The sequence below is a fragment of the Acomys russatus genome, chromosome 14 (genome assembly GCF_903995435.1).
Source record: "Acomys russatus chromosome 14, mAcoRus1.1, whole genome shotgun sequence".
Lineage (NCBI taxonomy): Eukaryota > Metazoa > Chordata > Mammalia > Rodentia > Muridae > Acomys > Acomys russatus.
The window spans coordinates 4302649-4424544 of record NC_067150.1 but is presented as its reverse complement, the minus strand read 5'-3'; the positions used below and the strand labels follow the sequence as shown (position 1 = coordinate 4424544).

Here is a 121896-nt window from a genome sequence, read left to right as displayed (position 1 = left end):
TCCTGGACGGGGAAGGAGGCCAGTGGCCGGGGCACAGTGCTGAAAGTTGCCTGGGGATCTCCCACTGGCTAGCACTTAAAAAAAAAAAAAAAAGTGCCTGTGTTCAAGAAAGATCCAGAATGGTTGCTGGGTATCTGGTAGTTAGTCACCCTTCCACGGGATCACAGAAGCACGCTGGTGAGGTTGCTGACGTGTTGCAAGACTTGGGCAGTGACAGCAAACAGGGACAAAATGTTCTGGCAGGCATAGGCAAATGTAGGGGAAGTAAGGCAGACACGAGAGCTGAGAAACTGTCCACCCACAAGGCTGTTGGTATTTTAAAGGTCTGCCCTGTAGTTCCTTTAAATAGACTGCAAGGATTAAAATGGTGGTGGCTACATTATTTTCGATAAATGAGCCAGTTTATTCAGGTTTTCATAACCCCGTGGAGGGGGAAGTGAGGTCAGAAACAAGGATTTCTCCTGAGGGGGACTCTTGGTGACAACTGTGACGTTTCTCCTGCTACCTGGAGAGGACGAGTTGGTGTCATTGGTAGCAAACCTGCTACATCTGTGCCCAGTACTCCTGTGCCTTGACATAGAACTGATTTGCTAACGGCTAATAAATCTTGTGAGAGAAAGTTCCAATTTTGAAGGTCTCTGCTGTTCAGATTGTAATGGACTTTTTTTTTTTTTTTTTTTTTTTGTCTTGATAAATATGGGTTCAAGGAACACTCTGAGATAATTTCTGACTAAAACTAAAAGTTTAAGTCTCAAGCCAGTAATGGTGGCGCACGCGCCTTTAAGCCCAGCACCCATGAGGCAGAGGCAGGCGAATCTCTGAGTTGGAGGCCAGCCTGGTCTACAGAATGAGTTCTGGGACAGCTAGGGCTACACAGAGAAACCCTGTCTGGAACCCCTTCCTACTGCCCTCTGGCCCCCCGCCCCCCCTAAGTTTGAGTCCTGCAGGCTAGCTCGGTGGTGAGGCACAGGCTCCTCCGTGTGCCCGTGGCCCTGGCCTCACTCCACTGTGCTACACTGATGAGCAGAAGAGGGGTTTTTGAGCAGAAGATGGGCTAATAACTGATCTGGGTCCTTTGAAAGGAAGCGAAGACTAAACAAGTTTTGAAGAGGGTTGTTATGTTAAAACTGTATCTGAATCGTGTTTTCATTCTCTGTGGAACACGTAGTTTTTAATGCAGTTGGGTGAGTGCCACTAGTGCACCCCAGTGGCAGAGAGAAGCAGGCTTGCCTTCAAGATGCCTGGCACAGAGGGGCCCCAAACACTGTCAGAGTGGGATTAACTTTAGCAGTACATTGGCTATTAGGCAGACTCTAGTTTTTGTGTGCATGAAGATTATACAAAGGTATGGTTGTGTATAATTGTGCCTTAAAATGTATCAGGGTAGGCCTTAGAAGTTCATCCTACTGAACCCCAAAATTCATAAAAGAAAAAAAATATATGAGTTTGTTCTTATTTTAGGTGTTCAGCCTAGTAGTAAAACTGACCAGAAGCCATGCACAAAACGACCTCCCCAGAGAAAGGCTGGCCCCTCCCCCTCCCAGCGCATCGCCATGACCATGGTTCAAGACAGTGTGCTCCTGGCCAAGCTGATGAAGGGCACCGACACCTTTGAGTTGAAGTATGACTTCTCGTGTGAGCTGTACCGCTTGTCCACCTACTCCGCCTTCCCCGCTGGAGTTCCTGTCTCGGAAAGGAGCCTGGCTCGCGCTGGCTTTTATTACACGGGCGTCAACGACAAGGTCAAGTGCTTCTGCTGTGGCCTGATGCTGGACAACTGGAAACAAGGGGACAGTCCCGTTGACAAGCACAGAAAGCTGTACCCCAGCTGCAGCTTTGTGCAGACCCTCAATCCACCGAAGAGGCCGGAAGCCAGCCCACAGCCTTCTCTCCCTCCTGCAGCAACGAGCACCATTCCTTCCTTCCTTGCAAGTTTGGAGAACACCGGCTATTTCAGCGGCTCTTTCTCAAGCTTCCCCTCAGACCCTGTGAACTTCAGGGCCAACCAAGATGGCCCCGCTTTGACGACCAGTCCCTCCCACTTTGCAATGAACTCAGAGAAGGCCCGGTTACTCACCTATCAAACATGGCCTTTGTCCTTTCTGTCACCGGCCGAGCTGGCCAAAGCAGGCTTCTACTACATAGGGCCTGGAGACAGAGTGGCCTGCTTTGCCTGTGGCGGGAAACTGAGCAACTGGGAACCGAAGGACGACGCTACGTCAGAGCACAGGAGGCATTTCCCCAGCTGTCCGTTCATAAAAGCGCGGGGTGGATCCGTTTCGAGATACACCGTCACTAACCTGAGCATGCAGACGCAGGCCGCGCGCCTTAGAACCTTCCTCAGCTGGCCTTCCAGCGCTCTGGTTCTTCCCCAGCAACTCGCAAGCGCCGGCTTTTATTACACAGGTAAGAACTTTAATCGGAGAATCTTAAAGATCCATCAGGCTTATATCACATGTGGGAATGGGCAAACTTGATGTATTTATAAGTTTTGGTTCAAAATGAATTTTAGGACACAGTGATGACGTCAAGTGCTTTTGCTGTGACGGTGGGCTGAGGTGCTGGGAGTCTGGAGATGACCCCTGGGTGGAGCACGCCAAGTGGTTTCCAAGGTAACTGCTTTGAAATTCTCCTTGCCTCTTCTACGATTTTCATGAGATATATTTTCTTCCTTTATAGCAAGTTTGCCTCTTAAGGTCTGTAGATTTTATTTTATTTTATTTTTTGAGACAGAGTCTCTCTGTGTAGCCTTGGCTGTCCTGGACTCACTTTATAGACCAGGCTGGCCTCGAACTCACAGCGATCCGCCTGCCTCTGCCTCCCAAGTGCTGGGATTAAAGGCATGCGCCACCATGCCCGGCTGATTTTATTTTATTTTTATGTGTATGAGTGTTTTCCCTGAATATATGTCTGTGTACCTTGTGTGTGCAGTGCCTGCAGAGGACAGAAGAGGGCGTTGGATCCTCGGTGACTAGAGTTCTAGATGGTTCTGAGTCAACATGTGGGAGCTGGGAATCAAACCTGGGTTCTCTGGAAGAACACCCAGCGCTCTTAATTGCTCGGGCATCTCTGCAGCCCCACTACTTCAGATTTTAAACATTGTGAAGATTATAAAGAATAGTCACAGTTGGGCATGGTGGCGCACGCCTTTAATCCCAACTCTTGAGAGGCAGAGGCAGGTGGATCACTGTGAGTTCAAGACCAGCCTGGTCTACAAAAGTGAGTCCAGGACAGCCATAGCTAACACAGAGAAAGTTTGTCTTGAAAAAGTCACATAGTTTTTGTTTGTTTTTCTTTCTTTCTTTTTTTTTTTTTTTTTGTTTGTTTTTGTTGTTGTTGCTGTTTGTTTGTTTTGTTTTTGGTTTTTCGAGACAGGGTCTCTCTGTGTTGTCTTGGCTGTCCTGGACTCACTTTGTAGACCAGGCTGGCCTTGAACTCACATCGATCCACCTGCCTCTCCCTCCCAAGTGCTGGGATTAAAGGCGTGCAGCACCACGCCCAGCTTGTTTGTTTTTCTTTCTCTTTCTTTCTTTCTTTCTTTCTTTCTTTTTTTTTTTTTTTCCGAGACAGGGTTTCTTTGTAGACCAGGCTGGCCTCGAACTTAAAGAGATCAGCCTGCCTCTGCCTACCAAGTGCTGGGATTAAAAGTGTGTGCCACCACACCACTGCCCAGCGTTTGTTTGTTATTCTAAAGAGAGTTTCTCCATGTAGCCCTGACTCTCTTGGAGCTGGCTCTGTAGTCCAGGCTGGCCTGGAACTCAGAGATCCGCCTGCCTCTGCCTCCCGAGTACTGGAATCAAAGCCATGCACTGTTGAGTAGACACATTCTTTCCTGCAAGTCCATCTTTGCATGTTTTCTGCCCATAAAATTGCCATGACTCCCTGTTTCCATGTTCCTAAAGGGCATTTTTAGGCGCCTTAGAAGGTTACAGAGCAGTGAGGAGCTCTGAGTAGATGGCGCTAAGGAGCTCCTTATGGCCAGCACTCAGTGGTCAGCCTTTCCAGCACAGTGGCCGCTCCCCTCCATCCTGGACCAACCTTTCCCTGTGCCAAGGGAATAGTGTGGTGACTGTGTGTGTGTGTGTTCAACCTCAGGAGAAATATTTGCCAGCCTCCTGATGGTCAGATGAGCTCTTCCCTGTGTACCATAAACTTCTTTGGAGTTTCAAAATTAGCAGAGGCATTGAATAGCCTGGTATTAAAACTGCAAATTATAAAGTAGTAAAACTAAGTTTGTAAGACAGCCAAATGATATGACAAGTGGGTCAGTCAAAGTCATGCTAGCCGTAAACAACAGATTTAAAACTTCCCACGCAAGGGCTAGAGAGGTTGCTCAGTGGTTAGTTTCCTGGTTCCTAGGCCACTTCAGACAGCTCTCACCTGCTGCGGTCTCCATTGCTGGGGGACCGGGTGCTTTATGCAAACAGGTGCATTCATACAAACACACACACAGACACAGAATTAGGCACGCAGGAAAAAAAAAAATAAGTCTGTCAAAAACTTCAAAAGGAAAACAAACACACCTAGGATCAGTCTGCACTGGCTGCCATGGCCTCTTTCTTCTAACATGAAGAATCGGTATCCTAGGCCAGGTGTGGTGGGGCCTGTCTTTAATCCCAGCACTTGGGAGGCAGGGGCAGGCGGATGGCGGTGAGTTCGAGGCCAGCCTGGTCTATAAAGCGAGTCCAGGTCAGCCCAGGGCTACACAGAGAAACCCTGTCTCAAAAAACAAGACAAAAATCAGCATCCTGTCACCTGGGCGCTTGAGTAGATTTCCCATGAGATGAACTTCTGGACATGGGTTTCTTGTTTTCATTTCACCTTTGGAAATTAAGATTAATTTTTAATCATATCAGATGAACTGTACATTAGGAAGCTGATAATAAACAATGCTGCCTTCTTAAGTAACTCTCAATGCTTCGTCTTGTTTGCGTTTTAGATGTGAGTACCTGACAGAAATCAAGGGACAAGAGTTTGTCAGTCAAGTTCAAGCCACTTATCCTCATCTACTTGAACAGGTGGGAAAGACCTTTTTAAAAAAAAAAAAAAAAATGATTGCTTTCCAACGGAAATGTTTAAAATTATTATTTATTTTTTCAAGACAGGGTCTCTCTGTGTAGCCTTGGCTGTCCTGGACTCACTTTGTAGACCAGGCTGGCCTCGAACTCACAGTGATCCGCCTGCCTCTGCCTCCCGAGTGCTGGGATTAAAGGCTTGCACCACCATGCCTGGCAAATTTTTAATTATTTAATAAATTATTTTTAAAAGTATTGGTAAAGGACTGGAGAGATGGCTCAGAGTGTTAAGAACAGTGTCCTTCCAAAGGTCCTGAGTTCAATTCCCAGCAACCACATGGTGGCTCACAGCCATCTAGAATAGATCTGGTGCCCTCTTCTGGCATGCAGGCACACATGCAGGCAGAATACTGTATATATAATAAATAAATAGATCTTTTAAAAAATTATTTGTAGGGGCTGGAGAGATGGCTCAGAGGTTAAGAGCACTGGCTCCTTTTCTAGAGGTCCTGAGTTCAATTCCTAGTGACTGGGTAGAACCTGTCCCAGCAGATGGCTGGGGAACTGGCTGCCTCCCAGAACACCTAGCTTGTGTCTCCGCTGAGGACAGACAGGCTTTGCTCCCAGGAGCACACTGCCCATGGGAAGCTCTTAACTTAGAACCTTGTTACTCAAATCTCTGGTGAATGCAAATGAAATATTGCTTCCAACTGAAAAAAAAAAATGACGTGTTGATGGCAAAGTCAGTTTGTAGTAGGTTTTTTTGTTTTGTTTTTTTTTTTTTTGTTTTTCAAAACAGGGTTTCTCTGTATAGCCTTGGATGTCCTGGACTCACTTTGTAGACCAGGCTGGCCTCGAACTCACAGCGATCCGCCTGCCTCTGCCTCCTGAGTGCTGGGATTACAGGCGGGTGCCACCACGCCCAGCTCTGTAGTAGGCGTGTCTTGTGGTGATTTATCAGTGCAGTAGTATGATGCAGTTTATATTTTACCGTGTGTGTTTTTCTTCCTGTAGCTATTATCTACGTCAGATACCCCGGAAGATGAGACTGCAGAGGCAGCAGGTATGTATGATGGTCATAGTTCCTGCATTAGAGGGAACCACTTTGTATTAAGATGGAAGGTGAGGGTAGGTGTGACAGTCCAGCACTTGGGAAGTAGAGGTGAAGGGATCGAGTGTTCAAGGCTCTATTGAACTACTCAAGATCCCATCCTAAAAATAAACAAAAAAATTTAAAAGGTTACAATAGGAAATGGACATTCATGTTGATTTGTAATTTATAATTGACAATGTAGTGTACAATGCAATACATTTTGATAATTGTTTAGTTTTATGTGTATTGGTGTTTTGCCTGCAAATGTGTCTGTGTGAGGTGTTGGGTGTACCTGGAATTGGAGTTACAGATGGTTGTGAGCTGCCATGTGGTTGCTGGGAATTGAACCTGGGTCCTCTGGAAGAGCAGACAGTGCTCTTAACCACTGAGCTATCTCTCCAGCCCCAATACAATACATTTTTTTTTTTTTGGTCTTTTTGAGACAGGGTCTCTCTGTGTTAGCCTTGGCTGTCCTGTCCTGGACTCACTTTGTAGACCAGGCTGGCCTCAAGTGCACAGAGATCTGCCTGCCTCTGCCTCGCGAGGGCTGGCATTAAAGGTGCATGCCACCACTCCTGGCTTATTTTTCAGATTTTATGGTTTTAACATTGCAATAACTTTCTATTTAAAAAGTATGTGAAGCCAGGAATGTTAGTTTACGCCCAGCACTTAGCTAGCTAAGGCAGGAGAATTGCCATGAATTTAGATCAGCCTGGGACACATAATAAGCTCCAGGCTAGACTGACCGAGAAGGATTCTCCAACCAACAGCCTCAACCAGAAGTTGTGTGGGTGCTGCTAATGTCTACTAAACCCTCTTCCGTACAGTCGTGCATTTCGGACCAGGCGAAAGTCCAGAAGATGCCATCATGATGAACACGCCTGTGGTGAAAGCGGCATTGGACATGGGCTTCAGCAGGAGCCTGGTGAGACAGACAGTTCAGCGTCAGATCCTGGCCAGCGGGGAGAATTACAGGACCGTCAGTGATCTCGTGATTGGCCTGCTCGATGCTGAAGATGAAATGAGGGAAGAGCAGAAACAGCAAGCTGCAGAGGAAACGGAGTCAGGTACGGAGTCACAAGCTCCTCCAAAAAGATGCCCATCCACCCAGCCTGGTCTCTTTTATGTTTCATATTCTAAATTTAAATTCTGGAAAAAAAAAAAGACCTTCACAATAAAGTACATTGTAGAGGGCTGGGGCTGGGGGGCACAATTCAGAGTAAAATCTTTTCCTGCTGAACCCAACCACCATAGCTTTGTCCCTAGAACCAATTTGGTGATAGCGGAGAACTGATTTGACTCACACAGGTTTTCCTGTCCTCACGAACGCGCGATCACGCGCGCGCACACACACACACTCACTCACTTAAAAATATGCCAGAATTACTCACTAAGTTTAAAAAATAAAGCATATGTTGAGCAAACTTCAACAATTTTTTTAGACTTATTTATCTTTATTTTATGTATATGGGCATCTTGCCTGCGTGTGTCTGTGCAGTGCCTGTGGCTGGGGATTGAACTCAGGACCTCTGGAAGAGCAGTCGAGCCACCTCTCCAGCCCTGCAAACCGTATTTGAATTTATATTTTTAGGCTGAGTTGTTGGCTTTGCATAAAATTACTCATGGGACATTAAAAAAAAAACTGGTTCTTTAACCTTTAAAAGTCCAAAGCAATCACATTATAGGTGTGATTTTTTTTTATGTATGTGCACACATCTTTTAAATTAATAAAACATTATATTTTACTCTTTTTTTTTTGTTTGTTTTTTGAGACAGGGTTTCTCTGTGTAGCCTTGGCCATCCTGGACTCACTTTGTAGACCAGGCTGGCCTCGAACTCACAGTGATCCGCCTGCCTCTGCCTCCCGAGTGCTGGGATTAAAGGTGTGCGCCACCACGCCCGGCTCTATATTTTACTCTTAAAGCACAAATTTTGCACCAAGGAACTTGATTTCAACATACTAATACACTCGCAAATCAGTTCTCAATTTTTGAAGACGTATGTGTGCGCGCATGTGTGTCTGTATGTTGTGTGTCTCAGTGTGTGTGCTTGTGAGCCCTTCTTAGCGCTGAGCCATCCCTCTGGCCTCCCCTCCCTCCTAGAGACAGTGTCTCAGGCCCCTCATGCTGGCCTTAAACTTGCTGCGTAGTTGAATCCTGGTCTTCCTTCCTCTGCCTCCCAAGTGCTGTGATGACAGGTGTGGTCCACCCTGCCTGGCTTAAGTGCACACGTTCATATTTAAGTCCCCTTCCTGCCCACAGAAAACCATCTTCCCTTAGTCTTGGTTTAAGGAATCCTCAGCTTGTTTTCCACCCCCAAGAGTGTTAGCTTTGTTTGCTACCCTGCTCTCTGTTCTGCACTCAGAGCCAGCTTCCTCTCGCATATGCAGTCCTCTTCTGGTTCTGACTGCTCTACTCACTCTGGGCTAGACAAAAACACAGTTACCTCTTTCCGAGCATGCACCAGAGCCACAGCACACTGAAAAAAGCAGACTGTCCCCTTTATCCTCTTAACTTTTTTTTACAGTTAAAAAAAAATTATTTATTTTTATGTATATGATGCTCTACCTGCATGTGCGCCTGCAGGCCAGAAGAGGGCATTAGATTACATTATAGATAGTTGTGAGCCACCATGTGAACTCAGGACCTCTGGAAGAACAGCCAGTGCTCTTAACCTCTGAGCCATCTCTCTATCCCTTCTTTTGTACTTTTTTTTTTTTTTTTTTTTTCAAGACAGAGTTTCTCTGTGTAACAGATCTAGCTGTCTTAGAACTTGCTCTGTAGACCAGGCTGGCCTCGAACTCACAGAGATCCGCCTGCCTCTGCCTCCCAAGGGCTGGGATTAAAGGCATGCGCCACCACCTCCCAGCTCTTTTACACTTCTTAATGTGGTTCTATATATGTGTCCTATAATGTGGTTCTCTGTCTCTCTCTCTCTCTCCACACACACACACACACACACACACACACACACACACACACGGGCGCGCGCGCGCGCTCAATTATCTAAAATCTTACTGCTTCTCCTAAAGTAATGTTTCAGGCTGATCATATTAGTATCCATCACTTTATAGGTATAGCTTTATAATAGAAAATAGAATACTAAAAATGAAGAGATAAGTATTGGGCTACAGACATCGCTCCATTGGCAGAGTCCCTCCCCAGCATGCACAAAGCCCCGGGGTTTGATCCTTCCACATAAACTGGGCCCGGTGCCACCTGTCTGGAAAATTGGCACTCGCGGTAGGAGAAGAAAAATTAGAAGTTTAATGTCATGGAGAATTGGAGGCCAAGCTGAGGTACATAGATCTCTAAACAAATACATACGATTTCATTCATGCAGCTTGTAGGTATGGAGAGAAGATGTGCACAGAATTTGAACACGTTTCTCTCTCTCTCTCTCTTCATAAAGATGATCTAACATTAATTCGGAAGAACAAGATGGTGCTCTTCCAACATTTGACGTGTGTGACACCATTCCTGGATTGTCTCCTAAGTGCCGGGGCGATCACTGAGCAGGAGTCCGATGCTATAAAACAGCAGCCACAGACCTTGCAAGCAAAAGCTCTGATTGATACTGTTTTAGCCAAAGGAAGCACTGCAGCAACCTCATTCAGAAACTCCCTCCAGGAGAGTGACCCTGCCTTATACAAAGATTTATTTGGTAAGTGCTAGGAGACGATTGGGGGAACTGTCTAGGCCAATTGAAAATAGGTTTAGGCAGGGCAGTGATGGCACACACCTTTAGTCCCAGCACTCAGGTAGATCATAGTGAATTTGAGGCCAGCCTGGTCTACAGAGTGAGTTCCAGCATAGCCAAGGCTACACAGAGAAACCCTGTTTCAAAACAAACAAGCAAAAGAAAATAGGTTTTTGGGGCTGGAGAGATGGCTCAGTGGTTAAGAATGCCACGTGCTCTTCCAGAGGTCCTGAGTTCAATTCCCAGCAACCACATGGTGGCTCACAACCATCTACAATGTGATCTGATGCCCTCTTCTGGTGAGCAGGTGTACATGCAAGCAGAACACTGTATATGTAATAAATAAATAAATCTTAAAAAAAAAAAAAAGAAAATAGGTTTTTATTAGTAAATGGATATTTGTAAAATTTAATAATTAGTAAATTGAAAATAACTCAGTCCAACTTGTAATTCTTTTTGTTTTTAATGTGCATTGGTGATTTACTTGCATGTGTGTCTATGAGGTTATCAGATCTTACAGTTATAAACAGTTGTGAGCGGCCATGTGGCGTTGAACCTGGGTCCTCTGGAAGAGCAGCCATTGCTCTTATCTGCTGAGTCATCTCTGCAGCTTTCCCACCCCCAACTTACACACACACACACACACACACACACACACACACACACACACAGACACACACATATATATATATATTTTTTTTTAATTTTGAGACAGGGTTTCTCTATGTAGCCCTGGCTGTCCTGGATTTGCTTTGTAGGCCAGGCTGGCCTCAAACTCACAGAAATCCACCTGCCTCTGCCTCCCGAGTGCTGAGATTAAAGGCATGCACCACTGCGACCAGCTCCAACTTATAAATTTTAATTGCACAAGAATTAAGGGCTTTTGTTGTTAATGAATTTTTGTCCAAAGCGTTGGTAATCTGCTGCGTGGGGTTGGGGTGGGTGCTGATGAGATGGCTCAGCAGGTGAAAGTGCTTGCCCCTTAAGCCTGGCACACATCTGATGACCTGAGATTGGCCCTCAGAACTCACAGTGGAAAGGAAAAACTCCCAAAAGTTCTGTCTCTCTCTCTGTCTCTCTCTCTCTCTCTGTTCTCTCTCTCATAAATAAATTTGCTGCTGGACGTGTTAATATACACCTGTAATCACAGCATTCAGGAGGTTGAGGCAGGAGGATTTTTGAGTTCATTGCCAGCTTGGGTTACAGAATAATTCTATGTATCAAACAAATATTAAAACTAGATTAATAAAAATTTGAATGAACATTGAGATGTAACAAGAATAAATTAATTTAAAAAAATAAAATAAAATAAATAAATAAATAAATAAATAAAAATTTGAATGTAAATACCAGCCTTGGTTGCCACAGTAATGCTTTGCCCTTCCCTCCCCCAGTGCAACAGGACATTCGGAGTCTTCCCACAGATGACATCACAGGTAATAGCAGGTGGCTTTTCACTGACAGTTCTTTCCTCTTGCCCACATGGCATCATGTGCCATGTCACCAGCACTTGGGGAGTGGAGGAGGGAGGATCAGAGTCTGAGGTCAGCCTGGGCTTCACAGAGAGAGCCCTGTATTTAAAATAACACATTTCCTCTCGTTCTAGCTCTGCCGATGGAAGAACAGCTACGGAAACTACAGGAGGAAAGAACCTGCAAAGTGTGTATGGACAGAGAGGTGTCCATTGTGTTCATCCCCTGTGGCCATCTGGTCGTCTGCAAAGACTGCGCCCCGTCCCTGAGAAAGTGCCCCATCTGCAGAGGAACCATCAAGGGCACCGTGCGCACTTTTCTCTCCTGAGCAGGACCCGGCGTTGGAGGGACAGCAGGAGGGACAGAAGTTCCGTGAGGCCAGCCGGGACTGCATGAGACACTGCCTCAAGAAGCGATGAAGAAAGAAAAGCCTTTGGGGGCTGGAGAGATGGCTCAGTGGTTAAGAGCGCCACCTGCTCTTCCAGAGGTCCTGAGTTCAATTCCCAGCAACCACATGGTGGCTCACAACCATCTACAATGTGATCTGATGCCCTCTTCTGCAGATAAAGCCCTCATATAACAATAAAAAAAGAAAAGAAAAGCCTCTGTCTGAACTCAAGAGTGAATGGATTAGCTATATAATAATTTAATTGGTTTCCTTAAAAGTGTTATTTATCTACAACCCAGAAGGCTGTTTTTGGTAAACATCTTGTGTACTGCTGGCACCTGACTGTGTGTGCTCATATATACAGGTGCTGAGGGACAGGTTTTTGGTCTTGTTCTTCAGTACCAGGGGTTGCCCGCACTCCTGAAAGCCTCAGAGAAGATTTACGATGTTGGCGTTTATAATTCAGAACTTGAAATCTTTTCGAGTTGCTTCAAGAACTGCGAACACAGATTTTCCAAGTGTTTTATGTGTAGAAATTCCTGTAATTTATTGGCATTTTAGGGATATGGAATTTTTGTAAAGAATGAGTGAGGAAAATATTAATAAAGCAGCACAATTACTCTTGTTCTTATTTATTTATTTATTCATTTATTTATTTATTTTTATGATGCTGGTTAGGTTAGTTGTACCCAGATTCCTATCATATCTTTTTTAAAAATAATTTATTCAGATTTCATCCCTACTGTTATCCCCTCAATTGTATCTTCCTGTGCTCCCTTCCCTCTTCTGCCCTATTCCCCTCCCCCTAGACCTGTGACAGAATGGGACTTCCTCCTTTACCATGTGATCACAGCCTATCAGGTCTCATCCGGATAGCCTGCTTCCCTTTCCTCTGAGTGCTGCCAGGCCTCCCCATATTTTTTAAGAATTATTTTTTTTAAAGATTTATTTATTTATTATATATATAATGATCTGCGTGCATGTACTCCTGCACACCAGAAGATTGAATCATAGATGGTTGTGAGCTACCATGTGGTTGCTGGGAATTGAACTCAGGACCTCTGGAAGAGCAGTCAGCCCCTTTTTAAGAATTCTTAAATGATGGGGCTAAGGAGATGAATGCAATCAGTAAAGTGATGGGCACAAAAGCATGAGGACCAGTGGGCTGGGGCTGGAGAGATGGCTCAGGGGTAAGAGCACTGGTTGCTCTCCCAGAGGTCCTGAGTTCAATTTCCGGCAACCACATGGTGGCTCACAACCATCTACAATGAGATATGGCTCCCTCTTCTGGCCTGCTGGCTCACATGCAGGCCGAACACTATACATGATAAATAAATAAATCTTAAAAAAAAAAAAAATTAAAAAAAAGAAAAGCATGAGGACTTGAGTTTGAATCCCAACGGCCATGTATAAAGTCAGGTGTTGCACCGTGACATTTAACCTACACAGGTCAGGCCAACGCTTCCTTGACTGGAAGTGCATACAGAACGAACAGGAGTGTTTTTAGTCTTGTGTTTGCCAGGGTTATTCCTTGTTATGGCGTTTCCCCAGTCCTGCATGAGTTTGTCATAGATGGGGGAGGGGATGATCTCGAAATGTGGAAGGGAATTTGATGACAGTTTACTCTGGGAGAGAAATGACAGAGCAGGAAAGCTCTTACCTGAAGGTCACCCTTAAACTCAAGGATTGGGGAGCTAATCCAAGGCAGCACACGCTCACAAGCTAGCTGTTACAGCTTCAGTGGTTGAGTTGACAAACTGAGACTATGGCTTCTCAGTGGAAGAGTGGCCTCCATCAGATTTGCCTGTGGACACATCTGTAGAGCATCTTTCTTAGTTGCTAGTTAATGTAGGCGTGGCCAAGCCCACGGTGCTGCTGCGGTCTCTAGGCTGATGGTCCTGAAAGCAGGATGAGCAAACCTGGGAAGCAAGTCAGTTAAGCTGTTCCGTCAGGGTCTTTGCTTCAGTTCCTGTCTCCAGGTTCTTGCTTTGGTTTTCCCTAAACAATGAATTGTAACCTGTAAGCAGCTAACTTCCTCCCCAAGTTTTAGTCACTGTTTTATCACAGCAACAGTGAGCAAATAGGACAGTGCCAGAGTGTGCAAGGAGCCTCATTTGGATATACTGGGCAGACAGCATGCTGAACAGGAAGTCCCTCCTAGGGGAAGCCCTTCTAGAAAGAGAGCAAGAAGCCACAACTCAGACAGGAAGATGTTAGTTATCTTAATAAAACTATATTTTGTTTTCAGTTTCTCTCTTAACCTGGCTATCATACAAAAAATTGAGACTCTTTTTTATTTGTTTAATAATAAGCTTCACAGCACAAAAACTGAGCAGTTATTAATTTATTCTTTTTTTCTTTGGGGTTTTGGTTGTTTTTTTTTGTTTTGTTTTGTTTTTTGTTTTTTGTTTTTTTTTTGAGACAGGGTTTCTTTGTGTAGCCTTGGCTATATGTTTTTGTAGACCAGGCTGGCCTCAAACTCACAGAGATATGCTTGCTTCTACCTCCAAGCGCTGAGATTAAAGGCATGTGCTTCCACTGCCTAGCTATTAATCTGTTCTTAACCATGTAAGCTAGTTTAGCTTCCTCCCAGTGTACTTCCCAGAGATGCTTGTACTTTGCAGCATTCCTTGCTGAGTTCGCTCTCCTGGTCCCTCCTGTACATCCGCCTATGGCAGAATCCCTACTTTCTCCTCTAACTCCTGTTAGTCCAGCCCTATTCTCGCCCCTGCTCACTGATTGGCTGTAAGCTGCTTTATTGACATATCAGGGGACAATAACCTTATGCATAGAGGCTGATGGGAAAAGTTTCAGAAGGAAACTAGACCAGGCTAGTGCACAACAGCAAGATGGAGAGTCTGGACTGGCTTGACAGTGTTACTGGTAATCTTGGTCTGGGATGAGAGTTTGAAGATTTTTGAGTGTCTTATTGAGAATGAAAGAGATTGCAAAGGAGCAGGAAGCCTTTATTCAAAGAGGGCAGGTCAGAAAGAAACAAGTGTCAAGAGTGACAGTGGGCAATATGAGTGATAATATTCAAGGCCCTGTTGTTTGGGGGCTTTTGTGGGTTTCAACAGAAAAGGAACTTGGTTGCAAAGGGCCATAGTGAGGGTTCCCTGTTTTGACTGACAGGGTTGGGTATGTAAGCCTTTGCTCATTGCACGTCCCTTCCCATGATGGGTCTGATTTTAATCAAATGGACATCCAATATAAGATAGTAAAGAGGGGATTTTCCCCTAAAGTCAACTCAAAGGGAGCAACGTGCCTTATTGGGCATGAACCCAAATCTAGTCTTATGCCAATTGGCCCATCTCTCCTGCTTTGAGATATATTTGAATAGAAATGGAACGTGATCAAGAGGTTGCTAAGGGAAGTAACAGTCTTTTTAAGTGCACATGTGTGTGCCCTGATGCAAGAGGGAGTGCTTGGGTTGCTAACAGGTTGCTAGGAACACTTTTTAGGGAGCAGGATGTACATCACCCAAGCCAGGTGGAGTCCCAGGATGATTAGATATTCCTTATGCTTGTCAACCTCAGAAGGGCAGCAGCAGAGCCCCCAGCAGTCGCTGGGTGCGGTTTCACTGGGTACTGCACAGCAGCAAGGCTCCAAGTGGCTAAACATAGGTTGGTAATCTGTTGGAATAGGTTCAAAAGAGTGACCCATGGTGGACAACGCCTTGGGGAATTGAGAGAGAGAGGCTCCAGGAAAAAAGGCGGAGAGCCTTTTACCTCAGGTGTGCTTTGCTCTCTGGATTGTTCTTGGATGTGATTTCATGCCTCCTGTGACAAACACTTACATTTAGTTTATAAGACATGATTCATTCAACCCCATCAGAGATCCAAGAAGGAAATATTATCTAATATAAAGGAAGCACAGGCAAGCAACTTCCAAAAGGAAGACAGGACAGAGAGAGTTGACTGACTGTCTGGACAGTCACAGGTTTTTCTCTATTGGTGGGGTATCCAGTCTTCAGCCTTCTGGCCCAGTGTATCTGACAGACATAATTGTGAAGCAGGAGTTCTGAAGAACTGGACCAGCCAGTCCCTGTAAGGCTGCACAGCCAGTTACCCTGTGCTGCTATACTCACAGTTTGGGCTGCCAGTCTGCCGTCACCAGTAGAGACAAGAACAGTACTTCTGTCCAGTGGTCATTCTGCCACACTTATTTCTTCTATGCCCATCATCTCCCTTGAAGTAGATTGGTGGTGTTGTCAGGAGCAGGTGTGTCTCTCTGTCAGAAAAGCTCTTTATTATTAAATGCCATATTCTATAAATCTCTGAAGTGTTTGAAGACCATCCTTCTGTTTACTATTATACATATTTGTATCTATCAATTTATTTATATATCTGTTTATCATTTGTTTAACTCATCTATCTATCTTAATGTATCTAGATAAACAAACATTGGTGGTTTTTAGCTATTTACTATTTGCCTAACATATATGTGAGAGACTAGATAAAGCTTATTCTGTAATTAACTAATTTAGTACCTAGTAAGATTTGTAGGTGACTAATTACCAACTTTTATCTCCAACTATCCTGAACAGGTTATAACAGTTAGCTTTCGTAAGACTAGAACTGTACATCACCTTTTTAAATGAGTTGCATATGTACAATACATTAAGTAAATGTTCAATGAAATAATCTTAAATTTCCACCAACATGCAAGGTACAGTTTAAATTTTTATCAACATACAATATACAATCCGTGAAGCAAATGTTGAATAAAATAGTCTTAAATTTCCATCAATCTACAATACCAATGTAAAATATTTGAGGCTAGTAGATTCAATAATCTACCTTTTATTCTATATCCTCCCCTTTTATCCTTCCCTTCTTCCTCCCTTTCCCTGAACGCTAGATAGGATAGAAAGATAAGAGAGATGAAGGATAGAAGAAAGAAATCCCTAAGTGTAGCTTTTACTAACTTATAACTAACCCCCCTAGACAATAATAAACATTGGTGTCCCACCAAAAACACCCACCCCACCTATTGGGAATGGGGGCGTCGTGTTTTCAAAATTACTTTTTGCTCTCTGGGGGTAAAAATATCTTTTTGGTATCCTTAGGAAAAACCAAGGTATTGGCCAAGCATTGGAAAAGCTAGCTGTATCTGTTTCTATCTAGTCTTTTTAGGATTAATCCTTTGGGTTAGCCCCAACCCCCCTTTTTTTGGAGACAGGGCTTCTCTGTATAGTCTTGGCTGTCCTGGACTCACTTTGGCCTCAAACTCACAGGGATCCAACTGCCTCTGCCTTCTGAGTGCTGGAATGAAAGGCATCTGCTACCACACCCGGCTTGGGCTAGCTCTTTTTTTTTTTTTTTTTTTTTTTTTTGGTTTTCTGAGACACAGGCTAGCTCTTTTAATGTTCATATGCATGCAATTTCTTGAGGAAACAGTAGCTGAGGCAATCTTCGAGGTTGAATCACCTGGGCCACCTGTTTTGTTTTCATTATTATCTGTTTTTTTCCTCTGAAAATAAGCAAACTTTAAAAATTATTAGTATAAGCATATATCTATGAAATATGCAAGGTGCACAAATTATCTAAAGATAAACATCTGTCCTATTTTTGAGCAGGCTTAAACCATCAATTTTATATATCTGTTTAAGCTGTAATATCCAAGCTGTATGAAAGAATGTCATGTCATCAGGACCAGGTAACCCTTGGTTAGATTTGATTTTTTTGTTTTTGTTTTTGTTTTTTGTTTTTTGTTTTTCGAGAGAAGGTTTCTCTGTATAGTCTTGGCTGTCCTGGACTCACTTTGTAGACCAGGCTGGCCTCGAACTCACAGCGATCCACCTGCCTCTGCCTCCCAAGTGCTGGGATTAAAGGCATGCGCCACCACGCTCGGCTCTAGATCTGATCTTTATAAGTTCTGTCGGTAACCATATTTTTCCACTCCCTGTAGATATATAAACATAACCACATCCCCATCTCAAAACTATTGCAGGTTTCCAGTCCATTTTCAACAGATGTTTATAGTATATTGGTTGTCCTAGTTCCTCAGTTTTTTCTATAATCCAATGTCTCTCAGCTGCTGTGTTGTCCCTTCATCACCAACATTAAAAAAATTTAAAGTCAACAAATCATTATTTAATCTGCCCCTGGGGTTTTTTGTCCTTCTTTTTTGTTTAATAAGCATCTCTTTTAAGGTATGATTAGCTCTTTCAATAACTCTTTGTCCTGTAGGATTGTGTGGTATACTAGTAATGTGTTTTATATTATAATATGTAAAGAATTTCTTCTCTTAAGGGATACATATACAGGAGCATTGTCAGTCTTCATTCATTAAGGTATTCCCATTATTTCCAGTAAATGAGTAATTACACAATTAGCCTTTTCAGAACTTAAGTCAGTTGCCCATTGAATCCCTGAATATGTATCAATGGTATGATGTACACACCTTAGTCTTCCAAATTCTGCAAAATGAAACACATCCATCTTCCAGATTTCATTCCTTTTGGTATCCTTAGGGTTAATTCCAGCAGGTAATGGGATCTGATTATACAAAGAACATGTAGGACACCTATTAATTATTTCTCTGGCTTGTTGCCAACTCATAGGGAATTTTTCTTCAAACCCTTACCATTAACATGATGTTTTTCATGAAATTTTGAGGCTTTGAACACATTTCCTATTAATAATTGGCCACCTTTCTCATTTCTGTGTGCCAATGGATCTGGGAAAGCCTTATGGGATTGAATATGAGTAATATACAAGGGATATTTTCTACTTCTGATGACCTGTTGCAGTTCTATATATAATGTAGTTAATTCTGAGTTATCAGGAGTAAATTCAGCAGTTTCTATATGCAAAACAACTCTTTCTATATATTGAGAGTCAGTAATTATATTAAGAGATTCAGGAAAATCTAACAATTCCATAAGGATTGCATACAACTCTCATTTTTTGAACTGAGGTATGGTAGGCTCTGTTTCTTAACTATTAAACTTTATTATACAACCCAACTAGTTTACACAAGAGGGAAAAAAGGTTAAAGGGAAAAAAGAGTGAACCTTCCAGTATCCGTTCCATGGGACAGGTCCTTAGGTGTCTCTGGCCTGCGTGCTGGTTCGCCACCATGATAACCACCGTAACTGTTGTGCTGCTTTCAATACCGCTGAAACTAAATTTTTCCAATCTCGGGGAACAAGTCTATTCTGAGTGGCCAGCTGCTTAACATTTGTTTAACAAAGGTAGAGTGTATATCATATTTGACGACAGATTCCTTAAAATGTTTTAAATCCATCATGTCTACAGGATGCCAGACCATTTTGTGTGGGCACATGCCTTACAGTGACTGGAAAAGCTGAAGGTGTCTGGGTGACTGTGGAGGTGTCCTCCACCGGGACATTTTCCTCCAAAGACCTTTTGGTCTGTCTGACTTCCTTTTCCTTTGGTTTCTGACCTTTTTCACCCTTTTTAACCAAAGGTGCCTTCTGCTTTTCCAGCCCTTCCAGTTTTTTTGCATTTTGCCCATTTGTTCAGTCAAGTTAGTAATTCTTTCCAAAAGGATAGAGCTTATTGACTCTTCCGGTTTTTTTTTTTTTTTTTTTTTTTTTTTTTTTTTTTTTTTTTTTTTTTTTTTTTTTTTTTTTGGCTTTCTGGTCTCTCTATTTTCTGTCCTTCATCACTCCAATTACCAAAAATTTTATCTGCTTTCCCATCATTTTTTTTCCTCAGCCTTTTCATCTGTCCAGTTAAATCTGCAATCTTTTCCAAAAGAATAGAACTTACTGACCCTTCCGGCTTTTCTATGTCATTAGCCTTTCTCCTAATTCTTCTAAGCATGAAATATTGTAATAAAAGGACAATGAAAAAACAGAGAATTCCCTCTAAGTATAAGACAGGAAAGAGTTTGGCAACAGGTCTGTTTGAAATCCATCTTAGGGGCAAGGCTGCTGATCATCAGCAGTGGCCCCTCTTATAAATTTGGATACTCAATACCTGAAGAGTTCTGAGTTTGGACAATGGGCATAGCTTGTGGTTGTTCCTGATTACTCATATTAATATCTTCCCCAGAAGCATCAGTGTTTGTTTCTGTAATGGCAGGAATTTAATCTGAGTACCCCATTATTGTAAGAGATCCCTTCCGCAAAGATTTATGGGTATGTCAGCCATATAGCGTCTCAGCTTCCCTGTCTGCCCTTCTAATCCCACACACTTAATCCACTGTGTGCTTTGTTTTATTTGAGATAATTTACCAATTCCTAGAATTTCTGTATAAACCTTCTGGAGTTGCCAATCTTGATTCCAATGCCTGTTGGAGAGAATCCTGACGTCGGTGCCAGTGTCTGCCAGACCTTCTATTTCATCGCCATTCATTAGGTCTCTGATCATTAACCATTATTTGCCAGAACACATGTTTTCCAGTACTCCCAAATGCACCTGTTGTTTCTACTGGAGCGGCTTTGCCCTTGCTGTAAGGAAACAGCAACAGCTGAGCAATCTAGCCCCTGCATTAATTTGCATCTCCTGCTTTGCACATGCCATGATTTTTATTTCATCCTTACAGTCCCCATCTATAATACTGGGATGCACAGTAAGACCTTGAGAAGTCAATCCATCTCTTCCTAGAATTATCCCACTGTCCCTGAAGGCAAAGAACCGTAAATACCAGTGCTTATTTTGTAACATTCAACCTGTGGAGATAGTGTAAGAGACATAGTTGAGGCCAGATCCAAGGCAACGCTGCCTTCAATAGCATGCATTAGGTCACTGATACCTCATCCTCATTTTACTGCAAGTCCGTTGCTCCTGGACTGGCCAGGGAAATCTGCTTTATATTATTGTCGTGGCCACAAGCTGATGGGCCCCTCCTGCCATTTCCTATTGGCAAGGTATTACCTTGAACATCTCTAGATTGATAATCCCTAGACCAATGTCTTCCTTTCCCACGGTGGCTGCAGTACCCTGAAAGTCTTGGCACCTCATTACCATCATGGCCAGAAGCTCCTTGCTCTCTCCTACAAGTGATATTTTCTTCTGGATTATTGTGCTGGTTACTTTGAGGTCTAGAACTTTTACCTCCACAGTTCTGGAGCTATACCCAATCTCTCTAAAAAAATTCTGTGAAGGCTTCCCCAAACCCTTGAAATTTTTAGTAAATGGAATGATTGTCTCACCAGGTTCCTCTACCATGTCCCAAGCTCTTAAGGCTGCAACATGACATTGTTCCATTACTCTATCTTCAGACTTGATTTGTTCTCTTAAGTCAGCATATCTCCCTTCACCAAGCAATTGATTTTTATCAACATTTATCTCCCTTGTCGTTTTCTTGTTCTGTCCTCACAGCCTCACTTTGTCACCATGACAACCATTGTAATTGTTGTGCCGCTTCTAATACCGCTGAAACCAAACTTTTCCAATCTTGGGGAAAAATAGCCCTCTCTTTCTTTCTTTTTTTTTTTTCTTTCTTTCTCTCTTCCTCCTGCTCCTTCTTCTCCTTTATTTCTTTTAATGTGATAGGCATGGTGGCACCCACCTTTAATCCCAGCACTGGGAGTCGGAGGCAGGCAGATCTTTTTGAGTTTGGGGCCAGCCCAGTCTACAGAGCGAGTCCAAGACAGTCAACACTACACTGAGAAACCCTGTCTCAAAAATGGGGGCGGGGGGAGGAGGAGGAGGAGAAAAGAAAAGGTCTTGGCAGGCAGGAAAGAGGTGCAGGGCTCAAATTCCCCTGCTATCCCTATTCACCTCTTCAGTGACAGGCCTGTGCCTTGCCCGGATGCCTTCCATACTGCAGTCTGCATGATTATCTGAAGCTGGGTAGAGTGGACCATGGTTGGTCCAAAGGTTGGCAGCTGCCTCCGTCTTCCCTTCACCATCACTGCCAACAGCTTTGTTGTGGCCCCCGGCTCAGATGCTAGTTTGTGGTCCAGGGACCGCCTGTTTCTCTGGATTTTGCACATGCGCCACCTGGTGGTATCTACTCTTACCACCATAGCTACAGGGACGAAAAGAAACAAAGTGCTTTAGTTTGGAACTTAGTGTGTAGCCCAGGCTGGCCTTGATCTGGCAGCAATCCTCCTACCTGAGCCACTATCCCTGCCTCTGTACTGCTTTTCAAATCAAATATTTGACATGTTATGGTGTATCTATGCTGTGTATTCCCAGTACCTCTGCTGACCATGACTGGACTCTGCAGTTTAGGAAGTGGAGAAAGGCATACCACTAAGAACTTGCAAATATGCATTTTCACTCAACTATATATTTTGTGTATTTTGCCTGAATGTGTCTGTGCACTTAATTACTTGCATACACTCCTACAGACGCCAGAAGAGGGTGTCACATCTTTGGATTATAGCTACTTGGGAGCCACGATGTGGATTTTAGCAACTGAACCAGGGTCTTCTGTAACAGCAGCCAGTGCTCTTAACTACTATCTCCCCAGACCCTGGCTTTATTATACACTTTATTTTGTAGACAGAGTTTTTTGGTTTTTCGAGACAGAGTTTCTCTGTATAGCCTTAACTGCTCTGGACTCATGCTGTAGACCAAGCTGGCCTCGAACTCACAACAGTCCACCTGCCTCTTTCTCCTTGAGTGCTGAGATTAAAGGCCTGCATCACCACCACCTGGCTGTAGAAGTCTTTTCAATCTTATTTTTTTCTTCAAAATTATCTTGAAGTGTATATATATTTTTTTGTATATAAAATGATGAAAGATGTCATGGTAACCACCTCAACAAATGTTTTATTAAATATTTGCTATATATAAATATATTGTTATATATTATGTAATACATACGATCTTTTAGAAATTACAAGGGACTCTACATGGACAATAGGAAAAGTATTAGTTGAATATAAATGGTCAACAACATTGACCATTTGATTGGACTCCAAGATTATACAATATTAAAAAAAAAAAAGTAGTTCTATTACTTCTGGGTTTGGGGATTGGAATTTCCTACATACTTAAGTAGACTTGATATCTCATGTTTTGGTTGGGACAAGAACTGAAAAAGAGACATACTCTCCAACTTAATGTATGCAAGTCTTGCTGAGTCCCACAAACATTAGGAATGTTTTCTGTACCTTTCCGAGAAGTAGTGACTTGAACAGAACTCTGGCACCATGTTTATTTTTGGAAGTTCTTAGTCACTGAGAACCACATGTCTTTTCTCTGTATCACAAATACTTTATTTTTACTATCAACATTAGAACAGATGACTGCTTGTTCTGTGACTGACTGACTTACAGCCCAGAAATGATGGGGAAAGGAAATGGGAAATAATTCGGGGTCTCGGAATTCCCCTGGCTGCCTAATCTAGGGGTCTGTTATTTCTAAGTTTTTGAAATGTTTGGCCCGTGGAGTTCCCCTGGAGAGATCTGATTTCAATGGGCAAGACCGTCCAGCCGAAGGTAAATTAAATCGTAGGCACCCCCACCCCCGCCTCGTAGTAAGCTACATTTCTAATCTCAGCTTGCAGGAAACTGAGGCAGGACGCTAATTCCTAGGTCAGCATTGGCCCTTTAGTAAAATCCTTTCTCAAACTAACAACTGTTTTAAAAAGTGCAAAAACAAACCCCAAACAACCAAATAACAAAACCTAAACATCCAAATGTGGGCGGGTGGCGGGAAAACACTGGAAAATCCCTTCCCTTCCCTTCCTGCTAATGCTTTTGTAGTCCTTGTGTGTGGGAGAGGCGGCAAAGGGTGGGGGTGGGGTGGCAGACAAGCCAGTGAGCAATAAAGTTCTTTTAATATTTAAATTTATACTTTCACAGTTTCATCAGATTTATAATGCAGTTTAATCATACTCTCCCCTATTCCCGTTAGCCCTCCCACTATGCCTTTCTCCAAACTATATACCTGCTTTTTACTTATCTTTTTGTTTATGGCTTGTTGTGTTTAATTTGGGTCGCCTGAAAGAGCATTTTTTTTTTAATTAAAAAAAAAAACCATAACTGCCTCTCCGCCTCAAAGGGTCTCAGGAAGCCACGTTTGCCGCAGTGCGTGTCTCTAGGACCCTGGCGGGGTGAGGAGGGAAAACACCCGCCCGGACTTTTCCATAGCGTTTCCCGAGCCACGAGCAGCAGCTCTTCGTTGCCACCCTTAAAGATGCACGGCGAGTTAAGATACGGTCTCGAAGCCCGAAACCGCAGGCCGCCAAGGAACGCACTTCGGCGAAAACCCAGCTTTGCTCCATCCCGGAAAATGAGGCCCTGACGCTAGGCTTCAAAACCCCGAGCACGCAAGCGCGAGCGCAAGCGCAGTCGCGCGCGGCTAACCTACCACGCCCCCACATTGTGACGCTCGACGTGCTGACCTCACCGTGCGTCCGCAACGTCCGGCCGGCCCCGAGGGCTTTCGGGAAGGCCGCGGACGAGCGCTCGGGCGCTGCGGCTTTCCCGGTGCGCGGGGGCCGAGTCGTCTGGCTCCGCGGTGAGTGCGGCTCCCTCGGCCTGGCGGGGTGAGCGAGCCGGCGCCCCGAAGCCAGTTCAGCCCGTGTTGTAAGAACGCCTGTGTTCTTAGGGCCACCCGACCACCTCTCGCTTCCCCAGCCCTTGGGCTTGGACTCGTGTTAACAGTTTTGCTTTCTTTTCCTTTCGGTTTATTTTTTGACTCAGCCCAGGCTGGTCTCGAACTTGCGGCAATGCTCCTGCCTCCTAGGTGCTGGGATTACTAGCGTGCACCGCCTCACCTGTCTTTCAGAGTTTCTGCAGAGTTTGGAGCTTAGCGTCCCTTTAATGTCTTTAAATCAAGGCAGTTGTGCGACAGGGAGATCACGGTTCTCATATAATTTACTGTTTGCACTCCGCAGTGTTGTGAGAAATAATTCCGTGGTTTAAGTGGGAAACATGTCTTTTCTGTTGCTTGTCTTCCCAACCAACCTGCCCCTCCCCTGCAGTGTGTGTAGAGCTGAGTGGGTTCTTTGCTGAAGAGAAAACACCTGGTGTGGTTAAGTCGCACGCGTAGTGGTAGCCTTGTTCCAGGCCAGCGTTTTACAGGCAATTGTACTTTTTTGTTTTTGAGATGCTCTCTGTGGTGGTTGCTTTGGAATTATTAGTGAATGGTCGTCCTTAATGAATTGCTTTAATGATGATACCTTTATCTAGGTTAATTTGGTCCAGCATCTCACTCCCTGTCTCGATCTTCCAAGTGTTGAGATTGAGATTGCAGGCATGCTTCGGGGATGTATGTATGTATGTACGTACGTACGTACGTGTATATATATGTGTATACATATTCTCGTGGTTAAACCCAGGGCAAATGTTTTTAACACAGAGCTAATCAGCAGCCCGGCAGACCATCCATCTTTCCATTATCTTTGGGTGTCTTGTCTCCAGGAAATGCTGAATCAAAATATCTGTAAATCAGAAAAAGGAGCCTGGTGGTAGTGTGGTCCTAGCACTTGGGAGGCCGAGGTAGGAGAATTCCAAAAAGTTTGAAAACCAGCTTGGGTTACATTGCCTTTCTAGCCAGTCTAGGCTACGCGATGAGACCCTGCAAAAAATAAAGGTGCTCAAGAAGCACGGCATATTTTCTCTAACAGTAAACAAACAGGAAGTAAAATGAACATGAAATTGGGAGCTATTTGTTTTCCTGGATGGAAATGTCCAGTTCTTGTCAAAGTTTTACTTATTTTTTGTTTTGTTTTTGAGACAGGGTCTCTCTATGTAGCCTTGGTTGTCCTAGTCTCGCTTTGTAGACCAGGCTGGCCTGGAACTCACAGTGATCCACCTGCCTCTGCCTCCGGAGTGCCGGGATTAAAGGCATGTGCCACCATGCCTTGCCCAAAGTTTTACTTTTTTAAACTATGCAATGCTGTGCATTTAAAGACAAGCATCATTAGTGCTCTGGGAAGTGATTGCAAGTGTGTATTTTGATTTAGACGTTTTCTAAGTTGGATGAGCTGCTGCAGTTAAAATTATTATCTAGAATATGCCATTTTTGGATATGAGTGAATAAATTGAAGAGGCCATCACTGATTTGCAATTAGTTTTCTAAACTATCATTTTTTTCTTTCAGATTCACAGCCCTCAAGAGTCTTCATTTCCTCCTATGTTTTCCTAGAAATAAACCCAGTTATGGAAATCTGAGCATTTGTATAAAACGGTGCTGTTTGAATTCCATGGAGTATGCTTTTGTATATGAATAATTATATAAAACATTGAGTTTTCAGAAAGAAGGCTAGTACGGTACATTTGTGTAACAGAAATGGTGTAATAAAACAGGCTTGTTAGGTATTTGTGATAACAGAAAGGTATGTCTTGATAAATTGATTCATCTTTGATTATAGCATACTTCTAATGCAGTGAGCCTGAGAGTAAACAGAGGTGGACTTTATAGAATGCAGTCTAGTTAAGTTTCTGTGCAGTGTACTGTCTAGTGACTACATGCATTATAATGATAGACACAGATAGAGGTAGTGTTATACAAAGTTTGACAATGCGAGAATATCAGTTTAAAGCATTAAGCAAAGTTCACATACCACACACACTGTAGTCTTAATAACGCTGTGTGCTGACTTCCGCAGAAGTGAGCTGACGTTAGTAGAACCCACTGTAGAGCTACTGTGATGATGAGCTGTGTGACATGAGCTTTAGGAAACAGCATGAGATGGAGAGTGTAGTTATTCTTATTTGGTAGAAAAAGGAATAGTTCAGATGTCATAATCTTGTAAGGGAAAAAAGCCTATATATAATTTTTCCGACATAGTCAGCAGTTGGCCTAGTGTCTAGACTTCATAACTTGTAATGAAAAGTAAGTTATAGGTAACTAGCTCTTGGGTTATCCAGAGGAAGAGTTCGTATGGTCCCAGGGTCCTGAGTAGTGTAGGAGCTTGGATTTGGCCTATGTGAGTGAGCTCATAAATCCAGTCAGAATACAGCGAACTCTACCCAGGTAGATGCTAGCTGTCCTGTTCCTGTGTGCGGCAGAGATCTTCCTGGGAGGTGCTGAGAAGCTTCCCGTGGCATGTAAGCTGTCAGAAGCACTGTTACTTCGTGTGCACAAAACCGTCTCCAGGCTTGTCTAGGCTGCCTTCCCCCAAACCTAACTGTCATGGAGGCGGGCACAGTCTCCTCATACCAGACAAAAGAGAGCAAAGAAAAAATGACATACGACTTCTCATGTGAGCTCTACAGAATGTCCACCTACTCTGCCTTCCCCGCTGGAGTTCCTGTCTCGGAAAGGAGCCTGGCTCGTGCTGGCTTTTATTACACGGGCGTCAACGACAAGGTCAAGTGCTTCTGCTGTGGCCTGATGCTGGACAACTGGAAACAAGGGGATAGCCCCGTTGACAAGCACAGGCAGCTGTACCCCAGCTGCAGCTTTGTGCAGACCCTGCTCTCAGCTAGTCTGCAGGCCCCACCTAAGAGCACACCCCCCGTGAGAAGCACATTCGCACGCTCACTACCTTCTCAACAAGGTGCCGGTCACTCCAGCCTGTTGTCAGCACCTCTTAACTGTGCAGCCGAGGAAGACTTCTCATCGAGGACGAGCCCTTGCAGCTATGCCATGAGTACTGAGGAGGCCAGATTGCTAACATATAGCATGTGGCCCTTAAGCTTTCTGTCACCAGCAGAGCTGGCCAGAGCCGGCTTATATTACGTAGGGCCTGGAGACATGGTGGCCTGTTTTGCCTGTGGTGGGAGACTGAACGACTGGGAACCAAAGGACGACGCCATGTCAGAGCACCGGAGACATTTCCCTGACTGTCCGTTTCTGGAAAATTCCTCAGAAACACAGAGGTTGAGTATATCGAATCTGAGTATGCAGACACACTCTGCTCGAATGCGGACGTTTGTGTACTGGCCATCTGGTGTTCCTGTACAGCCTGAGCAACTTGCAAGTGCTGGATTTTACTATGCAGGTAAGAAGTGGACAGAAGTCGAGTCTCATCTCGTTGGCTCATGGGAATATACACGCAGTCAGTGTCTGCTCTTTTTTCTTGTGCAGATTGCAACGATCACGTCAAATGCTTCTGCTGTGATGGTGGCTTGAGGTGTTGGGAATCTGGAGATGACCCCTGGGTAGAGCATGCCAAATGGTTTCCAAGGTAACTGGTTCTTGTTGTTTGTTTCTTTCCGAACGAGGGTGTCTCTGTGTAGCCCTGGCTGTCCTGAACTCACTCCGTAGACCAGGCTGGCCTTGAACTTGGAGATCCACCTACCTCTGCCTCCTGAGTGCCGAGATTAAAGGCATGCGTCACCACTGCCTGCCTTGGTAAATGGTTCATAAAAACTTTGAAAACTGAGTATTTTTTGTGGTATGGAGGATTGAGCCCAGGGCCTCACATCTGGTAGGCAAGTGCTTTTGCCGACATTTCTAAATCTTAATTTTAATTATTGTGTAGCATTTTAAATTCAGGGGCGCCGTTGCTAGCGAAAAAGAATCGGAAAGTCTGTATTTGAAGCTGATAACCTATGTGATTTTGGACTTTATTTCTAAAATGAGTGGATTGTGGTAGGTGTTTTTCTTTTTTTTTTTTTTTTTTGGTTTTTTCGAGACAGGGTTTCTCTGTGTAGCCTTGGTCATCCTGGACTCACTTTGTAGACCAGGCTGGCCTCGAACTCACAGCGATCTGCCTGCCTTTGCCTCCCGAGTGCTGGCATTAAAGGCGTGCGCCACCATGCCTGGCTAGGTGTTTTTCTTCATTGTGATAAAATACACATAAAATTTACCAATTTATCTAAAGTGTATTCTTTTTTTAAAAAAAGATTTTATTTATTTATTATTTATACAATACTCTGCCCCCATGTGTGCCTGCATGCCAGAAGAGGGCACCAGATCTCATTAAAGATGGTTGTGAGCCACCATGTGGTTGCTGGAATTGAACTCAGGACCTTTGGAAGAACAGCCAGAGCTCTTAACCTCTGAGCCATCTCTCCAGCCCCCTAAAGTGTATTCTTATGTAGCATTCTTATGTATTATGTAGCTTGGATCTGTGTGTGCCTTCCCTGATAATGAATCTGCTGGACTCCTTGAGGGAACTATAGGGACCTTGGTCACTTTTGTATGACTTGAGGAACAGGAATTTTGAAGTAACAGTATTTATAATGGATCAACCCATTATTGAAATTGTTAGTAACTTAAAGTTATATGATGGGGCAAGTAGTGCAGCCATGCCCACATGCCTTTAGTTTCAGCACTTTGGAGGCAGAGCATGCAGTCCCTGAGCAAAGGCCAGCCTCTTCTATAGCAAGTTCAGCTCAGCTAGGGTCGCATAGTAACCCCAAATGTCATGAATAATAATATCAAAATACATTTTTGGGCTGGGTGTGTTGTCGCACGCCTTTAATCCCAGCACTCGTGAGGCAGAGGCTGGCAGATCACTGTGGGTTCGAGGCCAGCCTGGTCTGCAAAATGAGTCCAGGCTGTAGCCACAGGCTACACAGAGAAACCTTGTCTCAGAAAAAACAAAAACAAAAACAAACAAACAAAAAACCAAAATGAATTTTTGTATGCCAGGCCCAGTGTAATTTAACATTTCAGTAGTCTGATATAAATTCAAAACCAACCTGGGCTACTTAGACCAGTCTCAAAAACCAAAATGGAAAGAGAGACTTTGACTCTTCTTTGTTCTGAAAACTCATATATTTGGTTTTCAGAAAAGTGCTGATTACGGCCATATGTGGTGGTACATTCTAGCACTTGGGAGGCTGGAGAGGGAGTAGTCAAGGTCAGTGTTAGCTTGGGCCACAGTGTGATCCAGACCAACTCAGCTGGGTGGCAGGCCCTGTCTGAAAACAGTTATTAGGCAGAAAAAACTACTTACAATTTGCTAGTGGAGGTAAGTGTACCAGCCCTGGCTGTCTTGGACTCACTGTGTAGACCAGGCTGGCCTCGAACTCACAGAGATCCGCCTGCCTCTGCCTCCTGAGTGCTGGGATTAAAGGCATGTGCCACCACGCCCGGCTCTCATCCTGCTGTCTTATAGGACCCTGGACCACCAGCCCAGGGCTGGCCCCACTCACAGTGTACTGAGCCTTCCCCCATCAATCACTAATTATAAAAATGCTTTACAACTGGATCTTATGGAGGCATTTTCTCAACTGAGCTTTCCTCTCAGATGGTTTTAGTTTATGCCAAGTTGACATAAAACTATCCATCACGATGTGTGACTGCATGTGGGAATGTGCATATGAGTATAGGTGCCCAAGAAGCCAGAAGCCTAGGTCCCCTGGGGCTAGAGTTACTGAAGGTGGGGAACTTCCTGACTGGGGTGCTGGGCACTGAGCTCTGGGCCTCTGGGAGAGCAGCACGTCGTGCTTTTAAGCAGTGAGCGCTCCCCAGCCTTCCTTGCAGGCCGCTTATCTGAGAACATCTGGGATAAGGACGAAAGAGCTTTCCTACATTTAAAGATACGCTTCAGCTTTAGTTTATTTTTGCAAGTAGCAAGAGCATAGGTCAAGATTTTTTGGTTTTAAAAGAAAATTTTCTTATGGACATCTAGTTGTTTAGCATTTGTTCGAGAAGGAACAGAATAGGAGTGGGTGTTATATGAACTTCCTTCCAGGAGTCTAGGTAGCTTAAATATTTGAGAAACATTGTTATAAAGTGTGGAGAAATGCTTGATTATATGTTTCTTGGAGGGAATGTGAGGTGTTGTGTTCCAGGACCGGAGAGTGAACTCTGGAGCAGGACTGACAGTTACTATATTATGAACAGTAAAATTTTAATTGATAATGAGTAATAGATTTTTTGTGTGTTTTTGGTTTTTTGAGACAGGGTTTCTCTGTGTAGCCTTGGCTACCCTGGAACTCTCTTTGTAAACCAGGCTGGCTGGGAACTCACAGAGATCCGCCCGCCTCTGCCTTGCACCACCGCCACCCAGCAGAGTAATATTTTTTGAAATAGTGTTAAAGCCTGAAAAAGACAATGTCTGTAATATTGTTTTTCATATGCCAACATTTTCCCCTTTCTAGGCCCACAATTTCCCCCTCTTGTTGTTGTATCAGTGGACAGAGACAGAAAAATAATGGAATGTATCAACACAATAAGACTGTGCTGCTGTGATTTTTGATATGAAATATTTTAAAATAGTTTTTGCTTCACACTTTAGGTGTGAGTTCTTGATACGGATGAAGGGGCAGAAGTTTGTTGATGAGATTCAAGCTAGCTGTCCTCACCTTCTTGAACAGGTAAACTGATTTGTTTTGTTTTTCAAGACAGAGTCTCTCTGTAGACCAGGCTGGCCTTGAACTCACAGGGATCCGCCTGCCTCTGCCTCCCGAGTGCTGGGATTAAAGGGCCTGGCTCTGTTTTGTTTTTCGAGACAGGGTTTCTCTGTTTAGCTTTTGCTGTCCTGGACTCGCTCAGTAGACTAGGCTGGCCTTGAATTTACAGCAGTCCACCTGCCTCTGCCTCCCTCAGTGTTGGGGTTAGAGGCGTGTATATTTATGTATATTAATGCTCTATCTGCATGTACACCTACACTCCAGAAGAGGGCATCAGATCTCATTTTAGATGGGTGTGAGCCACCATGTGGTTGCTGGAAATTGAACTCAGTGCTCTTAACCGCTTAGGTAAACGGATTTTTAAATTTTATATGAGAGCTGGGGTGATGGTGCATTTAGTAAAATGCTTACTATGCAATATGAGGCTCTGAATTCAGATTTCTGCACCACAGAGAAAGCTGGGTGTGGTAGCCTGCATCGGTAACCCCAGGGTGCTAGAGACACATGGGACCCCTCACTCACTGACTAGATAAACCATTCAGTGAGTTCAGGTTGAATGAGACTGAGACCCTGTCTTAAAATGTACCTGTGTCTGCCATTGTCCTCCAGGTGGCCTCCACCCGTGTGAGCAGGTACATATACTGTCTCTATACAGAAGCAAAAATATAGCATTGAACTACGCTATGAAGTAATAATAATTACAGAAATCTAGAAGTGATATTTATATTTTATTAGTTCTGTTTACATAATTTTGGGGGCAAAATTGGAGCTATTAAGAAAATTTTATATCAATTTTAAGCATTATAATTAATAAAAAATGTGCTTAGGAAGATGCACCTGAGGTCGTGGGTGTGGGTGTGGCTTAGGACAGCTGGAGTTCCGGTCACAGTTATGTAGCCATAGTGACAGCAGCCTTGGTAGCTTCGCTGCTAGCTTGCTGTTCAGGGTTCTTTATAAATGGTGGTTTTTACTTTTACTTTTTTGAAAAATCTTATATCCTACCACTGTACAGGATTTTTTTAAAAAATGGGGTTAAAGAGATATCTTCATTGTCTCTTTAGTCTTTTCCAGAAACCAAACCAAACCAAACCAAACCAACCCCCCCCCCAAGAAAAAAAACTCAGCTTGTTTACCCAAATAAGTATACTTTGCAAATGGAATGAGGAGACATTATTGTATGTTCCTGTTGTCTAAAAGGAAGATACACTTGAATTTTAACTTGAATATAGATAAAAGCTATAGCTGTATGATTATTATGGTGAAACAAAATAAAATGTTGTTCATTTTAGAGTTTTGAGACAGGCTCTCGTGTAGCTGAGGCTTGCCTGTGACTCCTCATCTCCCTGCCTCAGCCTCCTAAGTACGGAAATTACAAGAGCATGCCATCAAACGTGGAGTTTCCAAAAGGCTGTGTCCACTCCTTAAATGTCGCTGTTTGCATGGGTGTGGTGCTCACTCCTGTAACCCCAGTCCTTGGAAAGCTGAGGCAGGAAGCTATGTGTGAGTTCTTGACCATCCTTAGCAACTGAGTGAGACCTGGTCTTGTTTAGCCCGTTTGAGATTTCTCATTTGCCTGTTATGTGTCCTCTTATTTCATAGCTGTTGTCCACTTCAGGCATCCCAGAAGAAGAAAATGCCGACCCTCCAAGTAAGTAGAAAGTATTTGAACTACAACTCCGGGTTTTGGTGACAATGTTAGCAATGACAGTGTATTAGAGAAAGGGTGGTGGCACCTCTGAAGCCATCGGGGAACTTCAGGACACTGACTAGGAGTTTATCTTCCTACTAGGAGTCATGACCGTTTAAACGATGTAGGATATTTATTAGTCTTTCCAGTGCTGCCTTTTATGCATTATGTCCCAATTGCTAATCTGTACCCATTGCTTTGGTAATGACAAGAGGTCATGGAAAACAGCTGTATCACGTGTTATTTACCAGTAGCTGGCATTGGATACAGTTAAGGGTGCTTCTGGCAGTACCTTCTGCTGTGTTCTGGCTGGCCCTGACCTTGAGCCCCGCTGAGCTTTCGTCCTCAGCACACCCACTTTGGCTGGCCTCCCTGACACCACGCTTGGGTTTTTTCCCTGTGTCTGTTTCTTTGCCAGCTCCTCCTCCACATTCCTACGTGCTAGACTGCTAGGAAAAGTGTGCTTCGTGCTCAGGTCAGGTGGATGCTTAAATCTCAGAGGTGCTTGCATTTCTGCCTAAGCAGCTGGCTCAGAGAATATGCCAACCAGGTTTCCTCTGCGTCATCCTGATGTGTCCTTCTCTGACCTTCCCCAGCCACAGAACAGCTGGCCTATGTCCTGGGTCATCTGCTCTGCCTTCACAGCATGTCCTCCACTGCCAGCCTAGTCCATGCTGCCCTGGTCGGTTCTGTAGTCGTTCCTGATGCCAGCTGACCTGCAGCCCATCTCCACAGCCTTTCCAGTCACCTGTGGGCCAGCCCTCTGCTCAAGATCCTCCTAGAGTATTCTGGCACATTTGTGGTGACTGCAGTCCTCTGGTTACCACCATCTTTATTTCTTGACCACGTCAAGCTTTTGTCCTGCTTAAGGCTCTCACTGCTCTTTTTCAGTCATTCCCATTGCTTGCTTTATCATTTCAGTTGTAGGGTCTTCCTTTTTTTAAAATGTTATTTTCTAGAAGAATGTGGAGGAGTGTTTTGAGTGGATGTAACAACTATGAGTAAAGTGCTGTTTAGTAAATCAGCTGGGCAGAAGGACAGGAAATGGAAGGCGGGACTTCCTGGAGGGGAGAGGAGCCAAGGATTGACAGTTGACAGAGGAGAGTTGACAGGACTGGAGGAAGAGGAGGAGAGAAGCCTCCGAGGATCAGATTGGCAAGTTGGCAAGTGCTTGGGATATATGTAGGTTATGAGGTTTAGAGTAGTTTAGTTTAGTTTACAAGAAGATTACTATCAGTTTAGATTCTGCCCGGCGTAGTGCTTGCAGCTTTAAAGTATGTGTCAGTCATCGGCCTCCTAGGCCAAACAGATACATTTATTGTAACAGGTCAAGACTCTGTCTTAGTATTTCTTCAATTATACTTTTGAGCATGGTTGCTCTCTACACACTTTTAGGTGTTCATTGTGCCAGTTTCCAGCAGATGGCAGTAAAGTGTCCTGGAAAAGTACAGTTATGATACGCTGTGCTGTAGGAGCTTACACTGACGTCAGCAGACACAGCTTCCCTAAGTCTCCCAAGGCCTCCAGATCCCTTCTCTCACCACCTTATGTTCCCATCTTCATACCCTCTCTGTTCACAATAACATTCCTTTTGCTTTTTTTTTTTGTTTGTTTGTTTTTTGTTTTATTTTGAAACAGGGTTTCTCTGTGTAGCCTTGACTGTCCTGGACTCACTTTGTAGACCAGGCTGGCCTCAAACTCATCCTCCTGCCTCTGCCTCCCGAGTGCTGGGATTAAAGGCGTGCACCACCACGCCCGACTACTTTTGCTTATTTAACTGTGCTTTCATTACATCTTTGTTTCCATCTTTATTTTCTGTCTCTCTCACATACCTGTTTAGATATTATTTATCATTCATCTCCATTGGTGTGAATCCAGCTCAAGTGCTTCATGCATGCTTGGCAAGAGCTCACTACCCTGTGCTAGGCCCCACCCGCACACCTAATCTCCTTATGGGGGTGGGGAGAGTATACATGCATGCTTGCTAGAGATGGAATCCTCAAGCATGCTTGGCAAGTCCTCTACCTAGGCCACACCCCTTTTAAAAAGTTCAGTGTCTTTTTACTGTGCTAGCAAGCAAATGCTAAACAAGCATTCTACTGTTGGAGCTGCACCTCCGTCTTATTCCTATTTCCTGTTGTTGTTATTTTTTCTTTTTTTTATTAATTTATTCATATTACATCTCAATGGTTATCCCATCCCTGGTAGCCTCCCATTCCTCCTTCCCTCCCAATTTTTAAAAAATTTTGTTTCTTTTTTTGCGGGGGGGAGAGGGTTAGTTTCAAGACAGGGTTTCTCTGTGTAACAGCTCTGGCTGTCCTGAAACTTGCTCTGTAGTTCAGGCTGGCTTCAAACTCAAAGAGATCTGCCTGCCTCTGCCTCCCAAGTCCTGGGATTAAAGGCATGTGCCACTATGCTCACTCTCTTTTAAAAATTCATTTTTTATTTTAGTGTGTGTGTGAGAGAGAAAGACACACACACACAGACATGGAGACAGAGAAAGTTAATTTAGGAGTCAGGCCTCCTGTGGATTTTAGGAATTGAACTTGAGTAGGCTTGTACAGCAAACACTTTTACCATGAGCCCTCTTGCCTGCCTGAGGGAAAAATTATTTATTGTGTATGTGTGCATACACATGCCACAGTGTGTGTATGGAGGTAAGGGGATAACTTTGGGCACTGGAGAGATGTCTCAGCAGTTAGGAGTACTGGCTGCTCTTCCAGAGGACTCAGGTCAGTGCCCAGCACCTACATGGCAGCTCACAACTGTCTGGCTTCAGTTTCAGGAGAGCTGACACTCTCACACAGACACACATGCCCGCAAAACACCAGTGACATAAAAATAAAAGAAAGAAACAAAACAGAGGACAGCTTTTGGCATTGGTTTTCTTCTACTACTTTATGGATCGTCTTAGTTCAACTTAGGCTGTCCAGCTTGGCAGCAAGTGCCTTTACCACTGAGCCATCCTACCCACACTGGTGGGATATTTAACAATCAGAGTCCTAAGCCTATTGTCAAGAGATTCTTTTTATTAAGTATGTCTAGGACGTATGCACTGTAGGAAGTAATTTTTTAGATGCATAGTACACTAATTGTTCAAAGTTCAAGTTTTATTGAACTTTATTTAATATGATACATATGGAATGTCTCCCCTTCTCAGGATATGAAAATAAAGGTGCCACACTCATTGTTTTTCATAGTTTAAATCTTTTCTGTTTGTTTTTGTTTTGTTGTTGTTGAGTTTTGAGAAAGGGTTTCTCTGTGTAGCCTTGGCTGTCCTGGACTCCCTTTGTAGACCAGGCTGGTCTCGAACTCACAGCGATCCATCTGCCTCTGCCTCCCAAGTGCTGGGATTAAAGGTATGTGCCACCACCGCCCGGCTTAAATTTTTTAAAACTTCGTTACAGCTTTTCATATGACTACTGTATCTGCATGTACATCTGCAGGCCGGAAGAGGGCATCAATTCACATTACAGATGGTTGTGAGTCACCATGTGGTTGCTGGGAATTCAACTCAGGACCTCTGGAGGAGCAGATGGTGCTCTTAACCACTGAGCCATTTCTCCAGGCCCCATAGTTTTGTGGAGTTTAATATTAGCCAATTTGTTTACAAACAGTTGTGCATTTCGGACCTCATGAAAGCCCAGAAGATGCTGTCATGATGAACACGCCTGTGGTGAAAGCAGCGTTGGACATGGGCTTCAGCAGGAGCCTGGTGAGACAGACAGTGCAGCGTCAGATCCTGGCCACTGGGGAGAATTACAGGACCATCAGCGACCTTGTGATCGGCCTGCTCGATGCTGAAGACAAGAGCAGAGAAGAGGAGAGGGAAAGACACACTGAAGAAATGGCATCAGGTATTGCAGTGCTGGTGGCTACAGGATTTCAGCGGCATGTTACCTGGCCACAGCCTCGCCTCGCCTCACACCCATAAATTGCTGCTAACATCCCTCTTACCCCAGGCATTTCTAAACTCTCTTTTTGCCAAGCCCAGTTTGATCTGTAGCTAGTGCTGTCCTTGAACTCTCCTGAGGTTCCTCCCCCACTTCCAAAGTGCTGAGATTACGTATGTATGCCACTGCTAGGATTTACAGGAAACTCTTTTCTTGAGCTATATTGATTGCATTTTTTTTTCTTTATACATAGCTAAACTTTAAGGAAAAAAAAAAGCGTGGTTCAAGGGTCTTGAGGGATGACTCAGTGGTTAAGAGCTTCTGCGGCTCTTGCAGAGGGTAGAGTATGGTTCCCTTCTCCCATAGAGTCTGGGAGTCTCACAACTACCTATAACTCCAGTTCGCGGGGGTTTGACACCCTCTTATGACCTTTGCATATACCTAGTGCACATTCGTACACATTAAATACCGTAAAAATAAATACATTAAAAAAAATAAAAGCAAGATTTAAAAACTGATTCAGACACCCCCCCCCCTTTTTTTTTTTTTTTTTTTTGGTTTTTCAAGACATGGTTTCTCTGTGTAGCCTTGGCTGTCCTGGACTCCCTTTGTAGACCAGGCTGGCCTTGAACTCACAGCAATCCGCCTGCCTCTGCCTCCCGAGTGCTGGGATTGAAGGTGTGCACCACCATGCCCGGCATCATATTTATGTTTTAATTCTGGCCTTTTTTTGGTTAGTAGGTAGGCAGCACAGTCAGAGGTTTCTTACCTTTGAAGTGAGATAATCTCTTACGAACAAGCTGGGTTCATTCTTTTTTCTTTTTTTTTCCCCCCGAGATAGGGTTTCTCTGTGTAGCCTTGGCTGTCTTAGATTCACTTTGTAGATCAGGCTGGCCTTGAACTCTCAGCGATCTGCCTGCCTCTGCTTCCCAAGTGCTGAGGTTAAATACATGCACCACCATGTCTGGCACTGTTTTTTGTTTTTGTTTTTGTTTTTAATATTTTTATTTAATTTTAATTTATGTGCATTGGTGTGAGGATATCAGATCTTGGAGTTACAGACAGTTGTGAGCTGCCATGTGGGTGCTGGGAATTGAACCCAGGTCCTTGGGAAGAGCAGGCAGTGCTCTTAACCACCGAGCCATCTCTTAAGCCCTGGGTTTATTCTTTATGAAAATATGTGTGCCTGTACTTACAACAAGTAAAGTGATACACTACAAATAAAAATAAATTACTTTTTAATTCCATGGTGGGGAACAGGAAAGAAAAAGAGGACACGTTTTGCTACTCTCTAAGGTTTGCTGCTTGTCAACAATTTGAAGGGAGTCTGGGTCTGTCAGCGTACAGATGTGAGACTGTGTGAGTTGTATGAAACATCTAGGTTTAATTTGCAAGATTAAGATGGCAGCATTGATGTACAAACAAGTCATTTTCTTTCTTGAAGCTCAGTTCAGTGCCTAATTTGTGCATCAGGTTGGTTGGGTGTAGTTGGGGGGAATTTGAAATGTAACAGAACTTTTTTCTTGCTTTTTTTTAAATGCAGGTGACTTGGCATTAATTCGGAAAAATAGAATGGCCCTCTTTCAGCAGTTGACATGTGTCCTGCCTCTCCTGGATGATCTTCTTGAGGCCAGTGTAATCACTAAACAAGAGCATGATATTATCAGTCAGAAAACACAGATACCCTTACAGGCCAGAGAGCTGATTGACACAGTTTTAGTCAAGGGAAATGCTGCAGCCAACATCTTCAAAAACTCTCTGAAGGAAATTGACTCCACATTATATGAAAATTTATTTGGTGAGTTTGTTGGGAAAATTATTTAGATACTCATAGGTTTTTGTCATTTCTCTATTGAACAAGCAGAATAATCCAGCTAAAAAACTGTAATGTTAGCCAGGGGTGGTGGTGCACACCTTTAATCCCAGCACTTAGGAGGCAGAGGGAGGCAGATCAAGGCCAAGTTGGTCTATGAAGTAAGTCCAAGACAGCCAGGGCTGAACAGAGAAACCCTGTCTCGAAAAATCAAAAAAAAAAAAAAAAAAAAAAAAAAAAAACAAAAAACAAAAAACAAAAAACATTTTACCTATTAAAAAAAAACCTGATGTATTTTATTGTCTAGATAGTATTCTTTGTAATATATAGCAAAAATCTATATAAAAATAGTAGGCTAAAAATGTTCTGTATTGCTGAAGTGATGCTTTTTGTATGCTTTCTTCCTCAGTGGAAAAGAATATGAAGTATATTCCAACAGAAGATGTTTCAGGTAAAATAGAGTTCGTACTTCAGCGTTGTTTCTGTGACATTGTAGCAGCTGAGTTTCACTAACTCTCCTGTTCTTAGGCTTGTCATTGGAAGAACAGCTGCGGAGATTGCAGGAAGAACGCACCTGCAAAGTGTGTATGGACAGGGAGGTGTGCATCGTGTTCATCCCCTGTGGCCATCTGGTCGTCTGCCAGGAGTGCGCCCCCTCCCTGAGAAAGTGCCCCATCTGCAGAGGAACCATCAAGGGCACCGTGCGCACATTTCTCTCATAAGTGAATGTCGTAAAGCATTGTTGGACACCAGACACAAAGAATGAATTACTGATTCAACTAGTACATTCATGTTCTGCTCTTTTTCAGAATTAATAATCTTGCTTTGTTAAAGGTGGTATTGTAAATTTAATCTTCATGTGTTGCAAGGGAAGGCCTGTGTCGAGGAGCTAAGGGAGAGCTTGTGTGCCTCATCAGGAATTACGGGATTTGGAGTTTGGGAAAGCTTCGGATTCAGCTGACACGGAGCTCACAAATCCTGGCAGCCGGTGGCCCTGGCACTCGCTCGGCGGTCAGAGTTCACTGTGCCTCTTAGTGCTTTTCCCTTCTAGAAAATGAGGATTTTTCTGTTACTGGTAAATAATATTTCTCCTGTTTGTGAGAAACATATTAATAAAGTTTTTTAAACGCTTGCATCATTATAGTGTGTTTTGTACCCTGATTTAAAAGTAATTTTCATAAATCTTCATTGCATTAATTTGCTCTTTGGTTAAAAAAAAATGAACTCTTGAAACAAATTATTAAGACATTTCTAATAATGTGGTTTATGAGAATTCCTTTAGATAACAAGCTGTGTGTGCTTTGTAAATAAAGTATTGAGTGAAGACTTCATCAGTACCAACCAATTCAGATAAATGTCCACGAGAGTTTACACAAACAGCTTACTTGCCTGGTGTGTAGGTGTTGGGGTGGGTAGGACAGGCAATGCTAAGTGCCTTTGTGGACCAAAACCATAAGGATTTGAGGTGTACTTAAAAGGAAAAAAGGCTGCACCCTGTCAGTCTCAGCAGAGGAGGGTGGATCTCTGCTGGTTGTTTTTTGACAACACAAATTTAGACATCTTGGAAGAGGAATCTCAGACAGGGTTTCTCTCTGTAGCACTGGCTGTCCTGGAACTTGCTCTATAGACAATGCTGGGCTTGAACTCACAGAAATCATCTTGCCTCTGCTTCTTGAGTGCTTGGGATTAAAGGCCTCTGCCACCATGCCCAGTTGAAAAGAGGGAATCTTAACTGAGAAGATATATAAGACGGTTTGTAAGCATGTCTGTGGGGCATTTTCTTGATTTCTGATCGATGTGGGAGGGCGCAGGCCATTGTAGGTGGTGGCACCCAGAACAGGTAGTCTTGGATAGGATGGGAAAGCAAGCTAAGTCAGCCACAGGCGGCAAGTCTGTAAACAGCACACCTCCATGGCTTCGGCATCAGCTCTCATTTGCAGGTTCCTGCCCTGTCTTCCCTCAGTGATGAGTGTAACCTGAGGGCTGTAAACTGAAACTAGCCTTTCCTCCCCAAGTTGCTTTTGGTTATGATGTTTTATTATAGTAATAGAAACCCTAAGACAGAGCAAAGATCCTACCTACTATGCACAGTGAGTTCCTGAGTAGCCAGGGATAGTGAGACAAAACAAAGCCCTCTGTACTAGGGTTCTCTAGAATAATAGAACTGATAGAATGAATTTCTCTGTTTAGAAAGGGGCATTATTTAGAATGACTTATGGCTGTGGTCCACCTAATCCAACAATGGCTGGCTATGAATGGAAAGTCCAAGAATCTATTAGTTGCTCAGTTCACGAGGCTGGGATCTCTCATCTGGTCTTCAGTAGATGCTTGAGTCCTCATCAGGTAGGTAGGCTCTAATGCCAGTGAAGGCATGGACTTGATAGCGATGTGAGAGCATGCCAGCAGCTTCTTCCATGTCGTTTAAACAGACTTCCAACAGAAGGTGCAGCCCAGATTAGAGGTGGGTTTTCCCACCTCAAAGGATCTGGATTAAAGGGGAGTCTTCTTAAAGATCTGCATTAGAGGCCAGGTGGTGGTGGCGCACGCCTTTAAGCCCAGCACTTGGGAGGCAGACACAGGTGGATCTCTGAGTTCAAGGCCAGCCTGGTCTACACATCAAGTTCCAGGACAGCCAGCGCTATAAGCAACTGAGCTGTTCTTGGGGCTGAGTTTTGATGGTGGGTTCTGATATGGTAACTGAGAATGCGATTGTATTTGGAAATAAATCTTTAAAAGAGGTAATCGAGAAATGAGTTTGTGCAGGTGAGCTCTAGTTTAAGAAGACAGCCAGTGAAAAGCCTGCCACCTGGAAGGCAAGGGAGATGCTTGGACACCAAAGCCCCCAACACCTCAACTCAGGCTGTGGTCACAAGGACGGTGAGGAGTGCGAGTGAGCTCCAGTCTGGAGCGCTGCTGTGCCTGTTCTCAGTGCTTTAGCAGAGTTCTCAGCTCTGCAGAGTGAGAGCTAACCGTGGTCTTAGAACATGACCTGGCTCCTTAGACTGCTCTCTGAACACACTGACCAAGTTGTATTGAGCGTAGTGCTCCATCCAGGTCTGTACTCATACTCAGGAGTGTGTGTGTGTCCCAGCATGCATGTGAAGGTCAGAAGACAGCTCTGTGAAGTAAGTTCTCTCACCTTTACATGCCTCCTACTCTCAGGCATTTGGATACTTGGTCCCCAGTTGATGGTACTATTTGGGTAGGTTTGGGAGGTGTGGTCTTGCAGGAGAGAGTATATTCACTGGGTCCAAGTTTTGAGATTACAGAGTCTTGCACCACACTGTTCTCTTCCTGCTTGAGGTTCAAGATGTCAACAGCTTCCCAACGGTTCAAATAAACCCTTCCTTCTATAACTTGCCTTGGTCATGGTGTTTTATCACAACAGAGAAGTAACTGATAATAGTTCCTGGAATTGAACTCACATCTCCAGGCGTGTGGATATTACCGCTGCCTTCTGGGCCACCTGGATTACCCCAGATCTGAATTTCTTCTGTAAAAGTTTTAGCTTTATTGATTATTCTATACCATATGTATATACATATATTGGTATAATATATAAAAAACTTATGAAGCTCTTAAAACTTTTGGACTCAGAACCCCCCATCTATGTTTGTTTATCTATCTATCTATCCTATCTGACAAGGCCTAATCTATCTGTAGCCCTGTCTGTCCTAGAACTTGCTCTGCAGACCAGACTGGCCTCAAATAGCAATCTGCCTCCCTTTACCTCCTGAGACTAAAGGCATCCACTTCCACACTGGGTCAGAAACCCTTTTATAATCCTAAACATTATTAAAGAACCCAAAGAGCTAAGGGTAAATAGCAACAACAAAAAAACCTCTTTAGAGTCCACAAGATAGCTCAATGGCTACATGTGCCACCAAGCTGGGTGCCGAGTTCAATCCCCAGAACCTGCATGGTGGAAAGAAAGAACCAACTCCCCCAAGTTGTCTTTTGCCCTCCACTGTGCTGTGGTGGGCACCTTTAATCCCAGCACAGGTGGATCACTGTGAGTTCGAGGGCAGCCTGGTCTACAAAGTGAGCCCAGGACAGCGAATGCTACACAGAGAAACCCTGTCTCAAAACAAAACCACATTGGTTGAATATTTTTTTTTTTTTTTGAGACAGGGTTTCTCTGTGTATCCCTGGCTGTCCTAGACTCGCTTTGTAGACCAGGCTGGCCTCGAACTCACAGTGATCCGCCTGCCTCTGCCTCCCGAGTGCTGGGATTAAAGGCATGCGCCACCACGCCCGGCCTGGTTGAATATTTTAAAACTCACTTAGAAATTAAATTTTAAGTATCAATTCATTAAAATAATACAACCATTAGGTGTTAACACCGTAAGAAAATTTAAGAGAGTGGTATTTTATATTTTAGCAAGCTTTATGTCTGGCTTAAAAGACAGCTGTATTCTTACCTGCTTGCACAACATTGCTTGTTTTGGTGGCAATATAAAGAAAATTGAGCCTCAGAAGTACACATTTGGAAAAGGAAAACTTACGTAGTTAGTGGCCATTCTTTATGTTCTCCCAGACTTTCAACCAGAGGCAGCTTCTTATGGATAGTGGAAAGTGGAATAAACAATAATATTGGGGGGGGGGGAAGGAGACCATAAATCTCCCCGAGAAGGGGAAATAGAGTAGACATCAAGGGGGGAGGGGAGAGTGTGTGGGACGGGAGCAGGAGGGTCAGTGGGGGGGTGTGGAGAGAGAGAAGTGGAATTGGGGGGCATCTTGGGGATGAGCTAGAAGCCTAGTGCAATGGAAACTCCCAGGAATCTGTGAGGGTGACCCTAGCTAAGAGTTCTAGCAATAGAGGATATGGCGCCTGAACCGGACATTTCCTGTAACCAGGCAAGACTTCCACTGGAGAGATTGGGACACCAACCCAGCCACAAAACCTTTGACCTACAATTTGTCCTGCCTGCAAGATGTGCAGGGGTAAAAGTAGCACATAAATTGTAGGAGTGGCCAACCAATGACTGGTTGAGACCAATGCCATAAAAGGGAGTCCACTCCCGACACTGCCCAGAGGGCCAGGACCCAGACGCTGGATAGAACACTTCTGTTCTCCAGCTTGTCAGGTCAGAGATACTGAACCTATTTTGACAGACAGGAACTGCTATTTGGGCCCTGCAAATCCTTTGTCTCTGGCTGTCTCCCTGTGTGACTGAGTAACCTTCTGTACCAGCAGTGGTAATATGTTTTATGATTCAACTTTTATGTACCCATTGATTGTTTCTTTGTAGTTATTTTAGTTAACAACAACTTTGTCTGATTGTATAAAATACTGTGTACTTTTACCATACTCCCTTCCCACTTTTGATACTTGTGTCATAATTTATCCTTTCATGTCATATACTTGTTGACAAATTAGTTGTAGCTGTCATCTTAAATGCTTTGTCTTTCTAACTTCTAGTTCTAAAGACAAATGACTCATACAGCTACTCTGAAAAGCTCCCTCCTGGTGCGTTCCCCTAAGTGTAATAGGGAACACCACCCAGGCTTCTGTTTTGGCAAGTCTCACTGTCTGAAGGACAGCTTTGCCAGTTAGTTGTGGCTTTGTTTTTCCCTCAGAACTTTGATTAGATCACACCACCCCACTCTTCCAGCATGTCAGCCTCCCACTGAAATCTTGATGGCAAAACAGGAGCCTTTTGTTTGGGATCACACTTCTTTTTCTTGTTGCATTCAGGGTCCTGTCGGTTTTTGGTCATGGTGTAATTCACTTTGGGTAAATTTGCGATATTGGATCTTTCTGTACCTGGCTTGAGGGTTCATAGTACACAGGTTTGCTCAGGAGTCCCCATGTCTGAAGCATAGGTAGGTACAACAAAGCCTCAGAGCCAAGGCTTGGAGTGTGGGCAGTTACGCGAAGGCCAGTTTCAAGTTGATGCAGGGTAGGGAGAGATGGTATCCCTGGTTCCTGGAATGAAGTAAGTGGCTGCTTTGTGGTGTGTGATGTATTTGTGGGGGTGGTGCCTCTGGTGCAAATGGATGGCTGCTAATCTGCTGAGGAAAAAAAAAAAAAAACTGACCACAAGAATACTGAAGAAATGAGAGAATCTAATGACAAACTCCCAAAGCCTGTGCCAAGAAAGGGACTTTTTTGTTGTTGAGGCGGAACCAAGGTCCAGCCTTACTGTATATTCAACGGGGTTAAGTACTGGATCAATAAAACAAGAGCTCTGTGCACATTAAAGAAAACACAAAAAACTTTGGAGAACAAATTTTATTCTAAAAATAGATCTTAGTAACAATGAAATTCCAAAATTGGTCATTATAATAGAAAAAAGGGTAATAAGAGTATGCTTTAGTCTTTCTCCCAAAGATACAAAATTATCACACCATAAAATATGTTGTCAGTTCTCCTTTGTCTACATTTGAATTCCTTCTGAGGATTTACCCAAGTAAAATATAAAGCGTGAGTAGCTCTGCCTGGGTGCACATGCACAGCGAGGGAGGACCGTTTCATCTTAATATTCTCCAGAAACCCAAGGAAAGGCAAGCATTTGCTCAAGGCAGTCTTGGACGACAAACTTGCGCTAGGAACCATGTTCAACTTTTACAGCTGAACTAGAAATCCCTGGCATTTGAAAGTAACAAATTAGAAAAGACATAAGTACATTACTTTTAACCCCCAAATCAGTGGAGATGTGAGAGGCAAATAATGATACAGCTTTAAGAAAGCGGTTATATCGTCAAAGTGCTAAAGAAACAAGTATTCTCGATCTGCTGGTTCTGAAGTACCAAACATAGCAGACAAAAACCAGTTAAACCACACGGTCCTAACCTATATTTCTGCCAAGAAAGGAAAGCAGTGCTTGCAGGCCAATGGGGAAGCATCAGTTCCCACCAGCCCTCATTTGCAGCTGGCTAACCCCATGTTCCATTTCCTCCACACTCTGTGTGTTAACACAGGTCTGAGCACTCCACATCTTAACATGCCGTCTGGCCCTACTAGTAGACACGATCCATAAATTCTTGGTAGTTGGCATTTTTTGAAAACCAGAAGCAGATTACGAAAGTCACACCTTTTTTTACCTGTAGCACAGGTGTGTGCTCATTAGGACATTTTTGGCTTATTTCTACACTTTCAGAAATTGCTGTAATTTACTTTGGCCCTTTACAATAGAAAGGTTATATTAGCATTTTGTAGCTACACAGCTCCTCTGTTAAACTTGACCCTGAGTTTGACCTAAATGTATAAAGTACAGAACCAGCAGTGCTGCGGGGAGCACGGCTGCTGTGCTGGGGTCAGACACCGCTTCCTGGGAAACGGCAGGGATACGGAAACCAGGAATTACCAAAATATACTTTAGTATAAAAAAGTCATTTTTCTCAATTCTGACTAAGTGGACAGTGTAAAAAAACTACAGCATTTCCACCCTGTGGGTTCAGTGGCCTGGGGGCTTCACGTTCCCTGATTTAGAAAACACAGCATTCTGCTGTCAATAGAGGTTTCTAAACACTGATTTGAAAATCATATATAATGGGGATTTTAAAAACCGGTATGTTTGCATTCCATTAAAAATGTCTAGATATGGAAAGCAGCTCTACATTGCTTAAAACTGTTCACTAAAACAAAATGACAAGTGACTGTGAAAAGCAGTTTCCACAGCAGCAGTGTGCTTTTCCTGCCACTGCGTCTTCTGAGTGGCATGCCGGGTGCTGCAGCTTGCCTACACTATGTACAAGGGAAGGAACGCAACAGCGGCAGTTGAGAGAACATGATCAGCATTTCCACGCTCTCAGCTCAGAAGCACGGGTGGTGTGCAGGCTGCATCTGGAGTGCAAGTTCTATTTCTAGATCAACTTTACACCCCAAAATGCTGATGCTTCTTTCAGGTGAGCTCTAGAGCTTGTGAGCTCCATTGTGACCCCGAGGCATGCATAGGACACACCCATCTCTGAAGGGCACACAAGTTCTTCAAGTGAGCAACACAGAACTAAAAATGATGAGTGTTGTGACAGGCTCCTTAGCTGCATGCCAGATGGCCAGTCAGTGCAGGCACACACTCTAAAAGACAGGCCTTGTCTTGCTATGACTTACTAAATATACACAGTCAGTGGATAAATTACCTGTTAGCTCCAAATATTCATTTAACTCCCCAGACCACACCCTTCACCTTTAGTAATGAGAATTTCCAGATATTAATGGAATACACTGTTCATTTTATGCATGGCTTGTTTATACTGTTTCTAAGAAAATAATATTTCACGGTGATATAACCATCTAATTGACAGGGCTGCAGTCTCTCTTCTCTCCTTGGCCATTGGAGTATTTTAAATGATAGCATCATGTTCATCACTGTAATATATGAAAAACATAAAATTATTATTTGTAACAAAGGTAGCATTAGAACAACTTTCATAATCGAAATTAATTGTCATTGCTCGGCATTAAGTCTTGTGCATAGCCTAAGTACACTGTAGTGGTTAAGACTGCCGACCAAACAGGCCCACAGTCAAGTGTCTGTTCTGACTTTACATGAGGCACATACCATTATCTGGTTGTGTACACACGAGGCAAAAATTAGCCCATAACAGTTAAAATCAAGAAGTTAGGCTACTTTAAAGAGCACCACAGCTGGCTTATACTGACAGTATAAGTGCTTACAGTAGCTACGATTACCAGGTAAATCAAGCAGAGGAATTTCTTTTGTGTCTTTGTCTTTGTCATAAAAAGCAAAAACATGTTTTTACCAAAAATACTCTTTGGCACCACTGACACGCCCAGGGCCCGTGTCCTACGTTGCTAGGTTGAGGAGACCTGGTGTGTCATTTCTTGTGATTAGTGGCAAAAGCCAACAAAAGGAACTTGCTAAGCTTTGGCAAAGCAGTGTTTAGTCCCAGGTAAAATACACACATGCTTACAGGTATGCGTTCATCTGTAAAAATCACAAGTCTGCACACAAGCACAACACAAGTCTGTCCTTGAGGTGAACTCCGGCCTAACTCTGGGAACGGCCAGACTTACATGCTTCGGTACCGAATGCCTCTTCTTGAATAGTACATCTTGCACCCAATGTAGAGAACAGACAACACTCCCAGCGTTAACACTATCCCACCAACAAAGCTGCCGGCGTCAAACTTGGATCCTCTGCCTTTGTCCGGGTGAGCGGCTGCTGTCTCTAGAAGATAAACAGACCTCTGTGCTGTACTGAAAACACTGCATGTTCTGATGTCGCTCAAGTGTGGGTGAGGGAAGATTTAGGCACAGAAAGTTTCTATATTTTTGCAGAATGGAATGCTGCTGTCAATGTGATTTAACAGCCAATTCACAGCACAGAAAAACAGTAAGTAATTTTAATACGTACTTGTTACAGATGTCAGTAAACTACTGTGGGCTGTGGACATCACGGATGCTGGCGTCTGGGTTGAATTTGGGGGAACACTTGCTTTGGGTGTAGACTTTGAGGGAGTGGGAGTCATATGTGGGGAGATTCCTGGTGTTGATATCTTAGCAATAGTTGCAGGTTTCACTGTGACAACTGTGGTAATTCTTGGCAGTACCGAAGTCACTAACGGCCTCACGGTGCTGTTGTTAATCTCAATGGTCTGGTTGGAAGCCACATGGATGGTGGCGTTCTCTGAAAAAACTCCAAGAATAAGAATCGTTAGGATCTATGGCAAAAGCTCCCACACCTGGCTACTTGTTGGCCCCACACAGAGCAGGTCTAACAAGGGTGGCAGCAGGAGACCTGTGCGGACCACGACGCATTGCTGTATTACACCCACACTACCAACAAAGCCAGACCCACATTATGCAGCTAGGACTACGCGTTCTACGGCTATCCAATGACGACCTAACCTGTCAGACGGAATCACCTCTGTATGAGATACCGCACCATGCTTCCTTTCCCATTTCAGGGTTTTAAAAGATAGGGGCTTTTCCCCCTAAGATTTATTTATTATTATGTATACATTCTCTGCCTGCATGCACACTTGTAGGCCAGAAGAGGGCATCAGATCACATTATAGATGGTTGTGAACCACCATGTGGGTGCTGGGAATTGAACTCAGGACCTCTGGGAGAGCAGTCAGTGCTCTTAACCACTGAGCCATCTCTCCAGCCCTAAAAGATAAGATTTTTAAGCCAGGGTCTTGCTCTGTGGCCCAGGCTGGTCTCAGCCTGTAGCGATCATACAGCAGCCTGTCTGAGTGCTGAGATTACAGGCCACGACAGCCTATAACAAATTACTTCATGTCGTGAAAACGTTTCTAAGCTGAAGGTTCTCTGTCACATTCCTTCAGGAACTCTGAGGACAGTGGCCACAGTGACATATGAGCAGGAGCTGTTGTTCTTTATAAGGGTGGGACAACGCTCTGCAATGACTATGCGGATGAATCGCCGTCATAGTGAGGTGGTTGTTTTGTGGTGGTGCCAGCCGCCCATAGGTAGGAAGGTGCGCTCTGAGCACCTCACATCTCAAAGCCAGTCCTGCAGGGGTGGGTGACAGTGCCAAGGCCTCAGCTCAGGCCCAGCTTGTCTTCCTCAGAGGAAGCAATTATGTGATGAAAAAGGGACAGACAGAGATGTCAGTCCTCCATCAACAAAAGCATGTCTCCTTCATCTCTTCAGTATGCACTTGCCTTTGAGGGAGTAGAGAACACTCCACATGACCAAACCCAAAACCTTGTAATCAACAGTCCAAATGGAATCCACACTGAGGTTCAACAGCTGCTTACAGCACACGGGCGTGGGTGGTGCCTTGTACGGTGGCTCTGCCCCTTTAGATGGGGAGTTTCTTCCTGTATTGGCTCTCCATCTCACAGAGACAGGAAGCTTGTTGGTTTCCCTCGCTCACTATTCCTCCTCACAAATGGCAAAGATAGAAAATTTTGGGTCCGCCTTCTCACCCCATCAGCACTCAGGTCCTTACTGCCTCTACTGGTGTTACGGAGCAAGGTGACAACTGCATGTCGCCATCCACAGTGACTCTTAAAAGACTTGAACTGGACAGCCTGGTTTTCAGGATGCTGCTTCTCCACACCCTAGCTTTTAACACTTAAATTTCGGGCCTCACTTCCTTATCTGTTCTCTCCCGCAGGATATTATCTTTTTATTTTTTAAGATCGAGAAAACACATCATTATCCTGCTAGGTGCCACACTTAAACTAACCTTTTGTTATTCGATCCTGAATACTGTAACATCTAATCACATTTTAAAACTGCTGCATGAATTCTTCTGTGATGAAACCAGGAACAGCGAACAGCAGTCCTGCTGCTTATCAGAGTGGGCTCTGCAGAATAAAGCAACAACACTGCCTCCCACTCAATTGCGCAGCAAGACGGGCTTCAGACCCAACACAGTGATGTGGGCAAACCCAGGCCGCAATACTATATTATTACTTCCCTACTTGGAAAGTCAAAGGTGCTCCAGACAACTAGAAGCTGGAAATGTCTATAAATTGGTACAATACTGCAAAAGGAAAAGGTACTAAGAGGTTCAGACATGAGAGCTGAATGCAAGAATGCTGTCACCAAGGTCAGAGTTCATGTCTCATGGCTTAACTCATTGGTCTGAACATAAATATCAATCTGGGCAAGGGGGCACACTTAGGAAAGGCAGCACTTAGCAGGCTGAGGCAGGGGATTACAAGTTTGGGACCAGGTAGGGTTGCAAGGCAAGATCTTGCTTCAGACAAGAAAAAACAATGGGTAACTGGACTGGGAGATGACTCAGTGGGTAAAGGTGCCAGTGGCCAAACCCGAGGGGGCTAAGTTCAATCCCTGGGACCCTCATATGGTAAAAGGAGAGAACTTTCACACGTGCTCCCACCTTCTACACGTGTGCTATGGCACACACACACACACACACACACACACACACACACACACACACACACACGTACACTCATATATTCCCAGTGATTAAGTAATAAAATATTTCATATAAATGATAACCACATTAAGGCTGATGTTCCTCCTTCTTTTCACTGTTTAGAAACGGATGAGTACCTAAAAGTTAACAAAGCTGTAACCTGACCAGAGATGTCAGCACAACAGGTCAGCCAGCTGGCATTGTTAGAGAGAGAGCCTGTCATCCACCCAGCTTGGCGCCTCGCTCTCCTCTAGTCTAAGGCAGTGGTTCTCACTCTTCCTAATGCCGTGACTCTTTCCTACAGTTCCTCACATTACAGTGATCCCAACCATGAAATTATTTTTTCTAATTCATAACTGTAATTTTGCTACTGTTATGAATTGTAAAAATCTGATATGCAACCCTTGTGAAAGGGTCATTCGACCCCAAAGGGGTCACAGGTTGAGAACCAGTGCTCTAAGCTGAAACTGAAAGGCAGGTGAGGGAAGGGTGTCCCACTTCTACCCTTGGCCTTTGGAGAGAAAGTAAGAGAATGTTACTTCTCATCAAGACAGGAAGTTCCAAAGGAAACCATCTGAGGAGCCAGATAACTTTCTGCCTGAGACAGGGTCAAGGATTGAAATCCCAAGGGAGGCTGACTCCACATGAGGAGGCTACTGCCCGCTGCCGCCACCACCACTGCCGCCACCACCGCCGCCTCTTCCTCCTCCCCCTCTTCCTATCAGCAAAATTTAGAATGCTTTGAAGAAATGAGAGGCCTAAAATTTTTTTTAAATTTGCTAAACCCCGATATAAGAGACAGGCAGTTAGCCAGTCCCAGGAAGTAACTAGGGAGTACATGAGCTAACAAGATACTATTCCCTAACAGGCCACCACAAATGGCTTTGGCACCTATCTAAGGGTCACCAAGTTCTTTGAAGAAACAGACTTAAAAGGTAGGAAAAGGTGATTTGAAAAGTAAAGTGAATCAAGCTCACAGTTGCAAGAAAAAAAAAGCCACCAGAGATAGGGTTATCTGATAGCAAATGCGGAGGGGGGGGGCTCCCCTCAAATGGGATTACTAAGAAGACACTTCCCTGAGCAAAACAGTGAACAAAGAGTTAATCCATGGGTGGTCTTGGTGTCTTTTTGTAGCCTTTTGGACATTAGATCCTCTTGTGTTATTTAGGTTGCCCCCTGCTTAAGGGGCACTGAGAAGTAAAAAAACCTATTAAAAGTACCCAGGCCAATGGCCAGGTCAGTTCCTGAGACCTTTGATTTGGGGTCAGGTGTGGACCAGCCCAGGCTGAATTAAAGATTCCTCTTGTATTTACAGTGGTTTCGAGTCTTTCTGGTTCTTTTTTTGGGATCAATATCTGGGCGCAGCAGCTTCCTTTACTGATAGCAAAGTTTTTTCTTTCTTTTTCCCAGGCAAAGTGGTTCACAGAACAAACCTAAGAAGAGAGCTGGCATGGCGCTGCCTTCAAGCAGGTTCTCAGGAGCATATAGGTAAGGAAAGAAGAAGCGAGGTGCTGAGGGTTAGTGAGGGCGGCAGAGGGAGCCCTACAGTATGCAGTGCTGCGGAGGCCTCAGCAGGACAATCTGTCAGCACCTTCCAGAAGGTGCCATTTATCAAGCAGCTACTGGCTTTTTTCCCTTGAAGCCCCTGAGGCTGGCCTGAAAGGGAAACAGGGAGGAAGGAGAGGTGGCCACAGGGCTGACTCCTCAGAGCAGGCCTGTGTGGGCAAACTGAAGGTCTATCCCTGGAAAGTCTAGAATTTTGAAATCATGCTCTACAGAAACCATACAATTTTATTCAGTAATCTGCTTCTGTACTTACTACCCACGATACGAGAGCCAGCTCGTGGGTGTGTGTGTGGCGTACTTCACAGAAGGATGACCACCACATCAACACAGAGGCATCCACAGGGATGTACAGGAGTGCTCCATGGAATCCTTCCTGCCCTAGCTCTGCGTTTGCCCCTTGAGCCTTTCCTCCCGACCATCCTGTCACAGTCACCTCAGATTACAGGAAAAGGATTCATCAGTAAACACTGTGACAAAGGACTGAAACTACCCGTGGGCCACCCTGAAGCCACGAAGGCAGACTGCGCCCAAACAGAGGCAGTCACATCTCCTGGCAAGCCTCGCTCTCAGGGACGGCAGCACTAGCAGCTTCTTTGTGCTGCCCTGATCAAAGATCAGCCGAACCTCAATCTTGACCACGACTGCTTAACTCTGCTACCTCCCGCCTTCTCCCTGACCTCCATTCTGTGCATAAGGCTCGAAGCACATGCTACACTCACTCTAAAGACAAGGCTGGGTTACCAGACCTCTCTGTGTTCACCTCCTCCTAGGGCCGTAACCAGACCCCTCTCACTCTTTGACACTATTACTTATCACTTTAAACATTACAGGGATGTTAGGGATGGGGTGGGGGGCTGACCCCTGCCTTTTGTGACTCCAGAGAAGGCACTGTAGCCCTAAAACTGCTTACACTTCTGACAGCCAAGAACTGACTGCTGCCAGCAGACCACCACAGTGCAAGGGACGGCATCTCCCCTGTGTTCTCAGTGCTGCCTTAGGCAGTCCTAGCGAACTACATGCCTGGTGTCAGAGCTTCGTCCACAGGCGGTGAAGTGTCCCTGGAGCTAGATCTCTGGAACTAGTCATGGGGAGATGAGTTTAGTCAGTGCACACTTGTCAGTCCAGCCTCAACACGCATCAAATGTGAGGTTCACGGTCATCTGCCCTTATTTAACATAACACAGGAAAAGGGAGGGAAGTGGTCCAATCACAGCCCCCAACACCTTCCAGCAGATGCAGTGTAAAAAGAAAGAAAGGGCAGCAGACACACAGGTGCACACGCTTGCCCGCGGTCGGGGCCTCCAGCAGTCTGATCAGACTGCACTCTTCTAGCCTGGTCAGTTCAGGCACACAGAACAGCGCCCAGAAGCCACTTACCGTATGACAGCCAGTCAAGTGCCGTAGCACGGTGCCCGGTGGGCGGGGTGCTAACTGAGGAAGTGTTGGCTCATCAACCCTATAATAGGATACATAACCCCTCCATGAAGTGAGGCGAAGGAGGCCAGTCCTGTCTCTCACTTCCCAAGCGGCTGCTAGCAGCCACCTGAGCTCCTGCTTAGGACAAGTTTCAGGGAATGAAGAAGCAAACAGCCACTGTTGTCTAACAGAGCCAGTGCTGCTCTGTGAAGCCATCTTCGCCCCCCCCCCAATATTTCCAGCTACCTCAGTGCAGGGTGACTGCTAAGAAGGAATAATTTCCTTCATTCCGTAACCAAGTCCCAGAAGACTGAAAGGGAATGATTTGTTTTCCTTGGGGCATCAAATGCATGTTTAAATTCACATCCAAATGTGTAGTAGAAATTTTCCATCCATTATGATTGCTAAAAACGTGGAGCTATTTCCAACACAACCAGATTGTTCTAGTGCCTGAGTGTTATTTGAGGAGGCTGATTCTAAGCTTGAATACTTAAATAAAATTAAATGTTGAGTTCCTGGAGTTAGGGAGAAAAAAAAAAAAAAAAAAAAAAGAAACCCTGAGAACCACTCCTTGGAGACATCCTAAACCCTGTCCTGCTTAGCGTTGGGTAAGCCCAGAGACACTCACTGCTCCAGGTCCCCCAGCACTCCTCGGTCCCTGTCTGCTGCAGGACATGGCTGACATAACCTGCTCTTGACCTTAAACTCAGGGCAAAACTTTTCCTTCCTCTTCACCATAAAATCTGGACATTTCGTTGCTACTGTTTTTTCTCTTTTCTCCTTTACATGCGAGCCAAAAGCTGTTTCTAATGAACCTTTATTTATATACTTTAATTTGCCTTATATAAAAACAATCCAACGTTCCTCATTTTTTAATTATAGGAAAAGGTAAGAATGTTAGGATTCCACTTCAGTTGGTCTACCTGTGATGTCATCGCTTACCTGCCACGGGGGCGTGGCCTTGCCCAGGGCCTTATAAAAGACAGAGCCTCCACGTGCTCATGTTCTCTCCCCCTCTACCTGCTCTACCTACTTACTTTCTCTCTCTCTCTCTCTCCCTCTCTCCCCCCTCTCTTACCACTGACTCTTTCTCTTCTCATTCTTCCTCTGTCTCTGTCTTTCTGGGGTACCTCTTTTCCCTTCCCCTTTCCCCACTTTCTTCTCCCCCCATGCTCATTTAATAAACTCCTCTACAACATAATATCTGAGCCTTGTATTCTATCATTTTATTCTTAAATAAATATGAAACTTACTGCGAGTCCACAGGCACATTCTAAAAATTGTCAATTCAAATTACTTGACAGAACACAGAACTGAAAATCTAGATGAAAAAAAAAAGTCTTTTTTTTTTTTTTTTTTTTTAAGCCTAGAAAAATCTGTACCCAAAATAGGTCTCGGTGAAAACTAGGCCTTTAAAGAATCACAGCACCACAAGGGAACGTCTATTTCTAGAACATCAAACATCTACAGATCCTATGTCAATCAAAGCAATCATCAAAAGATTCCAGGGCAAACCTGCCTGCTGCCCAGTCTGTTGAGAAAGTCTGACCACAGGAGACTCACTCACCTAGGTCCCCTCATGAAGGGAAGGCCTGTCCATCCCATTCCAGAACCACACCACACACTCAGGACATCTAGCTACAGAAGTCCCAAGTCAGTGGGAAGAAGGGAGCGAGGTTGCCATTGTTGTACCATGTCCTTGATCAGCATGCTCCAAGCCTCTCGCAGCATCTCCCCACCCACCTCAAATTTTCTTTTCTTTTCTTTCTTTTTGGGTTTGCGAGACAGACAGTCCCTGTGTAACTCTGATTGTCCTGGGACTCACTACGATGACCAGGCTGGCCTTGAACTTGGCAGAGGCAGGGCATGCGCCAGCACAGTAGGCCTATTCTATTCTCAGTGCACTAGACACATGTGAGCATTCCTCAAGCTAGTTTCTAAATGTGTTCAAGTGCTATCTCCATACAGAGCACAGTGCTCAGTGGCCCCAATGACACAGGGTTCAAGGTGGAGTCAAGAGACAAGAACAGTACAGTTACAAGCCAGGCTAGGGGCCAGGGCAGCTTTCCTCTCCATCCTAAGCATCACCATCTCCCTTTGAAGCAAATGCCTGGTTTTCATTTTTACAGTTCTTAACTGTATTTTTATTATTATTACCCTAAAAATTAGTGTTTCTTGGGGCCAGCAGGCTGGTGCATGAATGCGCACCAGCCCCCATCCCCAACCCCCACACTGTTATATATAAAAATTAAAGATTAAGGCGGATGATAGACTACAAGGTACCAGGCAGATATTATGTTATACAGAGTTTATTAGATGAGCATGGGGGGAGAAGGAAAGGGGGAAGGGAGTACCCGAGAGAGAGAGAGAGAGAGAGAGAGAGAGAGAGAGAGAGAGAGAGAGAGAGAGAGAGAGAAAGAGGTAGAGAGAGAGAGAGGTAGAGAAGTAGAGAGGTAGAGCGAGAGGGCCACATGGAGGGTGTCTTTTATATGGCCCAGGCCAAGGCCACGCTCCCATGGCAGGTAAACTGTGACATCTCAGGTAGGCAGACTAAAACAGAATCCTAACACACACACCATAACTAAAAACAATTTCTTGATCATTTAGGCAATGGCTTTTCTAGATCAATAGAAAGGAAGTTGCTTCTTCACCTTTTTAGGTGTTGGCATTCTAATCTGGAAGTATAGTTTAAGCAATTTTTGCTTTCTACTCTACAAGCTGAATCTAAATTTCTTACATAGAAATTGGCACAAATATGCGTACTGTATAGGTGACCCAAGACCCACGCTGTGTCAGCTGCTCTGGGTGTGAGCAGTGGTACTAGGGACAGCATGCGGGGGGGGGGGGGGGCACAGGGAAGGCGAGCGCTCTCTCCCTCCTTCTGTAGTGCATGCTGAGTTAACGTTACTGAACGGCCAGCATCTTTTACTGAGCTGTGATGCAGAATGAGCTGGCGCAGCTGAGCACCCCCTCTGGATTAGCTGCCTCTGCTCCAGGGTTACCTAGTGAACACTCTGTTCTTACTCGGCGCCTGACTGTTCCACATATTTTACAAACATCTGTCATTTTCATAGGTTTCTGAGGCAGGTGTTGTCAGCCCTACTTCCAGACAAAACAAAGGCACAGAGAGGGTAAGTTGGCCAGGGTCACAAGTGTAGAAGCCAGGATGTGAAATTAGGCAATGTGACTGAAAAGACCCTGCACTGAGTCACCAGTTGGCTATGTTACGAGCAACAGCAGTGCCACAGAGTCAGAGAGCGTTGGTTGGGATGGGCAAAGATGTATACCACTGCCTAGTGCTAACCTTTAACATGCTCCTGGCTGTGAACAGACTGTAGGTTAAAAAAAAAAAAAAAAAAAAAATTACAACGCAAACATGCTTAGAATTACTTCAAAAGCATTCTCAGCTAGGTGTGCACCAAACACTTTGATGTTCCATCAGGAAGCCCACACAGCACTGACAGAGGCCTCTCTCATACCCAGTCTGTCTTTGTACAGTCTCTGCAGGGTTAATTATGCCTGGGATAACACTATTAAAGCTGTACTAGCAATTTCATAGGCTATGCAGATGGTGCTGTCACTCCATTACAGAAGATTTGCAGCCTAAACACAGAATAAGCCTGTGCAATTCGCAGCTGCCACAAAGGAATGTGGGCATCAACAAGCTCAAAGCCCACAACAAAGAGCCAGTCAGCAGAGCAGCTTCTGCTCAATGCCAGCAAAGCCGCCCCTGGAGGCGACAACTGCACTGAAGCACAACACACTCCCATCCCCCACCCCAAATGGTTTCACTTACTGTGGAAAGGTACCATTATTTTTCTTTTTTCTTTTTTAAAGACAGGGTCTGTTACAGCTAAAGCTGGCTTGGAACTTGTTATGTAGCTCAGGCTGGCCTCGAACTTGTAATCCTCTTCCTTCAGTCTCCTGAGTACTGAGATTATAAGTATGGTCCTCATGCCCAGCTTTGATACTAGTAATTTTTGTTTTAAAGACAAGAGCCTTACTCTGTAGCCCAGACTGGCCTGAAACACACTATATAAAGGGTAGCCTCAGACTCTTGGGAATCCTCCTGCCTCAGCCTGATGAGGGCGGGGTTACATGCCTAAGTCATCTGGCACTAGAAAGCTGAATACTTAACACCCAATGTTTTCCTTGAAAGGTAAAGGGAAATGAACCCTTGCACACTAAAATACGCACATGCTTAATGTTTTCTAGGAATGCTGTCCTGTAGACTGCAGCAGCCTATGTGACCCAGACGCAATGCCCACTCTTCGTGTTTTCAAGTTTGTGAGATCTCTGTCATAGCCCATGAGAGTTGATGGGTGAGAGAACTAATCCAATTCTCACGACCCCTCAGAGCCTAGATCCCATGCTGCCACTGTGCCATCTGGTTTCACTCTGCCACACACAGTGCTGGCTCGTACACTGATTCCCCATTGACAGTGCTCAGGCACTGCAGGTAGCATCAGTAAATACATATGGGCACTTAATCACAAAAATCACAAGTATAAAAGCTCAGGCTTAAAAGCATTAAAAACCATTGTGTCTCAGAACCTTGATTTCTGCTGTTTGTTTTCATGCTGGGGTTGAACCTGCCGGCTGGCTGTACCCACAGCCCCTACCCACTTACCAATACTGACACATACAAAAAGGTTCCAATAACAGAAACATCTGTGTTTTCATCAGTCTGCGTGCTAGTTTTATGTCATCTTGACACAAGCTAAAGTCATCTGAGAGGAGGGAAACTCGCTTAAGAAAATGCCCCCATAGCTGGGCTCAGTGGCACATGCCTAAGTCCCAGCCCTCAGGGAGGCAGAGGCAGGTGGATCTCGATGAGTTCGAGGCCAGTCTGGTCTACAAAGCGGGTCCAAGAAAGCCAAGGCTACACAGAGAAACCCTGTCTCCGAAAACAACAACAACTGCCCCTGTAACATCAGGCATTTTCTTGTAGGGCATTTTCTTAACTAGTGCTTAATAGGGGGAGGGCCCAGGCTGTTACGGGTGGTGTCACCCCTGGGCTGGTGGTCCTGGGTGCTGTAAGAAAGCAGGTTGAGCAAGCCATGGGGAGCAAGCCTGTAAGCAGCACCCCTCCGTAGCCCCTGCATCAGGTCCTGTCCGGCTTGAGTTCCTGCCCTAGCTCCCAGGGATGAATAGTGGTGTGGAGGTATAAGCCACACGCCCCTTTCCTTCCCAGGGTACTCTGCTCATGGTGTTCTGCCACAGCTATGTCAGCCCTAACTGAGATAGTCTGTCAATAAAGAATGCCCCACAGCTATGCTCCCTTCCAAAAGGTGAGGTCTAATTCTACATCCTTTGTCTTGACATTGTGGTGCAGGTGGCGACCCTGGCTTCCACAGCTCTCTTCAGGAATAGCCTTTGGGAAAGCACTCCACTTGAGGCCTACAGACAGCCTTCAGGGGGAGAACGGAGACCTCCTGCCTATAAGCTGGCCACCAGTCACCTGAGAGCTGAGCCCTACTTGGTCACAGCCACAATCACTTAATTGGCCCTCCTGGAGTTAGTGCTTAACTCTAACTCCGGAGCTCTGAGCCGACAGTCATACAGGAGATAAAGTCAACAACGCACCATGTCTCTCCGGTATTCGCTCTGATGAACAGTGGCTGCATCTAGGAGTTACAGGAGGCCAGGACTCTTTGAAGTTTCTGCTTTAGATGCTAAAGCATCACCTCAAAGACCAAATGCCATACATTACTAACAGTCCATAACGATCAAAAAGCCTAGAAAGATTTTAAACAAGACACACCCTGCCGGGAGCAGAGGAAGCCCTGAGTGAATGAAGAACTGACTGAATGTGTGTTGTTGACATAGGTACAGCCATGCCAATGACCTCTTAGCCTCAGAGTCAAAGTGATGGCAAAGTGTTTCTTGGAAGCCAGTGTTGACAGTGTGTGCAGAAAATGTCCGCCATAGCTTTCTCCTTCTACTCCATATTGACGGCCTGAAGCCTGCTCTTCTACAGAGACTACTGCTACTGAAATTGGCTAAACCTACCTGCTTGCCCAGTGGTACACAATGACCCATTCTCCCTACAATCAACTCAATATAATAAACACACAGAGCTTCCAGGGCTGCACTGCTCCCCCCCCCCCCCCCCGAGGAACCAGACCCCTGCTCTCAGCATCCTGTGTCATCTGCCTGTCTTCTCTTCATTTCACTGAGGCAGGCCCGTGCCTGGGATGGTGTGTATCCCTAAAACAACTGAATCCTTGCTCTTGTAAAAGACAAGAACAAAATTCATTTTAGATGAACTGTTAACAAGTTGTATTATGTGGTTTCCTGGCTGAGTGCGGATTAAAAGAGGCAAACTGAGGGTGGAGTGGGCAAATAGAGGGAGGCGTAACGCTGGGGCAAAAGACAGACAGATGACCAACAGACAGACAACTAAGCTAAGCTAGCTGAAGCTCCTAGGATATGGGAACTAAGGCCCGTTCCTGGAAGCACCTCACACACAGGCAATAACCATGGGAGTATGTCTGAGGTAAGCACTGGTTTAGGAGGCACTCCATGCACACAGTAACCCTGGAGACGGATTTTCACCGTCACCCTGCAGACTGGAAGTGGGGGGAAAGGGCACAAAAGACTCTGGGTGCCTTTCTTGAGGGTTCACACTTGATTCTGGAGACACTGCTAGTTTCCCGACATTGTAAAGGGGAGAAGCAATGTTTGACACCAGGCAGAACGAGGCTCGTGTGCATATCCAACCTAACACTCACCAGCAGCCGCCTCAGAAAGTCAGTCATCAGTGCTGAGACACTGAGAAGGCGGAATGTCCATCTTGGTAAAAACGAAGAGGAAATAATGTCCTGGTTTGTATCAGTGTCCCAGCGGGAGAGTGGCAAGGACACACTGTGTCCTCATCTATCAGCCAGCCTCATCAAAATCTCCACAGGCCAGGTACGTTCTGTGTCCCGTTCCTTCGATCTACAACAAGGTAAGTGATTTTTAACTCCCATGGTTACTGCGTTGGATGCACCGTTTGCACAGGCTCTGCTACTCACACAGCACAGGGAACACTTAGGAAGCCAGCCTGGCTTGCTTCCTGTCATCTGGGCTTTAATCCTCGAAAGACTTTTATTACTTCCCTCCAACCCTGAGACTTCTGGTCAGACCTGTTCAAAGACTATTTCCTCTAAGATTTTCTTCTGTTTTTTTTTTTTTAAACTTAAATTTTTAAAGATTTGTTTATTTTATATGAATATGTGTTTTGTTTTTTGAGGCAAGTTTGTTTCTTCTCCTTCTCCTCCTCCTCCTTCTCCTCCTTCTGGTTTTTTCAAGACAAGGTTTCTCTGTGTAGTCTTGACTGTCCTGGACTCGCTTTGTAGACTAGGCTAGGCTTGAACTCAGAGCAATCTGCCACCAAAGCCCGGCTGAGATGACGTTTCTTTATGTAACCCTGACTGTCCTGGAACTAGCTCTGTAGACCAGGCTGGCCTCAAACTCACAGAGATGGCCTGCCTCTGCCTCCCGAGTGCTGAGATTAAAGGTGTGAGCCACCACACCTGGCTAAGATTTTCTTTCTTGAAAGTCAACTCCTCGGTGTTCATCTGCTTACTTGTATTTTTCTTTTTTTTTAATTCTTCTCTCATATACTACATACCAATTGCAGTTTCCCTCCCCTCCCCTCCCCCACCACCCACTCTCTCCCTCAGATTGACTCCCTGTCTGCCTTCCCTCATGCGACATCAACTAGCCATGGCATAACAAGCTACAGCACGAGCAGGCACATGCCATCACGTCAAGGCTGGCTGAGGCCACCCAGTCGGAGGAAAAGGGTCCCACAAGTGGGCAAGAGCCAGGGACAGCTCCCATTCTCATGGTTGGAATTCCCACAAGAACACTGAGCTACTCAGCCATATGTAGAGGACTAGGTCAGACTCCTATAGGCTCCTGGATTTCTGCGAGTCCCTGTGAGTCCCGGTCAGCTGACTCTGTGCTCTTTGGTGGTGTGTCCCTGACCCCTCTATTCCTCTGATCCTTCCTCCCCATCCTCTTCAGGACTCCCTGAGCTCCAACTAATGTTTGTGGACTCTGCATCTGCTGCTATCAGTTGCTGAACTAAGCTTGGGTCTGGGCACCCTCTATGGACCCCTATAAACTGTAGGTCAAAGGCTTGTGGTGTCTCAGGCCCTCCACTGGAGGCCTTGCCTGGTTACAGAAGACGGTTGGTTCAGGCTTTGTGTCCCCATTACTAGGAGTCTTTGCTAGGGTTACTCTCAGAGCACCCATGGAGTTTCTACTGCACTAGGTTTCACCTTGGCCCTGAAGTGCCCCTCAATTGTAGTTGTCTCCCCCTCCCTCACCTGATGACTACCTGTATCTTTATTATTGTGTCTGTACTTGTCCGCTATTATGGCTTTTTGTTCTTACTACCTTCCGACTCAGCTCAGGCATCCTGGCCGGTCTGATCTATGTCCAATTAGTTCTCTGCACATCAGTCTGGCACATTGCCTATGTCATTTGGGACAAAGTGCGAAATGAACATCTGTTGGGGGCCTACGACAAAGGAATCTCCAATACAATAACAGAATTGTCAGCAAACTCCAATAAGGCTGCTTTAAGAGTCTAAGTGGCCACAGTATCCTAACCAGAACCCTGACCTCTCCACCTTGAACACTGGACTCAGTCCTAACCCTGATGCTAACAGGCACACAGCACCCACTTGTGTCAGCTGCTGCTCCAAGCATTTGCCTGTACTGACTCTACTCCCTGTAACCCCAAGAAGCAGTATTGGAAGGAAACTGAGGCACAGACCTTAAGGCCATACGGTAACTCCCCTCCTTCTAACAACACAGTAAAAGTACCACTCCATGGCGGGCCGGGGTGGGGGTTGGCGGCTCATTAGCAGTCTGAGGCCTGGCTTCCATCTGGACCCTGGACGGAGGGAGGGAGGGAGGGAGGGAGGGAGGGAGGGAGGTGGGGGAGGGAGAACAAAGCTCGGAACAAACAGTAATTGTTTAAGAACGACAAGAACCAGAGTGAATGTGTTAATCCTAAAACTCTGCCTGTACCTGTGGCCATCCAGATGCTGCCTCAAGAACTTTATGAAGTCCCTGTGGTCACTGAATCTACTTAGGGTTCACTGTCCATTTTCACGCACTTCCCATGCCTACCTACACTGGTTCTGGCCTGAATGAGAACTGTCCCCCACAGACCACCGCCCTGAAACACTTGGTCCCCAGCTGGTAGCACTTTAGGAGAGGGAGCCTTGATAAAGGAAGTATGTCTCTAGGTCAGGCTGCCCTGCTTGTCCTCCCTCTGCTCTCCATGTGCAGATGAGCACGGCGTGTCTGGCCCCTGACTGCTGGGCCAACTTGGTACTCCTGCAGCTGTGTTCCCCTCTGGACCATTAGGCCAGAGTAAAGCCGTTATCCCTTTAGCTGCACTTGCTGGGGTACCTCATCCCAGCAACAGAAAGAACGAATACAACACTCCGTGAGCAACTTCAGCTACCCAAACTTCCAAGTTTTAGTTGCCTCTAACGTGTCAATGTCTGATAAAAGCCTGAACAAAAAGCCAACAAAAGTCTGGTAAAAGCCATGACTTCCCGCTGCCCGTGGATCCAGATGTAGCTCCTTCTCCAGCACCATGTCTGCCTGGATGCTGCCATGCTTCCCATCATGAGGAGGATGTACTAAACCTCTGAACTGTAAGCCAGCCCCCAGTGAAATGTGTTTCTTTATAAGAGTTGCCGTGGTCCTGGTGTCTCTTCCCAGCAATAAAACCCTACCTAGGACACCCCCTAAGATCAAGGGCCTCCTGTCTTTATTATAACTGCTTCTACACTTAACGAGTTCATTATGATATGCATATTAATTAATTCATTCATTCATTCACAGTGCCAGGCATAGAACTCAGGGCCTCCTACACACTAACCAGTGTTCTACAATGGAGAGAAATAACCTACAACCTTAAGTTCTTTACTCTGTGAAGGAATTACAAGAATCACCTTGGCTCTATAATATGAAGAGAGAACTTTATAATCACCACCTGCAAATATTTGTGCTGTGCTTTTTGTTGCTATATAACACTGAAAACCTTTATTTTTTTAAACTAGAAAAGAATGATAAAGAGCGCTTATGGCATGTTTAAAAAACTCAAAAGTGGTAAAAGCAGGGAACCAAAGCATACTACCAGACACTGCAGCACAAAGACTGTAAGAGAAGGAAATACGGCGACACTAGAAAACCAATTGTAAAACAGCTAGACTTGGGCTGGAGAGATGGCTCAGAGGTTAAGAACTTGTTCTTCCAAAGGTCCTGAGTTCAATTCTCAGCAACCACACGGTGGCTCACAACCATCTATAATGAAATCTTGTGCCCTCTTCTGGCCTGCTGGCTCACATGTGGGCAGAATAAATAAATCTAAAACAAACAAACAGCTAGACTCAGACACTACCTATCAATAGTAACCTTGCATGTAAATGCATTAAATCCTCCAATTAAAAGACAGTGACTAAATTTGGGCAGAACTCCAAACCTATATCAAACTATATAATAAAGTTAAGTTCAAATCTTTGGCACATGTAAACTAGAAGCAGAAGAAGAGAAGACAACATCTCATGAAAATGGAATCTAAGAGGGTAGCCTCACTGATAAAATATGTGTTAAAACATAAGCAGTACAAATAAACATGAGCATTATACGATGAGGGGGATTCAGTCCAGCAGGAGGGAATAACGGTTCTGACCACACACGCACTCCATGTATATGCACTGGAGCTCACAGCAAAGGCAAACATTAGCAGGTCCTGGGGAGGCAAAACTTCAACAACATTATTGACAGCTGTAGCGTCTGGCCTGACATCTGTCAGCAACAGCCAGGCCACTAGTGTCTGGGTCTCAGTCCAGGAAAGGAAGCAAGTACAGAGTATCTGCATGTCCTACAGCTACACCTTACTGGGGCTACCACAACCACCCCAAAAGCAAACCACCTAACTGTACACAGCGCAGTGCACGCACAAAACAGATGGCGCTGATCATCAAGAGGCATCCTGACTGTCCTGTGACACAGGTGCACTGGTGGTCATCATGCTGCGTGAAATAAGAAAGAAACTGAAAGAGACGCACCACTGCGTATACACAACGTGAACTCTAAAGAGCTGGGTCTCAAAGGCCAGGCGTGGTGGTAAGCACCTGCAGTTCCAGCCCCTCTACATGAGGCAGATCACAATTTGGAAAAACAGGAAGACCTTGTAACAAAACTAAAAACAAAAAACAACAACAACAAAAGGAAAAACAAAACAAAACAAAAAAGGCAACCAACCGAACTAAAACAGGAGCTACTGCTCATGCCGAGGCCTGAATGTCGGTACCTACTGGGGTGGCTCACAATCACCTGTACCTTTAACTTGATGGGATTCAATGCCACCTGCTGGTCTCCATGGGCATCTGCACTCACATGTAAACACATAATTTAAAAATCAAACCCAGGCGTGGTGGCACATGCATTTAATCCCAGCACTCGGGAGGCAGAAGCAGGTGGATTGGATTGCTGTGAGTTTGAGGCCAGCCTGGTCTACAAAGTGAGACCAGAACAGCCAAGGCTACACAGAGAAACCCTCTCAAAACAAAAACAAAAACAACAACAAAAACAACCAACCAACCAACCAAAAATAGTAATCAAATAATGTTTTAAATGTTGATACTGTAGTTGCAATTGGGACGGGAGGGAAAGTGGATGGGCACTGAGACACATGCTGGCTGCACTGTGCTTGGCCATGGAGAGAAAGGGGAAAAAAAAAAAAAAACAATGGCAGAAACTGTCAGTGGGATGACTGGGGGAAGGGCTTGGTTTTTTTGTTTTGTTTTGTTTTCTTTTGAGGGGGCTGAGTATGTTTATAAAAAATTATTCAGAGAACAATGATTGGACAGCCATTTAAAAAATGACTTGGCTTTTTTTTTTAAGTATGAAAATGACATTAGGAGAAGAAAAATAGAAGCCGGGCGTGGTGGCGCATGCCTTTAATCCCAGCACTCGGGAGGCAGAGGCAGGCGGATCGCTGTGAGTTCGAGGCCAGCCTGGTCTACAAAGTGAGTCCTGGATGGCCAAGGCTACACAGAGAAACACTGTCTCGAAAAACCAAAAAAAAAAAAAAAAAAAAAAAAAAAAAAGGAGAAGAAAAATATGGCATTAGGATTATGGTTTTGAAAAGCCTTTATGTATATTCACAAAACACATAAAAATCAATAAGGAAATAGCAGTCTTTCAAAGGGCAAAGTTTCAATCCTGTTTACTCTGGAAGAAGGCACAAGTGATTCAAATTTGTTTTCTCTCTCTCTCTTTACACTGTCATAAAAGGACCAGTGGGGATGAGCAAACTGTGCAAAGGTTGGCTTTGATGGCTCACGGAACCCTGGCTAATCCCGGAACAGGTGCTGAGAACACATGTAATAAGCTGGGCCCCTCGGCTGTTCTCTGTAACTTCTCGTGTTTCAGTTCTGAACGGTCATGGAAAGTTTACTTTCTTGGAGAGTACCGCTGTTCCTTCTTGACAGCTAATGGACAGACATCAACTTAAACAAGGTCAGCCAGGAAGTTACCCATCATTCTAATGGCGTAGGTGCTGTTACTGTTCTCATACCTCTGTGGGTGGGGTGTCAGTTCTGCTGTCAGGAGGCTTGTGCGCAGTGGTCATCACTACACATGGCCATCAGCAAACCCAGCGAGAAAACACCCCTTACTTGCCACACACCATCGGTGGTTCTTTCTTCCCATCACCACACTGGGGCATATACACAAAGGCCACCATGGAGGAGGCAGCCCCTTGGCCACCACGGGGGTGGGGGGTGGGGGGGCGGGGGGAGACAGTGCTTCTCAGCTCAGCTCCACAGTGGAGTGCTTCAGTGCTGTGCTTCCTCCCACTCAGATCTAACTGGGCTTAACTGGCACCAAGATCAGAAGGTCTACAATTCGAGCATTCTAACATACGCCTAAGCTTGAGAGACACTGCTCTAAAGATGGTAACACAATACGGGCTGGAGACAAGGCTCACAGTCAAGAGCGCTGCGGTGATGGTTTGAATGAAAATGGGCCCCAAAGGCTCATATATTTGAAAGCTTGGTCACCAGAGAGTGGCACTATTTAAAAAAGGACTAGTGGGTGTGGCCTTGTTGGAGGCAGTGTGTCACTGGGGGTGGGCTTGGAGGTTTCAAAAGCTCCCACCTGACTCAGCATGAGCCTCTCTCTGCTTTCAGATCACTATGTAGCTCTCAGCTACTTCTCCAGCACCGCACCAAGTTCTCTGATGATAATAGACTAAACAAGCCCCCAGTTAAATACTTTCTTTTAGCTGGGGGTGGTGGCGCATGCCTTTAATCCCACCACTTGGGAGGCAGAGGCAGGTGGATCGCTGTGACTTCGAGACTAGCCTGGCCTACAAGAGTCTAGCACAGGCAGGGCTTATTACACAGAGAAACCCTGTCTCGAAAAATCAAAACCAAAAAAAAAAAAAACCAACTTTCTTTTATACGAGTTCCCTTGGTCTCTTTAGAACAGTGACTAAAGCAAGTGCTTACTGCTCTTTCTGAGGAGGGTCCAAGTTCAGTTCCTAAATCTCACACCGGGTGGCTCACAAGCACTCCTGACTCCAGCACCACTGGGCCTTTTTTGGCCTCCATGGGTAACTGCACCATGTGTCACAGACACACAGACACCCATCCACAGCACACATGTAAAGAAATAAGTAAAAGACTGCAAGTTATAAAGTGTATGTCACAAGTTAAAAGGCAGTAGATAACCCGCCAGACACTTTCCAGGACTCAGGGAGCCTCTGATCCCTTTTAGTAAGTGGCACACTGGGGAAGTCTAAACTGCCACTAAGGTGCCATTGTCTGTCACCACTGCCTCTCACAGACAAGGAGGCACAGTAAGAGGGATTCTCTTTGCCCTCTCCCACAGCTCTGAGTGTTGGGCCTCTCCAGGGGTTGTGACCTCCTGCTGCTCCATCTTAACTTCTCCCTCTGAAATTGTCTTCAAACGTGGGGGGTAAATGTCTGATCACTGACCTAAGTAATAAAACATCTGAGCTCAAAACACCAGCCTGCACCTCTAGCTCGGCGAACCTGCTCCACCCAGTCCATCAGCCGAGGCCTGTGTAAGGCTCCCACCGCTGTCTTGCTCACAGCCTCTGTACTCACTCAACAGGCTCCTAATCGGGAAGCTTGCTCTTTGAAATGACAATTAAACCACATGACTGGCCACCTCAGTGTCTTTCCCTGGCTTTGGCCTCCATTACTTCAACTCTGTCCTGCTTAGGAAAGCTTCAGGACCAAACTTCTGCTCTCACCATTTCCATCTGCTTACAGGTCAACAGCAGAGACAAGAAGCTCCTGGGGGCCAGCATTGCCTGCAGAAGCCTTACCCAGAATGCTGTGTGGCAGGACTCTGACCCCGGGGAAGAGGCAAGATTCAGGGTTGCTTCTACACAGAATCTAACTGTAATTAGAATATACTATATGAAAAAATTTAAACAAGAAAAACAAAACAAAGCAAACAAACAAACAACAAACAGAGCTGTGCATGCTACCCCTCTTGGCCTCTTGAACTCCATAAAAAGAAACCACACACAATAACTGGGGCTCTTGTTCTCTTGTTCAGTGTGGCTTACTGTCAGTCTTGACCATACAGCCCACTCTGAACTGTACTATTGTTTTGCCCTGGATAAAGTTATTTTGCTTATTTTGTTTAAAAAAAACAAACAAAGAAAAGAGGGACAATGAGCCGCATAAGTGAGCAAGCACATCACAAGCACAGGGTCAGGAGGGTCTGCAGGCCCAATTTTTCAAATACTGTGCTCACACATTTCAGCTGAAAAACAACAGCAGCATCAACACATGAAACAAAATAAAGTACTTTTAAAGTTGTGTACTTACTTATGGTGTATAGCAAGCTTTTGCCCATTGTGGAATGGCTAAGTCATGCCCCATGTTACACATTTATTTTTTATGCTGAGACTTCACAACGTATTCTTTTAGCAACTTTCATGTCGGAAACATTGTCCTTGGGCTGGCAAGATGGCTCATCTGGCAAAGGCACTTGCTGCCAATCATGAGTTCCTTCCCCAGGACCTATGGGGTGGACGGAGGACTCACTCCTATAAGGTGCCCTCTGACCTCCACACAACATGTGCACATGTACACAAAATAAATAAAATACCTCAAGTAATGATGTTAGCTGTTTACTACATCTTACACAATTTCCACATGAACCACGAATTACCTTTACAACCAGAAATGGGGAAAAGGCACATATAAGGCAGCAACAGCAGCAAAAAAGGAACCTGTTTACAAAAACACTTCAAGTGTTAGCCTTCACAACCAAGGCAGGCTCCAAGCCTGGATCACAAGCATGCCAGGCCCAGTGTATTCCAGCTAGAGACATGGCAATGAAAGCCAGGACAGTTACATCACCCTTGCTGTTAAGTATGAGACAGTGCAGCAGCCTACACTCACTGAAAGAGCCCTCACCTGGGTGAGGAAGACCGTAGAGTAAGGTTAACGCGTGCCTACGAACCCCGCTCTGGCCAGCTGTGTTTCTGACAACTAATACATAATTGTTTTGTTTCCCTGGTTCCTGTATATGATAGCTAAAGAGCAGACAGCCCTCCATGTGCCAGGTGGAAGAAGTGACTCACTCCTTCCTCAGGGTACCTGCAACAAGCCATCTATGGTAGCTATTTCTCCTGGAATGCTCTTTCCTCTGAGTAGGGCTGGCTCTCTCCTGTCTTTAATTTCAGCCTAAACCAGCCCACTTTATACAAGGTCTACCCACACCGAAGAATCTGAAGCAGACCTTGTCCTAGGCCTCTACTGCATAACCAATTTATGTATGCACCCATATCTGTTATCACTGCCCAAGCCCATCTGCAATCCCAACTTCCTTGAACTCTCTCCCCTTCCCTTGATGGGACATTCATGACAGCAAACACAAATGTGCTTTGTTTACTAAATGCCTGGTGCCTGAAACAGCACCCTGCCGAGCAGGTGATCCCAAGATACATCTGTTCAGGAAGTGGGCGTAACGGTGTATGGGTACCCCACTGCACAGCCCGTGAGGCAGAGGAGAACTCGATGGGCATTACACATTAACAGCGGGCTTCAAACGCAAGGACACAAACATGAATGCGATTAACAGCATGAAGAGCTGAACAGTGCAGTCTAAACTGGCTTTTCATAGCAGTTAGAGAAACAAACTACCACATCAAATCTCTTTAATTCCCCCACACCCACTTTTTTTTTTTTTTTTTTTTTTTGGTTTTTGAGACAGAGTTTCTCTGTGTAGCCTTGGAGCCTTCGCTTCCTGGACTCACTCTGTAGACCTGGCTGGCCTTGAACTCACAGTGATCCACCTGACTCTGCCTCCCAAGTGCTGGGATTAAAGGCGTGCGCCACCACATCTGCCTACCCCTACATCTTTTAAAGCTCTGCTGTTTTATGTTTAAAAAAATCATTTTTGTTCTAATATGTGCATGTGTGGCTGTCTGTGTTAGAGTACAGGGCCTGCTGAGGCCACAGGCATTGCAGTCCCTGGACCTGGTGGTATAGGTGGCTGTGAGTCATCTGACATGTGTGCTGCGAACTGAACTCAGCTTCTCACTGACAAGGGCAACCAAAGCTCCTAACTGATGAGCCATCTCCTACAGTCGTATTAACTAACTAAAGATGGAAAGTGACAAAGGAAGATACCAGTGTCTTTGCCCTTCACATCTGCAGGCATGCACCCAGGTACGCATGCACATCTTCCCTCCCCCTAAAATAGGCCAATGGGTAAAGACGCTCACCCAATAGCCTGAACACCCGCTCCTGTTCAGTGATGAACCCTACTAGAAACGCAGACATCTTTCCAGCCCCTTTCTCCCCAGTGAAAAGTTCTCTGTACAATATACTGAACTGAGCACAGTCATAACCGTGATCTGAATAGGAGCACAGCTATGTTTACCAGACACTAGCAGGAAAGGCAGAGCTAATGAGAGCAGAGCACAAAGGTGTGAGCATAAAACACACAGGGCTCTGGGGTCCCCCCTGGAAACACAAGCTCCATGGCCAGATGAGTGCCCTGAGTCTCTAATATGAGTACTCACAAGGCTGAGGCAAGAGGATCTCAAGTTCAAGGCCAGCCTTCATCACACAGTGAACTTGAGGCAAGTCTAAGCTACGTTGTGCAACATGGTTAAACAAAGAAACAAACAACAGCAACAACCCCATCAAATTGCACAGTAGTGTGAATGTGTATATGGCAGGAACAGGCAACTTAAAAGTGGCAAAAATCAGTAAGTTTATCTCATCTATATTTTACCATGAGAATATTAAACACAAACACTCCAGACACTTTGTGTCCTGAGCACTTAGCCCGCGTCGTGCATCACAGACAGGCAGTTCAGTAGCGCTGGGTAAGAGGAGATTTGTAAGCTTCTCCAGTTTCTGATGCAGTCAGCATTGGAGACACAGGCCCTGAGAAGATGTCCTGTGATGCAATCTGTAACACCTCCAAGCTGGTGAGTGCAGAGCCCCAAGAAGGGCCTCAGCTGTCCCACAGTACACGTATGAGCCAAGGGCCTCAGTCACTGTTTCACTGGAAAAAATGGCAGTTTGAACTCTGATGGCTGAGAGGGCCAGGTTTGAGCCAGCCAGGCAGTGCAGAGGGACTCTGTTCATTAGCGGGCCACAGACTCACATTTTCATAAGCCATGTTGCAGAGTATACAGTCCTTTCCTCAAGCACTAACAATTCCAGTATGTTCTGTTTGAGATGTAGACTGCTGGTTCGTCTTTCCGTCAACTAGACATAAGCTTCAGTCATCTGGGAAGAGGTAACCTCAGCGAGAAGATGCCTCAATCAGACTGGCCTGTAGGCCTTACTGCAGGAACATTCATGATTAACGTATGATGTAAATGGCCACTGTGGGCGGTGTCACTCCTAGGCAGGGAGTCCTGGGTTGTCTAAGAAGGCAAGCTGAGCTGAGTGAGCCATGAGAAGAAACCAGTAAATGGCCCTCCACCCTGGCCTCGGCTCCAGTCCCTGACTCTGAACACCTGCCCCGACTTCCCTGAGAGATGGAATTGTAAGATGAAATAAACTTTTTTCTTCCCATGTGGCTTTGGCCATAGAATTTTATCACAGCAACTGAAAGCAAACTACCAACAGGGTTCCCATGCATCCGGCTGCCTTGGACACCCATGTGCCTGAGGCTACTCCTGCTCTTCCTGCAAACACCTCTCAAGTGCTGGGTTACAGGCACCCAGCTTTCAATACTTAATTTTCAGTTATTCACATCTTTGCTGGACTAACACCAACAGTCCAGTGAACAGTCGCCTACTAATGCCCATAACGGGCAATCCTTTGTGCAGGGTGCAGGGACGCTCCTGAGAGGAACTTGTGGTTAAGGCAGCTCATTATAACAGGTAATACATTTGCTGGCTAGTAAGGCCTATATGAAAGGAAACCTTGAATCTTTAATACTTACCTGTTACGTTAACACTGGCAGTCGGCGCAGATGCAGAGTGGTTTCCGTTTGGTGAGCCTACAAAACAAAGACACCCATTATTAAATCATACTGAAGATTTAACTTGGAACATAGCATGAGCCCTCTGCCTCCAGTGATAAGTTTGGGGCTCCAAGGGGTGTACACATTGCAGTCAACTGTCTGTCTTTGGGAGAGATCAGAAGGGTAGCTACCCCATGGAAAGACAGCACGATGGGGTCCTGAGGAAGAGTTCGGGCCCACGTGGCAGAGTGTCACAGATGACACCAGGCTCATGAGCAGTCATGGTACATGCTTACAGTCAGGCTGTCTCTGCTTCCTGGGCTGCAGGGGGAGGGGAGAGGGTCGTGTATTTTGAAGAAGGAACTGTAAGCCTAAAGAAAAGGAGAGGCCCATGTAGTTCATGTGTATCCATCATGCACATAGTCCATGGCCCTATCCCCAGATACAGTGGGTCTCTAAGCTCTGGGCCTATATGCAGATGAGGGAAGGAGAGCTTGCAGCTGCAGATGGGCATGGCCTAGGAATGGCACTGGCATGGGGGGAGGGGAGGTAGTACCACAAAAAATTCAGCTTGTACCACTGTTGCTATGGAACACCCTGGAGCTGCCAGTGAGTTTGAGGTTGCACTCTTAGGTCTTTCACACAGAACCACAGCAAACACTTGTCAAGGTGCCTGCAGAGGTGACATCAGTTCTGCCCTGGGTCCTGGGAAGGCCCTCTTTGTTCATGGCTGCCCCTGGCCTTCTCACCACCAGCATCCCTAGTTCCACTCAGTGAAGTGGTGACATTTGGAGGGTTCTCATTTGTCAGTGGAAATCTCAATACACCTTTTAATTTTAAAGCTAGTACCTTAAGATTTGTGTGTGTGTCGGGGGGGGGGGGGGGGGGCGGCTATTAAGAGAATCCTGTGCTCCAGGTAAGCAACTTTTCAGTGGTTTATTTTGGAATCTGTATAACGACCACAACCCACAAGGGAAGGGAGCTCGGGCAATACTAGTATTGTTCCTTGTCACAGAGGCCAGCCCTGTGGATATCGGGCTGAGCCCTGCTCTAAATAATTTCCTGTAAAGACTCACAAAGGTGTTATTTACATTTCTGACATAACACTCCCAGCAACCCTCCTCACTCAAAACAAACCGAAGAAACCTTTAAAACACAAAGAAAAGTCAGCAATAACAACTCTGAAATAATTTACCAACTGTTAGTCTAGTTCTTGTGAGACTCTCTTCCTCTGGATGGGACTATTGTCCAGTGTGGAAGGAAAACTCAAAGGTCCTGATCAGTGTTTCTGGGTGCAGGCTTCCTTCCTCTTAGCCTCCTGGAAATGCTATGACAGGAGCACTGTCCTGCAGTGAGAGGAACTGAGACCCACAGAAAGCTGCTCATCAGCAAGTCTGGATGTGGACCAGGCTGATCAGCTGCAAAGCCAGCAGCGATCTGTGTTCCGCCTCCCCACAGCTTCCTGGTGTTGCATCACCAGCTGCTCCTTCCTCACCTAAGTTATTCTTTGATTCCTCCCTCTTCTGGCTTAAAGGTCCAATCTACTAGCAATCAGTCCCACTATCCTACGGAATTTGTAACTTGCCTTCAAGAGGATACTAACAGCTTCCTATCCTGCCTCTAGAACGCTAGGATTTAGTGTCCGCTACCACAGCTGGCATCATCATCAGCTATCACTATTACTACAACTACTACTACTGTTGTTGTTGTTATTTTGGTGGTTTGAAACAGAGGCTCTCTATATAGCCCTGGTACTCACTATATAGTCCAAACTGGCCTGGAACTCACAGAGACCAGGCTGCATTTGTCTCTGGAGTGCTGGGATTGAAGGTGTGTGCCACCATGCCAGGCAGAATAATAGCCATTATTTCCTCTCGTCTACGGCGCTCTGGACAGAGTTGTGGAAGAAAAGCAGTTAAGAGCTAATATCAACTGATGTGGCTTGGTGACGAAACGGTTGGGCTTGGATTCTGATTGGAAGGCACACATGTATTGCTTGTTTTACTTTAAATAAGTTAGCTTACTCTGAAGTCTCAGTTTTCTCAGCTACAAAATGGAGATGGCATGTGAGGCTTCTAGGAGTGATTCACAGACCTCAATATATCGTAGTGGTGGTGGTAGGGACAATGACAGAAAATGTACCTAGCAAACATTAGCTATGTTTCAGTATGACTAGTGAAAGTCACCATGTATTATAGTGCTACTTATAGTAATTACATGCTGTGCAAACAAAGACTAGATACTTGAGTTTTCTTGTTGTTGTTCTTGTTGTTTTATAATTTTTAGAGGTACTGTCTCCTATTGTAGCCCAGGCTGGCCTTAAAGTCACTCTTTCCACCTTCCTTTGAAGTGCTGGGATTAAGGGGTGGGGCTGGGGGTGGGCCCTGGTCTTGTTACCTGCTTACAAAACCTTCATTAGCATAGTTTGAAGGTGACATAGTCCATAGGACTAAACTCCTTGGTTCTACTAGTTTGTGAACTCAGGGCATCAGGGCATTTCAGGGGGGGTTCTAAAGTAGCACTAATCTCGCTAGTGAGGCATTCGTAAACAGAGCAGTGAGAACAGCAGCAGACATGTGCTATGAAGGGAAAGATAGAAAAGGGCACTCCACGTTGACCAGTGGCTGGTGAGAGGAGAGAGCCCATGGATGTGCACACACAAAGCAAGCCGTGGGGAAAACGGAGGCCTCCTCCCACAAAGTCTAGTATTTGCTGTAAGACAGAGCGCCATGAGAATTAGTGTCCATTCTTTCCTTAACTGATCTCAGCATTAGCGCTGCAATTCCAGTTTGTCACAGGTACAAGTCAAAGAGCAAACATAAAACTTAAGCAACACAGATGATGAAGCCCTGCGATTCCCAAATATGGGGAGTTAGGAAGATCAGGAGTTCAAGGCCATCTTCACCCACACACGGAGCTCAAGGCCAGCCTGGGTGGCAGGGTTACACGAGATCCTGCCTCAACAAAACAATGAACTTCAGCACAGCAAACAGGCTGCTTAACTCACCCGGGTTATTCCAGCAAAAGCCGGTGCTGGGCCCAATCATCTGCTTAAGTAAACTGACTGGCTTTCTCTACAGATGAGGCTAAAAAACACACAACAGATGGACTGAACTGAAAACCACAAAGCCTTTGGCCACTTAAAGCTTTTCATCCTGGCTTACTATTTCCCTAGCGACTGGACTCTAGTAGGTGACAGGGAAAACAGAATTTGCACAAACTCAGAGTTCTTCTCACGGTGTCCAAAAGGTCAAGGTCCAGAAAGGAAGGGAAACAAAATCCCCTACACCTTCAACGTCATCTTGTTATGACCTTATTGATGACATCGTGGGCTGTGGACCAGAGACCCGATGGCTGCTGCGCAGGTGACTTACAGCTCTAACGCCTGGGGCGTTAGCTCACCTGCGCCGGGGGGGTGGGGGGTGGGGTGCGAAAACGGCGCGAACACCCAAGGCTCCCACCTAGTCGAAGTTACCCTGGAACCCAACTTGAAGAGTCTGGCGTGGGGGCAGGGGGGAACCTTCAGGCTGGAAGTTGTGTGGGTAGAAAACCAGACCTGTTTCTGCAGCAGTCAGCGGACATATTTCAATCTATAGATCTTGCTACCAGACACAGAATTCCAGGGAACGGTTGAGGACCAACTGGAGTCCTCGGCTGAAGAGCCAGCCCAGAGAAACTCAACAGGTTACGCGCCCCACGCCGGCTTGCCGCCCCCAAGCAGCGGAGAGCCAGAGTCTTGTTGGGCAGGTGGCCCCAACCCCCGCTCCCCCTTCGCCAGCGGAGTCTACCGCAGACGCGTGGAACTTTCCAGGCGGACCCTGGGGTGGAGGCAGGCAGGCCGCCGCGGCGCGCTTCCTCTCCGTCCGCGGACTTACCGAGACCGTCCGTACCGTTCGCCGCTGCCGCCCCCCGCAGCGCCAGCACCTGCAGCGCGCCCAGCAGCAGCGCGGCCCGCGCGCACAGCGCCATTGTTCCAGGGCCCGTGAGCGCCCGCAGCCACCGCACGGCGCCCAGAGCTGCCTTCAGCGCACGCGACCGCTCCGTGCCCCCTTCCGCCGCGCACCGTTTCCTGGCTGCCGTCGCCGGTTCCCACCAGTGACCAAATAGGGGGCGGGCCGGGCCGGCCTGGGGCGGGGCCGGGGCGTGGTCCGCAGTCGGGAGGGGCGTGGCCCACCGGAGGCGGGGCAAGGGGGAGAGGCCTCGGGGGGAGGGATGTGGCTCTCCGAACGGAGTGAGGGCAGGGCGTTCGGAGGCGGATGGGGGCGTGGCCTTCTGGGCGGGGCGTGGTCGGCACTGGTGGCAGAGACCACAGCGGCCCACTCTGCCATTTGAAGGGGCATCCTGTTTCCGTACTTCCGGAAGACAGGCTTTATATAGAAGTTTTCGGGTGGAAGTTGGGGCGCATGCGTCGCGAAGTAAGAGGGGGAGGCACAGGCGGAATGACTGCAGAGGGAGCCCCCTGAGAGTAGTGTAGGGAGGTCAGACTCAAAGTTAGAGCAGACCAAACTAAACATCAGGATCTTCATTCTCCACTTGGGCCTCCTTTTTTCTACAAATGTGCGCGGGGGCGGGGGGGGGCGTGGTGTCGGGGCGGGGGTTAGAGTGAGGTGTGCGGCTTGCAGAAGAGTAGGAAACTTTGCATCTGTAACCTAGGCCCTTATCTGCATGGAGTCCGCTCACCTACCTCACAACAGTAATCTAATGGTTTTGTTTTGTTTTGTTTTTACAAAATTTCTCTTAAGCCCTTAGTGCCAATGCTTTCAAAGACTGTTTTTCGATTCCACTCAGCACTCTAAAATATTATGTGACTGGTGTATACTCCTCAACTAATGTGGAAGACAGACCCAGGCCGCTGCAACCCTCTCGCACTTGGCGCTTCAAAGATAAGCCAAAAGCTTTGTTCTGAGAAATTCCTTTTGAATTCCAGCAAAGCTTCTCGGTTATACATGTGTCCGGATTATGGATTAACTATGGCCATCTGCTCTACATTTTCAAGACTTCCACCTGTGGTTGCAATCAGCCAACCTGAAAATAACAGCATCTAACACAGGCTTTAAAAAAAAACAAAAAACAAACAAACAAACAAAAGCTGTAGCCGGGTGTGGTGGGGCACGCCTTTAATCCCAGCACTTGGGAGGCAGAGGCAGACGTATAACTGTGAGTTCGAAGCCAGCCTGGTCTAAAAAGCTACTTCAAGAGAGTCAAGGCTACACAGAGAGACCTTGTCTCAAAAAAACAACCAAACAAAAACCCAAAAACAAACAAAAAACCAAAGCGGTTGTATGTTTAGGATTTGGTGGTTCTGCTTATAAGGAATCTGGCCATGGAATGCCAAGTGTTTCCAGCCATGGAATAGAAGGGACGTTCTATAGCATGAATATTTGCCCCGACTCCAAATGTCAAAACCCAGTGCTCAGAGTGGTGGTAGAAACAGGTTGGGCACTGAGGAGGTGACTGGGTTGGAAAAGCAGAGCTCTCAACAATGAAATCAGTGCCTCATGAAAGTGGCCTGAGGAATACTCCCACTGCTTCTACCAAGATGAAAACTCAGTCTGTGAGACCACGGGCCCTCAACAGACACCAAATCAGTTGTACAGACACCAAATCAGTTGTTCGCATTACCTCCGACTTCCCAGCCTCCAGAACGGTGGCAAATTTCCGTTATTTATAAATTAAGCAGTCTAAGGTACTTTTTTTTCAGCAGCAAGAACTAGTGGACACAGTGTGAAGACTAGATGTCTACTTGACAGTTGTTTCCAGCACTGACCTTGCTGGAGGTCCCCCAGCATGTCTGCTGCCTGATTCCCTCACCATGGCATGGATGGGTGCTTCGCTTTGTTTTTAGGCAGGGTCTTATATTGTAGCCCGCGATACCTTCCAACTCATGCCAATTCTCCTGTCTCAGCCTCACAGGTGATGGGATTGCAGGCATGCACTACCATGTTAGGTGCTTGCTTTGCTTAGTGATAGCTCTCTGTGACCAAACCGGACATGCCAGGGTGCTGACGACCCTATGGCTTTGCTCATTTTCCTATAATAGAAGCGTGAAGATTGTCCGAATCAAAATGGAGTCATGTTAATCCTACCAAAAAATAAATCTGAGAAGCTACAAAGGAAAAGCACTTATACCAAGTAATTTCATAATAGAAATCATCACAAAAGATTGCTAGGACCACAAGCTTCCAAGCTACCAGAATCTTATTCTCAAAGTGCTTTCCACAAGCACCTGTGCCGAGCAGTTTGTTCGACCTCAGATTGATGCCACTCTTACTAATGTGGCCAAGGAGAAATGTTTCAAGAATACTGATGCAATCTAACCTTGTGTCTCTAAACAGTCCCCTAGCTATACAATGCGTTTCAGGCCTGGTTGGGCTTATAGTGAGACTCCATCTCAACCAAACCAGCCAGGAATGGAGGCAAAGTCCTATAATCCCATCCCCCAGGAGGCTGAAGCAGGATTGGGAATTAATGGTCATCTTCAGCTTTATAGAAAGTTGGAAGCCAATCGGGCCATCGTGGCTACGTCTGTAATCCCAGCACTCAGAGAGGCAGAGGCAGAAGGATCTCTGTGAGTTTGAGCCCAGCCTGGTCTCCAAAGTGAGTCCAGGGCAGCCAAGGCTACACAGAGAAACCCTGTCTCAAAAAAAAAAAAAAGGGGGGGGGGTGGTGGAAACTATCCTGAACTACATTAGACCCTAAATCAATAAAACAACCAGTCAATCAAACAAATTTTCCAAAATGAACAAAATAAGACATAAAACTGTTCCATGTTCCTGTAACTTCCATGAATATTCCTAGTCTGCTATGACAGACAATGCTATTCTCAAATACCATTCTTTTAAACAGAGGTTGACATTTTCTTTGTACAAGGCACCTAGTGACTTTTTCTTCTGTGCAGTTTTCACTCCCCTCCCCAGTTTCCCTTCTTTTCATATTTCACCTTTAACTGTCTGGGCAGGCCATAGCACCCCAATCCTCCTCCTTCTAAGGATCCCAAGATTCAAGCACCAACACTGAACTACAGCTGACTACATATGCTGTGAGTCTTTTGCTCCAAGAGATAGATGACTTACAAACTACTTATTGTATGTTTATACATGATGAACCATAGCCTTACAGTGTTCATAGTCTAGTGGCGAGATAGAGCCTGATGGACTCCAATGAGAGGACTTAAAGTGTGTTGAGGGTCTACTGGGCAAGCATGAGGATCCAAGTTCAAACCTCCAACACTCATGTAAAGCTGGGCATGGTGACAGATGCCTATAGCAGGGACAGGTGGTCCCCACAGCTTGCTGGCTAGCCAGTTTGGTCCAGTGGGACAGGGTCTCAAAACAACTAACTAGATAGTAGAGATAGAGGAAGATGCCCAACTTCCACCGCTAGCTTCCACGCACATGTGCACACACACTTTCACATGCACACAAACACACATATACTATACATACACACAAAGTGACTTGGGCTCTATTCATAAAGAAGGTAGAAAGGTAACTGTGGTGGTTTGGATATGTATGGCCTCTTTAGACTCGTATGTGTCAATGCTTGGCCACAGAAAGGAGCACTCTTGGGAGGTGTGCTTTGTTGAAGTAGGCATGGCCATGTTGGAGGAAGTATGTCATTGTGAAGGCGGGCTTTGAGGTCATATATGCCCAAGCTCTGCCCAGTGTGGCACACAGTCTCCTGCTGCCTGTGGTCAAGATGTGGAGCTCTCAGCTCCTTCCCTAGCACCATGTCTGCCTGTATGCTGCCATGTTTTCCACCATGATGATGATGATGGACCTCCCTCTGAAACTGTAAGCCAGGCCCAATGAAATACTTTCCTTTATACCAGTTGTCTTGGTCATGGTGTCTCTTCACAGCAAAAGAAACCCTAAGGTAGTAACCCACTGAATTAATCTCCATTACCTACAATATAATGTACTTTTATAATCATAAACATATAGTAATTTAATCATTAATAAATGCAGAAATATATGATATATTAACAGAGGTTTTCAAAAATAATTCTATATACTTAATTTTCTTGGTATGCTTTAAATAAATGAAAAATAGTTTATTGTTTTCAAAAAGCATGAGTATAAATTTGTTCTCTTTAAAATAAAAAAGAAGCTATTTTATTTTTTAAATTATATATTAGATACAATAGTGCTTTCTGAAATTCCTAATTCTAATAAATTTTTGTACAAGTATACAAGATTATGATTAACAACACTAATCAAAAAATGTGGAAGGAAGGAATCAAGTCCCCAGTGTTGTCCTTTGGCCTGCATATGTAAGTCTGCCCACAATCATAAATAAAAAATAATGTGCAATAAAATATTCATGAAGGACTAGATGTGAGTTGCTTTCCACGTAGAAACAGTAGAGGCTTCTCTGTGCTGATTCTGCAAAAGATGCAAAGATTTCATGTTTTCTCAGCAAAGCTTGCTGCTTTGCTTGTCTTGTCACTGTGACAAAGTACTGAATGAAGGAACGTAGAAGAGGCTGTAGCTTGGCTCACAGTTTGAGAGGTACAATCTGTCATGGTGGAGAAGGCCCGGTGGTGTGAGAGGATATAGTAGGGACACCAGGCAGCTTGTCACTGGCCTCAGTGAGGAGGCAGAAAGAGGAAGGCTGTGCCCTTGACCTCTCTCTTTTAACGTTTGATTCAGTCCAAGATCTCAGCCCAAAGGATGGTACTATCCACTTTCAGGATGGTACCACCCACTTTCAGCATGGTGCCACCCACTTTCAGAATGGCACCACCCATTTCAGGATGGTGCCACCCACTTCAGCATGGTGCCACCCACTTTCAGGATGGTGCCACGCACTTTCAGGATGATGTTATCACTTTCAGGATTATGCCACCCACTTTCAGCATGGTGTCACCCACTCTCAGGATGATGCCACCCACTCTCAGGATTAATACACACACACACACACACACACACACACACACACACACTTTTTTTTTTTTTTTTAAGGAAAATGGATTTATTTATACTTTGGCCAAATCAGAGCAAAGGAGAGGCCTGGTGTCATTCTGCATTTTTGGTAGCACTATTACAATTTTCTAGAAAAGATGAAATAAGAGCCAGGTAAAAGACATATGCTCACTAAAGTAGTCAGAACTGTGTGAAATCTCTTCCTGGGATGCAAGTTCCTCCTCTCTGTCACCAAGACTTTAGCCTTTCCCTTGCTCTAGCATCCTTTCTACAGCCTGCAGACACCAGGAGGGGCACACACGTCTCCGGACACTCTTCTCCCCTCAAAGGTAGCTACAGTGTTCTCCTAGGGCCTTAGTCCCCCTCACTTGCTGTGGTTAAACACAGGACTCCACTTTTGCTCATGGTTTTAGGCTACAGTCTGACCTGGCAGAGGGAGCCACTGCAGCAGAATGTGAGACAACTGGTCACACCGCATCTGTAGATACAAGGGAGGACAAAAGTAATGGATGCTTGCGGGCAGTTCACTTCCTCCATACTATGGTATTATGTGCTTCAGGGTTCCTGCCAACGGAATTCTCCCAGCCACAATTAAGATGGGTCTCCCCGGGCTGGAGGAATTGCTCAGTGGTTAAGGCTGCTCTTCAAGAGGACCAGGGGGTCTGATGCCTCAGGGAGCACCAGGCATGCAGTGGCGCACAGGCATACATGCAGACAGAGCACTCATGCACATAAAAATAGTATTAGTCTTCCCACTGGAATGTGACTCTCCCACAGGCGTGTGCACAGGTCCTCTCCTAGGTGATTGTAGTTTCTGTTGCACTGTCATGACATTAACCATCATATTTCGATGCTAGATTTGGTCTATGGCACTGGAAAAGAAAAATGTGAGGAATCTGTGCCTGAATGCAGAGAATTTGCTGCCTGGACGGTCGTTTTTGGGTGTTGTCAGAGTATGTTCTAGTCAGAATGAAGTTGTCTTAGCAGGAGGAAGAGACTTCCAAGTTTCTGGTCCTGTAGGAAAGCCCCAGGGCCTTTCTACTGCTAAGTCCCCCCCTGCTTACCACATCTTGTTTTCTTCTTTGCAGGAGGTGAAAGGGACCAGCTCAGTTTTCGAAAGTCCTCATGTCACCAAGTCAGTGAGAGGACAGTTCATGCTGCCAGCACGCTCCCAGCAGCCTTTGGAGTTACCTCACCTCAGGCCAAACCAGGATTTATGGCTTTGCTATAGAACAGAATTTCAGATCTAGCCAGTGAGAGGAAGCAAAGTTGGAGATTTTATGAGGGCTAGGAAAAGAGTGAGATGTTCCCGAGTGTGGGACAGGCTCCCAAGAGGACAGTTGCAATGAACTGTCTCAGCATTACCTATTTGAGTGGTTCCCATGTTACATCTCTAAAGGTTGCTAAGAACCCTTTCCCTGTATTTATTTTATTATGTTCTATTTATTTATTTATTTATATTTTATTATGCTTTATTCATGTATTTATGTGTATATGTGGTGTATATATTTTTGTATGTAGACACAAACATGCCACAACTCAGGTATGGAGGTCAAAGATAGAGAACTTGGAGGAATCAGTTCTTTCCTTCTACCATGTGGGTCCTGGGAATCACCAGGCTTAGTGGCAAGTACACTTATTCACTGAGTCGTAGTGCTAGAGCCTTTTCACATCCCATTTGATAAGTGTGCTAAGTGAGATGGCACCAGAGATGGCTGAGGTGGGGTTACAATGTGATGAGTGAAGCCAGGGGCCACTAGAGTTCCATAACTCTAGGGTCCAAATGGGCCCTTTCTCCATAAGTGGAGTGTGATGGCGTTTAATCTAGTAAAAAGTCTTCATTAAGTGGTTGGCAACTACACTGGGTGTTGGGTATCTCAGTGTAGCCCCAAGCCTTTCTCGGGGTGACCTTTTAAGCACAAAAAACCCATTTCCTAGATTGACACACTTCAGCTAAAAAGAACAGTTAGCTAAAAGGGAAACTCCAGAAGCCAAAATGCAAGTTTTGTTAGAACTATGGACTTTGATGCATTAGGTCTTTGTTTTTGTTTTGGCAGTTGATGCTGTCTGTGTACTGAGTTTTACAGCCTGGTTGGTCCTTCTATCATGGAGTCACTTGTGCTAAGGTCTGGGGCCTGCATTTACTGAGAGTCCTGGGTAGCAGAAGTGGGGTTAAGCTGAGGAGGGAGAAGGAGTGGTGGCACTTGTCGCTGTACTGGGGTCTTTGCTTCTCCGCTCCTGAGAAGCTTGACTTGGTGTCCTTTAGGGCTGCTCTTCTTTCTCATGACCCATGTGGTTTTTTTCCCCCTGTCTCAATTCTTCATTACACAACAAGGTTTCAGAAACAAAAGTTCCAGGTGGTAGAAAACGATAAAAACAGCCAGTTTAAAAAGAGGAAATAAAGTTACTAGAGACTTCATTTCTGCTCAGTACCACAGGCTCTCATCTGGCACATAAAGTACGTGTGGCTCACTATTCACTCAACAAAAAACCAAGAAGCTGAAAACAACCAAACAACAACAACAACAGCAGCAGCAGAAGCAACAACAACGATGGTGTGTTGGAGAAGAATTAGGCGGCACTTTATAATAAATGGCCGGGGACATTGGCTCCAGTGGACTCCGAGTGAGTGACAGATGCCCGACTAACTGCCTTGCACCAGCTGTGTGAGGAAGAACAGGACGGAGCTGTGTTAGAAGGAGCAGCCGTGCATGCCTGGACCTTCTGAGTAAGGGCAGCAAGGGCCTTGATGAGGTTTTGGTGATTTTTCACACAAGGAACTGAAATATCTAGGAAAAAAAATATGGGGCCTGGGAGTATAGTTCAGGGGTTGGTGTCAGTCGACCCTGGCGAAGCTCGTGGACCCAGACCTAGCACTGCAAACATTTTTAAAAAAGGATGAGAAGAGATTGATTCAAGGCTTGGTAAGTGAGGTCACGATGCCTTACTATTTAGTTTTATTTTATTTCATTTGGCTTAAGACAAAGTCAACCAACAGGGTCTTACCGAATAATCTAGATGGTTTGGTACTCTTTGTGTAGCTCAGGCAGGCCTCCGACCCATGGCAACCCTCCTGCTTGCCTCCTGGGAGTCTAGGCATGCACCACCATGCCCAACCTGCGGAGTGACTAAGAGGCAGACTACTTACTTTTCCCATTGTTGTGACAAAGTATCTCACAGAAGCAACTTCACAAAGAAAGGATTTATAGATGAGGGGTTGATGATGAGTCATCACAGCAGAGAAGTCACAGTCACAGGTGCACGAGTCAGCTGGTCACACAGTGTCACAGTCAGAAAGCAGAGGTAGATGAATGCGGCTGTGCAGTTTATTTCTCCTGTTTTATTCAGTCTGGTGCCCAAGCTGATGGAATGGTGCAGCCCACATTCCGAGCGGCTCTCCCCTCAACCAAACCTCTCTGGAAGCACTCTCAGCTGCAAGCCGAGAGGAGTGTTCCCATGGTGACGCTGAGTTTAGTCTCCTGGGCAGTGAAAATGGACCTTTACAGAGGGATGCTTGACCCAGAATAGAAGCAGTGAAAATGGCAGGAATGTATGGAGGGCATGTACTGAAAGTAAATTGCATTTTAAATGTGGAGGCTGAGGGAGAGGATTTAAGTGAGGAGTCTTTGTGCTTGGACATTCCAACGTTAGCCCAGGACACCATATCGTAAGTACTTTGGAAATCCTGTCTTATAGCCCTGCCATTTCTGGATGTTATAAAGCCCCCATTAAGAATCCATGCAGATGTGCAGTGGAACAGATGAGGGAAAGACACCTCCCTTCCTTCCCTCATCCCTCGCTATCTATGGCAGGAAGGAGAGCTGGCCCCAGGGTCATGGGAGTGGGAGATGTGTCCCTGTCCCTCACCTGCTATGCCTGTGCACTTGCCTCACCTGTGCATTTGCCCTGATGTGATGAGCTCAGGGTGAGCCAGCCCCAAGGCCACAAGAGTGGGAGAGCTGGTTCAGCCCTTTGCTGGCAGAGGCATTGGATGAGCCAGCTAGGGGTAGGGCAGGAGAGCTTGCCCTACTGGTGTGGGTGGGGGAGAGCTGGCGAGCTGACCGGCTCAGATGCCTCTCAGGCCCAGACCCAGGGCTTTGAATTGGACCATGCCAACATCTGCCCCATTGGTGAACTTCTGGAGTGTGTGAAGGGGCTGGTCCTACAGATCCAAAACTACAGGGTCTCCATGACGGGGCAACAATGGGATGCCTGAGTGAGGGTCCAAGTATTGATAATAGCAGAACCCAGAGGCCTCAAACCAGACCAATGACTCATTGCAATGAACATTTGTAAGCAAAGTGTGGACAAAAACCTAAACTGTGGGACATACTGTGATACATTACAGCTTCCACAATGAGATTCCCCCCCCCTCTGTTGGGGGGGGCATTGCAAGAGTGGATGGCAGGTACAAGAGGAGGGGAGATGAGTGGGATTGGGGTGCATGATGTGAAATGCACAAAGAAGCAAGAAAAAGTTTAAAAAGAATGCACACGGAGATGTGCAGCATTTTTCTGGGGAAAATCAAGTTTTCCTCCTTGGGTGCCTGGCCGTGTTAATGAAATAATTTAGAACTGCACTGAGCAGAAAGCTTGAGGACAATTTTCTTAGAGTGTGAGAGGAAAACTACAGGGCGAGCAAGCGTTGGGGCATTTGGACCCACTGGAAGAAATCAGAGGCTTGTTTAGACTCAGTTCACACTTAGATGAAATGAGTCTACTCTAACTGCCAGCAGGAGGATGGCATCCTTAGGTGTGCCGCGTGGACATGGAGGCTCAGGGGCTTTAAGGGCATACACCAGAAAGGTATGCGTTACAGACAGCCATGGGATTCAAAGGGCAAGAAAGCTGTTTTACTTCCCTTGGTTGTCTCTTCCTGCCAGCTCTGTAGTAATAAAAGACCAGGTCACCCCTTTCCCACAGCGATAAGCAGGTTTTTACAGAGGCAAAGCCTGTGGTTAATACCCCCACAGCCCATTGCCCTATTCTTATCTCACCTGTAGCCACTAGGATCTCCCAGGCATTCCAGAACAAGAGGTCAACAGCCCTCGAGGGATGCCTGACTCCATGTTAAGTTTTGTTAGTCATCACAGGGTCCTGTGTAAATTATTGCTTGGGTCTGAGCATGCTAATGATGGGACAGGGGAGTTCATTCTGGGCAGACAGAAACACAGAGCCATCAGGTAGGGTTGGCTGTCATCTCAGCAGCTGTCAAGGACTGATGGGAGGGGGCTGGAGAGATGGCTCAGCAGTTAAGAACACTGACTGTTCTTCCAGAAGACACAGGTTCAATTCCACCCCCCACATGGCAGCTCACAACTCTCTGAAACTCCCAAGCTCTGCCACCCTATACAGACATACATGCAGGCAAAATAGCAATGTACATAAGATAAAAATAAATAATTGTTTAGCCGGGCATGGTGGCTCATGCCTTTAATCCCAGGTCTCAGGGAAGCAGAGGCAGGTGTATCTGTATGAGTTCGAGGCCAACCTGGTTTATAAATCGAGTCCAGGACAGCCAAGGCTATACAGAGAAACCTTGTCTTGAAAAAAAAAAAAAAAACCCAAACAAACAAACAAACAAAAAACCCCAAACAACAAGAAGAAAAGGATGAATGGGGACCAAGAGGGAGAGCCATACCTTTAAGAACACAGGCACAGGCTGGAGAGAGGCCTCTGGTTAAGAGCATGTACCATTCTTTCTTGCAGAGGATCCAATTATGCTAGTACCAACACAAAGCAGCTCACAACTGGCTGTCACTCTAGCTCTAGGGACATTCAAAGCTTCTAGCTGCCACAGGCACACACCCACATTCAGACACACCTGTGCACACAAACATAATTAAAAATGGTAAAGTAAATCTTTAAAAAATAAAAAAGCAGCCGGGCGTGGTGGCACACACCTTTAATCCCAGCATTCAGGAGGCAGAGGCAGGTGGATCGCTGTGGTCTACAAAGGGAATCCAGAACAGCCAAGGCTAACACAGAGAGACCCTGTCTCCAATAAATAAATACATAAAAATAAAATAAAAAAGCAGGCTGTCTCCTAGTGAAGGATAAGGGGCTATGTGGCAGAAGGGGAGGGAGGCATCAGAGAAAAAGAGGAAGGAAAAAGCATGACGTGACTCTGGTCAGTTTCAGAGAGAGAAAGACAGAATGAATGAAAAAAGAGAGAGTCAGTCTTTCCTGAGTAACTCTGAAAAGCAGACAGACCACCGTGTGATGTGATGGGAGCTCTCAGCGTTGCACCAGGGAGGGGTTTCTGGGAAGTATATGTACACTATCTCATTAAGGGGATGAATGTTCCTCCCCGTCTCCTTCGCATGGCTTTAGGTGACTCTGTCTTCCGGCCAAGGGATTGGTGGGGCCCAGACAGATGAACGGAACAAGCAATAGTACGTAATGTTCTCATCCTGGAATGGATCAAACGTGGAGTCTCCGCCCAGTGCCGGAGGTGGCTTCGCTTGTTGCACCAGGAAATAGCTTTTCTAAGAGGCACGGCAGTATGTACCTCCAGAGCTACTGTGACAATATCAGTAGATGGTTCATTATCCATCTCTACATGCATCGAGGGAGAGCTAAGGCATAGCAGATGGCACCCAAGTCTACCACGAGCCAGCGGCACCATCTGGCTATTGCTTCAACTGAGAGAAGAGAAAAATAATAGTGAGAGTCATAACAGTAAAACAGAAGCCACTTTTGCTAAAAAGCCTCAGCTCCTCAGGCCCACAGAGGCATGAAGAGCAGGAGGAGTGTCTATCATTGTGGGGCAGGTGGACCACGCCACTAGGGGAACCGGCATGGAACTGGCGAGGTGGGGCATGTTCAAACCCTGTGAAATCTCAAACTTGAGGTAGGCGGGAGTAAGAAGCCTCCCTCCCTGCTTCGGTGCCTGCATGCCTGGAGGTACATAGGCTGGTGATCCCCCGGGGTAGAGCTGGATGCAAATAGAGCACCATCAATATCCCAGACATAGCCAACAAAATGCATTCACCCGCAAACCCCTCCCCAAGGCTCACATAGCACTTATTCACCACGGAATAAATGGACGTAAGTTGCTTCGCTAATAAGTGGGTACGAGATGTCTAACTAAACATCGCCTAAGAGTTGCTGTTTCATTGGAATAGTTCTGAGCTAAGAGAGCTGTAACGCTAAAATCTTCGGAGAAGCGCCCCGCCCCCCCACAGCTTGACTGGAGTGCTACAGACCCCACCCCTTCCAGTCTCCACGTCATTCTTTCCAGCTGGGGTGTACAGCGATGCTGGGACACCCCGAGGCATGGAGCAGGACGCAGAACTCCATACCATCTGCACTTCGGCTCTGTATGTCTTCTTGACCTTGGCTCAGATGCCCGCTTAACTCTGCAAAGGCATGTGAACCACTCAAGAGTGTGTTTACCTAACCTTTCCCTTTCAAGGCGGAGAGCACAAAAATAAAGCCATTGTCCAAAGCTGCAGTTCCTTGGATCCAGGGAGAGCGCAGCCTTGGAGAACAGGGGGCTTCTCAGGGGAGGGCAGCTCTCCAGAGGGTGGGGCTTCCTCCATCAGAAGCCACCGTCTTATAAGGAGTCAGACTGGTCTGCTTGGACAGTAACAGCGATTAACAGATGACCATTTTAGCGGGCAGCAGCTCAGACAATGAGGAGTTGGTGGATGGGACCACAGCCTCACCAGGGATGCCTAAGTATACCAACCTTTCGCCCTCTACTCAAATCTGCAGCTCGTGTCAATATGCTGAAGAGACTTGGAGCCACCATTTCTCTGTTCTTTCCAGTGTGGCCACCCAGACCACAGCTGATCGCTCCGCTTCTCACCACTAGTTATCTTTTTAACTGGCATGTTGGAGATGAGTGACAGAATCTAGCCTGTTAAGATTACCGGAGCCCAGGCTTCTCCTTTAAAACCTCTATTTCTACTAGTGTCATGAGCACATTACGTCGGAAACATAGACAGACATGTTTGTGTTCTCATTTCTACATGTCAGGATTTACTAACAATAAAGTCGTAAGCTGTGTCCATTTCACCGGCTGCAACTTGCCAAGTAGTTTTGATTTCTGTTGAGAGTCGATATGGTGGTTTGAGTAAGAACAGCCCCCCAGAGATTCATTCATATATTTTCATGCCGGTCCCACTTGATGAACTGTCAGAAAAGGATTGGGCGATGGGGCCTACTGGAGTGGGTGTGGCCGTGTTGGGGGCGTGGTCATTGGGAGTGGGCTTTGAGTTTGGCCCATGCTAGGCACCCCTGCTTCTCACTCTCCTCCCTTTCACGCTCTGTGGATCAAGATGTAAAGGCCTCAGATGCCAGCTCCAGCACCTGTCTGTGCGCTGAAGGAGAGAAACCTGTTCTTTAGAATCCCAAACGTGGGATCGAAACGCTCTAGTGAGAGAACAGATGAGGTTAATTCACTAGAAGAGCAACCACCTCATGCAGGAGCTTAAATGCTACCAGATGAAAAAGATCCCGTGAACAGACTCTGGGAGGAGATATATAAATGAACCCAGAACTGGCGGCTGGGCGGATTGGAGACTTGGGGTAGATTTGGCTGTTCATCACTGCCCTTCAAGATGCTCCTGGAGAAAACCGCTTGAGGGAAGACTTTAGAGTTCTGGCTGCTGCTGAGGCTCTGGGGTGTTGTTATTCCCCAGTTCCAGTGGAAGAAATCCTGCGGCTCCTGACCAGAGAATCGTTCCTCGGGACTGATATCCTTAAGGTTTTCTTGTTGTGTCAATTAATCCTCATTTCCTACTGTTTTGGTTAATCGGGTTATAATTGACGTGGGCTCGGTCAATAAGTTGTTAATAAAATATTTTGGTTAAGAAAATTGAGTCTACAGCGTGCCACCTTGTGCTCTACCATGACAATAACGGAGCAGTCTCTGATCGGTAAGCCAGCCCCCAATTAAGTGCTTCCTTTATAAGAGGTGCCTGGGTCATGGTGTCTCTTCCCAGCACTAGAACAGTGACTAAGACTGCTGGGAAAGGAAAATATAGTTTTGTTTTGTTTTAATTACAGTCTTCATTGCTAATACCAAGTCTCACATTGTAATTATGTATCACACAGTGTGTTTATTACATAAAGCCTTAAGTTTCTTTTTCATTTGCTGTGATAAAATACCCTGACAAAAGACACTTAAGGAGAAAGGGCTTCTTACAGCCCACAGTTCAAAAGTAAACACAGTCCTGGAGGTGAACTCAAGGGCAGAAGCTTAAAGCAGTTGGAAACAACTTACAGCCAGGAGCAGAGACACAGGCTGCTGCTCTGTTTGGTTTCTCTACTTATCCAGTCCAGGATTCCAGCCAGGAAACAGTGTCACTGAGAGTGAGTGGGACTTCTTACTGCGTTAATACACCAACAGCTACCTGGGTCCTGGAAAATTGCACCTTGGTGCAAGTACCCTTATCCCCTGAGTCACCTCCCAGACCTCAAATGACTTTGTAGATTTATTATTTTTACTTATGCACATGCACATGTCTTTATGTGTGTGCCATGTGTGTGCAGATGCCTATGGAGGCTGGAAGGGATTGTAAGATACCCTGGGCGTGGAGACCTAGGTGCTTGTGAGCCAGCTGATGTGGGATCTGAGATCTGAACTAGGGCCCTACAGAAGAGCAATACGTGTTCTTAACCGCTGAGCCATCCCTTGAGCGCCTCAGATGACTTTAAGTTGTTTTTTCGACTTCCAAACCAAGCTCTTGTCTTTTTTTAAAAACAAACAACTTATTTAGAGGGAATATGAGTGTTGTGAGTGTGTGCACACATGTATACGAAGGCGTGAGTGTGTACCACAACTGTGTGGAGGTCAGAGAACAACTTTCCAGAGTTAGTTCTGCCCACCTCACTGTCAGTGCTGGGATCACAGATGTGTGCCCGAGTTAGTTCTGTCCACCTCACTGTCAGTGCTGGGATCACAGATGTGTGCCCTGGACCAAGCCTTTTACTTGGGTTCTGGGTGGAGGTCAGGCCAGCACACTCCCACACTTAAGCCACCTGCCTGGCCCTGAGTCAAGTTTCTTGGAAACTGAAGCTGTCCTGCAGCCCCGCCACACACTCTGTGCCAGGAAGTCAGTAATACTATCTTGTAGTTCTTTGTTGAAAACACTGTCGTTGCTGGTTCGTGTTTCTCAACTTGATACAAACCAGAATCATGCAGGAAGAGAGAATTCAACCGAGTCCAAGGGGGCATTTTCTTGATTTGTAGTTGATATGGGCGGGCCCAGCTCACTGTGGCTGGGGCCACCCCTGGGCAGGTGGGCCCGGTCTGTGTCAGGAAGCCGGTTGAGGGCTGCAGAGATGGTTCAGCTGTTGAAGAATGGGCTCACGACCAAGAAGAAGGCAAAGCGACAAAGCAATAGGTACCATTCATCCTCAGCCTCTGCTTCAGTTCCGGCCTCCGGGGTCCTGTCTTGAGTTCCTGTCCTCGGCATGGTTCTGCAGGCTGACCCTTTCCTCGCATCATCAACAGAAAGCAAGCTGTGCAGCACCACAAGGTGCATCGGGACAGTATTATAAGCAGCCTGCTTATGTCTCATGTCTAGTTATATGATGGACGTCCGCGCCGGCAAGGAGTCCAAACCGAGCATCACAAGGAATTGTCACAGACATGAAGGAGCAGTCTTGTCCTTGGAGTCAAGGTGAATGAAACGAGGAAGACATGACTGCTCCAAGGAATGGTCCAGGAGAAGGACTTAATTGTAGATGAGGAAGAGTATAGCCAGAGGCATTTGGAAGACTGCAGACTGCTCTGGGCCATGAAAGGAGAGAGACGGGAAGAGAGGAGAGCAAAGAGAAGAGAGTGCCAAGAGAGAGAGGGCTGAGGGAAAAGCCACGAGGGTGCTGACATGGCAGCGCTATGTAGGGAAGAGAAGCTGGAGGAAGGGAAGGGAAGGGAAGCAAAGCCTCAGGCTGGAGAGGCTTAGGGTAGGGCACAGGGTGGAAGAATTGAGGGAGCCACAGGTGTGCGTGAGCCTGGTGGCAGTGCTTTGATATGTTAACAGGCAGCACAGTTAGCCATTTGACCCTTGTTTCTTTGGGAGCTGACAAAGGTACTTGGTATCTGCTGTCTGCTGCATTGCTGACCATCTAGGATGAAGTTAAACTATCTAACTGTGTCCTCTGTTTACTCACTTTAGAAAGGATGAGGTTGCTAGATGTGGTGGCTCATTCCTGTAATCCCAGCACTTAGGTGGTAGGGGCAGGAGAGCCAGAAGTCTAAGGCCAGCCTTGATACATGAGACCCTGTCTCAAGAAAACAACAAATCACAAACAAAAATAAAAGGATCAGATCTGTTTACATACATTGCTGATGTGAATGTGAAATAATGTAGCCACTATGGGAATTGGTTTGGTTGTTACGTATATAATTATCACATTGCCCAATAATTCCATTTCTAGATATCTACTCGAGGGTAATAATTTTTTTTTTTGTTGGTTTTTTTCGAGACAGGGTTTCTCTGTGTAGCCTTGGCCATCCTGGACTCACTTTGTAGACCAGGCTGGCCTCAAACTCACAGCGACCCACCTGCCTCTGCCTCCCAAGTGCTGGGATTAAAGGCGTGTGCCACCACGCCTGGCTGAGGGTAATAATTTTTAAAAAGGACCAGTGGCTTAAACTGACTAAACTGCAGATGCTCTCAGCACTATCTGCCATATCCAAATAGTGGAGCTAACCCAAGTAAGTGTCCACCAGTACATGCATGAATAAACACAAGGTGGTACTCACACATAACAGGATATTTAGCCATAAGAAAAGAATGGATTTTTAATATGTACTTCAACTAGAATAAGTCTTATGAGTATTATAGAAGTTGGGCATGTTGGCATGCACCTTTAATCCCAGCACCCAGGAGGCAGAGGCAGGTGGATCGCTGTGAGTTCGAGACCAGCCTAGTCTACAAAGCGAGTCCAGGACAGCCAAGGCTACACAGAGAAACCCTGTCTTGAAAACCACCCCCCCAAAAAAAGTATTATAGAAATGAAATAATCCAGATACAAAAGGAAAAGGTTAAACCACTCTGTTTGTGGAAGGTGTCCAAAACACACAAAGCCGGACACAAGGAGCACATTAGAGGGCTGTCATCTACATTATATGGTAGTGTTTGCATGCTGTTTGAGCTTATTGAAAGTGGACTTTAGGCAGGCCAGTCATCAAACTGTTCCATGGAGAAAGAAAAATACTTAAGAGTTATAAGTATTAAAATGGTATGTCCTCAAGAGCAGGTAGAAGGCAAACCATCACCAACAGAGGTTACCATTGTTTATTTCATGGTCTATAAATGTCTGTGGTGGAGTGTCGGGGCTCAGGGGCTGGGGTGCCAGGGAGGGGGCACAGGGCTAAAGCACTTGCCATAAAAGTTGGCTGTCCTGAGTTTGATTCCCTAGAGCCCATGGAAGGAGAGAACTGACTCCACGAAGTTGTTCTCTGACCTCCACATGCCCAGCATAGCATGTAGCACCCCAGTAATAAATAAAGGTTTAAAAAATGCCAGATGCCATAGTGCACATCTGTAATGCCAGGACTAATGGGAAAATCACCAGGAAGCTCAGGGCAGCTAACCTGGAGTAGATATCACAGTAGACACACAATCTGGCTCCCAAAAGTTGTTCTCTGCACTTCACACACATGCTTACACACACACACACACACACACACACACACACACACACACACACACACACACACACACCCCACGGGGAGGGAGGGAGGGAGTGATGGAAGGAGGGATGGAAGGAGGGATGGAGGGAGGGAGGGAGGCAGGGTGAGGTGGGGGAGGGAGCTGAAACTCAATAATGGAGTTCCAGCTTGATGGCTTCTTGTCCACTGGATTTCTGCAAGGTGATGTAAGGCCTCGATTTGATGAGGTTAGTTTTGCTTTCTCCCTCTATGGGGTCACTCCAGCCATCTCTGCTGGATGTTCTAAGCCCATGATTTGATGGTGTTTTGCTGTCTCTCTGCTGCTTCTATCTATTTGCTACATGCTTTTTTTTTTTCTTTAATACTTTTGCCTGCTATGTTCCTAATGTACTGAATGTACAGCTAAGGTAGATCATTCTAGACTGTACAAAACAAAGCTATAAGGGCTTGGGGGTGGGAAAGAGCTTGGGAGTTAAAACATAGCAGGTAAGGAGTCTTTGTTGGAGCCATGAAAGTTTTTGGGAGTATCTATTGGTGGTGGCCAAACACATCGTGACTGTTATTAATTCCACTGTGCTAAACTTAAGATTGGTTAAAATGGCAAATATAAGTTCTAAAATACTTAAAAACAATAAACGGAGCAGCTGTATTTAAAGTGGAAGGGAGAGAGGAATGGGAGGATACAAGCGACAGAATAACAATTGAGTTGTAACCAGAATAAAATATTAAATAAAAAATATTTTACAAAAAGAAAAAGAAAAACAAAACAAAAACAAAAGAGGTTCTCTAATGCCGTGGTCAAAAGGAGAGTGAACATCAGTGAGGAAGGAAAAATGACGCTGAGCACCACCTACCTCCCAGACACATCTGGAATAGAGATCCCAGTATGATGACCACTTCTAGCACAGCAGTCAGCTATACTGCAGGTAGACGGCATGGATGGTGACTGACCACACCCTTTACGCGTAGAGAAACCAGGACTGTATGTTGGACTAGACTCAGGATCTCCTGTGAGAGGAAGTCATGCTTTACAAGCGAATGGAGCATAGAACCCCACAGTGAAAAATAAGTGGGGCACACCTGAGCACAGAATAAGGAAGTGGAAGGAACAGCTGCCCCGAGGAGACACGCAGTCACACACTTGTACACCCACCCTCCCCTTCACTGTTGAACCTGCCTCTGTCTCTTTGTCTATCTATCTATCTGTCTATCCATCCATGTATCTATCTATCAATCATCTAATTTATCATCCATCTATCCATCCATCCATCCATCATCTAATCTATCATCTATGTAGCCATCCATCCATCCATCCATCTATCATCTATCTGTCTGTCTATCCATCCATCTATCTATCATCTAATCTATCTATTATCTATTGTCTGTCTGTCTATCTATCTATCTATCCATCCATCCATTCATCTGTCTTTTTGCCATAGGTCTCAGAACTGGCTGCATAGCTAAAGAAATCCTCCCACCCCCACCTCCCAAGTGCTGGGATTACGAGTGTGTGCCATCATTCCTGGCTTCAGGCCCCCTTTGTGTCTGTTTTCAGACAGGCATTATGCTGCGTGAGGTACATCCCCAGTCTATGTGTCAGTTTTCTTGTTTTGTTTTGTTGTTTTTCGAGACAGAGTTTCTCTGTGTATCCTTGGCTGTCCTGGACTAGCTTTGTGGACCAAGCTGGCCTCGAACTCACAGCGATCTGCCTGCCTCTGCCTCCTGAGTTATGTGTCAGTTTTTAAATTGTTTTCTCTGTAACACTTGCTATGATATTGCATGTAGCTGAATTTTTGGCTACTTTTTTGGGTCCTTTTGTCTACCTCCCTATACCACCCTTATTCCTTCCAACCACCGCCCCCAACACTAAGTAGGAGAGAAGGAAAGTAAGAAGGGAAAGGGGGTGTCAATACTGTCAGATGGCTTCCTGCTGATTAGGGTCCTCAGGTCCTTTGGGGCACATTTGATCTTTGTTGTCAGCGTATCTCCAACCAGCAATCCAGCCAACAGTGACAGCCAGGGCCAGCAGCAGCCTCCTAGCGCTTCTCAGGAATCTAGCATTGTATACCCTCTCAAGAGCTCCCAGAATTCCAAAGGTAAACTATCCTCAGCTGGCAATATTATGTTTCCACTAGAGCATGAGGCAAATCACAGTCAGCTGCTGTGGACAATCGGAAGCATCTTTGTACCCCACACCTGGGATTAAAACAAAAACATTCACACAACATTTCTTCATTTTGTAAAGAAACCTAAAATTTTCACTGCACTCATATGCCTGTATTCTTAGCTTTTGGAAGGCTGAGACAGAAGGAGCAGTAGTTCAAGCTTTGACCTGCATAGTGAGTTTTTGGTCAGTCTGGGTTTCATTCGATCCCGTCTAGATCCTTATCATTATATGGTTATAGGAGTTAGTTCAACGTTCATAATAACGCCTGTGGCAAGGCTGTAACCAGCTCTCAAGGCACTGAAATCAGGTGGACCTTCCTCCAACACTTTAATGTGAGCTCCTTTTGAAATATGGAAAGATTAGTTGGTACTGGGCATTTGGGAGGAGGTTTTGTGTATTATTGTTTGTTAGTTTGTTTCTCTTCTGCAGTATTGGGAGTAGAAGTCTGAGCCTCACACTGCCTCGCAGGTGTTCTACCACCATACCTCTTTTCACTATTGTTTGTTTTTTCTGAGACAGGGCTTTTACTGTGTAGCTCTGGCCTCAAACTCACAGAGATCCTCCTGCCTCTGCCTCCGAAGTGCTGGGATTAAAGGTGTATGATATACCCAGCATATTTTTACTTTTTGTAACTGTAATATTTTCTATTTACTCCTTGAGAATTTTATACATACATACAATGTATCCAAAAACATTTCTACTCCCTACCATCCAATTTCCCTCTTAAATTCTCCTCCTATGTCCTCCGCCAAACTTCATGCTTTTCTTGTTCTTTTTTTTTTTTTTTTTTTTAATAATGAACTGGGCTCAATTAATGCTGCCTATATATGCACTATATATGCATTCAGTGGGGAGCAAGGACAACCTAGCATGGACCACGTGTCTAAGGAAAACTGATTCTTCCTCCCTTACCAGCCATCAACTGACTTACTCTCAACTACCTCATTAACTTCTGGAAGTTGCATTTGAATTTGTGACCCCACACAGAGCCATGATCAGGTAACTTGCTTCTGAAAGCCCTACTCCTGGCTTCTCAATCACTTTAATGTGCTAACACCTCACCCCCCAAGTTCTTTTCTTACCTCATCTGCCACACCAAAATAACTCACTGCACAGGGCACCAGCTTTTGGAGACTTCCTTGGAACTGCTGTAGACACGTGTGAATACCCTTGTGGGCAAGTCCTAAAAAGTACTTCAGAGGCTCTTCACTCATGCAGTTCCTGAAGGCTGCTCGCTCTGTTCTGTGCTCTGAGAACTTTTATAACTCCTTTTATTTTTTTTTCATTCCAAGAGTCCAAATTATTACATTAGTGTTAAACATGTAAATATGATACAGAAATATCATTTTAAAGATTTTTTATTGGTTCTTTGTGAATTTCACACCATGTACCCCAATCCCACCCATCTCTCTCCCTATTCCTTTATATCTGCCCTCTACCCTTGCAACCTCCCCCCAAAAAACAAAAAATAAAAATAAAAGCACATACAAAATCAAAAGCAAAACAAAACACAATAAAAACCATCTTGATGTGAAAGCTGCAGTGTGTAAACCGTTTTGTCCACACGTCTTTACTTGTGATGTTCAGGGCAATGAGTTGTTGCTCTGGTTCGAGGCCTCTGGCTTCTGCTACACTATTACTGCTGGATTCTCACTGGGACTCCTCTCAGATGTCCCGTTGTTGCCTTCTGTTAAAACAGGACTTGCTTTCAGATTGCCAACTCCCAAATAATGACATGGAGACCTTTCATTAATTATATAAGCTTGGCCTTACCTTTGGCTTGTTTCCCACCCAGCTCTTAAGTTAGATTGTGCCATCTATATTAGCTTGTTATTAATTAATCTACGGTCAACCACATGGTTTGTTAGCTTTTCTCAGTACTGACCCTTGTTTCTTCCTCCATCTCTTTTGTGCCTCCTTCTTTCCCAAAGCTCCTCTTTCTGCCTGGAAGTTCTGCCTCTCTCTCTCTTGCCTTTGCTATAGGCCATTCCGCTCTTGTATTTTGGGTTGTGAGCCCAGCCTTTAACGGCTGAGCCATCTCTCCAGCCCCGCCATTCAGCTCTTTATTAAAGCCAATCAGAAGATCTTGAAGGGATTGTTTACAAATTATGATACAACCATAGGATAACAATACCAAAGTCTGGCCTGTACTCAGCTCTCTTGCTGGTATAAGTACCAGCATTTGAATAATAAAAGACAACCTTTATACAGTGCATAAAAAGATCACCCCATGCAGATCATTTGTCATGGCGATCCTGCGCCTTTGGATCTATAGGACCAGCACCTTCAAGTGTGTAGATAAGTTCACACATAAGGTAGATGTAGGAGTGGGCCAACGCAGAGCCCTGGATCTAGGCCTGGGTGAAAGCTCTGTTGGCCAACCCTCCAGCTCTCCTGCACCCAAGCCACCAGGACCAGCTCTCCTGCTTTGCCCAGGTGAGGGGCAGGGCCAGCTTTCTTGCTCTCTGGGCCAGCTCATTCATCTGGCAGAGCTCAGTGCTTAACAGCACTGGCTTCTCTTTCAAAGGACCCAGGCTCAATTCTCAGCACCTACAAGGCAGCTTATAAACTTTTGAAACTTCAGTTTCAGGGGACTTGACACCTTCTTCTGTTCTCTGTGGGTACTTTCCACATGTGTTCCATAGGCATGCATGGAACAGGTAAAACATCTCTACACATTATTATTATTGTTGTTGTTGTTGTTGTTATTGTTGTTGTTGTTGTTGTTGTTGTTATTATTGGTTTTTTGAGACACGGTTTCTCTTTTAGTCCTGACTGTTTTGAACTTGCTTTGCAGACCAGGCTGGCCTTAAATTTAGAGAGATCCCCTTGCCGCTGCCTCCCGAGTGCTGAAATTAAAGGCGTGCACTACCATGCCCGGCTTCACATAATTATTTTAAAATAAGAGTGTCTTTTATTTGTTCTTTGACAGTTTCACACATGTAAACTGTGCATCTTGATCTTGATACATTTATTTTCAGCCCTTTGACCAGGTAAAAGTCTCTGGCATTAACCCACAACTACTACAGAGAGAAGCTTCTCTGGCCTAGGGTGAGGTCAGCACTTATCTGTAGTGTAAGCATAAATGTTTGGAAGGAAGCTTGACAATATAGAGTTTAGCAAAACACCAGTAGTCTGTTTCTCAGCCATAGATGTTTGACCAAGCTTTACAGCACCAGGCCTGAACTCCTTCCTGTGAAGCAGGCTTCCAGTCCAATGCAAAAGCAATCTGTTACCCCTGTAACCTTTATGCCCTGATCGCACCAGTGTACACATCTGTGCCTTGCAAATTCTATCACAAAATGTATCACAGCCATTTTTCTGTGTTTTATTTTTTAATTTTATTTATTTATTTTTTGTTTTTCAAGACAATGTTTCTCTGTGTAACCTTGGCTGTCCTGGACTTACTCTGTAGACCAGGCTAGCCTTGAAGTCATAGAGATTCATCTGCCTCTGCCTCCCAAGTGCTGGGATTAAAGGTGTGTGCCACTGTGCCAAGCTTAGTTGTTATTTTTTAAGACAAGGTCTAACAATGTAACCCTGGCTGTTCTGGAACTTGATATGTAAACCAACCTGGCCTTGAACTCACAAGGATCTTCTTACCTCTGCCTCCTGAGTGCTAGGATTAAAGGCATGTGCCATAATATCCAGCAATACCTTGACTTTGTGTTTTGTTGTTTTTGAGTCACGATTTCTTTGTGTAGCCTTGGCTGTCCTGGACTTGCTTTGTAGACCAGGCTGGCCTCGAACTGACAGAGTTCCACTTGTCTCTGCATTCCAAGTGCTAGGATTAAAGGTGTGTACCATCAAGCTTGGCAACACCTTGACTTTTTAACAGTGCTTTGCACTTAAATTCTTTTGAGAAAGAACATGTATACGTAAGTAAATAATATATTAGGTAAGAAGAGAAGTACTATAAGTTTGTACTTTAGGGGACACAAATAAATAAGAAGTGTGGTAGCAGGATTGTGGAACTGGAGAGATGGCGGGAGAGGGTTGGCAGGCCTTTTATAGGTGAAAGAAACACCATGAAGAGACAGGAGAAAGCGGGAGAGCCCACCGTGGAGTGGAAGGCAAGCTCCCACTGGCTGTGCACACTGTGGGGGTGGAAGGCAGGCTCCCACTGGCTGTGCACACCATGGGGGTGGAAGTCAGGTTCCCACTGACTGTGCACACTGTGGAGTGGAAGGCAAACTCCCACTGGCTGTGCACACCGTGGGGGTGGAAGGCAGGCTCCCACTGGCTGTGCACACCGTGGGGTGGAAGGCAGGCTCCCACTGGCTGTGCACACCGTGGGGGTGGAAGGCAGGCTCCCACTGGCTGTGCACACCATGGGGTGGAAAGCAGGCTCCCATTGAACCCAGTATCTGGGATGCCTGGGAAGGGGACCACAATCTTCTAATAACCTGTTTCTATAAACTAATTGTTTTTTTCTAGTTTTAACTGTCATGGTTTTTTTTTTTTTTGTGGTGTGTGTGTGTGTGTGTGTGTGTGTGTAGTACTAGTAGTAGTCGTCGTCATTCGTCATTGTTGTGGTAGTAGCAGCTACACTGTGCTAAGTGCATGAAAATGCAATTGACAATGAAAGAGTGAACTCTGAAGTGAAGCTCCATGGCTTTAGACCAGCTGTAAGGAAGTTCATTGAGATGTATAGACTTTGTGTCTTGGCAAGTGCTTGGTTGAGTGGCTTCACTTTAGTTGCATGTCTAAGTTCTTTGAAATAAAGTGATTTTTATTAAACAAAGAAACCATCACAGAGAACCCAACGCCTCCCTTTCTTCTGGGCACCACACTCCTATGAAGTCAGTCTTGGAGCTGTTGCTGTGTTTGTTACCAGCACTATAATCTTACTACTGGGTTATGCTGATTTTGAGATGAGCAGCATGTATTTTCTGGATCCAGGTTGCCTTGCTGAGCTCCAGCACCATACAGCAGAAGTTACAGGAAGAAGGTTTACATTACCACCTGGGTTATTCTGGACCCTTCCTTTTCCTCTCGGGAAGTAACATTCCTACATCCTATGAGAGGGGGAGTTGGCTGAGCCCATCCAATGGATTTTCCTGCATACATTTGTACCCAAGACAACAGAGACGGGGAGCTGTGCTGAGCTCAGCTTACTCAAAGCATTTTTCTATTTATAACATGTATTGTTGAGCTGGAGTGTTGGTAGAGTGCACGCTTAGAGCTAAAGATGCCTGGGCTTCAGCCCTGCACAGACCAGGCAGCACGAGCATGTACTGGAAGCACTCAGGAATGTGGGAAAGAATAAGCCTTGTCACAGGTGGGAGCAGTCTTGGTGGGCTTTACCCTTGGGGCACCGCATGAATACCTTGTGACAGACTGAGTGGAGCCATCCTGGGTCTGGAATTCAGGAAGCAGACCTGGGAACCCCACCTGGACTATTGTCTTTCTAATTGACCCTCACCGGGAGAAGGAGACGGTCCTTCCCACGTGACTCAGGGAGTTGGGGAAGAGAGAACAACAAAGTCAGCTGGGCGGGGGAGCACGGAGAGAGCGTGCAGGGCAGCGGACCAGCTGGACCAGCACGCGGGCCAGAGAGACACCTAAGGACCCGTCCTGTGGAACGGCTACCGGAAGGTTCACTCTTTTGTCCCTTTAACCTTTTTCCTTCTTGTATAAGCTAGTTGGGTTGTATAATAAAGTTTAATTGCTAAGAAACAGAGTCAACACAGGAAGTGGAGGCAGGGGAATCAGAAATTCAAGGTCCTCTGTGGTACAGAGCGAGTTTGAGACAAGTCTACCTTGGGCTACTCAAGGCCTGTATTAAAAAAATCTGTCTGATAGGCATCTTATCTATCTATCTGTCCGTCCATCTGTCCATCTGTCCATCTGTCTGTCTGTCTGTCTATTCATCTATGTATCAATCATCTACCTATCTATCTATCTATCTAACCTCCTCGTCATCATCTGTCTTTATGTTTTACTGTTTATAGAAACTAACGAGGAAGGTTTACTGAGGCTCAAGACATGTTTTCTCCTTAAATCAGTTAGTTGATGTATTAGTCAGGGTCCTCTAGAATAAACTAACTGATTATATATACATACACACATACATATTTTATTTATATATATGTACATATATACATATATTCAGTTATATATAGTGGCTATCTATCTATCATCTATCTATCTATCTATCTATCTATCTATCTATCTATCTATCTATCTATCTTTATATATACTAGAGAAGCTTCCAGGCTGTGGTCCAGCTAGTTCAAAATGGCTATCAACAGAAAGTTCAAGAATCCAATAGTTGTTCAATTCACGAGGCTAGATGTTTCAGCAGGTCTTCAGTATATGCTAGAATCCTGAAGATGTAGGCTCTAATGACGCTGAAGGAATGAATGCCATCAAGATGGAGGGCAAGCAGGCGAAGAGCAAGAGCGTCCTTGGTCCATGTCTTTCACATAAATTGTCACTAGAAGGTTTGCCTAGATTTAAGGTGAATCTTCTCAACTCAAAGATGTTGGTGGGTCTTCCCCTTCAAATGATTTGAGAAAAGTAACTCCTGGGTGAGGTGGAAACCTAATGCAGTGGAAACTCCATGGAAGCTCTGAGAGTAACCCTAGCAAAGACTGTTAGTAATGGGGAACATGGAGCCTGAGCGGGCCATCTTCTGTACCCAGGCAAGGCCTCCAGTGGAGGGACTGGGACACAAACCCAGAAACAAAACCTTCGACCTACATTTTGTCCTGCCTGCAGGGTGTGCTGGGACCAGAGCCTAGCACCAGAGAGACTTCATCCAGCAACTGATGGTAGCAGATGGTAGCAGAGTCCCACAGCAGACATTAGGTGGAGCTCAAGGAGTCCTGCGGAGAAGGGGGAGGAGGGATAAGAGGAACGGAGGGGTCAGGGACACCAGGAGAACATAGCCCACAGAATCAACTGACTGGACTCATGGCAGCTTGCAGAGATCAGGGAGCCTGTAGGGGTCTGACCTAGGTCCTCTGCATTTATCTTATGCCTGAGTAGCTTGGTGTTCTTGTGGGAATCCTAGCAGTGGGAGTGGGTATGGCCCCTGACTTCTTTGCCTACTTCTTGGACTCTTTTCTTTCTACTTGGTTGCCTTGGCCAGCTTTGATGTGATGGTATGTGCCTGGTCTCATTATAGCTTGTTATGCTGTGTTTAGCTGATGTCTCTGGGAGGCTTTCTGTTTTCTAAGAGGCGGGTGGGTGGTGGGTCAGAGGGAGGGTGGGGAGTGGATCTTAGGGAGATGGGGTGGGGGTGGGTGGGTAGAGGGAGGGAGGAGAAACTTCAGTTGGGATGTGATACATGAAAGAATAAAAAAAAATATATAATAAAAGAAATAAAGCTCCTTCATGGCTAGGGTTTTAGTTAGTGCCAGAAATAGTCAAGTTGATATTCACCCTGGAAGTTAGAGAAGGGTGTCGCTCTGCTGATGGTGGCCTTACACTATGATCTAATGGAACACTTTGTTTTGTTGGCTTTTGTCTTAGGGTCACTATCACTGTGACAAAACGCCATGACTAAAGCAATCTAAGGAGTAAGGGGTTTATATCACTGAAGGAAGTCAGGACAGGAACTGAAACAGGGCAGGAAACTAGAGGCAGGAGCTGATGCAGGGGCATGTAGAGGGGTGCTGCTGACTGCCTTGCTTCTCATGGCTTGCTCAGCCTGCTTCCTTACAGAAGCCAGCACCATCAGCCCAGGGATGGCACCACACACAGTGGACTGGGTCCTAACCGTTGATCACTAACTAGGAAAATATCCTATGGCTGGATCTTTTTAAAAAAGATTTATTTGTTTATGATGTATACAGCATTCTGCCTGCACACCAGAAGAGAGCACGAGATCTCGTTATAGATGGTTGTGAGCCACCATGTGGTTGCTGGGAATTGAACTCATGACCTTTAGAAGAGCAGTCAGTACTCTTAACCTCTGAGCCATCTCTCCAGCCCCCTATGGCTGGATCTTATGGAGGCATTTTCTCAATTGAAGTTGCTGCCTTTCAAATGACTCTAGCATGTGTCAAGTTGACACAAAACTAGCCAGCATATCACATTTTTCTGTTGAGTATAGATTATAAATGTAACCATAATAAATTGAACTCCTAAGAGAGCCATAATAAATATCTCTCCTAAAAGAATAATTTTCAACTTGCTGGATTTCTATATGGATAAAATAACCTTAATTTATCCATGTCAGAAAACTGAGTTTACTTATAAAGTACAGACGAAGCACCTAACTTCAGGGCTGGGAAATGCCACAGAGGGAGAGTGCGTGTTCTTGTACACAACATTTTTGAGGATCAGAGTTCAATCCCCAGAAACCAAACCAAATCAAACTGCCAAACAAGTATTTATCAAGCAAGAGAACCCAGGCAGTATAAGCATTTCCACGTATACCTCATGACATGAGTGCAAAGTTCTCTGACCGCCACCTGCACGCTGGGGCACATGTGTCCACACACATACATGTCATGCACACATGTACATGACTCACACACATACCAATAATAAAATTTTAAAAGTCTCCAAACCAAAATGCACCAGACTTCAGGGCTAAGCAATCTGGAACATCCAGTGGTCAAATGCTGCTGGCCAGGATTGGGAGGAAAGGTGTCTGCACATTTCTTCCACTTTTCTTTGTGAAACACAAACCACAAACATATGAGCTCCAGTGTTCTCTGAGGTTTTATGGGAAACTTCATTCAAAAAGGGAGTAGTTCAGGTCCCAGTAACTACCCCAAATAAAACAGCAACCCTAGAGCCAACTCAAGAGATACAGTGTGTGTGCCCCAAGATGCATGGCTGCCCACCCTTCTTTCTTATGAATGCTGTCTCTGCTGCTGCACAAGCTGGCTGGATCTGTCCCTTTTAGTCTAAGTAAGGCCGTTATTGGAAATCCTATTTCATCAACTGGAAGATGAGGGCAGTAATGGCTCCTGTGCTGCGGGATAGTCTCAGGCAGTCTTATGTGCCCTGTCCAGCACAACAAGCATCGGTCATGTTTGGGTTTTTTCGTTGAACTAAGTTCTCTCTTCATAGAGAAGGCTCTTTATGAAGTCACAGCCATTCTCCTGCCTCAGCCTCCCAAGTGTTAGGAACTGATTACAAGTATGAGCCACCACACCTTAATAGCGTAATATGAGTTCTTTAAACACACTTAGTTTTCTTTCTTTCTTTTTTTTTTTTCAGTTTTTTTTTTACTAATTTATTCTTGTTACATCTCAATGTTTATCCCATCCCTTGTATCCTCCCATTCCTCCCCCCCCCCATTTTCCCATTATTCCCCTCCCCTATGACTGTTCCTGAGGGGGATTACCTCCCCCTGTATATTCTCATAGGGTATCAAGTCACACTTAGTTTTCTTTCTGTTTTGATCTGTGAGTGTGGGTGTATGGTATATATATTTGTAAGGCTATGTGTGCGTACCCAGTGTCTTTCCTTGAATTCTCTCATCTTTAGTTTTTGAGACAAGTTCTCTCACAGAACCTGAAGCCAGCCCATTGCACTAGGCTGTTGGCTAATGAGCTTCAGGGATCCACCCAGCTTCTTGCTTGGGTTCTGAGAATCCTAACTTAGGGCCTCACGTTTCTGCAGAACACACTGTAGTTCCTGCCCATCTCTTGGCCTTACTAAGCATTGAGCTTAGTAAGCTTATAAAGCTTTGAGCACTTAAATACCTTGGAGACTTTAGAAAAATAACTTTAAGATAGGAAAAAAACAGAAGACAAATACCTTTAAATATTTCCCAAAGGGTTGGGGTACAGCTGTGTGGGAAACCATTTGCCTAGCATGCATGAGCTTGGTTCAATTCCCAGTAGTCTTCCATCGCCAATCCACACAGGTCAGGATGGAGAGAAAACATTAAATAAAGGTAACAGCTTTAAGATGACATTGGAAGTGGCCAGGTGGTGTGTCCAGGCACTGACTTGTGCTCCTGGCTGCCCCAGCCTGTGGGCGTGGCTTACAAACAGGGAAAACCCAGTAGTGCTGGCAGAAGAACAAAAGCTTATTTCGTGTCAATACATCAGTAAAACTGATGAGGAAGTTGGGAGTTTTCAGAGGCAAGAAGCTAAGTAAAAGCAGAAATACAAAAATGTCAGTAAAGTTGGCTTTCGCCATGGGGATATTTGATGACAAATCGGTGTCTGGCTTCTACAGTCTTGGTCTTTATTTTACGCCTGTTTTTCTGAGACAGATGAGTGAGACTGAGTTTTGGGTGGCTCAGGCTGGCCTCAAACTTGATATGAAGCCAATGATGACTTTAAATTTCTAAAAGATATTATTCGTTATTTCTAAAGATTGCTTTGATATATGTATGTGTGTAGGTTTGTTGTACATGTAGCACCTTGCCCTTGGAGGTCAGAAGAGGGTGTCAGATCCTATAGAGTTGGAGCTATAGTCGGCATCCAACCCAGGTGATGGCTTGCAGGTTCTCTGCAAGAACAAATATGCTTAATATCTGAGCATCTCTCTAGTCCAAATATTTGCTTATTTTTAAACTCTTCCTCTCCCCACCTCTCCTGTGTGTGTGTGTGCATGTGCGCACACACATGTGTTCCATGCACACCCATGGAGCTCAGAAGACAATTTCCTTTGCTGCTCTCCTTTCTCAGTGGGTTTTGGAGATTGCACTCCATGCCCTGATCCTCTTGCCTCCACGTGTCAGGTAGTGGCTCCACCATGCTTGGTTTATGCAGTCCTTAGTGCATGCTAGGCAGGTATTCGACCAGCTAAGCTACAGATCCAGCCTCCAATTTCCAAAGGCTTGAGGGGACAGGGGCCATGGAGCCAGGCTCACCTGAGATAAGGTGCTGAAGAGCAGCATCCCCATCTAATCGGGAAGACTAGTCTGGAAATGTTGGCATCCTCCTTAGCCTGACTTCCCACCCTGAGAAGCCAGTGACCACCATGACCCATCTGCTTTCCACCTAACTGCTGTTCAGGGTTGTAACCCCTGAGCTCTTGCCTGTGTCATTACTGGTCCGTAACAACTTGTGTTTCCTAGAAGTCTGCGAGATCTTCCTCCACCAGTCGTTGACTTCTGGTCTCTCTCTGTATTATTCTCCATGCTATGAACCTTCCTCTTTTGTCTCCTTCGGTCTCTTGGATGGAGCTCTTTCTGTGCCTGTCCCCTGATTGCGAAGACCACAGTACTCTGTCCTCCAGGGTCCCCTCAAACACTACCCTTCTGCAACATTTCCTCTGGCTTAAATTTCTTATCCTTCTTTGTTGGTAGTTTTGAGACAGGCTCTTGCTCTGTAGCCCCGCTAACATTTATGATGCCAAAGCCTGCAATATCATTGAATTTAAGCACTGTGCTATGGGTTAACAGGGCTTATGGTCAGAGCTTGGGCCTTGGCAGCCATGACACGCCAGGCTCAGTCACTCGTCCTAGGTGGGCCAATTAAAGAGTCAGGTAAGTGAGAGAAGCAGAGAAAGCTAAAAGATACGTGAAGCTGAAGGGTCCTGGCCAAGGTGAGGCCTGTTCCTCAGAACTGCAAGGTCAGCTGACTAGTGAGAAGGCTGTGACGTCACTTCCTGACAGACAAGTTCCTCTTCTTACTGGTGCCAGGCCATAACCTTTCCCTACTCCCAACATGAGGGTGGGGACAGACAGCTGGCTATTCCCACGAAGAATAAAGGCCTCTTCTGTCCACTGAGCACCCATGTCTCAGGTCTGCAGTTCTTACTGCTGGTTGTTCTATCAAAGATGGAGACAAATGCAGGTGGAAGAACAGGCTTATTCTAAGCCAGCCCCGAGGGATAGAATGTCTCTACCACAGATCTTGACCAAAGAGTTTGGGGCCAAGAAGAGCTTTCAGGGGAGAAAAGGGCATACAATGATGGAATGGGTAGAGGGTCATTATGGACAATTGCCAAGTGTTGGGGAAATAATGGGAAGACATATTTCCTGCCCTCCTGACACTTGACTGTTCTTATCCCATTTCCAAACAAGGCAATAACACCAAGAGAGCCCAGGTAACCCATGGTCACATCATTCTTAGGTAGAGAATCTCTGTTTCAGTCTTCGGCCCTTGCTGGACCACACTACAATGCTTAGTCAATGTTTGAATCACCCTGGCATTGCACAATGCAGAAAAGGAATTCCAGTGTGGTCACATAAAGGGCAGCAAGAGGTGCCAACACGTCTCATGTGGTAAATATTACCCAAGAGCAAACGATAATGTTTAGTGCAATGTCCTTTATCAACACTTACTGAAAAGGTTATACGCACACTTTCAGCTGCTAGTTGGTTTCTCCTGCCAAACCTTCTAAAGACTTAACGAGGAACCTGTCCTGCTTTGTTCTTGTCTAACTAACCATATAGACTATGTCTGATACATCGCCAAACACATAGTCCTTGACAAATAAAGACGTTCAACTCAAGAATTAAGAAGGGTCTACTCAGATGTCTGTGGTCTGTGCTGCTGCCAGGAGCTGTAACGATCTGCATGGACTGTGTTGCCACTCGAGTCCATGGTGAGATCTGGGCCCGAGCTGCGGCAGGGGACCACGTCTGGGTCCATAGTCTTACTGTGCCTGGGTCTGTGTTGATGTCCATTGCCGGGTGTTGCCGCTTATGATCTATACACAGCAATCTATATGAGGCCTGAAGCCATGTAGTACGTGATCCCAGCTGTATCACAGGGACTTATCTGGGTCTGCTGCGCTGCTGCACTTGGGAGCCCTGTTGGGTGGTCTGTGCTGACACCTGGGGACTGTAAAGAGAAAATAAGCTACTTTGGCAGTGATATAGATGACTTCAGATGCCCACTTGAGAAAGAGGGACATGGAAGACTTCTGTGACAATTCCTACCTCTACCCCTGCGCTCTTCCCCTCCTTCACAATGGTAACAGCCTAAACAGGAAGCCATTGGAGAGGATGTGGTAAAGATGCTGAAGTGCAGATGGCTACCAGGACGGGAAGGGCTCAGCTCTACTTAAGGGGCAGGCTACTGAGAGTTTGACCACATTCCAGCGAGTATATAGAGAGCACAAATTGGACTTTTTTCTTTTTGTCAGAGGGAGGAGGGAAAGGGTGATAGGCGGAGGACACAGGGGCAGGAAGGTGGGGAGGTAACCCGAAGGACTAGGAAGCAAATGTGATAGGGGTGTATAATGTGAAATCCCCAAAGAATCAATACAAATATTATATTTAACCCTCCTCAAACAAAACAAAACAAAACAAACAAACAAAAACAAAACAAAACAAAAACAAAAGAAAGCCAACAACCAAAACCTCCAAAAAAACCAATACAAAAAAAGAATTAAGTAGGTGTGGAGACAAGATGCTAATATTAGTTTAAATACTTTCATGGGTCCTCAGTTGTGTTTGTATTTGAGCAAGCAAGTGGCATCTGCTAAATGTGTTAGTTTCTTTTCCACGTGGAAGACAGAGGAATGTCTGACCTTAAAGGAGCCAAAAAAGATGTAGTGCGTAGAAGGAGAACCATCCAAATTGTAATGTTGACAGCAACATTGAAAAATAAGAACTAGAGAGGCCCTTGAGAAAGAGCTCTGGGCTGGAGAGATGATCTGGTGGCATGGCTGCTGGTGCTGAGGACCTGGGCTCAGTCCCCCCACCCATCTGTAACTCCAGTTTCAGGGAATCTGGTACCCTCTTCTGGCCTCAAGGGTACCAGGCATACACACAGTGCATAGACATACATGGGGCCAAACATTTCATACACATTAAATAATTCTTTTACAAATACAGAGTTCTCAAACTATTGGTCTTTAAAGTCTTCCCTTCTTCCCTCCCTCACTCCCTCTCTCTGGTCCTCTGTCTTGTTTTCCTTCCTTTGTTCCTTTGTTATCAGACCATTTGTAAGATAGGTAGAAAGTACCAGAAAAACAAAATTAGAAAAACTGGCTTACTCGCACTGTGCTCTGGAGGAAGATCCAGGCCGCCCTTTGGGTTAGATATTTCTGGAAGGTTATCTAGACCTGGGGGATGGCCTTACAGGCTCTGGTGGGACAGTCCTTTGTCTCAGGAGGACTCCTGACCCTGAGAGGGGAGAGGACTACTGTTGGGCCCTCTAAAATGTAGTGTCCTTTTCCTATTAGATCAGTAGATAATTTAGGCTCTGAAGGTGTACTTTGTTTTTCTGGTACATTTTAAAAACTTTAAATAAAGTCTATTCTTAGTACCAGGGTGATGTAAGATTAGACTGCAGGCCAGACTTGGGGAGGGGCTGGTTTGCAAGATCCTTTGTATACTGAGTGAGGAGAGTAGAGGCAGTTACTAAAGAGTGCTCAGGAGTGACCGTCACTTTTCCTTCATAAAGATCATGTGATCCAGGGGAGTGTTTTGGAACTGGGCAAGTTCAGAAGCTGTTTGATAGTTGAGACAGAGAGGAAGGCTGAGCTGAACTAGAGTCTCCTTGAATATTTTAAAGACTATTTTAAGGGGCTTGGTGACCTTGGGCATGGAGTCATTGGGAGGCAGGATAGCACAGATGTGGGCTTGTGCGTCTGGCATCTGGAATTTGTGCACAGGTCATGCAAAGGCATGCTTGATAGGCTGTCACGTGTGTAAGCTGCTCCTGTGTCCTGAAAGCACGGCTGCAGAGTCCTAAGCAGAAAGTCAGTGGCTTCTCGGTGAAGGTTAGTTTTGTTTCCTATTGTGATAAAATATCCCAACAAAGGCAACTTTAGGGAGGAAGAGCTCATTTGGCTCACAGGTCTACATTACAGTCCGTCACTGCAGAAAGTGCAAGGCAGTCATTAGAAGCAGCTTGTCACATCCACAGACCAGAACAGTGAGAACGAATGCACACGTACTTGCACTCAGCCCATAGTCTCCTTTGTATAGTCCAGGACCCAAAGCCAGGAAAAGATGCCGCCCATGTCTAGGCCCACATCAATGAACAGAATAAAAACGACCCCCACCCCCCCGACAGACAAGCTCTCAGACGAACCTGAGCTTGACAGTCGCTCATTAAGACTGTCTTCCAGGTGGCTGAGATTGTGTCAAGGTGACAAATAAAATTAACAATCATGCTGTGTCATTCAAAGGGTAAATTAAGGAGAAAATTCTTGCATCTTCCTAGAAGCCTTGTTCTGAGAATCGCTACATCAAGATGAGGCAGGAGAGATAGCTCTGTAGTCTGGCCCAGCTCTCAAGGCCGACAACAGAAGCCAAGGCTGGTATGTGGTTTGAGGGCCAAAGGGTGGCTAGAACATCTGTAAGGGTGAGGGCTGTGGGTGTAGCTTAGTGGTGGAGCACGTTTGTCTAGTATGTTCAAGTCTGGCTTGGTTATAACCAGCTTAAACTTTTCACACAACAATAGACTCTCGTTAACACCCACTTTAGTTCCTAGCATGACTGTAGCTCTTCTGTTAACACCAGCTCTTAGCATTTCAGAAGCCATTTTGACTCCAAGTCGCCATTTTGCTCATAAGGTGAAATTAAGTTCAAATTCTCAGGCCTGAAACCAGGATAGTTTAAATACTTGCTGCTTAGAATAAAACAATAAAAGATGATAATGCATGTTCTGCTTGGGTTTAAGATAAGTGTATATTCTATTAGAATTAAGACCACAACATCCTGCTGTGTTCCATACCCCCCCAGAGGGCTGGAGAGCATCCCCACACTCTCCTACCTTAAATCACAGTCAATCAGCTTCAAGTGCTTTGTCTAGCTACCTAGACCCAATGGAGAATAATTCTTTTCAGTTGGGTGGACTTATTCTACCTGAAAAAAAAAAAAAAAAGATTTTTCCTGCCTGGTGGTGTTTTTCCCTTTAAAAACTCTCTTAGAAAACGGCTCAGTAGCATGGTCTGACTCCTGAGTTCAGATTGCACCCCTGGTCAGTCAGTTCATAGTTAAGTGTTCAATAAATATCTTTCAGCCTGAGTCTGGTGTTTGAGTGGTCACTGTGCGACTGTTCCTGAACCCTAACATCTTGACCAGCCCTATAATGGTTTGCTAAGAGAATAAAGGATGGCAGGGGTGGGGTGGAGTGGGGTGGGAGGGGCAGGGCGGGCAGTCTTGCTACCGTCTTTCACCATCTACCAGATTTAAGTTCTGAGTATCCTAGCTAGGGTTTCTACTGCTGGGGGTGGAGCCTAGGCCTGATGCATGCTAGGCAAGCACATAACCACAGAGCTACATCCCCAGTGGCTGTCCTTTGTTATATATCCCTCATTTTATAAAGTAGAACTTATGATCCATCCCCTTCCAAAATTAGATAACCTCCTAACTATAAAATATGGTCCGACAGGTATAAGAGCATGCCACGCAGCCTTTCTGTTAATCTCTGTCCGCAGGAGCCTGGGCTTTGCCTGGTACTCTCCCAGGAAGCTTGGGCCTGCTGAGCATGAAACGGAAGTGCACACTCTGGGCCGGGTTAGGGTGAAACACAAGATCAAAGGCGCTCAGGGCTCTGACCAGAGCCAGGCAGCAAGGAAGGCCTGGCCTTGGCAGTTGGAGGCTGCTTCCTCAGGAGCCAGTAACGGAGACTCACCGGGAGCTCCAAAGTGAAGAGACACCAGGAGGAGCCCGTTTTGTCTAAGCGGACAAAATGGCGGCTTCGGAGACCGATGCCACTTGCTGCCCCAAAACGTTCACTGCCGTTGGCAGCAGAGTAACGCTACAAAGATGGCAGCAGCGTTTTGTACTGACACACTAGTGAATCGCAGAAGCACGTGGCTTGCTGACCATAGTCAAGCCTCTGGGGTCCAGCAATGGATTCTTCAGGGAGAAGTAGAGCGTGTCCTTCCCCGGAATAAATGCCGCGTCTCAGCTGTTTGTGGTGAAATAGATGATGCTAGCCCGTCTATTTAGTGTGAAGTTATATAAACCGTGGGCAGTGGGAGGCTTTTTGAGGGCGAATATGTTTGAATCACTGGGACTGGGGATGCCAGGGACACTCGATTTACACACAGCAACACAGCGCTATCATAAGATGGGAAACACAGCACTTAGTTATCCTATGGGTGAGGAAGAATTCCAGGTAAGTCAACAGGCATTGGCTGAAAGTCAAGATATCTTATTAGCGTACAGTGGATATCTCCAGGGGCACACTGGACCAGTCATTTTGTTTTGTTCTGTTTTGTTTTTCATGACAGGGTTATTCTGTGTAGCCTTGACTGACTTGGAACTCACACTGTAGACCAGGCTGGTCTTGAACTCACAGAGATCCTCCTACCTCTGCCTCCAAAATGCTGGCATTAAAGGCCCAAGCCACCACAGCCCTGCCCATCAACCGGTTCTTAAGAGGAAAGGGTTGGGTTTGTAATCTCCTTGACACTCCTTAGAGGGTCTGGGATTCCCCAAATCAAGCAGAGAGGGAGCCTGGCTCTGAGGCTATCCAGAAACATCAGACTTTGACTTTAACAACAGGGCGCTGCATCTTTCAACCTAAGTTTGACCCCTAGCAGCTTTTTGGTAGAAGGAGAAAATACACACACACACACACACACACACACACACACACACACACACGAGCGTACTACAAATTTTTAAGAGATTTTGGAGGAAACACCTCAGAAAAGAGGGGGTAAAAAGTCCTGGGGATCAAACTCAGCTCATCAGGCTTGGCGGCAGCCATCTTTACCTCTGCACCATCCCACCAGTCTCTCCCAAGATCTCTTGCATGTCTGATCCTATCTGTGTCCACTTGAGAAGACCAGAGCTGACACCAACAGTGTCCAATTCCTACTATTGTATAAAAATGACCCTCAAGCTTGGCACCCGGGAATAATCATGCATTACTTCCCAAGTTTCTGAGACTTAGGAGCTCAGGCAAGGCTCCTGGGTGGTCCTGCTGTTCCCTGAGGCAGGTGGGTTGGTTTAGAATTAGAGACCCTCACTTGCTTGTTTGCAAGTTGCGAGCAATATGGAGACAGCAAGGCTGGGCTCAGCTGCCACTATCAAGCCAAGCATAGTGCCTACATGTGGCATCTCTGGCATGCAGGCCTTTGTGTGTGTGTGTTTGTCCTACATGTGTACACACACACACACACACACACACACACACACAAACACACACGCATGCATGATGCACGTGTCTGGTATCCATGGAAATAGAGGACATCAGATCATGTGGAGCTGGGGTGAGAGGTGATTGTGAGCCAGCATGTGAGTGCTGGGAATTAAACCTAGGTTCTCTGTAAGAGTAACTGGTGCTTTAACTGCTGAACCATCTCTCTAACCCAAGCATCCAAGATTTAATTTTTTTTTTTTTTTTTTTGGTTTTTCGAGACAGGGTTTCTCTGTGTAGCCTTGGCCATCCTGGACTCACTTTGTAGACCAGGCTGGCCTCGAACTCGCAGCGATCCGCCTGCCTCTGCCTCCCAAGTGCTGGGATTAAAGGCGTGCGCCACCACGCCCTGCTCCAAGATTTAATTTGAATATCTCTTTGGATGTGTCTTTGCCTCCACACAGCACCACTCCTGCCGTACATCATGTGATGTCTGTGGTTTGTACTGCTACTAAAGACAAGCTGAGGTCCGTGGCACACGCTGATGCCTGAGACCATATGCAGGTCCATGCTGTCACCACAAACCATGTGTGAGTCCATGATCTGTGCTCACCTGACTGTAAAAGGCAAGGATGCTTCTTTTAAAGATTTATTTATTATGTGTAGAGTGCGCTGGCTGCACATATACCTGCAGGCCAGTAGAGGGCATCAGATCACATTGTAGGTGGTTATGAGCCACCATGTGGTTGCGAGGAATTGAACTCAGAACCTCTGAACAGCAGTCAGTGCCCTTAACCTCTGAGCCATCTCTCCAGCCTAAGGACACTTCTTTTTACAGAGTATTGATGACTTCAGACTCACAATTGAGAACAGACATAGAAGGCTTCTGTGACCACCTCACCTACCCCACTCCAAAAAAGATAACAGTCTAAATGAGACACTATTGAAGAAAACCCTTAAAAATTGTGATAAGGTGGCAGGTGGCAGTGGTGCACACCTGTAATTGCGGCACTAGAGGAGGCAGAGGCAGGTGGATCTCTGTAGTTCGAGGCCAGCCTGGTCTACAAAGCAAGTCCAGAATAGCTAAGGCTACACAGAGAAACCCTGTCTTGAAAAACCAGAACCAAAATAAAAAATGTTGAAAGAAAAAAATGTGATAAGGATTCTGAAGTGTAGCTCTCCACAGTTGATGGCTTAAAGAGCTGGCCACTAGGGTTTGACCATGCTCTAATAAGTATGTAGGCACCACAAATTGGAGTTTCTTCCTTTTCTTCTTTTGGTGGAGAGTCATAAGGATGGGAAAACAGACCTGGAATACTGGGAAGTGAGTGGCTGGTCTAGATGCATTATATGAAATTCCCAAATAATCAATAAAAAATTATGTTGGGAAAAATATCCAATCTCTCTAGAAATGCAAAATCTCTTTTTAAAAGTTCAGTCTTTCAGGTGTGGGCTCCTGTAAAAATCAAAATTAAATTAATTTCAAGTTAATTTAATTAATTAAGTTTTAATTCTTCAAGAGGATGAAGAAGGGCACAATTACAGTCTGAACCAAGAAAATCCAACTCCATCAGTATGAATAACTCATCGTCTAACTCTCCGGGATCCACTCACAACCTTGAGTGGCTCCTCCACGGAGCTTGAGTCACTTCTCTGCTCTCTCAGCACACACAGCTGGCCTTCTAGGCTCCGGCTGCCTCCACTCCACAGCTGCTGCTGTTTTTGGTGGTCGTCCCACGGCACTGGTGTCTCTGAAACTCAGGGATCTCCTGCTGCAACTGGGCTGCGTGTTCTCCAGTAGCCTCTCATAGGCTCTCATGGTGCCAAGCCTCAACTTTTTCGCATGACCCTTTCAGTGCTGGGCCTTCAACTGCCACTGAAGCTGTATCTTCACCAATGGACTCTCCTGTCCTCTCACAGTGTCAGCCGCAGCTGCTATCCGTGACCCATTCATGACTTCAAAACCAGTACTATCTGGACGATTCTTGCGCTACCAAGTTTGGCTGCCAGCACAAGGTACGGCCTCGCCACCTCTGGAACACAGCTTGTGTGTGCTGAGCCTGAGGAAACATGTCCCAGATTTCAACCTCAGTGCTGCTGGTCTGTTCTCAATTACCACCAATTTCTTAATGCCAGCTGAGCAGCATCAATTGTCCCAGTAACGCAAAGGTTTCACTTCAGTATTATCAGTCTCTTGTTAATTATGGCTTTGTCTTCAGCCACAGCGGACCAGAATGACAGACTTTGTTAGATTCTTTAAACTTTCCTCTGAGGCTTTATAGGCCAGGCCTCGCTCATCTGCATTGCTCACAAATACATTCTTAGTTTCCAAGCTCTCACAGAACATCCCACTGAGCTTTCAACACTCAATGGCTTCCTGGCCCAAGCTTCCAAAGTCCTTCCACAATCTTCCTCCAAACACGATCAGATCTGTAGTAGCAATACCCCACTCCCGGTACCAACTTCTATCTTAGTCAGGCTTTCTATTGCTGTGATGAAACACCATTACCCAAAAAAAGCTGGGGAGGAAAGGCTTTATTTAGCTTTCGCTTTCACATCACAGTCCATCACTGCAGGACAGGAACTCCAGCAGGCCTGGACCCTGGATGAAGGAGCTGATGAAGACACCAACAGCCCAGGGATGGCACCACTCACGATATGCTGGGCCCTCCCCCATCAATCCTCAGTTAAGAAAATAGATCTTATGGAGGTATTTTCTCAGTGAAGGTCCCCTCATTTTAGATAACTCTAGTTTATGTGTCAAGTTGACATAAGACTAGCCAGCACACCAAGCCAGGAATCTGCTGTGTTACTTTCAGGTTTGGTTTTTTTTTTTTTTATTTGGATGTGTTTATGTGTGTATTAAGGCTGTGTACACACGTGTTCATACATATAGAGGAACCATGCATGTTCTCAAGGAAGCACTCGTTTTTGAGACAGGCTCTCTCATTGGCCTTCAGCTCTCCCATTAGGTCAGGCTAGCTTGGTCAGGAAGCCCAGGGAGGCATCTGTCTCTTTGTCTCCATATTGGGCTTACAACCGTGTGCCAGCAGCTCAGCTTTTTTTACTTGGATTCTGAAGAGCAAACTCATATGTTCATGATTCCTGTCAAGTTCTTTACTGGCTGAACCATCTCTCCAGCTGCAAGCTCAAGCCTGTCAGAGACATCACCTTTCATGTTCATGACCCACCTCATTTGGGCTGTGTTGCTAATCTACAGGGCTGTAACTGTTCTGCCAGCTCTGAAGCCGCACCCCGTCACAAGCTCTCCCTGCACCAAGGTTCTGCCCTCATCATATTCTTAGGTCTATCTTCCACCCTGTGATGGATGTTCTGCCCACTGTCCTCCTCTGAATCATCCTGTCAGTTTGGCAGCTTCTAGCAGTTTCCGTGACACATTTAGTATACCAAATGCACTGGAGTTTTTGCAAAAACTCCAAAACCCAGTGTCCTGGCCATTGTAGCTTAGATGACTCAAGTCCCTCTGTCTGAAATCTTATTGATTGCCAGGTAACTATGAGACACAGTGGGAGTGGCTCCCTCTCACTTCTAAACTCACAGACTTGTCCCCAACACCTCTAAAGTGCCTCTAGTCTGGGCAGGCATTTCTCCCTCTTGCTTTTCACTCTGTGGGGTGTGTGTGTGTGTGTGTGTGTGTGTGTGTGTGTGTGTTTCCTCAGATCCATAACCTGAAAAACATGTTCCTCTTTGCTCCCAAGAGAGAAGAGCCTAGATCTTCAAAGAGAAGGTTTTGCCTTTCATTTCCTAGCTCATCAAAGAGAGGAGGTGAAATGAAAAGTTAAGATCACCTACTGAAATGGGGGGACTGTGGCCCGCTACATTGCAATGGAGAGGAAGACTAGCAAGAGGATGGAAGAAACAGGGACTAGTAGAGGGACAGGCGATGGGGATGGGCAGTGACTGAGGATGGCGTCATTGACCTTGAGCTCCATTGAGTTTGTATGTCCAGTGTATCCTCAGTTAGTCTGGAGACAGAAGGGACTGAGGGGCGAAGTGGGCGGACACCGGGCACTTGTGTGTAGCCTCAAGTATACTTTCTTGCCTCCAGTTAAGATGGTTTCGTGGTTCTGTTGGGGTTGAAACTGGGTGCTGAGATCTTGGCTATCATTGTGGCTTGCCGAGACGAGTTGTCAGTACTGGTGTTTAAAGGAATTTAAATGTGTAGCCAGGCGTGGTGGCGCACACCTGTAATCCCAGCAAAAGCCGGCGGGTAGCTGTGAGTTTGAGGCCAGCCTGGTCTACAAAATGAGTCCAGGACAGCCAAGGCTACACAGAGAAACCCTGTGTTAAGTTTGTTTCAATTCATCTGTTTTTAAACTAGGCACAAAAAGTAAATGGTAAGATTTTCCTTTCTGAGCTGGGCGTAGTGGCACACGCCTTTAATGCCAGCACTTGGGAAGCAGAGGCAGGCCGATCGCTGTGAGTTCGAGGCCAGCCTGGTCTACAGAGCAAGTCCAGGACAGCCAAGGCTGCACAGAAAAACTCTGTCTAGAAAAACAACAAAACAAAACAAAAACAAAACCCCCCAAAACGATTTCCATTCTGTTCTTGGGGAACCTGAAACTCAGAAAGGCCAAGTGACTTTATCACAGTGATATACCTAACATGTGACAGGTTCACCACAGTGCAGAATATAATGTTTGACAGTGGCATTTAAGAATGAACGAGCTGGGCTGGAGAGATGGCTCAGCAGTTGAGAGCACTGACTGCTTTTCCAAAGGACCCGGGTTCAATTCCCACCACCCACATGGCAGCTCACAGCTGTCTATAACTCCAAGATCTGACACCTTCATACAGGCATACATGCAGGCAAAACATCAATGCACATAAAATAAAAATAAATAAATTAAAAAAAAAAAGAATGAACGAGCTGACTCAGTGGGTCAAGGTTCTTGATGGCAGCACACTTGTCACTTGTACATGCTGTGGCCTGAATGTACATATATCCCAACAAATAAATAAGCTGTAATAAAAATAATATGAAAGGGGCTGCTACTAATAGTTGTGGGATTCCACTATGTGTACAACCCGTTACTTTTTAAATTTTAATAAACTTAAAATTTCAACTAAGACTCATTTATTCATGTTTTAATACTGTAGGTTAGGTATTTTTAATTAAAATGTTCCAATTTCTAGTTTCTTTTGTTCTTTAGTTTACGCATGCTAAGGAGATGTTCTACCACTGAGTTGCACTCCAGTCCCTTATTTTTATTAACTTTTTTTGTTTTGTTTTTGCATTTGTTTTTTGAGACAGGGTTTTTCTAGGTAGCTTTGGCTGTCCTGGACTCACTTTGTAGACCAGGCTGGCCTCGAACTCATTGAAATCTTCCTCTGCCTCCGAGTGCTGGGATCAATGGCATGCACCACCACGCCCAGCCTTCTTTATTAACTTTTAAGGAAGCAATCTAATTTTGATAAATGTTTATATTTAGAAAAAAAAGTTTTCCTATTTTGCTGATTGGAAGCCTCAATTTTATTATTTCCTTCCTTGAAGAAAGATAAACTAGACAGCAGCCGCCTTTTATGATGCCAACATACTCTTCATTGAACCTTGATAAGAGAAAGTGCAATAAAAGCTCATTTCAGATTAGGCTCAGTTGTGAGAGTAGATGCAAGAATCCTACTGTGCATTAGCTTTAAGGAGCAAAGAGTGGAATGTGGAGTGATTAAGGGACTCTAATATATCATGATGAATTAAAGGTAATTCTTTAGAATGCTAGAGGTAATTCTACTTCAGAAAAAACCCCAATGTTATTTAAAGAAATGAAAGAAGAAAATACAATGTAGTACTATCTTTATTTATTTTTTCACATTTACATTAGTGAAAAATTACAATATAAGGGAGTATTGCCCCACCCCACCCCTAGCTAGTTGAGTCCCACTGGCCACATTGGAACCTCATGCAACTTTATTTGTATCCCACTGGCCACATTGGAACCAAACACAACTTTATTTGTATCCCCCTGGCCACATTGGAACCTCATGCAACTTTATTTGTATCCCACTGGCAACATTGGAACCACATGCAACTTTATTTGTATCCCATTGGCCATATTGGAATCACATGCAACTTTATTTGTATCCCACTGGCCACACTGAAACATTGGTGGCACTGGGCGTAAAATCTATGGCCTTGTCTTTGTCTGAGTTAGAAAGCACCCATTGAGCCACATTTCTTCCCAGAAAAGAACTTTGATGTGGTATAAAATATTCGTTGTTCATGGAAACACTTGAACATCATTATTTGCTTTAACATTATGAACGATAGAAGAATATTTACTATCACGAGATTCAATATCGTAGTAGAGGTTTAGTTCAGTGTAACATATCAGAAGAGAGTGAAGAATGAGCTGGAAGTGTCATTTGCAAGTGTTATGATCATTATGGACATAAAAGGAAGCAGCAAGCTGTTAGAAGCAACAAGAAAGTTCTGTATACTATTGTACAGAATCAGTAGCATTTCTCAATAGCAACAATTAAAAAAAACTCAAGAGACTGAAAGAAAGATGCCACTCAGAAGAACAACTTAAAGCTGTAAGGTGGCGAGAGGGCAGCACAGAGAGTCCTGACACCAACGCAGACACCCTGACACTCTGCGGATGGCCACAGAGAGAAAGCTGATAGATAATAATAGATAAGTCACGCGGGTCATTGAGGAAGCGGCAGTATTCTGTTCCCAGAGCAGACATTCAGTGTCATACACCCATCCGGGCCTCCAGCTCCAGAAGGACCTGATGTCCTTTTTGGCCTCCATTGCACCTGCGTACATGTGGGATACACATAAGATACATATAAATTAGTACACACACACACACACACACACAAAAGAAGGTCAAGAACAATAACTGCTCTCCCTTAATTTACTACCTACTTTAAATTTTATATGTGTCTGTGTGTGTGTGTGTGTGTGTGTGTGTGTGTGTGCACGCGCGCGCGTGCCACGCATCATGGCACACGCACGGAGGCCAGAGAACAATGTTTGGGAGTTGGTTTTCTCCTTCTACGCCATGTAGGTCTCAGGGATGGAACTCTGGTTGTCACTGTTGGTTGCAAACACCTTTCCTTGCTCAGCCGTCTCTCTGGACCTCCCTCCAAATTTGGTGCAGTTTAGCTACAGTCCGGGGAAGGTTTGAGCAAATCTTACTGTCAGCGAGTCTTGGTGGCAGGCAGTGGGAGAAGACCCAGATGCTCCTGACTCCCTGGAAGAGAAGATAAAGGACAAAATCTGCTCTTTGTGTTTTCACTGTGTGGCAGTTAAATATTAAATTGAAAATTCTGGAAAGAAAGAATATCTAAGTAAAATGACCTTTATCACAGCATTTTGTTACAATTATTCTACTTTAAGAATTACTTTTCAGCTGGGAGTTGGTGGCACACGCCTTTAATCCCAGCACTCAGGAGGCAGAGGCAAGAGGATTGCTGTGAGTTTGAGACCAGCCTGGTGTACAAAGTGAGTGCAGGACAGCCAAGGCTATGCAGAGAGACCCTGTCTCAAAAAAGCCACACACAAAAAACTTACTTTTTCTTCCTCTTCCTCCTTGTGCTCCTCCTCCTCCTTTTTTTTTTTTTTTTTTTTTTTGAGACAGGGTTTCTCTGTGTAGTCCTGGCTGTCCTGGACTCCCTTTGTAGACCAGGGTGGCCTCAAAGTCACAAAGATCCACCTGTCTCTGCCTCCCCAAGTGTTGGGATCACAGGCAGGCACCACCATACTCAGCTAAGAGTTACTATTCTTTTAAAAGAGACTATTTTTAATGATGTATATGAGTCTCTCTCTCTCTCTCTCTCTCAATCCATGGGTGTCAGAAGACACAGATTCCGTTGTAGCTGGGCCTTTAGGCAGTTGTGAGCCCCTGATGTGGGTGCCAATTTGCCTCTTTGGAAGAGCTATGTGTGTTCCTAACTGCCGAGCTATCTCTCTAGCCCCAACGTCTTCATTTTTAAAAAATAGTGCTGGTGCTGAGTGTGGTGGCATATGCCTTTAATCCCAGAACTTGGAAGGCAGAGGCAGGTGGATCTCTGTGAATTTGAGGCAGCCTGGTGTTTAAAGCAAGTTCCAGGACAGCTAAGAGAAACCCTGTCTTGAAAACTTAAAAAAAAAAAAAAAAAAAAAAAAAAAAAAAATTAAGGTTTAATTCTATGGCACTCTTCACTATCTCCAGAGGATAAGAGGCAGACATTTATAAAATAAAAGATAATTATTTTGTGTGTATATATGATATTGCGTGTATTTTGTATGTGTGAGTGCGGGCATGCATGTAGACGTCAGAGGATGTCTTTCCATACTTGGCTAACATTCCTCCTGCCTCCCCCTCACATCTTGCCGTAGAAGGGCTGGGTTTACAGAGCCCACCCCTACATCTGGCTTCTGAGGTGGATTCTGGGACTGGCACTCTGTTTGTCAGTCTTACAAGTCATGTGCTTTCCACACATCAAGTCAGCTCCGTGTTCAAGTGTGATTTAACACAGACATAAACTCTCCTTTGCAGGACTCTGGAGCTAGTAGGTGGTATCTGCATACCACACTTCGGAAGAACTCCCTGTAGGGCAGCGGTGCCCACACAGAACCCCAGCAGGCTGTCTCTGCGGTCCTGTTGCCAAGTCTCCTTCCTATTGGTTCATATTCAAAGCCTGCTTTCCTGGCCTTCTCTCTCATTCTGTGAATTCTCTGGTACATTTGAAAAGAAATTTCACTTCTTCCGTAGCTTAGAATCTGTTACTGTGTCTCTCA

General features: G+C 45.4%; 3 protein-coding genes across 3 annotated transcripts; 2 read left to right on the top strand and 1 right to left on the bottom strand.

Moving 5' to 3' along the window:
- The first annotated feature begins 1532 nt into the window (after window positions 1–1532).
- On the top strand, window positions 1533–11657 carry LOC127198100 (baculoviral IAP repeat-containing protein 3). Its single transcript, XM_051155891.1, has 8 exons — window positions 1533–2406; window positions 2513–2612; window positions 4940–5018; window positions 6030–6078; window positions 6936–7175; window positions 9520–9771; window positions 11202–11243; window positions 11414–11657. The coding sequence occupies exons 1-8, from the start codon at window positions 1554–1556 to the stop codon at window positions 11605–11607; spliced, it is 1809 nt and encodes a 602-aa protein (XP_051011848.1). The 5' UTR covers window positions 1533–1553; the 3' UTR covers window positions 11608–11657.
- Window positions 11658–26681: 15024 nt separating this feature from the next.
- On the top strand, window positions 26682–38943 carry LOC127198099 (baculoviral IAP repeat-containing protein 2). Its single transcript, XM_051155890.1, has 8 exons — window positions 26682–27492; window positions 27579–27678; window positions 30685–30763; window positions 32399–32447; window positions 36104–36343; window positions 37923–38177; window positions 38602–38643; window positions 38721–38943. Exons 1-8 carry the CDS (start codon window positions 26682–26684, stop codon window positions 38912–38914), a joined length of 1770 nt encoding a protein of 589 aa, XP_051011847.1. The 3' UTR covers window positions 38915–38943.
- Window positions 38944–46064: 7121 nt separating this feature from the next.
- On the bottom strand, window positions 46065–75474 carry Tmem123 (transmembrane protein 123). Its single transcript, XM_051156767.1, has 5 exons — window positions 75195–75474; window positions 71485–71541; window positions 47516–47788; window positions 47176–47329; window positions 46065–46506 (listed from the first exon to the last, which is right to left on the bottom strand). Exons 1-5 carry the CDS (start codon window positions 75472–75474, stop codon window positions 46482–46484), a joined length of 789 nt encoding a protein of 262 aa, XP_051012724.1. The 3' UTR covers window positions 46065–46481.
- Between the last annotated feature and the right edge of the window lie 46422 nt (window positions 75475–121896).

What these genes read in the sequence shown, in the direction of transcription:
- Tmem123 (XM_051156767.1), bottom strand. Translation starts at nt 75,474, where the DNA reads ATGGCGCTGTGCGCGCGGGCCGCGCTGCTGCTGGGCGCGCTGCAGGTG. An exon ending in TGCCAGTGTTAACGTAACAG is followed by an intron (nt 47,789 to 71,484) that starts GTAAGTATTAAA and finishes GAGTTTTTTCAG; the next exon opens with AGAACGCCACCATCCATGTG. An exon ending in GGCATTCGGTACCGAAGCAT is followed by an intron (nt 46,507 to 47,175) that starts GTAAGTCTGGCC and finishes CATATATTACAG; the next exon opens with TGATGAACATGATGCTATCA.
- LOC127198100 (XM_051155891.1), top strand. Translation starts at nt 1,554, where the DNA reads ATGACCATGGTTCAAGACAGTGTGCTCCTGGCCAAGCTGATGAAGGGC. An exon ending in CACGCCAAGTGGTTTCCAAG is followed by an intron (nt 2,613 to 4,939) that starts GTAACTGCTTTG and finishes TTTGCGTTTTAG; the next exon opens with ATGTGAGTACCTGACAGAAA. An exon ending in ATCCTCATCTACTTGAACAG is followed by an intron (nt 5,019 to 6,029) that starts GTGGGAAAGACC and finishes TTCTTCCTGTAG; the next exon opens with CTATTATCTACGTCAGATAC.
- LOC127198099 (XM_051155890.1), top strand. Translation starts at nt 26,682, where the DNA reads ATGGAGGCGGGCACAGTCTCCTCATACCAGACAAAAGAGAGCAAAGAA. An exon ending in CATGCCAAATGGTTTCCAAG is followed by an intron (nt 27,679 to 30,684) that starts GTAACTGGTTCT and finishes TTCACACTTTAG; the next exon opens with GTGTGAGTTCTTGATACGGA. An exon ending in GTCCTCACCTTCTTGAACAG is followed by an intron (nt 30,764 to 32,398) that starts GTAAACTGATTT and finishes CTTATTTCATAG; the next exon opens with CTGTTGTCCACTTCAGGCAT.